The 134,515-nt window shown below is 50.8% G+C and overlaps 3 protein-coding genes, 1 long non-coding RNA gene and 3 pseudogenes across 55 annotated transcripts in view; 4 read left to right on the top strand and 3 right to left on the bottom strand.

The window, feature by feature from the left end:
• The first annotated feature begins 6,919 nt into the window (after positions 1-6,919).
• Positions 6,920-8,235, top strand: LOC147348802 (olfactory receptor 8U3-like; annotated as a pseudogene). Its single transcript, XR_015150809.1, has 2 exons — positions 6,920-7,867; positions 8,229-8,235. The product of XR_015150809.1 is annotated as an olfactory receptor 8U3-like (transcript).
• A 4,756-nt stretch (positions 8,236-12,991) lies between these two features.
• On the bottom strand, positions 12,992-14,204 carry LOC147348801 (olfactory receptor 5M9-like; annotated as a pseudogene). The gene has a single exon (XR_015151975.1). The product of XR_015151975.1 is annotated as an olfactory receptor 5M9-like (transcript).
• Positions 14,205-18,088: 3,884 nt separating this feature from the next.
• Positions 18,089-97,427, bottom strand: CFAP100 (cilia and flagella associated protein 100). Of its 48 annotated transcripts, XR_015151976.1 has the most exons (21): positions 97,393-97,427; positions 96,909-97,019; positions 96,459-96,567; positions 90,615-90,689; positions 85,999-86,099; positions 83,971-84,157; positions 81,987-82,054; positions 81,752-81,915; positions 81,484-81,564; positions 81,004-81,185; positions 79,441-79,473; positions 79,234-79,360; positions 77,349-77,400; positions 77,125-77,276; positions 74,172-74,382; positions 73,005-73,210; positions 72,140-72,233; positions 37,951-38,131; positions 35,975-36,087; positions 20,547-20,646; positions 18,089-18,650 (listed from the first exon to the last, which is right to left on the bottom strand). XR_015151976.1 is itself a non-coding variant. In XM_086369020.1 (18 exons), the coding sequence occupies exons 3-18, from the start codon at positions 96,544-96,546 to the stop codon at positions 38,039-38,041; spliced, it is 1,914 nt and encodes a 637-aa protein (XP_086225146.1). In that variant the 5' UTR covers positions 96,547-96,567; positions 96,909-97,019; positions 97,393-97,427; the 3' UTR covers positions 37,919-38,038. The 48 variants fall into 48 exon arrangements, 28 of the variants coding, with proteins under 28 accessions (XP_086225146.1, XP_086225148.1, XP_086225149.1 ...); XR_015151987.1 differs by lacking the exons at positions 18,089-18,650; positions 20,547-20,646; positions 35,975-36,087; positions 37,951-38,131 and adding exons at positions 45,748-45,922; positions 46,283-47,708; positions 48,099-48,246 and having other exon boundaries at positions 74,172-74,307; positions 79,441-79,576; XR_015151990.1 differs by lacking the exons at positions 18,089-18,650; positions 20,547-20,646; positions 35,975-36,087; positions 37,951-38,131 and adding exons at positions 45,748-45,922; positions 46,283-47,708; positions 48,099-48,246 and having other exon boundaries at positions 74,172-74,307; positions 77,125-77,254; positions 79,441-79,576.
• Positions 39,191-40,068, top strand: LOC147348800 (histone-lysine N-methyltransferase PRDM9 pseudogene; annotated as a pseudogene).
• On the top strand, positions 77,167-78,862 carry LOC147348799 (uncharacterized). Its single transcript, XR_015152001.1, has 2 exons — positions 77,167-77,292; positions 77,879-78,862. It is a non-coding gene; the product is annotated as an uncharacterized LOC147348799 (long non-coding RNA).
• Positions 97,428-97,477: 50 nt separating the features above from the next.
• Positions 97,478-101,519, top strand: LOC147348797 (uncharacterized). Its single transcript, XM_086365480.1, has 4 exons — positions 97,478-97,565; positions 97,767-97,842; positions 100,944-101,121; positions 101,196-101,519. Exons 1-4 carry the CDS (start codon positions 97,478-97,480, stop codon positions 101,517-101,519), a joined length of 666 nt encoding a protein of 221 aa, XP_086221606.1.
• Positions 101,520-123,610: 22,091 nt separating this feature from the next.
• The window catches only part of KLF15 (KLF transcription factor 15), a 16,002-nt gene continuing 5,097 nt past the window's right edge, over positions 123,611-134,515 (bottom strand). For 2 of the 3 annotated variants that reach the window (XM_086369049.1, XM_086369047.1), the window contains exons 2-3: positions 131,172-132,233; positions 123,611-124,693 (exon numbers count right to left, since the gene is read on the bottom strand). In XM_086369049.1, the coding sequence (XP_086225175.1) occupies positions 124,531-124,693; positions 131,172-132,220 (1,212 nt within the window). In that variant the 5' untranslated portion in view covers positions 132,221-132,233 and the 3' untranslated portion in view covers positions 123,611-124,530. Of the gene's footprint in view, positions 124,694-131,171; positions 132,234-133,217; positions 133,332-134,515 lie in introns of those variants that run through there. The other variant, XM_086369048.1, reaches the window with a different exon arrangement.

Raw genomic sequence — 134,515 nt, 5'->3', positions numbered from 1 at the left:
TCTACTAGGCTGTGGTGAGTTCAAGCAATACATGCTCCAGAGGACAGAAGACAAACAGGTTAGAAAGACTTGTACTGCACTTAGGGAGAAAGGGCATGTTGCTACTCAGCCCAGTACAAGTGTAGAAGTAACACCTCAGTGAGTCAACCTTTAAAGACTCGATAAATATGAGAACGACTGGTATGAATAAACCTTCAGAAGTGCCTTCTCAGACCTCCCGTCATAAGCACAAGCATAATAAAAACACTGAGTTTTCAAGGTCTCACACCAAATTAGACTCACTTAGGACTTTGCTTTGAGAGGAGTTGAACTACTCATTGTTAAAGAGAAATGATCATTTCTTCTCTGAAGATTTGTGAATCATTCATTTGGGTGTGGTGAATAAAATACTTAAAGATCTAATACATAAAAATGCAACAGGCAAAGCAGAGATTTTTTGCTCCCTTTCTCAAAGGATGGAATATTTTGTATTTGCACTGATTTTATGTCTTGACTTCATGTACAATTATATATGGATTTTTTTAGTTGAAATACAATAGGACTAAAAATATACATATAATACTAATAAATCATGTTGGTATGTGTGGTTCTCACATAGGATTCACAGGAAATTTAAATTCACAGTTGTCAACGTAAAGGATGAATGCTATTTAGCTTCTTCATGAATGTATACCATGAATGAAGAACTTTTCTCAAAATATTTCACTGAGGGAAATACAAGGATGATAGGCATAATACTATGCTTCAACTCATGGATTTCTAACCATTGCTCACAATACAGATGTGATTTTCAACATCAGGGTTCTTTCAGTGTCCTTGAACAGCATTTGTTTTTCTATATACAGAAGAAAAAAACTCATGAGTATCAAACTTGTTCACATAAAATGAGTATATGAATTGTTATCTTCCTGACTCAGGGATCAAACCCACATCACTTCCATCTCCTGCACTGGTAGGCAGATTATTTACCGACTGTGCCACCTGGAATCAATATACATTTCAAGAACCACTGCCATTAGCTTCTCCTCTTCACGAACGAAGGAGGAGAAAGAACATTGGAAGAAATACTCGTTAGTCAAGGAGCTGTTATACTGGGTACTCTAGTTATCACTGGGACAAGTCAGCTCCTCCAGTGATGAGGGGTACAACTGAAAAATTATTATAGATGCATGGGATGTGATGTCTACATGATAAATGTGCTCCTTTTATGCTATTGCTTCAGGTGTGCCTACTTCAGCATGAAGGACTGCATTCAAGGGATGCCTGCTATTCCAGCTCAAGCAACAGATACTAAAGTGCAGATCATTGTCCTTTGTTGAAAATAATCAGCAGTTTGTCAACATATGTAACATGCCAGAGCAACCTTTGGGATGCAACTCTAAAAACAGGTTAGGCCCTCTTTTTGCCAAGCCCTGCGATAAAATACAAATCCAAAAAAGAAAAATAGCATCGGTTTTGTCAGGACTTCCTCACCTTTTCTTTCTGGATGGCAGGAAGCAGACATTGAGGCCAGATGACTGTGGGATTTAATTGTGAACTAACATTGGGTGGGGTGGAAGCTCATCACTCTAGTAAGAATGTGGCTCAATTAAACTGACTTTCATTCACTTCATGTACATAGAGTTCTATAATCCTTCATTAAGGAATTCAATAAGTTATACTTCCTTACACCTTCACAATCTCTTGGTTTACACAAATGTCAATTCCTAGTCTAGCACTTATACAATGAGTGGTACAGGTAGTAATAGTGCATAAATGATGATGCGCAACGACAGGAAGTTTATTTATTCTCTGTTTGAATTCTTGATTTTTTATAGAATTTTTTTATAATATACTTACAGATGTGAATATTTTAGTTGCATGTATAAATACACAGTGAGTAGTGCTATGATAACTCATAGTGTTGGCACAATAATTATCATGGTTATTATGTCTTTTTCAAATATGCCTTTTGAGATTCTGTTCCATTATACATTATCATAAGATATTCAATACAGTTTCCTAAACTGTACAGTACGTCCTTGTGATTTCTTTCATATATCAGATCAGATCAGATCAGTCGCTCAGTCGTGTCCGACTCTTTGCGACCCCATGAATCGCAGCACGCCAGGCCTCCCTGTCCATCACCAACTCCCGGAGTTCACTCAGACTCACGTCCATCGAGTCAGTGATGCCATCCAGCCATCTCATCCTCTGTCGCCCCCTTCTCCTCCTGCCCCCAATCCCTCCCAGCATCAGAGTCTTTTCCAATGAGTCAACTCTTCACGTGAGGTGGCCAAAGTACTGGAGTTTCAGCTTTAGCATCATTCCTTCCAAAGAAATCCCAGGGCTGATCTCCTTCAGAATGGACTGGTTGGATCTCCTTGCAGTCCAAGGGACTCTCAAGAGTCTTCTCCAACACCACAGTTCAAAAGCATCAATTCTTCGGTGCTCAGCCTTCTTCACAGTCCAACTCTCACATCCATACATGACCACAGGAAAAACCATAGCCTTGACTAGACGAACCTTTGTTGGCAAAGGAATGTCTCTGCTTTTGAATATGCTATCTAGGTTGGTCATAACTTTCCTTCCAAGGAGTAAGCGTCTTTCATATATAGTACTATGTATTTGTATATAATTCAATCAAAAACTGGTACACAAACATTCATAGTGACATTATTCACAATAGCTCAAAGGTAGAACCCATTCAAGTGTCCATAGGTGGCTGACTGAATATGCAACACAGGGTATATTCAAAAGCTTTAACAGTATTCTACCATACAAAAAAAATTAAATGGTGCTGCCACTGTGCAAGACATTATAGAAATTACTCCAAAACCAACACATGGAATAAATACATAGTTCAATTCTAATTCGTGCTATGTACCCAAAAGGTATGGGAAAAGAGGCTCAAAAAATGCATACTTCTGCAGTCATAGTCACAAAAGCATGATTCACACTGGCCAACAAACAGAAGTACTCTAAGTGTCCATGGCAGCCAATTACATAAACAAACTGTGGTAGACACACAATGGAATCTGATTCGGCCCTTCAAAGTCGGTAATTCTGACAATGCTACAATGTGGACGAACCTTATGGTCATTATATTAAGTGAAATAAACCAGACCAAAAAAGGACAAAAGTTCTGTGATTCCACTAGTATGAGATATCCAAACAAGTCAAATCCAAAGCCAGAAAAAGCAGAAAGTGATTCCCAGGGATCAAAGAGAGTTCATGTTTCATGGACCCCAGTTTCCCTTGGGGAAACTGACTTCCCATGATATCTCCAAAACCAATTATACAAATAATTGGAAGCCATATCCAATCAAATGAATGTAGACATAATTTTACAGTTTACACCAACCTCACTCAAACTTCTCAATAGACAAAAGGCAAAACTGTATGTATGGTACCTCAGCTTTGCTTAAAACTGTCTACAGTACCTACAGAAATTTAACAAAAAAAAAAATAAAGTCTATCCAAAAAATATATAAAATATATATAACATGAACTTAAAAAAATTAGACATTTAGACTGTGAAAAACCTTATTCACAAAACTTAAACACAAGCCACAGAAAAATATATTTACAAAATACATATCTGATAAAGGACTGTACTCCAACTATACCAAAAAATCTAGAACAAACAACCTCATTAAAAATGTATAAATCTAAACACCTGGCCTACAAAAATATAAAGATAGTAAATCAGCATATCAAAAATACTCAAAATCACATATCATTAGGAAATTACAAACTGAAACAACAGTGAAGTAGCACTGCAGAAAACTCAAAAAAAGAGGGGGCAGAGCTTCTCTGGTGGCTCAGTGGTAAACAATCTGCCTGACAATGCAATACACTCAAGTTCGATCCCTTACCCAGGAAGATCCCACATGCCACAGAGAAACATAGCTGGATTTTTCCACAGTTAAACAAGGCTCACCTGTGACTGAATACTACACGTCTAGCACTTAGTAAACAGCTTTGAAAAACTGTCCAGACAAAAAGTATCACACAATTATACACAACAGCTCTACTTGTAATAACTAAAACCTTTCAAATATCAGGATGCCTTCGGTAGATGACTGTGTAAACAAATTGCGATACATCCAAAGGGAAGGGGAGCAAACGCTACCCCAAAATATACCACTTTAGCATGAGAATTAGTTGGACCTAGTTAACTATTTTTTTTTAAGAGGACACATGATCATCTCTGAAACCCAAGTTCAAGATGGCTCTTCTGTGAGTCACATTTACCAGAGAAATCTCATTTCAAAGGAATCCTCTGTATATACCAGATAGAAGGATGACAGTCTTGTGAAACTCTTTTTTTTTTTTTTATCAATAGGGAAAAGTAAGACATAAATCTCTACAACAACCATACCCTTCCTTTCCTTTGGTTTTATTTTTTAATCTTTATTTGTTTTTTTTATTTGGCTGCTCCAGGTGGACCTTCGTTGAGGCAAGCCAGATATTTAGCTGTGGCATGCAAACTCTTTGTTGTGGCATGGGAGATCTAGTTCTCGGATTAGGGAATGAACCTGGGCCTCCGTCTTTGGGAGGGGTCCAGTCTTAGCCACTGGACCACCAGGAGGCCCCTGTTTTGTGTTTAGATGAAGATGGTATCTAAGGTGATATCTTGGGCCACTTCAGTCACTGACTCAGTTTCCTGAGTTTCTCCAAAGCATGCACAAGGTACACATTATTAAACGGGTTTGCAAAACAAGTAAAGGTTGTTTGCTACAACATTGTATGCTTACAAATATCTAAATGGTAAATGGCATATTAATTTTTAATTACTATGGGGGAAAAAGAATGCAAGACTCATACATGTTACAACATGAATAAACATTAAAACCACCTTTAGTTGAAAAAAAAATCCATATAGAAAAGGCCACCCAGATCCCATATTCACCATGTCTGCTTTAAATCCATCAAGTTTGTCCAAATAACTGAAAATCTCAGTAACACTCTAAACAAAGAAAAAAGGATGAGGATGCAAAAGAATATATATTCATACACTTGAACAATTGCTAAAAGTGGAAGTGGGGCTGTGGATTACATTATAATGTAGAAACCATATGATTTCCTGATGTTGGAGGTTATATGCTGCTTCTGCAGGAGAAGGCACCCCTTTTGGATAAAATACATAGACTATTTTAGATGATGTGGCAAATGTGAGTACTTTTTCCCATTGCTAGGAATTTTCCATACAGTTTAAATTACTGGAAAGTAAATTATGTTTCAAAACAACCATGTCAATACCACAAAAGAAATTCAGAGTAGACAGGCATGAAACTTTCTTGGGTAAGGCCAAGACGTACCCAGATGAAGTTCAAGGGAAGCTGTGCTGCTCACTGCCCTTGAAGGAGTCCACATGGAATGAAGAAGTACTGTGGGAAGTCTACTAGTAACCACCATGTCTTGGGTCCTCTGGATGACCTATTGCAGGAGAACAGGTTTTACAAATAAAATGTTCCACGTAACTTCACAAAAAGTTGTTAGACTACATTCAGTAAAGCTGAATCATTTCAGATCAATTTACAATCATATAAAATACTACAATTTACAATCCAGATCAATATACAAAAATCACTTGTGTTTCTATACACTAATAACAATCAGAAACAAAAATTAAGAAAATCCCACTTATAATTGCATCAAAATGAATAAAACATCTAGCAACAAACTTAATCAAAGACATAAAAAACCAGTAGTCAGAAAACTAGAAAGCCCTGATAAAAAAAAAAAAAAGAAAGAAAACACAAATAAACAGAAAATTATTCCACGCTCACACACTGGAACAATGAGGAATTAAAATGTCCATTCCAAACAAAGTCATCAACAAATACACTGACTGCAATCACAAAGTAATATTCAATGGCATTTTTCACAGAAATAGAAATATTCCTAATATTAGACTGCTAATATTGAACAGGACCTTAAACGGCCAAAAAGACTCTGAGAAAGAAGAACACAGCTGGAGGCATCTTTCTCTCCCACTGCAAACTACATCATGGCCCTGTAGTAACCACCACAGTGAGGAACTGGCAGGAACACAGACACATGGACTCCAGGAAAGAATAGAGAGCCCAGGAATGAACCCACATGTACGTGGTCAGTTCATGAAAATCAAACCAGGAACGTGCGAAGAGGAAAGGACAGTCTTCTCAAGAAACAGTGACAGGAAAACTGGCCACCTACACTAAAGAATATCACTGGTCATCCTCTAGATCATCTAACAGAAATCAAACTAAAAACCCACCGCTTTCCACATGGAGCTCTTTCCCCAGAGTCCTCTGAGATGGACCTCCAGTCAGGCATCAGCTGGACACAGGAAACGTCTACTTCGTCCTCATTTTCCCCTCTTGCAGCGCCTCCCTGCTGGCAGGCACTCAGGCAACCCTGCTCCTCTCAACCGGGATGCAGCCCCATGACCCCAGAGCCCAAGCCCTGAGGGCCCTGAGGAGACAAAGCTCCCGCCAGTTGGTCACCGAACAGATTCTGAAGGTAAAGCGTCCTGCACCTGCAGGATAGAGGGGGTTTGGCGCCCCCAATGGCACCCCACTCCAGTACTCTTACCTGGAAAATCCCATGGACGGAGGAGCCTGGTAGGCTGCAGCCATGGGGTCACAAAGAGTCAGACACGACTGAGCGACTTCACTTTCACTTTTCACTTTCATGCATTGGAGAAGGAAATGGCAACCCACTCCAGTACTCTTGCCTGGAAAATTCCATGGATGGATGAGCCTGGTAGGCTATAGTCCATGGGGTCACAAAGAGTTGGACACAACTGAGCGACTTCACTTATTCTGCTTCAATGAGCAATAATTTCTCAAGTTAAAACACACACATTTTGGCATCTGATGACAATTCCTTACTCCTGATAACTTATCTGTCTTTAACTTGTCTCTTTTCAGCAGTTTAGAGACTAGAACAAATGATTGAAAAGAATATTACCAAGGTGATAGAATTAATTCTTTTGGGTTTTTCAGTCCAGAGAGAGATTGAAATCCTTCTCTTTCTTCTCATTTTAGTGGTATATTCTCTATCAATGGTGGGAAACGTTGGCATGATTTCCTTAATCCGGTTGGATCCTCACCTTCACACACCCATGTACTTTTTTCTCAGTAATCTGGCCTTTGTAGACCTTTGTTACTCCTCATCAATAGCCCCAAAGTTCCTGGAGACCCTCCTGACCAAGCACAGGTCCATATCTCTCTATGCATATGCGCACAGCTGAGCTTTTTCCTGAACTTCTTGATTTTGGAGACGTTCCTTCTTGCAGTAATGGCTTATGATCGCTATGTGGCCAACTGCAATCCTCTTCTCTACATGGTGATCATGTCTCAAAAGGTGTGCGTGCAACTGGTAGCAGGCCCTTACTGATACAGCTTTTCTGTTGCTTTCCTCCACACAGTTGTTACTTTTCGATTGATCTGCTATGGCCCCAATGTTATCACTTCTATTGTGATGATGTTCCTTTGATGGCCCTTGCCTACTCAGACACCAGCCTCAGCGAGATCTTGATTTTTATCTTTGCTGGATTCAACATAATCAGCTCTTTGACCATGGTCCTTATTTCTTACCTATGCATTGTGGCTGCCATCCTGAGAATCCAATCTGCAGAAGGGAAGCGCAAAGCATTCTCATCCTGTGGTTCTCATCTGACTGCTGTCACTATATTCTACGGGACTCTGATCTTCATGTATCTGCAGCCCAAATCAAACCATTCCCTTGACACAGACAAAATGGTCTCTGTCTTCTACACAATAGTCATTCCTTTGTTGAATCCCATGATCTACAGCCTGAGGAACCAAGAGGTAAAAAATGCCTTGAGGACAACCTTTGAAAAATGTTATTTCCTATCTCTAATAAACAGTAAAATGTATCTTGTAACACTGACTGTCTTGAAACTATGCCACACGCAGATGTGTTGTTTTTATTATCTTTAATAGGTTAATTTATTTCTACCATTTTTATATGAGCAAAATGACTTTGCACACGTGTTCTATTTTTCATATAATTTATAAGTAAGATAAAAGGTTTAAAAGATTATAATGCACATTTTTAACAAATTGCTACTATTTGCATATGTGACACTTGATAGTTTTGACCTGGATAGTTTCTATTTAACTGATAATAAGATTTAGCCGCTGCTTTCAAAAATGTTTCCATTTTACACATTGTGGAAACAGAACAAGGGAGGTGGTAAAGTAAAGTTCTTGTCCATCCCCATGTCGTTCCAGGCAGTAGCTGTTCCTCAACTGCACCCTGTCTGCTAAAAATCATGTCTCTCTGCTTCTGACTCCCACTAGATTCACTGTCAGTCACTCTCTGTAATTCCACAGTTCTCATGTTGTTTGAAAAAATGTCATTTTTCGACATGCAGATCTGGAAATCAGGGTCAGCTTTGGGAAAGTCATACTCTCTTTTTCTGTATCAAAACAAAAATGCACACAAACCTATATTCCCTCAGCAAAGCTTAAGATCCTTTTACATTTTAGGGATTTGAAGAAATTACAATGGTTTGACAGGAAGTGGTAGTTTAAAACCAAGTTATAAACGTGCTTGCTGTCAGATGTCAGGAATATTATTCTATGTTGAGGTGGTTGTAGAGTGATGCAATCTAAGACCCACTTAAACCATCAACTGGAATGTTTTTTTTTTTTTAATTCAGATTCAAATGTTTGGTGTCTACCATGCGGGTGATATTGTGAGCTATTCTCACAGGGCAAAATCAAAAACATTCCTGAATATGCTGAATAGTCTGCTATTTTGGAAAATACTGGCAAAAAATTGATTGTATAAGTTATTTAGAAACAGTTTAGCTTATTTTATCCAAGTTATCTTAGTAAACATTTCATTGTTAAATTAGATTTCACATTTATATGAAGATATCAATATTGCCACGTTAAATTATTTATATTAAACTTTATTTTAATTTATGCCTCACCTAACCTCAACACCATTATTAAACCAGCAACAAGGTGTTCTAAGTGGATGTAAACTGTACAAATTCTGAAGAGAAGCAATGAATTACAATCTTGATTTTCAAGTTCTTAAATCAACTTCTTTTGGGGTCAGGGAGCACAGTTGCAGAGAAATTAATCTTGGGAATCATGACTATCAATTGCCAAAGATAAAACTCAAGAGAGGAGAACATCTTTGTTGTTGCTATTTTTTAAATAACTACAAAAGTATAATTTAAATAGTTAAAAGCACAGCAGCGAGCTTCTATAGTAAACTACAGAGTAAGGGCTGAACCTGAGATTGGCAATGTGAGAAGGGCTTAAAGGTCAGTGAATCTTTCAAAAGGAATCTGGTGCCCCTTCTGGGTAGCACACTGGATTCAGGGGAGGTTGCTGCAAAACCACAGGTTTACCAAAGAAACTTCAGATACATTTGAAGAGCTCCTAGAGCAGAAAGGATAAGATAGCCTGGGACACTAAGAAAAACTAAAGTAAAACCAAAGTTCTAACTTTTAAAAATTACTGTAAAGAAATATACTAGTTTCATCAGTCTGCGTTAACAAAGTACCACACAATCATTGACTTAGAACAACAAAAACTTATTTTCTCACAGTTCTGGAGCCTATAAGTCAGAAGTCAAGGTATTGGTGGAACCAGGCTCTATATGAAGCTCTAGGGGAGGTTCCTTCCTTGTTTTTTCCAGCTGCTCATGGTCCCAGGCATTCCTTGTCTTGTAAGCATCTTTTCAGTCTCTGCTGTCTTCTCATGGTCACCTTCCCTCTACATCTGTGTCCAAATTTCTTCATTCTTGTAAGGACATCACTCACACTGGATTAACGTTCCACCTTACTTCAGTATGACTTCATATCAACAATTGCATCTTATTTGGACCCCATATCCAAATAATGACCCTATAACCCAATGATCCTATAACCAAACTCTGAAGTTCTTCAGGTTAGGAACTTAACACATCTTCTGGGGGAACAATTTCACTCAGAGTAAGTGCATGTAAGTGTGTGCATGCTCAGTTGTGTTCAGCTCTGTGTGACCCTATGGACTGTAACCCACCAGGCTCCTCTGTCCATGGGGTTTTCCAGGCAAGAATACTGGAGTAGGTTGCCATTTCATTCTCCAGGGGATGTTCCCCCAGGGATTGAAATCATGTCTTTTGCCTTACAGATGATTCTTTGCTGCTGAGCCATTGGGGAAGCCCCACTAATAAGTAAGGACAGTTAAAGATGTGCTGATTCAAATGTATGGTGAAAACACACCTTATCTACACCTGCAAGCACAGTGCAGACAAAAATAGCTGAGGTTTCCTAAGCTTAAGAAAGAGATTTGTAAATACCTAAAAAGGCTAGCGAAATGGCCTAGATGATGGATCAAAAGGGATGCAAAACCAGTTAATGTAACAACTGGACTTTTAAAGATCATAACAAGCCCAAGGACTCATCAAGTAGTTAGGACAAAGGGATATATAACCTAATGTCTAATATAGATCAGAACCTTGAGTTTTTCTCCTCCTTGTTAAGACAGAAGACAAGATGCCCTTCTCTCAATACCAGAATAGTTTCTGAAGAGACTTGATCATTCTCAGGTAAAAATTGTCCTAGTGAGTGGTAAGATGCAGAGGTGAAGTGCCAAGGATATATTTATGGAAAGTATTATAAGAGAAAATATAGCACTATAGCTAAGTGAACTCCCAAGATGCAGTGACTTAATAAAGTAATTTATTCCTTTCTCAGGCAGCAGTATGAGTTAAGGGGTTTGGGAAAGGCAATTAGACCCTCAATATGTGGTTTCCATCTTTGTCTAAAAAGTGATCATTTCAGTGGCAACATTTTCAAATGGGAAGGAAGAGAAAAAAGTCCATATCTAATGGCTTTAACATAGAGAAGGTGATCTTTAGGTTTCAGGCACCACTTTCTACTGATGGCTCATTGCCAAGACTTGACAACATTATGTATCCCAAAAGCTGGATGACAAATGTTTTACTTATAAATTACAACATAAAATAATGGACACTGAGGAATATGTCTGCCATAAGGATGATAGAAAATGTGATCTTAAAGGGTCAAGTTATAAAGATCTCTGTCCGTACAATTGTTTCTTGAGCAGCCTATCATTTCATACTTGACACCAACTTGTTAGAAGCAAACTTGGGTGATTTAAAAACTTTAAAAAAAAAAACAAAAAACCTTTGTTAATGTAGTTTCCAATACTAATCAAATAGTACTTTTTCTTCCTGCTCAGAACCTAAAGTTATGAAAAAGAACTCTCCTCCCACCATCTGCTTTTTCTCAGAACCAATCTGAGGGAATGTGGCTTGTGGGCAATTAGTAAATTAGCCTGAGCAACAATACTTTCTGTGCTTAAATGAATCCATCTTTCCAATGATACTACCACAAGTAAATGTTACTTCTCAGAGTCTTTCTGCTGCTGCTGCTAAGTCACATAAGTCGTGTCTGACTCTGTGCGACCCCATAGACGGCACCCAACAGGCTCCTCCATCCCTGGGATTCTCCAGGCAAGAATACTAGAGTGGGTTGCCATTTCCTTCTCCAAATGTTACTTCTCAGAGTCTTTCTACACATGTTCAATTGTGCAACTCTTTTAATTGGATTAGTCCTTAAACAAGAATAAACTCATTCATGAGAAATTACTTCTGCTTCTGATTTGCTTTTATGCTGGTATTATTAGCAAGAGTCAACAAGGACAAAAAATGTATTCCACTTACATTAAGAATGAAGGTAGATTAAGTGGACACCAATCAACATAAATTGAATTGTAAACATGTAATCAGATCCCAATGGATACCAGTTTGAGCTGTGCTGATCACATTTTAACATATGTTTAGTGCAATGACATTTGGTTTTACACAGATTCTTATCTGGTTGATCCACTCTAGTTATTAAAAGCTTGACTTAAGGAGCTAAATACAGACCTAAGAATGTAATGTTAGTGACAAGAATTTGGAATCAAACAGTACCTTCATCATAGCAATCAAATGTTTAACAGGACATTCTTCTGATCAAAAGTTAGATTTTAAATGACAAAAATCCATATTGCTTCATTTTTTTAAACTCTGAGGAGGACATGATAGACTTTACTCATAAATTTTTCACCTATTTAATGAAGAGAAAAACAACTAGCCAAAATCCAAACCAAAGAGTAGAATTACGGTGAGTCAACAGATTGTTTGAAATACAAATACTGTTAATTATAGAGCAATACATACTGGGAGTTAACCTTCTGATTGATTCATGACACTAGTTGAAGATTCTGAATACATTTTTGTTTTCAAAACTTCATGCATGTATGAATGTAATTGAAAGCTTTTTTGGTAAATGAGTGAGAGAGTCAGTTCCTAGGCAGGTTGATAGGGAGTCTAGGGGTCCCCAAGCAGAGAGGGGTCTGGAATTCTCAAGGAGGAAGAAAGGACAAACTTTTTTTCTTTCTCCACATTCCTTAGGATTATATAACAATAATGTATCCTGCCTAAGGACAGTCTTTGGATTCAACCTTCTGTTATCTTAAAATGTAAATTATGGGAGTAGACCTGGTCTTTACAAGGATGTATCTTTCCTAAGGACAGTGTTATCTTAAAATGTTAATTATGGGAGTAGGTCTGATGAGGTCTTTACAACCTCCAGACATTCTTTGGATTATATAACCTCATTGTTAACACTAGCAAACGGGTACTCTTTCTGCCCCCTTCTGATGCCTATGTCAGAAGCTTTCTCTATCTCCTTTATACTTTAATAAAACTTTATTACACAAAAGCTCTGAGCGATCAAGCCTCATCTCTGGCCCTGGATTGAATTCTTCTCCTCCGGGGGCCAAGAATCCCGGTGTATTCACGTGATTCAACAACCTTTCATGAGGATCCACCAACTTTTAAATTCATGGAAAAGTGATGAAGTCTTAATTTTTTCTCATGAAATTATATATTACTTATAAAACAAGTGAAAAGCAATTATATATAGAAAATATCCTAAGAAAGCATTTTCAACTCTTACAAAGATACCTCCAAATTAACATGTGCTTATCCAAATGTATTTATGAGTTATCTGATGACTACACTTAGCACAATTTTACATACACTGTGACTAACAGTAATAGGTCAGGGTTAGTATGTTTGCATATGTAGATAAAGGAGGCTTAGTCCTGAGAGTCCATTCACGGGGTAAACCATCACTGTGTTAGACTGGACCTCTTAGTATATTTAAGTGTTGCCTGTATACAGTCTATTTTAAACAGGGTTATTTATATGCCTGGACATTTATAACAGGAAGTGGCATACACAGAATTATGTACTGCAGGTTCACTGCCTCAAGTTTGCCTTGATGATTGCTTTGTTGACCGCCTCTTTCACATCTTTGTTCCTCAAACTGTAGATCATGGGATTCAGCATGGGAATCACTGTGGGGTAAAACACAGCCACCATCTTTCCCTGCTCCACAGACTCTTCAGTGGGCCTCGTGAGATACATGAAGAGGAGAGTCCCATAAAACATGGTAACAGCTGTCAGGTGGGACCCACACGTGGAGAATGCCTTCGTCCTGCCATTGGCAGAGCACATGTGCAGCACAGCTGCTATGATGAGGGTATAGGAACTGAGAACCACTGAGAGGGAATATGTGAAATTAATCCCAGCAATAACAATTATGGTGCAGTCTTTAATGTGGACCCCTCCACAGGCAATCTTGATAAGAGGAGGGTCAGCACAATAGAAGTGGTTGATTTCAAAGTTTCCACAGAAGTACAGGCCATATGTCCACAGTGTGCAGATTAGGCTAACAGAGAACCCATAGATGTATGTCACAGAGACAAGACAAGCACAGACAGTCCTGGACATTTTACTGCCATAAAGCAGAGGGCTGCAGATGGCCATGTAGCGATCAAAGGCCATCACAGCCAAGATATATACTTCCATGTGGACAAGGGCTGTGAAGAAGTAACACTGCACCAAACACCCCACATAGGAAATGGTTTTTGTTTGATAGTAAGTTTTCCAGCATCTTCAGAGTGACCTTGGAAGAGAACCACACATCCACAAAAGACAAATGACTCAAGAAAAAGTACATGGAGCTCTGAAGCTGGAGGCTGATCAAAATAATCATACCAATGTTCCCTATCAGAGTGATCATGTAAACTACTAGAAACACCACAATAAAGAGACCTTGAAGGTCATGATGACTGGTCAACCCCAGAAGAACAAATTCTGTCACATCTGTGAAATTTGGCATTGCCTTCACTTAGACCCAGTCTGCAGTGCCTATGGACAAATTAAAAGAAACAAACTGATTTATTTTATTCTTGAAAATTGAGTCATGTTTATCAGTATTCTAGTTCAAATAATATAAAAATCAACGTAGACTTTGCACAAAGTTTAATATAAGAGTATATAATCATTTATTTCCTTTAATAGGCCTTATAAGTAATTATTACAATATTTATTAGTTTCTTAACTCTAAAACAATTACATTCACATACTACTAGTATTAGACACTTATTTTTGCTAAATTATTTCAATGATGCTAACATCATAGAGTGCTAATAGAAGTAAAGCTAGACTGAGAGTCATCAGAGAATGACCAAATCCATTTAAACATATTATCTAATAGGAAATGACTTGAGACTCATAAATGTAAATATTCAATAAGGTCAGACAACCACTTTGTGCTGAACAGGGAAGTAATAAGAGTGAATCATTGAAACGCCATTGAATACTATTTTTGTGTATGATGGTTGCCTGTCATTGTCTATATTAATACAAATGCACATGTAATATTAACTTACTCATTTCCCTATGACTTGGAAGATATCCTTTTTAAAAATGTATTTGTTTGTTTATTTTTGGCTGCGCTTGGCTCCTCTTGGTTGGGTGTGTGGGCTTCTCACTGCAGTGGCTTCTCCTGTTGTGGCACACTGACTCTAGGTGAGCAGGCTTCAATGGTCGTGGCTCACAGGTTCTAGAGTGCAGGCTCAGTAATTGTGGCTCTCAGGCTTAGTTGCTCCATGGCATGTGGAATCTTCCTCCAACCAGGGATCGAACTTATGTCCCCTACATTGGTAGGCATATTCTTATCCACTGAGCCACCAGGGAAGTTCAGAAGATATCTTCTTATATATGCAATTTTACAGGATGATTGTCTTAAACCTTGGTCTTACAATCTAGTCATTGACATAATTTTATACACTATGCCAGCATATGATATAAAAAGCTTTCAACTTATGAAAATCCTAGTCATGTTTTATTTTATTTAGCTATATATTTCACTTGCTTGATTACTGCTGCTTGCAGGATGAGGTAAGAGGTATTTAACAACACAGACTGTATCAGTTTAACAGTTATCTCAGAAAAGTAAACTGCAAGTGGTTCCATCACCATATCAAAATTATATCAATAGATAAATTCTATATACATATAAAATTCAGGAGCCATGCTTTTAAAATTATTGTCTTATTTAAGATTCTACTGCTTTTCAGCAACAATCCATTATATGTCTAATTATTTTCAAATTCAATGTCATTACAATTAAAATGTCCACAAGTAATGTTTTCTCTGTTTAATACACTTCCCCAGATAAGTCTTCTGAGAAGTAAACTGCTCTGAGTATTTAGGGATGCATCTGTAGGATTAACATCATCTTGGGAATTTAAGATCCCCATAATAACATTGCTTGAAGGGAATATTATGACATAAAATGGTCTGTAGTTATAATTGCTTATAATAATTCATTTACAAACATCAAAACCAATGTTATGTCAAATATATTTTATTATTTATTATATCTAGAAGTAGTCTAAGTTTGGCAATATGAAATTGAACAAGCTACACAAGATTTTGGTTTGCATCATAATTGATTCTTTTTGAAAAGGAGTGAATGAAAAATACAGAAATGAGACAATTTATGGAATGGAACTACTGTGAGATGAAAACAGAGCATGCTGATAAACACAGAAATAAGAAGAGGCAGGCTGCACACAGACTGGTCAAAGATCTCTTTGAGGATGTGACTTTTCAGTTATGGGCAACTAGCCAGTTATGTAAAAATGTTGAGGAAAAAGAAAATGAAAATACAAAAAGTTAGAAGAGGAACTATTTTTAAAAATTTATAAACTCTATGATTGTATCATGGCTCCCTCCAACTAGTAGCAACTCACAATTTGGAAGTTGATTAATCTCTGTAAACAATTTTCCTACCCCTGAAATTATTCATATAGGAATTAAATACACCATAGAGAAAATGATTTGGGCACATAACATAGTCACTGATATTTCAATTCTGGTCTGAGTTCACCTGTACCCTATATTTTCATGATCATAGATCTGGTTTCTAAGTGTGGATAAACTAAGCCAGATGACAGTTACTGATTTTGACTGGGAGATAGAGCTAAGACCAAGAATTTCCATATATAAAAACTCTTACCTCTGCTTGGTGAACCCATAATTACCTAATTAACAGTTTGATTTGGATTATTGGTACAACTAATTATAAGAGGATGAGATCGTTAGATAGCATCACCAACTCAGACATGAGTCTGAGCAAACTCTAGGACATAGTGAAGGACAGAGGAGCCTGGCATGCTGTAGTCCACGGAGTCTCAAGTAGCCAAATATGACTTAGTGACTGAACAACACCAGCAACTAAATATATATAAAGAATCATCAAGGCACCTAAGAAGCATAAAGTAACCCCACTTCTCCAGTTTCCCTTCCTGTGATACGTGGGCTTTCTTCCACTCTTCATAATCACTAGCTCTGTGACAGCAGAGTTTGTCTCATTCATTTTAGAACACTCCAAACTGACTACAGTAGTTATGTATTGTAGACATTCAGGGATATTCACACGTGATTTTTAAGCATCCTGATCTCCAGATCAGCTTCACAGAATGCATTACTGTGTCCATAACTAATCAAATCTCTATTTAAAAACTGTTCTAGTGGCAGCAGTCTCAGTTTTAAGGTGAGATAACAGCTACCTTTTGCTGACCCCTTACACGATCTTTTATACAGGTCCCAAGAGAGAGGTTCTAATTAGCATTTGGCCACCTCATGCAAAGAGTTGACTCATTGGAAAAGACTCTGATGCTGGGAGGGATTGGGGGCAGGAGAAGGGTCAGACAGAGGATGAGATGGCTGGATGGCATCACTGACTCGATGGACGTGAGTCTGAGTGAACTCCGGGAGTTGGTGATGGACAGGGAGGCCTGGCGTGAGGCGATTCATGGGGTCGCAGAGTCGGACACGGCTGAGCGACTGATCTGGTCTGATCTGAAAAATGAGAAAACTGAAGCACTGACAGACTAAGAGGCTCTCCTTGGATCAGACATCTGCAAACTGGCCAGATGGAAATGCAAGCCAATTAACTGAACTCTAGGGGTACACTCAATAACTGTATATCACTACTGCCTCTTTGATAACTTTTTCTAATATTCTCTTTCTCTACATTTAAAATGCAGTTTGATGATCATCCAAAAAAAGGGGAAAATTTATCCTTTTGATAATTCAAAGCTTGATGAACAAGAAGAGCTTGACATGGCTATAGAGCCTGAAAAACAGAGTTCTTGGACCATGACTATCTATGCCTCTCAAGGTTAGGTGATCCCATAGTCCTAGGGCCAGATGACTGAAGTAACTTCTTATAGAGAGCCACTTTATTACATAACTGTGCATCATCTTTTAAAGCAATTAAGCATATAGAATGTATAATTTAGAAATTTAAAATATCACTTTCATTAACTTTTCAGGAATTTTACACACACACACACACACACGATACAGCAAAGGTATAATTATTTCTTCAATATAGTGAAAGACAGGCAAGCGTGGCATGCTACAGTCCATGGGATGGCAAAGAGTAGGACACAACTTAGTGACTGCACTGGGAATAACAGTCATTCCCACTGCCACCATACTTTCAATTCCATTCAGATACATTTTAAAACACAACGTGAAAATCACTGGGTTTGTAGGGAAGACATAAAAGGCAAAACCTAAAGAGCAAAAGTTCTTGTAAGTCCCTATGGTAGCAAGATATTCTTATAAATTTTTATATCAACTATTAATATAAATACTAATATTTCCCAAGTATATAATTCCAGACAATAAAACACTGATAACAAATAGGTCCACAAGTAAGGTCTTAGTCTCTTCTTCAAAAAAGGGCTAAAAATTAAAGATGTGACTGCATTAATCTCTATTGCAAAGATTATAAAATTTGCAGACCTGCCTTCAGCAGCAACAAGAAAATGATGATAATTCCTCACTATTTATAATAGAATCTTGAACACTGCACACACTGAGAGCATCTCCCCAAGGAACTATCCAGATAATGATGAAACACATTATAATTAAAATTATAGAAACATCTCAGGAGTAAGGGAAGTTAAGGAGGGTTAATCAGAAGAATGTCTTCTGATAACATTACGTGACCAGTATCCTTAATGTCATGGGTATAATCTCTCCCATCTTCACATGGTATAATATCTGCCTCAGGAAAGCACCTTGCACCTCAGGAAAGCATTCTTGGTTTGCATTATACAATGTTGCTCAGTCACCTTCTTTTCTACTGTGCTTTAGTTCTAATAAGCATCATCTTTCAGGCCAAACACAGCAATACACCCCCTGTGCATCTCATGGCTGTTGAAGAGATCCCAGGTGCCTCCAAAGTACAGATCACATGGAAACATCTAGGGAGAATGAGTACAAGTAGAGGTCATTAGTGCAGAAGTTGATTGTAGTAGAACAATTTATCAGTGAACTTGGGCTCTTTTTGGAGTCAGTAGAGCATCAACTTCAATGTCAGTTAGATCGGAAATAAAATCTTCACTCTGCACCATAATTAACTGCCTGTCTTTGGAAAAGTAAGGATTCTCAGTTTCAAAGTTCATCTGTAGAAAAAGGAAAGTGCTGTCTCACAGTGAGGTATGCGGATCGCAGACAACATTGGGAAATTCTTAGCACAACGCCTGTCTCCGATGAAGCAGTCAAAAAATTGAGATGAGCTGTGAATTTTCACCTATTAACAGTTCACAAGATCTCTCCACCTATTTGTGATTGTGATCAGTATTATCTCTGTGTTGAAGGGTAAAGTGTTAAAAAAAAAAAAAAACTGTAAAATAATTCTGAGGTTCAGTTTCTCCACAAAATATGGATAGTAGGGGCTTCCCTGGTGGCTCAGACTGAAAAGAGTCTGCCTGTAATGCAGGAGACCCAGGTTTGATCCCTGAGTCCTAAAGATCCTCTGGAAAAAGGATGGCTATCCACTCCAGTATTCTTGGTGCTTCTCTGGTGGCTCAGACATTAAAGATAGCTAGCAGATTAAAGAATCTGAATGGAAACAAAGATTGTTCATAAACTCCCATTTGTACTACCCTCAATTTTGCTGGAAAATCATGGACAGAATAATACTCAGGCAAAGTTTTCCTCTTCAGTGCCCAAGGATCCCAGACTCTTCCTTAGTTCCTTCTCACCTTTTATGGAGAAGCTACATAAGGCAAACTCATTGGCACCAGATTATTATAGCTTGCACTCCATCAAAAAGGGAATTTAAAACAAGAAAGCATTGTGTGTGTGAGTGTGTCTGTATGTGCGTGTGTGTGTGTGTTAAAGAGGGAGAGAGCAAGGAAGAGAGTCAAGGTTAAATACATTTTATACTAGAGATGCTGCTGTTAAGTCGCTTCAGTCGTGTCTGACTCTGTGCGACCCCATGGATGGCAGCCCACCAGACTCCCCCATCCCTGGGATTCTCCAGGCAAGAACACTGGAGTGGGTTGCCATTTCCTTCTCCAATGCATGAAAGTGAAAAGTGAAAGTGCAGTCGCTCAGTGGTGTCCGACCCTCAGCAACCTCATGGACTGCAGCCTACCAGGCTCCGCCTTCCATGGGATTTTCCAGGCAAGAGTACTGGAGTGGGTTGCCATTTCCTTCTCCAGGGCATGAAAGTGAAAAGTGAAAGTGAAGTCATTCAGTTGTGTCCGACTCTTATCGACCCCATGGACTGCAGCCCATAGGCTCTTCCATCCATGGGATTCTCCAGGCGAGAGCACTGGAGTGGGGTGCCATTGCCTTCTCTGCTAGTAGGGCTTGCTGCTGCTGCTGCTGCTGCTGCTAAGTTGCTTCAGTCGTGTCTGACTCTGTGTGACCCCATGGACAGCAGCCCACCAGGCTCCCCCATCCCTGGGATTCTCCAGGCAAGAACACTGGAGTGGGTTGCCATTCCCTTCTCCAATGCATGAAAGTGAAAAGTGAAAGTGAAGTCGCTCTGTTGTGCCCGACTCCTAGCGACCCCATGGACTGCAGCCTACCAGGCTCCTCCATCCATGGGATTTTCCAGGTAAGAGTACTGGAGTGGGGTGCCATTGCCTTCTCCGAATATATTCCTTATCATCCACCTAAATGACTCAATGAATTATAAAAGTAATAGTACCTAAAATAGTAAATATCCACACTTTTCTGGTCATTGGTATTTCCTTTTTCTTTCTTGTCATTTATGAATCATGTCTAGTTTTGGCACATGATGGCCCAAATAAGAAAGCAGAGTTTTGATGGTTATAAATAAATGTATAATACAGAAGTCTACTTACCTTTGAAGGAAGAGCCATTTTAGAAAGAGCGTCAATGTCATGGCTCTTCTGCTGAATAATGCAGGCAGGATTTATATTATTTGTAGACTGATGCCATTTCCTTAAGAGATTATACATATAGGTGAGTACTAAGTAATTGCTTTGTTAGATAGTATTTTGCACTAAATGAGTTCTCTGGAGAAATAACAACTGGGTACAATGCAGATTTGCCATGGGGCACAACTGGTTTCTAGTGCTTTTCTTTTTTAGATTCTGTGTCCATATTTTCCTTCATACATTGGGAAGTCTACATCACAATACTGATGTCTGCCATCGATACTCGTGCCATAGTCTGTTACCCGTAATATTTGTTTAATCCAATTTAACACAATTTCTTCCACACAATTATCATAACTTTGTGCCACAGCCTATTACCATCTCACTTTGGGTTATGGGTTGAAAAGTTTAAATATCCATATATCAAAATCTTGACTCCCAGTACTTCTGAATATGACTGAATTTGTAGATATAGTTTTTAAAGAGGAAATTAAATTGTAATTGGTTCAAATAGTGCATCCTAATGCAAGATGTGGAGAAGGCAATGGCAACCCACTCCAGTACTCTTGCCTGGAAAGTCCCATGGATGGGGGAGCCTGGTAGGCTGCAGTCCATGGGGTCACTGGGAGTCAGACACGACTGAGCGACTTCACTTTATGTTTTCACTTTCGTGCATTGGAGAAGGAAATGGCAACCCACTCCAGTGTTCTTGCCTGGAGAATCCCAGGGATGGGGGAGCCTAGTGAGCTGCAGTCTATGGGGTCGCACAGAGTTGGACACGACTGAAGTGACTTAGCAGCAGCAGTAGCAACGCAAGATGACTGGTATCTTTTTTAAGAAAGGAGATTAGAACATACACACAGGAAATATACACACAGGCAAGACTGTGAGAGACACAGGAGGTGATGGCTGTCTATAAGCCAGACAGAAGCTTCAGAATGAAACCAACCCTACTAACATTTTGATCTTGAATTACTTACTATCCTCCAAGCTGGAAGGAAATCAGTCTCTTTTGTTTAAGCCACCCCAGTCTGTGGTACTTAGTTATAGCTGCTGCTGTTGTCACTTCAGTCGTGTCTGACTCTGTGTGACTACAGAGACGGCAGCCCATCAGGCTCCCCCATCCCTGGGATTCTCCAGGCAAGAACACTGGAGTGGGTTGCCATTTCCTTCTCCAGTGTATGAAAGTGAAAAGTGAAAGTGAAGTCACTCAGTCATGTCCGACTCTAGCGACCTCATGGACTACAGCCTACCAGGCTCCTCCGTCCATGGGATTTTCCAAGCAAAAGTACTGGAGTGGGATGCCATTGTCTTCTCCGTTAGTTACAGCAGCCCTCACAAACTAATATGTTCTGCCTTCAGTAGACAAAAAGACTGCTTTCATATTCAAAGGAAGTTTTGCTTCTTTGAAGAGTAGTATCATTTTTAATATATTTCAAACACTTATAGTATGTTCAAAATGTGCACAAAACATAAGTTTACAATTTATTGAATTTTTTCAAAGTAAAAATGCCTTTATGACCAAACTTCTAAACCAAGTAGAAGACCAACACTACATCCAACTTGTCCTCTTCTTTCTGAGTCAGGGTTCCTCAACTTAGATGAGTCTTTATTCTCAGCACTCTACTCAGGGTTCCTCAACTTAGATGAGTCTTTATTCTCAGCACTCTACTCAGGGTTCCTCAACTTAGATGAGCCTTTATTCTCAGCACTCTACTCAGGGTTCCTCAACTTAGATGAGCCTTTATTCTCAGCACTCTACTCAGGGTTCCCCAACTTAGATGAGTCTTTATTCTCAGCACTCTACTCAGGGTTCCCCAACTTAGATGAGTCTTTATTCTCAGCACTCTACTCAGGGTTCCCCAACTTAGATGAGTCTTTATTCTCAGCACTCTACTCAGGGTTCCTCAACTTAGATGAGCCTTTATTCTCAGCACTCTACTCAGGGTTCCCCAACTTAGATGAGTCTTTATTCTCAGCACTCTACTCAGGGTTCCTCAACTTAGATGAGCCTTTATTCTCAGCACTCTACTCAGGGTTCCTCAACTTAGATGAGTCTTTATTCTCAGCACTCTACTCAGGGTTCCCCAACTTAGATGAGCCTTTATTCTCAGCACTCTACTCAGGGTTCCTCAACTTAGATGAGCCTTTATTCTCAGCACTCTACTCAGGGTTCCCCAACTTAGATGAGTCTTTATTCTCAGCACTCTACTCAGGGTTCCCCAACTTAGATGAGTCTTTATTCTCAGCACTCTACACAGTTTGCGTCTTTTTCTGAACTTTACACAAGTGGAATCAAACAGAACACATTCTTTAATGCAGAGTCTTCTGGTGAAAACTCTGTTGATATCTGAACATCATGTTGATGATTGTTTTAGCTTGTTTGGACTGCTATAGTAATCATAACATAGGCATTTATTTATCACTGTTCTGAAAGCTGGAAGTCTAAGACTGGATTGCGTTCGATGCCAGGAGCCACCACGGGAGATCTCACCCATGACAAAGGTCATGCGGAGAAGACCTGACAAGCAAAGGCGGATCAGGACTTGAGGGATTTCCTGGATCTGCTTGAGCATCTACCCTGATACCAAAATCTGTCTGTCTACTGTTTATTATATCATGCCTTTTACCAACTCTTCTGACATTAACAGGGGGCTGTCCCCAACTACCTTTCTTTGAAGGAAATCAACTTAGAGCTCTAGTTAATAAGTCTCCTGGACATAATAAGAGTGTTTCAATTCAAACCCCTCAGATGGCTTTCTAACTTGCCTGACAGGTTTATCTGGACTCTTACAACTACGCATGTGATTGTTTACAGCCTCCCAACCACGAGAAGCACGGAAAGCTTAAGACATTCTAACAATATAGAGCCTTTCAGGGAGTTAAAATTATTAGAATAGAACTGGTGAAGGATTTAATTGTTGAGACAATGCTTGCTGCCAAGTTTCCATATCCCTTACCCACTGTGTCCCTGGGAGTATATTAATTGATATAGTCAGTATATAGAGAAAATAAGTAGTAGTCTTGATGTTAACAACCTTAGACCCTTGAGTTAATAAATTCTTTCCTTGTTATCCCCCACTGCACATTTGCCCTATAGGAATGCAACTTTATCTAGTGCTTTCGGGGAGTGGAGCCAAACTTTAGAAAAATCACCTTTAGAGAAAATAAGTTTTCTGGTTGATTAACCTTTATCAGAAGAAAAATGTTAACAGGTCTCCTGGCCAGAAGATGATGTAAATCACCTAAAGCCTTTGTATACAATAAGTTTGCAGAAAGAAAGCCTGGTCTCGATAAGGGTCAAGGACTGCTGACCCTGCATGACTCTGTATCTTCCATTATCCTCTATGTACAACTGAGGGTATAAAAGCTCCTTTTAAAAATAAAGTTATGGGCCTTGCTCACCGAAGCTTGGTCTCCCCGTGTCATTCATTCTTTCTTTTTTTCTTTTTCTTTCTCTCTTTCTTCTTTTTTCAGGATGACTCCTTGGAGCACAGAGGTTCTCTGAGTTCACTTATCTGTGCGGGCTTCTAAGACTTAATCGGGAAGGTGCCTAGCATCTTCAGGGGAGGGGACACCCTGCGTCTTCACCCCACCAAGAGGGCGCCTGTGGCCTCCATGAACAAAGCAAGTCCTGTGTCACGGACTTTATTGGCTTTCTGTGTAAACCAAGGAAGATCAAGCCTCTTTTTCTCCCCTTTATACCTTTCCTCTTTCGCTGACACCATTCCTCCTGAGGGTATCCCTGGATCCTGCCGGGGCTGGTCCCCGGTAGGTTATGATGAAAGCATTCTTCCTGGTTTGTAGATGGCTGTCTTTTTGCTGTGCCCACACATCACATGGGGCAAGGGAGTGCCCTGGGCTCTTTTATGAGGGCACTAATCCAGTTCATGGCCTTCCCTAGTAGCTCAGAAAGTAAAGAATATTCCTGCAATGCAGGAGTCCTGAGTTTGATCCTTGTGTAGGGAATGTTCCCTGGGTCAGGAAATGGCAACCCACTCCAGTATTCTTGCCTGGAGAACCACATGGACAGAGGAGCCTGGTGGGTTACAGTCCATGGGGTCACAGAGTCGGACATGACTAAGCATGAGCAGGAACTAATTCAGTTCATGAGGGCAAAGCCAAGCCTTCATGACCTAATGACTTCCCTAAAGCCCCTGCATTCTAAATAGCAATGGTTCTTTTATTACTGTAAGTGTAGAGATCAAGTTGACAACATTCATTGAATCATGGAAAAAGCAAAGGTGTTCCAAAAAAACATCTGCTTCTGGATTGTACTCCAACTATACCAAAAAATCTGGAACAAACAACCTCATTTAAAATGTATAAATCTGAACACCTGGCCAAAGAAAATATACAGATAGTAAATCAGCATATCAAAAATACTCAAAATCATATATCATAAGGAAATTACAAACTAAAACAACTGTGAAGCAGCACTGCACACCTATTAGATCAGTAAACTCAAAAAAAGTGGGGCGGGGCTTCTCTGGTGGCTCAGTGGTAAAGAATCTGCCTGACAATGCAAGACACTCAAGTTCGATCCCTTACCCAGGAAGATCCCACATGCCACAGAGAAACTTAGCTGGATTTTTCCTCAGCTAAACAAGGCTCACCTGTGACCCTAACACTACATGTCTAGTACTTAGTAAAGAGCTTTGAAAAAGTGTCCAGACAAAAATTATCACACAATTATACACAGGAGCTCTACTTCTAATAGCTAAAAACTTTCAAATATCAGGATGTCTTCGGTAGATGACCGTGTAAACAAATTGGGATACATCCAAAGTGAAGGGGAGCAAATGCTACCCCAAAATATACCCCTTCAGCATGAGAATTAGTTGGAATTAATTAACTTTTTTTTTAAGAGGACACATTATCATCTCTGAAACCCAAGTTCAAGACGGCTCTTCTGAGTCACATTTACAAGAGAAATTTCATTTCAAAGGAATTCTCTGTATATATCAGATAGAAGGATAACAGTCTTGTGAAACTCTTTTTTTATCAATAGGGAAAGCTAAGATGTAAATCTGTACAACAACCATACCCTTCCTTTCCTTTGGTTTTATTTTTCAATATTTATTTGTTTTTTTTTTTTTTTTTTTTTTTGGCTGAGCCAGGTTGACCTTCATTGAGGCAAGCCAGATATTTAGCTACAGCATGCAAACTCTTAGTTGCGGCATGGGAGATCTAGCTCTCGGATCAGGGATGGAACCTGGGCCTCCTTCTTAAGGAGTGTCCAGTGTTAGCCACTGGACCACCAGGAAGCCCCTGTGTGGTTTTTAGATGAAGACGGTATCTAAGGTGATATCTTGGGCCATTTCAGTCACTGACTCAGTTTCCTGAGTTTCTCCAAAGCATGTACAAGGTGCACATTATTAAACTGGTTTGCAAAACAAGGAAAGGTAGTTCATACTACAACACTGTATGCTTACAAATATGTAAATGGTAAATGGCATGTTATTTATGTTTAATTACTACGGGGGGAAAGAATGTAGTATTGGTACATGTTACAAAATGAATAAACATTAAAAACATCTTTAGTTAAAAAATCCACATAGAAAAGGCCACCCAGATCCCATATTCACCATGTCTGCTTTACATCCACCAAGTTTGTCCAAATGTCTGAAAATCTCAGTAACAGTCTAAAAAAATATTGGATGAGGATGGGAAAAAAGGTATTTTCATACAATTGGACAATTGCTGAAAGTGGAAGTGGGGCTGTGGATTACATTATAATGTAGAAACTATATGATTTCCTGATTTTGGAGATTATATGCTGGTTCTACAGGAGAATGCGCCCATTTTGGATAAAATGCATGGAGTATTTTAGGTGATGTGGCAAATGTGAGAATTTTTTTACCATTATTAAGGGTTTCCTGCACATTTTAAGTTACTGAAAAGTAAATTATTTTTCAAAACAACCATGTCAACACCACAAAAGAAAATCAGATCAGACAGGCTTGAAACTTTTTTATAGAGGCCAAGACTTACCCAGACAAAGTTCAAGGGAAGTTGTGATGCTCATTGCCCTTGAAGGAGTCCACGTGGAATTTGCAAATAAAATTTCCCACATAACTTCACAAAAAGTTGTTAGAATACATTCAGTAAAGTTGAATAATTTGGGATCAACTTACAATCATATAAAATACTACAATTTACAATCTGAGTCAATATATGAAAATCACTTGTGTTTCTATACACTAATAACAATCAGAAACAAAAATTAAGAAAAAACTTAACCAAGGACATAAAAGACCAGTAGTTAGAAAACTAGAAAGCACTGATAAAGAAACCAAAGAAAACACAAACAGAAAAATATTCCATGCTCATGTACTGGAAAAATGAGTTATTAAAATGTCCATTCCAACCAAAGCCATCAGCAAATGCACCACACTCAAAATATAATATCCAATGGCATTTTTCATAGAAATAGAAATATTCCTAATAATATTCTGCAACAACTAAGGACCCTGAACAAAGGACTCTGAGAAAGAAGAATGAACCTGGAGGCATCTTCCTCTCTGACTTCAAACCACATCACGGAGCTGTAGTAACCACAACAGTGAGGAACTGGCACAAACACAGGCACAGGGACTTGAGGAAAGAATAGAGAGCCCAGGAATAAAGCCACATGTATGTGGACAGTTCATGAAAATCAAGCCAGGAACGTGCAAAGAGGAAAGGACAGTCCTTTCAAGAAACAGTGACAGGAAAACTGGCCACCTACACCAGAGAGCATCACTGGGCATCCTCTAGATCATCTAACAGAAATCTAACTAAACACTCGCCATTTGCACATGGAGCTCTTCCCCCCTCCAGCCCCCCGAGTTCTCTGAGATGGACCTCCGGTCAGCGCTCAGCTGGACACAGGAAACGTTTACTTCATCCTCATTTTTCCCTCTTGCAGCGCCTCCTTGCTGGTGGGCACTGAGGCAACCCCCCTCCTCTCAGCCTGGATGCAGCCCCATTATCCAGGAGCCCAAGCCCTGATGGTGCTGAGGAGACAAAGCTCCCACCAGCTGGTCACCGAGCTGAGTCTGAAGGCAAACATCCTGTCCCCACACGTCAGAGAGGGGGTTGGCGCCCCAAGCAGGCCACCAGAGAAGAGCAGGCAGCCCTGCGTTCACAGACCCCAGAGGGCTCACCGAGAACCAGCTTTGCTGTGAGCACTCAGACTGGAAACCCAAACTGAAATGGAGCCAAAAATCTCCATGACCCTGCTCAACACATGGCCAGGGAACAATTGATTAAAATTGATTAAAAACTATATGGAATGAAAGGACATAAACACAAACTTTGCAACTGACACATTTCAATTAAAAACTATAAACATTTTAGAAAACAACAAAAGATCTACATGACCTGAGTCTGGTGATGAGTTCTAAAGCACAACAAAAAAGCCAATATACAAAATGTTTTAAATAAATTAATTAAAACACTGACTTTTAAAAATGTATACATTCACTCCCTTACTCAAGAAAACCACAGGACAAAGTGTTAGGGGAACCACTAACCAAAACCACCCGCCCGTCCTTGCCGGGCACCAGAGAAACCACCTGCAGGAGTCATCTTACAACAGGAGGTCCTGGGTAAGAACAAGGAACTAAGAAGCCACCACCAACCAGAATTCAGGAAAGGTCAAAGGAGATAGGAGACTCCAATCCGCAGGTCTTACCAACCTCCCAGGATTCTCCTTGCCAGAATCCACCTTGGATGAGTGATGCATATGCCACCAGGAAGGACCCCAATTCAGAATGACTGGCCAGAGACAAACCAGAAACTAACCCAGTGCCCATAAAACCTGAGACTGTGAGCCACATGGCAGAGCAGTTCTCTCAGCTTCCCTCACCCTCCTGCCCTCCATCCCGGCAGCCCTTCCCAATAAAACCTCTAGCTTTGATAGTACACATCTCCTCAGACAATTCATTTCCAAGTGTCAGACAAGAGCCTGCTCTCAGGCCGTGGAAGGGGTCCCCCCTTCCTGCATCAAAACTATAAACCAGGAGAAAATATCTTCCAAATGTGTATCTGTGCAGAGGGAAATGGCACCCACTCCATATTCTTGTCTGGGCAATCCCATGGACAGAGGAGCCTGGCGGGCTGCAGTCCAACAGCAGGGCATTTCTGAAGAGAGGAAACAGTCCCAGGAAACTTGAGGCACTCACCAAAGGCCCCAAAGCTTTTGATGGCACAGCCAGAACTGTGGCTGAGCACCCCCAGCTCCCAGGCCTCTTGATACTGGCCTCTCTCACCAGATACAGGTGTGGCAAACTAGAATCTAAAACATGGCTGAGGGCTTCCCTGGTGGCTGAGTATTAAAGAATCTTCATGCCAATGCAGAAGACGCAGGTTGGATCCCTGTCCATGTCGTGGAGCAGCTAAGCCCACGCACCGCAACCACTGAGCCTGTGTTCTAGATCCTGAAAGCTGCAACTACTGAGCCCATGAGCCCCAGAGCCTGTGTCCCACAACAACAGGAGCCACCAGTGAGAAGCCCACACACCACTACCAGCATAGCCCCTGCTCGCCATAACTAGACAGAAGCCCACACAATGAAGACCCACCACAGCCAAATATTAATAATTAAAATTTTTTAAAAATGCATATCTGATAAAGAATTTGTACTCAAGTTATACCAAGAAATCTAGAGCAAACAAACCCATAAATAATTGGTAAAGACTGAAACAGACACCTGACCACAGAGGGTACACTGACAGTAAACAACCATAAAAAACACCCGGCCACAGAGGGTACTCTGATAGTAAACAACCATAAGAAACACCTGGACACAGAGGGTACTCTGATAGTAAACAACCATAAAAAACACCTGGCCACAGAGGGTACTCTGATAGTAAACAACCATAAAAAACACCTGGCCACAGAGGGTACTCTGATAGTAAACAACCATAAAAAACCTACTCAAGATCCTGGCGGGATGCGTGCACAGCCATCTTTGGAAGACAGTCTGACAGGTTTTTCCAAAGCTAAACAGACTCATCTTAGGATGCAACACTACACCTCTTGTATTTAGACAACAGCTTTGAAAAACTGTTCAAACAAAAACTAGCATAAAATAATGCACAGTAGCTCTATTCTGGGTTAAAAATTGGTTAACAACTGAAAGACATCAGAATGTTCCTCTGTAAATGAATTAATAAGCAAATTAGGGCACATGTACATCAAGGGGAGCAGAATATGCCACCCCAAGTTGTGTCTTTTGGACATCAGGATAATTCTGGACTGACATTTAAAAAACAGCAGATCCAGGAGAATGTTTGAAAATGCCCTTTTAGGAATTAAATTTACGTTTATTAGGGAAATCTCCACTTGTAAGGCTGTCTCCACCTGTGTACCAGAAATGGAAGGATAACTAAGTCTTGAGAGAAGGTAGTCCATGGAGATGGCCTGGATGTAAATCTGCATAATATCCAGACCCTTGTTTACTGTGTTTTGCCTCCAAACCTCCCAAATCGTTCCGTCCCCCACCCCCCACCCAATATCTTTCTTTTGTTCTTAGCTAAAGATAGCACATAAGTTACAGGCTTGGGCCATTTCAGGTTTTCCTAGGTACCTTACAAGCATATAGGGGGTATGCATGGTAATAAGCTTCTGTTTTCCTCCAGTTCATCTGCCTTTCATTGTGGGGGAAGGTCTCAATGAGGAAAAGAGAAATATAAAGGGAACATTATTTTTCCTCCAATACACATGAATAGTATTCAGAAATATAACGGAATGAACCGTCAAACCAAGCAAAAACCATGGATGAATCTTACATGTATATTGCTAAGTGGAAGAATCCAGTCTACACACTAATGACCCCATTTATATGACATTCTGAAAAAGGCAAAACAGACTTAGAAAAAGATTATGAGGTAGGAGGTTCAATATTCCATCTAATACATTACAGATAAGATGGTTGGATGGCATCACTGACTCCATGGACGTGAGTTTGAGTAAGCTCCAGGAGTTGGTGATGGACAGGGAAGCTTGGCAGGCTGCAGTCCATGGGGTCGCAGAGAGTCAGACACGACTGAGCGACTGAACTGACATTACAAATGAATATCTACCACTGTGCATTTGTGTAAACCCATAGATCTTTAGACCTCAATTGGTAAATCATAATCTATTCAAATTTAGGATATGAGAGTGTCACAGAATGGAACACAGAATGCAGCAGAGTCTAAATGACTCAGAAATGCATGGAAAAAAACTCATTCTTTGTTGGTGGTAGGGCCGGCATAGGCTGACGAAAGCTGAAGCACCAGTAGGTCCTGAGGATCTTAGCGCAAAGAAAGCCAGAACTGGGAAGATAAAGGGGTACAGCAGGGCCCCCACCCCATTCCAGTCCTCCTGCTTCCCAGCCCGCTCTCTGGGCCTGGAGGAGGGTCCTCTCCGACTGGACGGGTGTGGACACATGGGTAGCGTCACTGCATGGTGACAGCTGGGCACACAGGGCCCCTGGGCCACATGCAGCCGCCCAGGGCTTCCAGGAGCCCATGTGCAAGCGCCGGGACAGACATCTGACACACAGACTCACCACCTAAAGTGGAAACACCTGGTTCCTGGGAATCTGGAACTTGGCTTTTTAAAGGCCCTTTCCTTGGCCCTTGCCCTTCTGGGCTGCTGTGTCTCCTCCTGACTCCTCCCCCTGAGACGTGTGGCTCACAGGAGCATCCCCAGGACCTGAGCTACTCAGCAGCTCCCACTGTGGTCCAGCTGCTCCCGCCCGTTGTGAGCAGGGGAACTCGCCGTGGAAAGGCCCCCTGCGCGTCGGTCAGGAGACAGCTGCGCAGGGACGGCCAGGCCCACGCCGCCTTCTCCGCCTGCCCACGCTGCCGGGGCCGCATGGTTCATGGACTCTGTTCTCCTAGTAAGGGCCTCGGAGATCCCCTCGGTCCTTCTGAAGTGTTCTGGACCGCGAGTGCAGGAAGCTAGCACACACTTTCCGTACTCCGGTCCTGCAATGTGGCTCAAGCCTTTCCCCTTCACGACCGCACTGGCAGTGTCTGGAGTCACTTGGCTCATTTTTCCGTTTAGTTGCTCTGATTAACTCCAAGGACCACATGCCTACACGCGTCTCTAACTGGAGCATGCACAGCCCCAGTTCCAGGCACGGGGGACGCAAAACAGAGTGTCTGTGATACAGCTTCCTGGGGCATCATGTTTATTCCCGGTGCTTTACAAGGACACCCATTCTGCCTGAACTAACCCCACAATGTCCCAAAGCCGAAACACCAATGGGTCCTGAGGAGACCCATCTCTTGTTAGCCTGAAGTGAACCCCACAATTCCCAAGGCCAAAACCTGAGCAGGTCCTGAGGAGACCAGACTCCCTGTCTTCCTGAACTGAACCCCACAACGTCCCAAAGCTGAAGCCCCAATGGGTCCTGAGGAGACCAGACTCCCTTCAGCAGCCACAGGCCGCCAGGTGCTCAAGCAGAGCGGGAATTCCGCCTGGGGTGGGGTGGGTCAGGGAGGCGGGCTCCCCGCTCCCTGCCAGCCAATGGGAACTGCAGCTGAAGCCTCCCTCACTCGCGCAGGCGCAGCTAAGTGGAGACTCCACCCCTCAGGGCAGTTCTGCTAGGTCTATTAAACTATGGAAATTCAAACTGAAATATTGCCAATATCCAAAACTTCTCCAAAATAGTTAAGGAATAATGAACTTGAAACTGTATAGAATGAAATATAGTCACCAAATTCACTCAAGTTTATTAACAGACACTTAAATTTTGAAACTATCAAAATTGTGGACAAAAACATAGAAAATCTGCATGACCCTGGGTTTGGCCTGTATATCATGAGCTTTGAGTTTTAACACACGAGCTGTCAGTCCACAAAAGAAAAATATTGTGGACTTTATAGAAATAAAGATGTCTATTCTGAAAGATCTCATTCAGAAAATCAAAATACAAGCCACAAACTGGGAGAAAATATTTGCAAAATTCATATTTGATACAGGATTTGGACACAAAATAGACAAAGACCTCTTGAGCAACCCTATAAACAATAAGTAAAGATCTGAACAGACACCCAGCCAAAAAATTATACAGATAATACAAAACAGAAACAGGCTCAACATCATACGCCATTAGGGAATTACAAATTAAAGTCACAAGCTATCACACTACACATATTAGGCTGCTAAACTCTAACTATATGACAATACCAATTGCTGGAGGCTGAGGAGTAGCAGGAACGCTCCCTCACTGCTGGTGGGATGCATGCACAGCCACCTTGTAACACAGTTGGGCAGTTTTCTCTAAAGCTAAACACACCTCACCTTGGGATCCAACGATCGTACTTCCAGTATTTAGGAAACTGCTTTGAAAGATCCATGCCCAAACAAAAACAAAGATGAACTTAGGCACAGCAGCACTATCCATAATAGTTAAAAGCTTGAAGTAATCATAATATCCTTCAATAGATGAATGCATAATCAAATTGGGGTATATCCATGTCAAAGCAAGTAGAACATGCCACCCCAAAATACGCCTCTCTGCTGTGAGGATTGCTTAAGCCCACTTCCATGAAAAAAGAAAGAAAAAAAAAAAAGAGGACTCTCATAAACTAAGTAGCAATTGCCGTTTTGTGATGGACATTTACAGCAGAGAAATCTCTGCATTTAAGGGCTGTCCCTGTTTGCACCAGAAATAAAAGGACAATTAAAACTCAAATAACTTATTAATGGAGAGGTCCCGACTTAAATCTATAAACAATCATACCCTTCTTTACTGTGTTTTGTGTAATTACCTTCCATAATGGGCTTCTCCCATTCCTCAGGGTTTTGTTTTTAGCTAAAGATGGCATTTAAAGTGATGACTTTGGACATTTCAGGGAGTGACTCCTGTTTCTTTGGTAGCTCCCCTCTATACAGAAGCTATTTGTTGTTTTAGTCACTAAGTCATGTTCGCCTCTCTGCAACCCCACGGACTGTAGCCCGCCAGGCTCCTCTGTCCATGGGATTCCCCAGGCAAGAATACTGGAATGGGTTGCCATTTCCTTCTCCAGGGGATCTTCCCAACTCAGGGGTCAAACCCAAGTCTCCTGTATTACAGGCAGATTCTTTACCACAAAGCCACCAGGGAAGCACAGGGGAGGTATGCTCCTGTTTTTCCTCCTGGTGATTTGTCTCTTATTATGGAAGGGCAGAGTGAAAACTGTTTTTCCTCCCAATCACATGCAATGGAGTATTACTCATCAGTAGGAAGGAATGAACCACCAAAGCTTGAAAAGCATGGTTAACTCTCACGTGCTATCACTCAGTGAAAGAATACAGTCTGGAGTATGACCTCATTTATGACATTCTAGGAAAAGCAGAGTTACATAGATGATAAGCAGATCATCTGCTGAAGGGGGCTGAAGTATTCCCTGTGATGCTTTAGGATGGACGCCTGTCACTATGTGTTTGTCTACACTCATCGATTTGTATAGCCCAAGGGATCAAACCATCTATTCAAGTATAGTTATTCAGGGTGTAGGAGAGTCGCAGCACAGAATACACAATGCAACAAAACCTAACCACATTAGAAATGCACTGAAAAGATCTCTCACTGTAGGAGATGGGCAAAATGTGTTGACTTTGGAAATGAACAAATCGATACACAAAAGGCTAAATGGGCTGCACGTAAACACTGGGCTTCCTTTTATAGAGACCTTTCCAGGTGCTGCTGCTGCCAAGTCACTGCAGCCGCGTCCGACTCCGTGCGACCCCATGGACTGCAGCCCACCCGGCTCCGCCGTCCCTGGGACTCTCCAGGCAAGAACACTGGAGTGGGTTCCCATTTCCTTCTCCAGTGCATGAAAGCAAAAAGTGAAAGTGAAGTCGCTCAGTCGTGTCCGACTCCTAGCGACCCCATGGACTGCAGCCCACCCAGCTCCGCCGTCCCTGGGACTCTCCAGGCAAGAGTACTGGAATGGGGTGCCATTGCCTTCTCCGTTCCAGAGTGCAGTAGCTAGCAATTCTGAGACCACTGTACACATAACCTGAAGAGGAGGAAAGAGCTGACAAATGCAAATGGTGGGAGCCAGGCTCCTCGCTGCAGGAGTGGGAAGTTCCAGATAAGCAAAGAATAAGAGGACGAAGCTGAGCCCCTGACCACCACTCCTTGTGGCTCTGGGTTGTGTCCAACAGGACCACCATCACCCGCACGTAGGTGCTATAACCCACCTGCCCCCTCCTGGCCTTTCCCCTTCCTCCCTGCAGTGATTTCAGTGACATTTCCAGCCTGCACCCCTCTCCCAGGCCAGGTGCATCTGTCCATCCACGGCCTCCCCATCTCATCCTGGGGACTAACAGGCCCCTCGAGGACTGCAATCCTGCTGCTCCCCAAGCCCAGGAGGCAGCCCCAACTTCTCCAGCTGCTGAGCCCAGACACCTGGTGTAACTGAGCAGGAGCCTATGGGGCCTTCCCAGAACAGACCCCATCCCATATCCTCTGCTGCAACTCCTCTCTGAAGTATGGAGATAATAGTATCTGAGGCACACTCAGGGAGTTGTTTTACAGCTGCTAAAAGCCCCACTGAGTGGAAGAAGTTAACTACTTGATGAGCATGAACACATCACCCCCAGAGTGTCCAGTGCCTGAGGATTTGTGAGGTTAGCCGCCTGTTACCTCAGCAACCAGAGAACCGTGCACCAGTGAATCACATACTCTGTGATCCCCCATGCCCCGCCGTCACATGGCCCGTAAAACTGCTTTCCTGAAGCCCTTCAGGGATTTCAGGGTTTAGAGCACGAGTTACCTGTCTCCACGTATTGGTGCCTTTACAGTTAATGCTGCCTCTCCTTTACCGCACCTGGTATCAGGAGACTGGCTTTACTGCACTCAGGTGTGTGGACTCAAGTTTGGTTCAGAAACACGGAGGCCTCCCAGGTTCCCAGTTCCTTGTGCCCCAGGGACTGTCAGCTCCTTCTCCAGGGCATATGGCCAACCCCCACATTAATTCCCCTCTACACCCTCAGCCTTGCTGCTGCTGCTGCTCCTAAGTTGCGTCAGTCGTGTCCGACTCTGTGCGACCCCATAGACGGCAGCCCACCAGGCTCCCCCGTCCCTGGGATTCTCCAGGCAAGAACACTGGAGTGGGCTGCCATTTCCTTCTCCAATGCATGAAAGTGAAAAGTGAAAGTGAAGTCGCTCAGTCATGTCCGACTCCTAGCGACCCCATGGACTGCTGCCTTCCAGGCTCCTCCATCCATGGGATTTTCCAGGCAAGAGTACTGGAGTGGGGTGCCACTGCCTTCTCTGGCCCTCGGCCTTGGCCCAAGCCTAATCCCTCCATCAGGCCCTACAAAGCTCCCTGCCCTCACGGTGCATCTCACATCCCACCCAACATGGTCTTTTTGAAGCCTGAACAAGACCATGCCCCGCTCCTCCCTGTGATTCCCCTCACCTGAAGAAGCCAGGCCTTGATCCGTTCCAGGTGACTCCAGGATCCTCATTCTTTCCAGATCCCACCTGTGTGGCTGCTGTCTGTGCCCATCTATATGGGCCTGTGGTGATCTCCTAAAATGAGAATTATTTTATATACAGATAATGGGGTGAATGGTGGCCCCAAAAGATGGGTCCCCCCAGAACATGAGAACAGGGCCATATCTGGGAAAAGGGTCTTTGTAGATGTAGTTAAGGATCTCAAGGTAAGGTCATCTAGGGTTAGGGTGACCTTCAATCCAGCTGACAGAGTCCTTATAAGAGACGAAAGAGGACACAGATGAGAAGCCTTGTGAAGATGGAGGCAGAGATGGGAGGGAGGGGACCACAAGCCCCAGGACCCCTGGAGCCCCAAAGCTGGAGAAGGCAGGAAGGACCCTATCCTGGAGCCTCTGGAGGGACCTCAGCCCTGCACCACCTTGATCTCAGGTGTCTGGTCTCCAGGACAAGGGGAGGATGAACTCCTGTTGCTTTAAATCACCCAACATGTGGTCATCTGTTAGAGAAGCCACAGAGAACTCTCACAGGCCCTGCTCTGTAGGATCCTAGAAGTGTGGGTCTCACTAAAGGCAGATGGAGGATGGATTATAGAACCCTTAGAGTCAGCATTGGGCCCTGAGAAATGCTAAAGCAGTGGCTGGACCCCAAAATGTTGAGGGATCAAGTCTGAACCCTGTTCCTAGGGGACTGGCTGCACATGCCTTCCCAGGTTCTTACACCTGTTCACGTGGTGTAGTAAGTGTCTAGTCCTGACTGAGGACATTTAACATCACTGTTCACATTGCTCATTAAGAACCCACCAGTTACACAGGTGAAAACCCAGTTAGGATGCTTGCTACACCAATGAGCAATTCTGAAGGTGGTCGTGGGTGGGGACTTACATGCAGACAACAGCCCTTCCACTCTCCCACCCCTCCTCCACACTCCTGACCCCCCCCCCACCACTCCCACAAGGAGGCTCCTCAGCGGGAAGCTGGGGGACCACACAGAGGCATCTTGAAGTAAATGCTGCCTGATCCCTAGGCTAGCTGCTCCTGAACATTCTCCACCCATCCCCGTTAAAATACTCAAATATGTGCAAAAAATTTAGAGATGCCAAGGGAACATTTCAGGCAAAGATGGGCTCAATGAAGGACAGAAACGGTATGGACCTAACGGAAGCAGAAGATATTAAGAGGCAGCAGAATACACAGAACTATACAAAAAAGATCTTAATGACCCAGATAACCATGATGATTTGATCACTCACCTAGAGGCAGACATCCTAGAGTGTGAAGTCAACTGGGCCTTAGGAAGCATCGCTATGAACAAAGCTAGTGAAGGTGATGGAATTCCAGCTGAGCTATTTGAAATCCTGGAAGATGATGCTGTGAAAGTGCTGCACTCAATATGCCAGGTAATTTGGAAAACTCAGCAGTGGCCACAGGACTGGAAAAGGTCAGCTTTCCCGGCCTTGACCCCAGGCATGTGAACTGCGCCCGGGACGATGAGGAGCAGAACCTGGTGGCCTTGCAGTATCGTGGGCAGATCTTCTACCGAACCTGCCAGGTGGTCAGGCCGAGTTGTGAGCTGCTGGTCTGGTACGGGGCCAAGTACGGCCAGGACCTCAGCATCAAGCGGGACAGCAGCAGAAGAGCGAGCTCGAGGCCGGGAGAGGTGAGCACCACCCCTCTTCCAGAGCCCCACCCCATCCTGGGGAGCCTCGCTGGTCTGATTGCAAAGCTGAGTACAATCCAGTCCAAAGTCAGTCGAATAGCAATTAAAATGCCTCAGAATATGATTCATTTCCTATGACTATTAGGAAAGATTTTTATATTAAAAAATGCTAGTTCTAATTTTCAATATTTTATGCAAAAAAAATATGTAACATCACCTTCTGCTGAGAGGCTTAGAAGCAAAAAGCAAGTTTTCTGGCACTTACCAGCTCTCTCCCCTTACCTGTTTCTTCCTCATTTCCTCCCGTTTCTAAGCGACACATGTGCAGTGATTGCATTCAGTTACTGTTTCAGTTTGTTGTCATGTGAGTTCATGCTCTGTGCCAGACAGGGCTCCACGCACCGAAACAGACAGAACCACTGCCGCGGGGCAGCATGGGCTTCATACCAGACGGGGGCTGGTGCTGTGAGGAAAACAGTGCAGGAAAAGTGCCTCAGACCAGGGTGGGCAGAGGGTGCAGTGTGGCAGAGGATGGTGGGGCAGGGTCTCCAGAGATAACACCTGTGGGAAAGGATTCCAGGCAGGGGAGCAGCCAGTGCTGCAGTCCCAGGGCCGGGAAGAGAGGCCATGCCAGTGGTCGCAGGAGGAAGCACAGAGGGAGAGGAAGGAGGCTGGATGGGACACGGAAGCCTCAGGGCCCGTGTCCATGTGCAGGCCCCAGGGGTCTTCCTGGGTGACACAGAATAACCGTGAGGCTTTCAGCTGCAAGTGGCATGTTCTCTGTGCTAAGATGATGCTTTGGTTCATTTTTGGGAAGAGACAGCAGCAGGGAGTCCCCTCAGAGGTCAGCTCATTGCCAGACATGAGGGGAGAGTGGGCTGGCTGAAGATGCTCGGGAGTGAGGGTGTGGGGAGTCTGGCTGGAGATGTATTTTTAAACAGGGCTTCCTAGTGCATGTTAAATGGGCTAAGACTGAGTGAAATAAATGAGGTATGAATACTAGTGAGGCTTGAGAAAGGACATGCTTTTACTTTCTGATTTATGGAAAACTGAGAGAGGAGCAATTTGTGAACCAATTGGGGCAGCAGGAGCCAGAGACCTGTAGTCAGTGGGACCTAGGCCGCTCGATCTCGCCCAGTCTGAAACTCACTTCCTACAGAGATCGACACAAAGGCTGCTCTTTGAACCAGGAGCCACAAAGTCAGCTTTACTCACACCTGCTCTAACCACCCCCTGTGCTGCCTCCCACATGCAGAGAGCTCCAGGCCAGGTGCCCCTAACTTAATAGACCCTTTCCCCTCCCAGGGAGCCGCTCAGGGGGATTCCCCCTAAGTCATCAAGTCTTATCTCTCGATGTCACATGGCCACTGTGATATGACTTTCCAGATACTTACACGCAGGGAAAGGTCCCTACAGATCCACCTCTGCCTCTGATGCTGCTGGAAGGTCCCTAGTCTGGGTAATATGTTGAAAAGGCCCTTGACACAAGCTTCCTGGATTTCTGTAGATGTAGAGAATAAGAATGGATGGAGAAGTGGACTGTAAAGACACACTTGATGGGAGACAAATCGCACACCATCAACACTTAGATGATCAGTGGGGTGGCCTTACCGTGGCAAACCCGCCACCTGACCAAAAGCTTCCTCTTTCAGCAGAACCGAAGCCCAAGATCCACCCGTGCCTCCTGCTCTCTGGCCTTCTCCAGTCAGAAGTTCCTCAGCCAACACGTCCAACGTAGTCACCCCTCTCAGACCCTCCTGAGGCCATCTATAGGAGACCACCTCCAACCAGAGGACCCCTGCCCAGGCAGTCAAAATCAGCAGCAGCAGTATTCCGATCCACACAGCCCGTGACAAACCTGAGGGTCGCGAGGCCAAGGACAGGCCCCAACCTTTGCTGAAAAGCATAAGGCTGAAGAGGACTTCAAGGGCGTCCTCCTACTCACCCAGAGGACAAGTGGGGGGGTCTGGGGTGCATGAGAGAATCACAGAAGAGCCCAGCACAAGCCAGAAACTGAATCCAGAGGACACAGGCAAATTATTCATGGGGGCAGGGGTCTCAGGGATTATAAAAGTCAAGTACGGAGAGTGTGGGCAAGGATCCAAGGATAGGTCAAGTCTCATCACACACCAGAGGACACACAGAGGGGAGAAGCCCTATGTTTGCAGGGGGTGTGCGCAAAGCTTCAGTCGGAAGTCCCATCTCAACAGACACCAGAGGACACACACAGGGGAGTAGCCCTGTGTTTGCAGGGAGTGTGAGTGAGTCATGACCAACAAACCACATCTTAGCCACAGGAGAATTACTGCAGCCACCCCATGCTTCAGCTCTAAGGGGGCCTCAGAGGAGGTCTGTGACCCGTTACAGTCCCCAGGAGTATGGGGAGAGACTCCCCAGGTGGTCTAGTGGCCAAGACTCCAATGCAGAGACCCATGTTCAATGCCTGATTGGGGAACTAGCTCCCACATGCTGCAACTAAGACACATCACAGCTGGATAAATAAACACATAAATAAATATTTTAAAGACAGAGTGTGATAAGCACAGAATTAATTGATTAGACAGACCTTCCACTTTCATGACAGGAGAGGAGGTAGATAAACAGCAGAGGGTTTCTTAAGTGTTCTGGAGATATTCACGCCAACTGCCTTCATGGTTTTTTGTACTCCTAATAAATTTTGTCTCCAAACAAATCTGAAGCCCAGACTATGTACTCATTTCCCCCTTATTACTGACAGCAGTGGGGTCCAGTGGTAGCTGAAGCCCTGGGAAGGCATAATTCTGGAGCCAACTCAGTTAGGTCACTGGACAGTCAGTTCCTGGGTCCAGGGAGAGGAATCTAGGGTTTGAGACAGACTCACCAGGGAAGAGAATTCCCCAGCCTCCTGGGAAGTGTGGCCTCTCCGCCTTATAGACTTTGGCTCTCCTTTGGCCTCTCCTGGTTGCCCTCTGTCTTCCTCTGACTTCTGTAGCCTCAAAGCGAAGGCCTCATGCACGTGAGTGTGTGTGCGTGTGTGTACCTGGCTCAGCATGGGCCATCTGGTCTTTGCCGCTCCCTCAGGGTCATCACAGCATCTGGACTCCAGATTCGACCACAGGGGTCCAGTTCTCAGCCTTGCCCTCAGCAGCTGTGTGACCTGGGACAAGATGCTCAGCCTGTCTGTGTCTCTATTCTCATCTGTGATACAGAGTGGGAGCACCAGCATCTTGGTCTGATGCATAAGCACAGGTGGAATCTGGCAGAGGCTGCTGAGAATGCAAGCACCGCCTCTGCTGTTCTTTGTGTTTTTTTCTTTAATCTTATTTTTTTAATTGAAAGATAATTGCTTTACAGAATTTTGTTTTCTACATGTCCTTCAGCCCTCACACCTTCCAGGTCTTCAGAGCTAGACAAGGAAGGAGCTGTTTAGGCACTCGGCTGCCCTGATGAGGGGGTGTGAGGTCAGGGGTGCTGAGGGAGGGCGACCTCCCTTCCCACCACTGCCGTTCCTGCTGAGCTGGGCAGCCCCAGAGCCCCTCCACAGACAGGCAGGGCCGACAGTTGTCCGCCCTGCCGAGAACAGAGCCTGGAGCCGCGTGTGCAGGAAATCCCTGTCCAGCCCCCATCCCACCCCCACACAGAAGGTCCTCGAAGCCCACATGGCGGCTTCTCTATGCACGGGCCTCGTACCTGTGTCCACGTGCTCTAGTCAATGCTGTTGCGACCTTGAAGTTCTTAACTATGGAATAGTTCATCCTACACTTCCCTTTCCTGAGTGAAGTCTGGTGGACCCCAGGCTGTGCTGTGAGCAGAGAAGATGCGCACAGCACGGGCCCCGCGGTGACCAGGCTGCACGTGGGGACAGGGTGGACACAGAGTCCTCCCCGGTGAGTGACGGTGGGGCCGCACCAGGAAGCCACGCTCGCTGAGACCCAGAGCTGAGCCCCGACACGGTGGAGGCAGTGGCGTTCTTAAGAGTCGACCACACCCTCCCCTCTGTGAATGACCTCGGCCCTGTCCTGATCCTTCCAGAAGGGGTTCGGGAGGCTGAAGTCCGCCCGGTCACCAGAAGACACCAAGGGGAGAGTGGGCCAAGGGGCGGTGGGGGAGGGTGCAAGCTGCAGGGCTGGGGGCAACGGCCCTCAGTCCCCTCCCTGTGCCAGGCTTCCAAAGTGTCTCTCCGTGAACCGTGTCAGTAATAACCACCCACTGTTGTCTTCTCATTTCTTTCATGCTTTCTTAGAGGAACACGTTTGTCTGTGGCTTGGTTTCCCTACAGGAAGAGAAGCCGTATAGACTCCCCGTCTTCTGTGGCTTTAGGCAGGGGCCACGGGAGGGAGAGTTGGGGTGGTGCAGGCAGAGGGGCTTCAACTGAAAAATGGTGGGGACCCAGAAGAAACTTGCAGGGGCTTCTCACCTGCACCTCCCACCAGAGCTGGGCCTGGAATCCCCTGGAAGGCTGAGCAGGTCAAAGCTTCTCTCTCCCCTCCTCCCCTCCCTTCCCCTCAAAAAGCTGACTCCTGCGCCATTCCACAACATCCCCGATCCCCCATCACCCACAGCCCAGCACAGGCCCCCCTTGCAGAAGTGAGATGACCTGCACGGTGGCAGGGATGGTGTGTGACCCCAGAGCTTGGGGTCTCAGCTGACCTGGGGCAAGGGGGCTGGTGCTTAAAAGCCTCCCAGCCCAGGGGGGCTGCCAGCAGCCACAGCCACGATCTGAAGCAGCATTCGGGGTGGGACATGTGAGCTGTCTGAGGTTCTATTCTGTCCCCACAATGGCAGCCAGGCCTCACCTGACACCGTGACTGCCCTGCTAAGGGACATGGGACAGCAGCGGTCACTGGGACGGACAGCCAGCGGCCTGCGCCGCACACTCCACTCTGACCGCAGCGGCCCCACGGCTGTGCCAGCCCCACCTGGCTCTGCTTGGCTGCCAGGACTAAGCAGAGCTTGGTCTGGACCCTGAGTGAGTCGGTAAGGGCAGAGCTCCAGAGGCCAAGCCTGTCTTCAGCCACCAGACCCGCCCTGGTTGCCAGACTCATGAGCCCAGCCAGTATCTGAAGCCTTTGGGAGAATGACACCACAGACACTGACCTCAGAGCTCAGACTCCTGAAAACCTACTAAACAGGTTATTTTTAGTCTTTTTTTAAAGTAGGAGGCTGGCAGGAAGCAGGAAAGGGAATGACTTCCTTGGTGGTGCAGTGGTTAAGAATCCGCCTGCCAATGCAGGAGACACATGTTCAATCCCTGATCTAGGAATATCCCACATGCCGTGGAGCAACTAAGCCTGTGCACAACTACTGCAGCCATGAAATTAGAAGGCACTTGCTCCTTGGAAGGAAAGTTATGATCAACCTAGACAGCATATTCAAAAGCAGAGACGTTACTTTGCCAACAAAGGTCCATCTAGTCAAGGATATGGTTTTTCCAGTAATCATGTATGGATGTGAGAGTTGGACTATAAAGAAAGCTGAGTGCCATGAAATTGATGCTTTTGAACTGTGGTGTTGGAGAAGACTCTTAAGGCTCCCTTGATCTTCAAGGAGATCAAACCAGTCCATCCTAAAGGAAATCAGTCCTGAATATTAATTGGAAGGATTGATGTTGAGGCTGAAACTCCAATCCTTTGGCCACGTTATGCAAACAGCTGACTCATTTGAAAAGACCCTGATGTTCGGAAAGATTGAGGGCAGGAGGAGAAGGGGATGACAGAGGATGAGATGGTTGGATGGCATCACTGACTCAATGGACATGAGTTTGGGTAAACTCCAGGAGTTGGTGATGGACAGGGAGGCCTGGTGTGCTGCAGTCCATGGGGTCACAAAGAGTCAGACACGACTGAGAGACTGAACTGAACTGATTCTTAAAGATCTTATTCAGAAAATCAAAAGACAAGCCACAATCTGGGAGAGAAATACTCATATCTGATAAAGGATTTGGACTCAAAATAGACAAAGACCTCTTGAACAATCCCATAAAAAATGAGTAAAGATCTGAACAGACACTCAGCCAAAAAAAGATATACAGATAGTCAAAAACAAAAACATACTCAACATCATACACCATTAGGGAATTACAAATTAAAATCATGAGATATCACATCACACATATTATTAGGACTGCTGAACTCTAAATATATGACAATACCAATTACTGGAGGCTGAGGAACAGCAGGAACGCTCCCTCACTGCTGGTGGACACATGCACAGCCACTTTATAACACAGTTGGGCAGTTTTCTCTGAAGCTAAACAAACCTCACCTTGGGATCTGACAATCATCATTTCCAGTATTTAAGAAAATGCTTTGAAAAATCCATGCCCAAATGCAAACAAAGATGGACTTATGCACAGCAGCACTATCCATAATAGTTAAAAACTTGAAGGCAAGTAGAGTAGGCCACTCCAAAATATGCCTCTCTGGTGTGAGGATTATTTAAGTTAGCGGTGGGGGGGGGGGGGGGGGCGGGGGGGGGGGGCGGGGAAAGAGGACTCTCAGTAAACAAAGTAGCAGTTGCCTTTTGTGAAGGACATTTACAACAGAGAAATCTCTGCATTTAAGGGTTGCCTCTGTTTGCACCAGAAATAGAAGGATAATCAACTCAGGTAACTTGTCAGTGGAGAGGTCCTGTCTTAAATCTACCAACAATTGTACCCTTCTTTACTGTGTCTTGCATGATAACCTTCCGTAACTGGCTTCTCCCATTCCCCAGGGTCTTACTTCTGTCTTCAGCTGAAGATGGTATTTAAGGTGGTGGCTTAGGATATTTCAGGGAGTGACTCTGTTTCTGTGGTAGCTCCCCTGTATACCGTAGGCATTTGTTGTTTTAGTCACTAAGTCATGTTCAACTCTGGGATCCCATGGACTGTAGCCCCTCAGGCTCCTCTGTCTATGGGATTCCCCAGGAAAGAATACTGGAGTGGGTTGCCAACTCCTTTTCCAGGGGATCTTCACAACCCAGGGGTCAAACCCATCTCTCCTGTTTTGCAGGCAGATTCTTTACCACTAAGCCACCAGGGAAGCATAGAGGAGGTATGTTTCTGTTTTTTCTCCTGGTGATTTGTCTTTTAATATGGAAGGGTAGAGTGAAAATTGTTTTTCCTCCCATACATATGTAATGGAGTATTACTCAGCAGCACAAAGGAATGGACTACCAACCCTCAAAAGGCATGGTTAAATCTCACATGTATATTACTCAGTGAAAACGCAGTCTGAAGAGACAGCGTGCAGTATGACCTCATTTATGAGGGGTGGGCTCAGTCTGTGGGTCCTCCTGTTTCCTGGATCTCAGAGGGAGCAGGCTCCAGGGGGCCGTGGAGCAGATATGTGGAGTTCTGCTGCAGATAAGAAATTCAAACTGAAATAGAGACAAATATCTTATGATTTCTCCAAAACAGTTACAGAGCAATCAACTGGAAACCATATGAAATGAAATGATTGCAAACACAAACTGTAAAACTCACACCAAATTCACTCAGATTGATTAACATACATTTAACATGCAAAACAATCAAAATTATATGTATATATAAGAAAATATACATGGCCTTGGCTTTGGTCTGAAGACATGAGCTTTGAGTTTTAACACAGATATAGCCAATATACAAAAGAAAAAATATTTTGGACTTTATAAAATTAAAGATTTCTCCCCTGAAAGACCTTATTCAGAAAGTCTAAAGACAAGCCACAAACTGGGAGAAAAATATTTGCAAACACATATCTAATAAAGGATTTGGACCTAAAATAGACAAAGACCTCTAAAACAGCCCCAGTTTAAAAAAATATAAATAAATTGGTAAGGAGCTAAACAGAAACACCTGGCCAAAGGAGATATGCAGATGCTAAATATCATACAAAAAGTATACAAAAGTATCATACTACTAGGGAATAACAATTAAAATCATGAGATAGCACACTGCACCTATTAGCACTGCTGTGCTCCAAATATATGACAGTAGCGACTGCTGGAGGGTGAGGAACAACAGAAACCAGACACTCTCCTTCATTGCTGGTAGTTGCAGGAAGGGGGACCCCTTCCAGGGCCCGAAACTGAGCTCTCGTCTAACACTCAGAAATGAATTGTCCGAGGAGACACATGTGCTGACAAAGAAAGAGATTTTATTGGGAAAGGGCACCCGGGCAGAGAGCAGTAGGGGAAGGGAATCCAGAACAGCTCTGTCACATGGCTCGCAGTCTCGGGTTTTATGGTGATAGGGTTAGTTTCCGGGTTGTCTTTAGCCAATCATTCTGACTCAGAGCCCTTCCTGGTGATGCTGAAGGAGGAAAGTAGGCTGAACGGGTTCCATCTTGAAAATCAGTCTCCATCTTGAAACCACCGTGAACTTTGGACCATATGCCTGGATGCCCACCCGATGGACACTAAATTATGTGCTCAGTATCCATGGAGATGACATACCCATCAGAAAACCGACCCCCAGATAAAAGACCTCCAGGACTCGTGCGCAGACATCCCGTCACCAAGGGAGTGTACTAATTTACCCCAAAGCAACACAAATTAACGGTACAATGCCTATTGATATACGTTACCCTGTTTATCCAACTAAGACTTACTGCATATAAACCATAGCTAGCCTTGACTGTATCTCTCTGTGGGCTTGGGCACGTGCACTTACGGTATATAAGGTTGTCACAAAGGCTGGTCGGGGTCTTTGGCTAAGAGGAGACTCTGCCTTGGGCCAGCCGATGTAATACATTGCACTCCACTATTTGCGTGGTCCTTCTGAGTGAGTTTGCTTCCTGGAGAGTGTGGCTACAGCAGTGCACACCCTGTTCAGCCAAGATGGATGCCAGCGAGGGTCCTGGGAGGTGGTCGGACATGTGGTGTCTCCTTTTGACCTTTCCTGAACTCTTCCGGTTGGCAGTGGCTTATGAGTTCTGTGTTCCTTACCAGGAATTTCTGTCACAAAACAACTCATGCAAATGGTTACCATGGTGCCTGGCCAGGGTGGGTGGTTTGAGTCAGTGTGCTTCCCTAGCAGTGGGAGGCTTGTACAGCCACTTGGTAAGATAGCTGGGCAGTTTTCTCCAAAGCTAAACAAGTCTCACGTTGGGATGCTCAGTATTAGTCAACTGCTTTGAAAATCTATCTCCAAATTCAAACAAGGATGAAATTATGCACAGCAGCACTATCATAATAGGTAAAAACGAACAAATCAGGATATCCCTCAATAGATGAACACACAAGCAAAGTGGGATACATCCATGTCAGGGCAAAGAGAATATACCACCCCAAAATATGCCTTTCTGGCATAAGGAATATTTCAGTCTCATTTAAAAAAAAAAAAAAAACAGGAATCTCAGAAAACTCTATGGAGATTCCTCAGTTGTGAAGGACATTTACAACAGAGAAATCTCCGTATTTAAGGGCTGCCCCTCTTTGCACCAGAAATAGGATGATTAAACCTCAAGTAGGTCTTTTCAATGGAGGCTGCTGCTGCTGCTGCTGCTAAGTTGCTTCAGTTGTGTCTGACTCTGTGTGACCCCAGAGATGGCAGCCCACCAGGCTCCCCTGTCCCTGGGATTCTCCAGGCAAGAACACTGGAGTGGGGAGCCCTGACTTAAATCTGCAAACAATCATACCCTTCTTTACTGTGTTTTGCGTGATAACCTGCCAAAACTGGCTTCCCTCCTCCAAGGACTTTCTCCTATTGTTTTTATCTGAAGATAGTATTTTAAATTATGGCCTTGAACGTTAAAGGGAGTACCTCACTTTCTCTGGGTAGCTCTTGTATATACAGGAGGCATGTGCTTAGTCGCTTAGTCATGTCCGACTCTTCGCGACCCACGGACTGTACCCTGCCAGGCTCCTCTGTCCATGGGATTCTCCAGGCAAGAATACTGGAGTACGTTGCCATTCCCTCCTCCAGAGGATCTTCCCAACCCGGGGATCAAACCCAGGCCTCCCGCACTGCAGGTGCATTCTTTACCATCAGAGCCACCAGGAACACACATACGGGAGGTATACAGGTTATTAAACTTCTGTTTTTCTCCTGGTAATCTGTTTTTTTCTTTCTTACAGGGGAAGTCTCTACCAAGAATCTGGAAGGGTAGAAGGAAAATTGTTTTTCTTTACAAGCATATACAATGGAACACTGCTCAGCAATAGAAAGGAATGAACCATCAGCCCATATATTGTTAAGTGAAAGAATCCAGCCTAAAGAGGCTGCACATGCTATTGATCTCAAAGAGGGGGCATTTATAACCAGGAAGGGTTAATCTTTAATTTACACTGGATCTGCTTCTGTGACTTCAACCCTTTTTTGTTATTATAAATATACATAATGGCCTGCTTCTGGGAGACAACCTGAGCCTCCTGCCTGTGAAGGACGAACTGTAAGGAAGTGAGGCTAACACATCCCCCTGCCTGAGGCTTGCCATTCTAGGAGACATCTGCAAGGATTGAAAAGTCTTTTTGCTTTGTTTTCTCACCTGCTCCCATTTCTGATCCATAAGAGCCTGGCCACCAGGCCCTGACAAAATGGATGTTTTGAGGTACGAGCCTGCATCTTCTCAGTCAGCTGGCTCCTGAGTTAAGTCTCTTCCTTGCCTCAACACCTCGTCTCTCGGATTCATTGGCCTGTTGTGAGACGAGTGAGCTTGGACTCAGTAACAGAGTAAGCAGGGGCATGAAGTGGGATCTTAATTCCCTGCCCAAGAACTGAACCTGGCCAGCCTGGATGAAAACCAGGAATCCTAGACACCAGAGCAGCAAGGGCTAGGAGCTAGAAGATATTTTCCCTTGACTCTTTGTCCTAGGGAAAAATGCATTTATCACAGAGGCAGAAACTGTAAACGCAAGTATAAAATTCATTATTATAGAAATAGCGTAACAACAGGTGGGAGAGCACATAGAGAAACAATTTGTTTCGTTGAGACAGAAGCAAGGGAGAGAAAGTGTGTAGGCAGCCCCCTGGTGAGGAGGAGCACAGTAAAGAGGTGGTTAAGTCATTCATACAGGCCAGTTCTTCCGGGTCTCTGTCTTCCTTCAGCCAGTTATCTGGTTTCTTTTTCAACCTGATCTACACTGGGACCCTCCCGTTGGAGTGCACACACCCCTCAGCCAAGATGGATCTCAAAGTGAAGGTTTCTGGGAGGAGCAACTCATTATGGCCTGGCATTGTCCCCAGACCTTTAACCCACCAAAAGCCTTCCTGTGCACGTGTAGTGTCTCCTTGTCCCAAAAGAGGGGGAGCAGCCATCCCTGAAGCCTTTTCTCACGTAGGGCTTTGCCCCTTTGTCCTTGCCTTGACTACTACCTTGACTATTGCCATGACTGTTACTCTAAGATGTTTACAAGAGACAAACCCTGGCTATTTGCCCTGTTTCTGTTGTCATTTCCATTTCAGAGGGCAAAAAGGAGGCTGATTGCAAATGCCTTAACCGGAGTCCAGCTATCTCTTGTCTCAGGAAATGCTAAGAGTTGTGAGTATCCAGCTGAAGCCCACTTCTTCATGCCCCTTGAAATGCAAACAGGAGGCCAGTTGCTAGTGTCTAACCTGGAGCCCAGCTATCTCCTACATCATGATGGCCCCATTTATGACATCCTGGATGAGGCAAAGCTGCACAGATAATAAGCAGATCATGGGGTGGGGGTTAAAGGAGTCCATGTGATCCTTTGGAATGGATACCTGTCACTATGCATCTGTCTAAGCCCACAGATCTGTATAGCCCAAGGGTCGATTATAATCTACTGGATTTTAGTTGTTTTGGGTGTAGGAGGGGACACACAATGTGACATCGCATCTAACTGTAACAAATACATAGAAAAACCTCACTGTACCGGACGAGGCAACAGGTGCTGACAACTTGGAAATGAGCAGAATCTGTACACTAAAGGCAAAATGGAGCTTTCATAGACAGTGGGCTCTATTTTACAGAGGTCTTTCCAGGGTGTGGTAGCTAAGAACACTCAAACCTCTGAACACGTCACCTGGAAAGGAGCAACATGGAGAGAAACGGCAGATAATGGGCACCGAGCTCCTCACTGTGGGACTGAGAATTACAGATAAACGGAGGGAGAGCCTCTGCCCTGGTGACCCTGGATCTGGACTTCCTGGGAGGATGACGTGGGGAGCTGACTGGCTGGGGGAAACTCACAGACCTCTGCAGTGGGGTCTGAACTGTGGTCTTGGAGAAGACCTGCACACGTAGGAACCTCACGCCCCATCTTTCCCCCCATACCTGCTGGAAACACCCCATGATCTGTGAGGTGCAGATTTTAAGACATTCTTGACCCCAGGCAGGTACAGGAGTGTGAGGGTCTTGCTTTCCCCTAAGCTGTCCCAGAACCCAGGCCCTGGAGGTTGGAGCCAGGATGGGGGTGCCTGGGCCTCTAACCAGCAGCTGGTGGGAAGAAAGGAGACCAGTCCTGAGGGCAGGAGCTCCCTGACAGCTGTGAGCCTCGGTGCCCTGATACAATTCATCTCGAGTGGGGACATGAGCGGGGCTTGTAGTAATTTCTTTTTCCACCAGGGATCCTTTGATGAAAAGGCTTCCCCGGTGGCTCAGTGGTAAAGAACCCATCTGCCAATGCAGGAGATGCAGGAGAAGGGGATTTGACCCCTGGGTTGGGAAGATTCTCTGGAGGAGGAAATGGAAGCCCACTCCAGTATTCTTGCCTCAAAGATTCCAAGAGCAGTGGAGCCTGGCGGGCTACAGTCCACAGGGTCAGACATGACTGAGCATGGTCACACACCCTCTGAAGAAACCACGCAACGCTGGGCTCAGAAGTCTCCTAATAGGGTTTCAGACTCTGACACGGAGTTTTATAGGAACAGACAGAAGCTGAGCTCCTGCCAGCCAGTCCTTTCCGGCTGAGTTGATTCCACCAGGACTGCACCGCAGTCACCCTCGTGGAGCCTGCTGTGATCCACATGCCTCTGCCTGGCCTCTCCTCTTCTTGCAACGATTCCAGTGACATTTCCAGCCTGGACCCTCTCCCAGACCAGGCGCATCTATCCAGCCACCGCATCCCTATCTCACCTGGAGGGTCAAGAGGCCTCTCAGAGGACTGTGATCCTGCTGCTTCCACACCCAGGAGACAGCCCAGCCTCCCCTGGTTGCTGAGACCAGACACGCAGGGCCTCCCAGTCTCCCACTTCCTCGTGCCCCAGTGACTGCCAGTTCCCCCTCCAGAGCCTACGGCCAGTCACCACACTGACTTCCCTCTATGGCCACAACCTTTGCTCAAGCCTGCTCCCTCCATCAGGCCTTAGCAAAGCTCCCTGCCCCTACGGTGTATCTCACACCCCGTCCCAATGTGGTCTTTCTGAAGCATAAACTGTGGAACCACACGCTGGGGTCATAGGGCAATATTTCCAGAATTAGCTAAGCTCCATGACAACCACTTTCAAGGGTCATTCCGTTTGTCGTGAGTCATTCTGTCCCTTGGACTTCCCTGGTGGCTCAGATGGTAAAGCATCTGCCTACAATGCAGGAGACCCAAGTTCAGTCCCTGGATCAGGAAGATCTCCTGGAGAAGGAAATAGCAACCCACTCCAGTATTCTTGCCTGGAGAATCCCATGGACAGAGGAGCCTGGTGGGCTACAGCCCACGGGATCGTGAAGGGTCGGACACGACTGAGCGACTTCACTTCACTTTTCATTTCACATTCTGTCCCTAAATAGCAAGTTCCAATCTCCATACTAGGCAAAGTAGGCAATCAAAAGACCCCCAGCCAATGATAACACCATCCCATCTCATAGGAACTTTGTCCTAAGACCATAACAACTGGCTGCAAGCCCATGAAAGGGGTCAGCTCTTCCTGGTCAGTCAGGAAGTCTGCTCGCTGTCTCCTCAGTGGCCCTCCCTACCTCAGTCCTCTGTTCTCAGCAAATTCTCTCTTCTAAAATACTGCCTGCTCTGTCTGTGTGTCTCTCTGTCTCTCTCCCTGCCATGTAAGGACACAGTGTTACACATATTACCCTTTGCTTACCCTTACAGCACTCCCTTCCCCTTGGAGTTACATATCAGAAGGCCACAGAGTCACTGAACCACTAGACTCAATTACTGGGCTACTGACACCAGCCAAGGGCTGTTTTTGACAAGATCCTAACACCTCTGTTCCTCATCACTAAGTCCTGATTGCAAGCCCCTGGACTCCTCAAAGGAGGGGGCACAGTTCTCAAGGCATGACCCTATGGGGTTCCCCTCTCCACTAGCTGGAAATTTCTATTAGGAAGTTCTGTTCTGTAACTTCAGAGTTAAATTATTATGCCTTCAAAGTTTTTATAAGGCATTCAGCACTGACCTTTTTCGATGTATAAATCGAGCCAAAGCAAAATTCCTATTTTTAAATAAGAGGTTCTGGGATCGCCAGAGTCAGTTAGAGCTGAGGAAGTCAGGCCCTTTTTGCCTCAGTTCAGTTCAGTTCAGTCACTCAGTCATGTCCGACTCTTTGCAACCCCATGGACTGCAGCACACCAGGCCTCCCTGTCCATCACCAACTCCCAGAGTTTATTCAAACTCATGTACATTGAATCAGTGATGCCATCCAACCGTCTCATCTTCTGTCATCACCTTCTCCTCCTGCCTTCAATCTTTCCCAGAATCAGGGTCTTTTCCAGTGAGTCAGTATTCGCATCAGGTGGCCAAAGTTTCGGAGCTTCAACTTCAGCATCAGTCCTTCCAAAGAATATTCAGGACTGATTTCCTTTAGGATGGACTGGTTAGATCTCCTTGCAGTCCAAGGGACTGTCAAGAGTCTTCTCCAAGACCACAGTTCAAAAGCATCAATTCCACGGCGCTCAGTTTTTTTATGGTCCAACTCTCACGTCCATATATGACCACTGGAAAAACCGTAGCTTTGACTAGATGGACCTTTGTCAGCAAAGTATGTCTGTGCTTTTTAATGTGCCGTCTAGATGGCACCCCACTCCAGTACTCTTGCCTGGAAAATCCCATGGACGGAGGAGCCTGGTAGGCTGCAGTCCATGGGGTCGCTAAGAGTCAGACACGACTGAGAGACTTCACTTTCACTTTTCACTTTCATGCACTGGAGAAGGAAATGGCAACCCACTCCAGTGTTCTTGCCTGGAGAATCCCAGGGATGGGGAAGCCTGGTGGGCTGCCAGACGTCTATGGGGTCGCACAGAGTCGGACACGACTGAAGCGACTTAGCAGCAGCAGCAGCAGCAGATTGGTAATAGCTTTTCTTCCAAGGAGGAAGCGTCTTTTAATTTCATGGCTGCAGTCACCAACTGCAGTGATTTGGGAGCTCAAGAAGAAAAAAAAAAAAAAAAAAAACACTCTCACCACTTCCATTGATTCCTCATCCTTTTGCCATGAAGTGATGGGACCAGATGCCATGATCTTCGTTTTTTGAATGTTGAGTTTTAAGCTAGCTTTTTCACATTCCTCTTTCACTTTCATCAAGACGCTATTTAATTCTTCTTCACTTTCTGCCATAAGGGTGCTGTCATGTGCGTATCTGAGATTATTTCAGGCAGCCTCTCCTTCTCCTGGTGCTGGGGATCCCAGTTCCAACCTCCTGCCTGAGAATGCAGCCTTCAGACACCTAAGAACTCCCAGCAGTGCACAGTGAGCCCTGAAGGGACTCGTCTGGACTTGCTGTTTGTGAGATGCTGTAGGGGAAAGGAGTGAGACTCAGGCCTGGTCTTCTTTGCTCAGGCACATCCCACTCATTTATGGCACAGCCCAGGAGGCCAGCTGGCCCTAAGGGTCCGCTTGCCCCCAGGATCCAGAGGGCATGGCAAAGTGCTGCCTCCTTGTGGACATTTCCTGTAACTACAACATGACCACAGGCACCTCAGTTCAACACAAAAGGCCTGGGATTCCCAGCCAGCTGCCCACAGGGAATGGCAGTGGATGTTCAGGAAGACAACTGCCAAAAGAAAACTGTCCTCACAGCCTTAAAGGAGAAGAAAGGAAGAAAAAACAGAAAAGCACAGGCACACCCAACCTCCCCACCAGGCAAGGCTCTCAGGATCCCTGATTACTGCAGGGATGCAGATGGAAAAGACAATGGGAAGTCACATTGCAACACTCACTAAAGCCAACATGGCAGGGCTATAGGCAATCAGCGTGGGAGAGAGTCTGGAGGAAGAGTCGCCCTAGGCTGTGGGTGGAAACACCCACTGACAGCAGCCACTAGAATGCAGACAGACAGTCTCTGAATGCCTGAAAGAAACCCTCTCAAGTCAGGCCTAAGGTCATTCCCGCACCTTGGCCTGTCTCCTGAGAGCTCCATCGATCAAAAGGCACATCAGCCCAACTAACCTCGAGCACTGCTTCCTCAGGAGCCTAGACACGCACGTCGCAAAACCCCCAACGAGAGACTGAAGCTTAAACAAAGTGTTGTACATAGATCCAGTAGACGGTTTCTCACTCAGAAAAAAAGACACAGAAAGTAGGGAACTCTAACCCTGGGAGACACGGATGGCTGGCCCATGAAGGGAAGGAGGCCAAGAGTAGTCAGGCAGGCAGAGGAAGATCCGAGTATATGAAGTCTAGGCCAAGTGAGGACAGACATGGGAGGCAACGAATCAACATCCCAGAAAGAGATGCTGAGAGTTCAGTCAAAGAGAGCGTTTCGGAAAGAAAGAAAGAGCACAGCCTGGGACAAATCAGCGGGTAATTACCCAAAATGAAAGCAGATCTGTCCTGTAATGAATCACCCACGTGGACTGTACCCTTTCCTCTTCCCTTCCATCCACACAGATGTACAACTCTGTAGCTCTAAGAGATTATCCAGACCAGTTATCGGTTATCTTCCTGCTTTCCATTGGCAAAAAAAGGGTATCTGAGGTAGAAAAGGCATAAAGACCTGATGCTCAGCACTCTGCTCCACCTCCTAAGGCAGATAGTACCCCCAGAACCATAGAGAAAACCCAGAGATGACTTCATACCTGAATCAGGCGACAGTAAAGTGACAACCGTCACAGCAGGTCGACTGGATATGCTGCAGGTAGTACTGGCAAGATGTTAAAGAAAGGGGAGGAACGCAGTGCCTACTGTATGATGTCCAACCTCCCTGACTTGGGATGCTATCCCATCCCTGGAGGCCGAGCAGGCTTGAGTCCCACTGCTGAACTGGGGTGAGGTCAAAACAGTTTGGCAGGGTGCCCTTCACTGAACAATTTTTAAAGGTTTAGTGTGTGCTGTGTCAGGCTGGGACAACCTTATGTTGTGGGATCAAGGCCGCTAGGAATTTCAAGGCAAAATTAAGCCAGTCTTCACTTCTGCTGGTCCTGGGGATCTTAGCTCAAGCCTGCTTCCTGTCAATGCTGCCTCCTGGCATATAAGCACCCTCAGCAGTGTACTGTGGACCCTGAAAAGATCAGTCTGGATTGGGGGTTTGTGTGATGCTGTATGGGGAAATAGTAGTGAGACTCGAGCCCTTTTGCTTTTGTTCAGGTAGAATCTATAAACACAGAAAATTAACCAAACTGGTCACATGGGCCACGGCCTTGTCTAACTCAATAAAACTATGAGCCATGCCGTGTGGGGCCACCCAAGACGCATGGGTCATGGTGGAGAGTTCTGACAAAACATGGTCCACTGGAGAAGGGAATGGCAAACCACTTTAGTGTTCTTGCCTTGATAATCCCATGAACAGTATGAAAAGGCAAAAATATATGACACTTAAAGATAAACTCCCCAGGCCAGTAGGTGCCCCATATGCTACTGGAGAAGAGTGGAGAAATAACTCCAGGAAGAATGAAGAGACGGAGCCAAAGTGAAAACAATGCCCAGTTGTGGATGTGACTGGTGATGGAAGCAAGCTCCGATGCTCTAAAGGCCAATATTGCATAGGAACCTGGAATGTTAGGTCGGTGAATCAAGGTAAATTGGAAGTGGTCAAACAGGGGATGGCAAGGGTGAACACTGACATTTTAGGAGTCAGTGAACTAAAATGGACTGGAATGGGTGGGTTTAATGCAGATGACCATTATATCTACTACTGTGGGCAAGAATCCCTTAGAAGAATAGAGTAGCCCTCATAGTCAACAAGAGTCCAAAATGCAGTACTTGGGTCTAATCTCAAAAATGACAGAATGATTTCTGTTCAAGGCAAACCATTCAATATCACAGTAATCCAAGTCTATGCCTCGACCAATAATACTGAAGGAGCTGAAACTGAAAGATTCTATGAAGACCTATAAGATGTTCTAGAACTAACACCCAAAAAATATGTCCTTTTCATTATAGGGGCTGGAATGCAAAAGTAGGAAGTCAAGAAACACCTGAAGTAATAGGCAAATTTGGCCTGGAAGTACAAAATGAAACAGGGCACAGGCTAACAAAGTTTTGCTAAGAGAACACACTGGTCACAGCAAACACCCTCTTCCAATAACACAAGAGAAGACTCTACACATGGACGTCACTGGATGGTCAATACTGAAATTAGATTGACCATATTATTTGCAGCCAAAGATGGAGAAGCTCTATACAGTCAGCAAAAAACAAGACCAGGAGCTGACTGTGGCTCAGATCATGAACTCCTTATTGCCAAAGTCATACTTAAAAGGAAGAAAGTAGGGAAAACCACTAGACCATTCAGTTATGACCTAAATCAAATCCCTTATGATTATACAGTGGAAGTGACAAACAGATTCAAGGGGTTAGATCTGATAGAATGCCTGAAGAACTACGGACAGAGGTTCATGACATTGTACAAGAGACAGGGGTCAAGACCTTCCCCAAGGGGGAAAAAAAATGCAAAAAGGCAAAATGGTTGTCTGAGGAGGCCTTACAAATACTGAGAAAAGAAGAGAAGTGAAAGGCAAAGGAGAAAGGAAAGATATACCCATTTGAATGCAAAGTTTCAAAGAAGAGCAAGGAGAGATAAGTAAGCCTTCCTCAGTGATCCGTGCAAAGAAATAGAGGAAAACAATAGAATGGGAAAGACTGGAGATTTCTTCAAGAAAATTAGAGATACCAAGGGAACATTTCATGCAAAGATGGGCTTGATAAAGGACAGAAATTGTATGGACCTAACAGAAGCAGAAGATATTAAGAAGAGGTGGCAAGAATACACAGAAGAACTATACAAAAAAGATCTTCATGACCCAGATAACCATGATGGTGTGATCACTCACCTAAAGCCAGACATCCTGGAATGAGAGTCAAGTGGGCCTTAGGAAGCATTGCTACCAAAAAGATAGGGGAGGTGATGGAATTCCAGTTGAGCTATTTCAAATCCTACAAGATGATCCTGTGAAAGTGCTGCACTCAATATGTCAGCAAATTTAGGAAACTCACCAGTGGCCACAGGACTGGAATAGATTAGTTTTCATTCCAACCCAAAATAAGGGCAATGCCAAAGAACGTTCAAACTACTGCACAACTGCACTCATCTCAAGCTAGCAAAGTAATGCTCAAAAGTCTCCAAGCCAGGCTTCAACAGTACATGAAGTGTGAACTTCCAGATGTTCAAGCTGGATTTAGAAAAGGCAGAGGAACCAGAGATGACATTGCCAGCATCCACTGGATCATAGAAAAAGCAAAAGAATTCCAGAAAAACATCTACTTCTGCTTAATTGATTACACCAAAGCCTTTGACTGTGTAGATCACAACAAAGTGTGGAAAATTCTTCAAAATATGAGCATATCAGACCACCTGAACTGCCTCCTGAGAAATCTGTGTGCAGGTCAAGAAGCAACAGTTAGAACCAGACATGGAACAATGGACTGGCTCCAAATTGGGAAAGGAGTACGTCAAGGCTGTATATTATCACCCTGCTTATTTACCTTATATGCAGAGTACATCATAAGAAATGCCAGGTTGGATGAAGTACAAGCTGGAATCAAGATTGCTGGGAGAAATATCAATAACCTCAGATATGCAGATGACACCACCCTTATGGAAGAAAGCAAAGAAGAACTAAAGAGCCTCTTGATGAAAGTGAAAGAGGAGAGTGAAAAAGTTGGCTTAAACCTCAACATTCAGAAAACTAAGATCATGGCATCTGGCCCCATCACTTCATGGCAAATAGATGGGGAAACAATGGAAAAAGTAACAGACTTTATTTTTTGGGGCTCCAAAATCACTGCAGATGGTAACTTCAGCCATGAAATTAAAAGATGCTTACTCCTTGAAAGAAAAGTTATGACCAACCTAGACAGCATATTAAAAAGCAGAGACAATACTTGCCAACAAAGGTCTGTCTAGTCAAAGCTATGGTTTTCCAGTAGTCATGTATGGATGTGAGAGTTGGACCATAAAGAAAGCTGAACACCAAAGAATTCATACTTTTGAACTGTGGTGTTGGAGAAGACTCTTGAGAGTCCCTTGGAATCCAAGACCAAACCAGTCCCTCCAAAAGGAAATCAGTCCTGAATATTCTTTGGAAGGACTGATACTGAAGCTGAAACTGCAATACTTTGGTAACCTGATGTGAAGACCTGACTCATTGGAAAAGACCCTGATGCTGGGAAAGATTGAAGGCAGGAGGAAAAGGGGATGAGATGGTTGGATGGCACCACCGATGCAACAGACATGAGTTTGAGCAAGCTCTGGGCATTGGTGATGGACAGGGAAGCCTGGCGTGCTGTGGTCCATGGGGTCACAACGAGTCGGACACAACTGAGCAACCGAACACAAGATGTGCTATGTTTATATGGTAGACTATTTCTCACTCATGTAAAACCGTCACTGAAGCTAGGGAATTGCGACACTAGTAGTCACAGGGATGGACTTTGAAGGGCCACACACTAAGGGGAGCCAGCCAGGCAGACGTAGAGCATGGTACATAAGGCATTGTCCAGTAAACGGAAAGAGGGTGTTCAAGTCAACAAACTTACAATTCAGAAAGAGACTCTGAGGATTCAAAATCAAACAAATGGTTCCAGAAAAAAAAAAAAAAAAAACTGAAGTGAAGGGATGGAACAAATTAGGAGGTCTGTACCTAAATTGATTTAGGTCATACCTGAATGGTCTAGTGGTTTTCCCCACTTTCTTCAATTTCAGTCTGAATTTGGCAATAAGGAGTTCATGATCTGAGCCACAGTCAGCTCCCGGTCTTGTTTTTGCTGACCGTATAGAGCTTCTCCATCTTTGGCTGCAAAGAATATAATCAATCTGATTTCGCTGTTGACCATCTGGTGATGTCCATGTGTAGAGTCTTCTCTTGGGTAGTTGGAAGAAGGTGTTTCCTATGACCAGTGCGTTCTTTTGGCAAAACTCTATTAGCCTTTTCCCTGCCTAGATCTGATAGACAGAGTGCCTCATGAACTATGGACACAGGTTCATGACATTGTACAGGAGGCAGGGATCAAGACCATCCCCATGGAAAAGAAATGCAAAAAAGCAAAATGGCTGTCTGGGGAGGCCTTACAAATAGTTGTGAAAAGAAGAGAAGCGAAAAGCAAAGGAGAAAAGGAAAGATATACACATCTGAATGCAGAGTTACAAAGAATAGCAAGGAGAGATAAGAAAGCCTTTCTCAGCGATCAATGCAAAGAAATAGAGGAAAACAACAGAATGGGAAAGACTAGAGATCTCTTCAAGAAAATTAGAGATACCAAGGGAACATTTCATGCAAAGATGGGCTTGATAAAGGACAGAAATTGTATGGACCTAACAGAAGCCGAAGATATTAAGAAGACGTGGCAAGAATACACAGAAGAACTGTACAAAAAAGAGCTTCATGACCCAGATAATCACGATGGTGTGATCACTCACCTAGAGCCAGACATCCTGGAATGTGAAGTCCAGTGGGCCTTAGAAAGCATCACTACGAACAAAGCTAGTGGAGGTGATGGAATTCCAGTTGAGCTATTTCACATCCTGAAAGATGATGCGGTGAAAGTGCTGCACTCAATATGCCAGCACATTTGGAAAACTCAGCAGTGGCCACAGGACTGGAAAACATCAGTTTTCATTCCAACCCCAAAGAAAGGCAATGCCAAAGAATGCTCAAACTACCACACAATTGCACTCATCTCACACGCTAGTAAAGTAATGCCCAAAATTCTGCAAGCCAGGCTTCAGCAGTACGTGAACCATGAACTTCCTGATGTTCAAGCTGGTTTTAGAAAAGGCAGAAGAACCAGAGATCAAATTGCCAACATCCGCTGGATCATGGATAAAGCAAGAGAGTTTGAGAAGAGCATCTATTTCTGCTTTATTAACTATGCCAAAGCCTTTGACTGTGTGAACCACAATAATCTGTGGAAAATTCTGAAGAGATGGGAATACCAGACCACCTGACCTGCCTCTTGAGAAACCTGTATGCAGGTCAGGAAGCAACAGTTAGAACTGGACGTGGAACAACAGACTGGTTCCAAATAGGAAAAGGAGTTCGTCAAGGCTGTGTATTGTCGCCCTGCTTATTTAACTTATATGCAGAGTACATCATGAGAAATGCTGAGCTGGAAGAAGCATAAGCTGGAATCAAGATTCCTAGGAGAAATATCAATAACCTCAGAAATGCAGATGACACCACCCTTATGGCAGAAAGTGAAGAGGAACTAAAAAGCCTCTTGATTAAAGTGAAAGAGGAGAGTGAAAAAGTTGGCTTAAAGCTCAACATTCAGAAACTAAGGTCATGGCATCTGATCCCATCACTTCATGGCGGATAGATGAGGAAACAGTGGAAACAGTGACAGACTTTATTTTTCTGGGCTCCAAAATCACTGCAGACGGTGATTGCAGCCATGAAATTAAAAGATGCTTACTCCTTGGAAGGAAAGTTATGACCAACCTAGATAACATATTGAAAAGCAGAGATATTACTCTGCCAACAAAGGTCCGTCTCGTCAAGGCTATGGTTTTTCCAGTGGTCATGTATGAATGTGAGAGTTGGACTATAAAGAAATCTGAGCGCCGAAGAATTGATACTTTTGAACTGTGGTGTTGGAGAAGACTCTTGAGAGTCCCTTGGACTGCAAAGAGATCCAACCAGTCCATTCTGAAGGAGATCAGCCCTGGGTGTTCATTGGAAGGACTGATGCTGAAGCTGAAGCTCCAGTACTTCGGCCACCTCATGCGAAGAGTTGACTCATTGGAAAAGACCCTGATGCTGGGAGGGATTGGGGGCAGGAGGAGAAGGGGACGACAGAGGATGAGATGGCTGGATGGCATCACTGACTCGATGGACATGGGTTTGAGTGAACTCCGGGAGTTGGTGATGGACAGGGAGGCCTGGCGTGCTGCGATTCATGGGGTCGCGAAGAGATGGACACGACTGAGCAACTGAACTGAACTGAACCTAAATTGACAAGAAATCAATATATCTAACAAGCAATCCATGAAGATAATCCTCTTTCTGCCTTCCTTCCTTCATTCCTTCCTTTGACATATGCACAGAAATCTTTATCTCTAAGAGATAATTCATAAAATTTATCTCCTGTTGAAAGGTTGTTGCTGAACCATGAAAGTCGCAGGGATTCTCAGCCTCCGGAGGAGAATTCAACCCGGGGCCAGAGACAAGGCTTGAGAGTTTTTGTGTAATAGTTTTATTAAAGTATAAAAGAGATAGAGAAAGCTTCTGACATAGACATCAGAAGAGGGCAGAAAGAGTGCCCCCTTCTCTAGTGTTAGCAAGGGAGTTATATACTTTTTAATTAGTTATTGAAGTGAAGTCCCTCAGTCATGTCCGACTCTTTGCGACCCCATGGACTGTAGCCCACCAGGCTCCTCCATCCATGGAATTTTCTAGGCAAGAGTACTGGAGTGGGTTGCCATTTCCTTCTCCATAATTAGTTACTACAATGAATCAAAAGAATGTCTGGAGGTTGTGAAGATCTACTAGACCCACTCTCATAATTTACATTTTAAGATAACACGATTAGCCAGGTTTTCAGGAAGGAGAAACTGTCCTCAAGCAGGATACACTGTTGTCATATGACCCTTAGTGCAGAGTTTAAACTGAGTTGTTTATTGTGTAATCATCAGTTCGAGGCCAAGGAATGTAGGAGGGAAAATTTGTCCTTTCCTCCTCCTCCAGCACTCCAGACCCCTCTCTCCTTGGGGACCCCTGGATTTCTTATCAACCTGCCTAGGAGTTGACTCTCTCACTATCTTCCTGTTTATATTCACAGAAAAGTGTATCTGATATAAATAACTCACAAGGACCCGATGCTCACCACTCCACTCAACCTTCTGAGGCAAAAAGTCCAGGGAGAAAAGTAGAGATTCCCCACAGATAACTTGCATTCCAGCCCCTGTGATGAAAAGGACATCTTTTTTTGGTCTCAGTTCTAGGAGGTCCTGTAGGCCTTCATAGAATTGGTATTTCAGGTTCTTCAAGATTAGAAGTTGGGGCATAGACTTGGATTACTTTGATATTGAATGATTTGCCTTGGAAATGAACAGAGATCATTCTGTCTTTTTTGAGACTGCAGCCAAGTACTGCATTTCACTCTTTTGTTGACTGTCAGGGCTACTCCATTTCTTCTAAGGGATTCTTGCCCATAGTAGTTAATGGTCATCTGAATTCAGTTCACTTCAGTCGCTCAGTCGTGTCTGACTCTTTGCGACCCCATGAAGCGCAGCACACCAGGCCTCCCTGTCCATCACCAACTCTCGGAGTTCACTCAGACTCACATGCATCGAGTCAGTGATGCCATCCAGCCATCTCATCCTCTGTCGTCCCCTTCTCCTCCTGCCCCCAATCCCAGCATCAGAGTCTTTTCCAATGAGTCAACTCTTCACATGAGGTGGCCAAAGTACTGGAGTTTCAGCTTTAGCATCATTCCTTCCAAAGAACACCCAGGGCTGATCTCCTTCAGAATGGACTGGTTGGATCTCCTTGCAGTCCAAGGGACTCTCAAGAGTCTCCTCCAACCATAGTTCAAAAGCACATTAAGGAGGTTCTTTTAAAAACTAAGCATGCAAGTACCCAGTGACCCAGAAACCCAATACCTAGAAGTAGATCCAGAATAAAAAGCAAAATTTTAAAAGACACCTGTACTCCAACGATCATGGCAGCCCTAGGTACAACAGCCAAGACAGAGGAGCAACTTAAGTGCACAAGGACAGACGAATGGATACAGAAAATGAGATGCATATACACGATGCAGTATTACTCAGACATAAAGAAGGATGAAATAATGCCATTTCTAGTTATAGGGAAGAAACTTGAGGTGATCAAACTAAGTGAAGCAACTGAGAAAGGGAAAGAGAAATAATATAGAGCATCACTTCTGGTGGAATCTAAACACGGATACAAATGAACTTCATTACAAAAGACAGATTCACAGACTTAGAACTTACGGTTACCAAAATGGAAAGGTGGCGGGGGTGGGGGAGTAATTAGCTGGTACAGATCCGCACATACTTGTTAAACCTGGTGCCATCGTGGTTGTTCAGTTGCTCAGTCACATCTTTTTGCAACCCCATGGACTACAGTCTGCCAGGCTCCTTTGTCCACGGGATTCTCTAGGCAAAAATACTGGAGTGGTTTGCCATTTCCTTCTCCAGGGGATTTTCGCAACCCAGGGATTGAGCCCAGGTCTCCTGAAAGTCTTCTGCATTGCAGGTGTATTCTTTTACCACTGAGCAAGCAGGGATGCCATAAAACAGGTGCTGAAGGGCTCTAAATAGTCACAAGTTTGACAGAGCTTTAAATGACATCTGCCCTCAAGAAACATCCTGGGGTATTTCATCAGAAAAGAATTCCAAACAGGGCCAAGATTCAGGAAGCCTCTTTCAAGGGGTAAACTGCACACACAAAGCATAAAATGATAAAAGCGCATGGAGAGACACTCCACGACAGCAGTTATTAGACCAGTGCCACTCGGAGCTGCCACGAGGTACCGCCTCACGCTGGCCACGGTGCCAGCGTCAAAATGTTCTACAAAGAATAAAGATAAAATAAAGAAATAAAATAAAAGATCTGCAAAGAATGTACAGAAAATGAAACCCTCCTACAATCTTTTTGAGAACGTAAATGGTGAAGCCACTGCGGAAAACAGCATGGAGCTTCCAAGGAACACAGACATAGAGGTATCACATGACCCTGCAATCCCATTCATGGGCTTAGGTCCAGAGAAAGTGAAGTGAAATTTGCTCAGTCGTGTCTGACCCTTTGCAACCCCATGGTCTATCCAGTTCATGGAATTCACTAGGCCAGAACACTGACGTGGGTAGCCTTTCCCTTCTCCAGAGGATCTTCCCAACCCAGGGATCAAACCCAAGTCTCCCTCATTGCAGGCGGATTCTTTACCAGATGAGCCACGAGAGAAGTGCAGGTCCACAGAAAATCGCCATTCAAAACAACACGTGCCCCTTGGTTTTCAGGGCAACACTATTTCAACAGGCAAGACGTGGAATCCACCAGAAGGTCCACTGACGGGATAATGAAGACTAGGCGGTACATCTGTACACTGGAATACTGCTCAACCATGAAACAGGGAAATGAGGTGCAGCAGCAGCACGATGGACCAAGAAATCATCACAGAAGTGAGGGAACTCAGAGAGAGAGACACATCATGAGATCTCACTTACGGGTGCAATCTACAAATTCACACCAATGACCTAGTGTACAAAACAGACTTCACAGCCTGAGAAAATCAAACTATGATTATGAAAAGAAAGTTAGACAGAAGGGATAATTAAGAGTTTAGGATTAACTATACACACTAATATTTAACAATCAAATAGGACCTAGTGAATAGAACAGGGAAATCTACTGAACAGACTGCAATAATCTATATGAGGGAAAAAATGGAGAAAGAATGGATACGCTTCTATGTAAAATTGAATTAAGTTCCTGTACTGCTGAAACTAACAAAACAATAGAAATCAACTTGACTCCAATAGAAAATAAAAATTAAAAATTACCTGAAATCCATCTAGGGAACCCCAGACAGTGCCGATCCTATGGATTTGACATGTGATACACTATGCCATTAATATGACACCACCAAAGGTTTTCACTCAGCAGAACACAGAGCAGCAACCCATTCAAAGGCGCCTCACCTCATGTGAATGTCCCAAGATGAAAGAAGAAAAAGGACCACTGGTTAATTAGGGCAACACCCTCAGTTCAGATGTTGGGAATCTCCGAGGGGCAAGACACACTGAGGTGAAGAGCAGACACAGGGTCTCCGGGCACAGGATCCGGACCCACGTGGTTAGGGTGAGACCCACACAAATCCCCAGACCCTGCATCTGGGGTCGCATGACCCTTGGTTAGGACACCAGGTCTCTGATGGCTGGGCCCCTATGGCAGAAACGAGTGGGTTCCTGGAACCTCCTGGGATGGTAGAAAGAAGCGTAGGGTGGGTCTCCTCGCCCCATGCTTGTTCCAGAGAAGTCCTCCTCTCCTGCCCTTTGGTTCTGTCTGATACTGTTTTAACAGCTGTCACAATAATGTTGAACACACTACCTCAGTTCCAGCAGGCTCAGTTCTTTGTTTTCCCACTGAGGTGTTGAGAAAACACACCAGGCGCAGGGCTAGAAGATGAGGGGCAGGTCTGGGCTCTGCTGACCAGGGATGGCCGACTGGAAGGCAATCACATAGCAACCTCACCTGCTGCCCGTTGGTTTTCTGCTGGATCCCTGCACCCTGGAATCAATTTACCAGGTGAGGCTGCCTCCCTACTCAAACCGAATCTGCTGGCAAACCAGGCAGCCCACCTGTGGGGTCTCCATGAGCCCCAGGGCAGGTGAACCTCAGGAGGAAAGACTGAGAGCCCAACCGCAGCACTGACCCCTGGGAGGGCCATGGAGCCCCACTCAGAGGAGGGCACGTCACCCAGAGAAGCCACCTCAGCTCCAGACCCCAGACATCTGAGCACTGACATTCAGACACAGGCACGGAATTTTCCAGGACAGAGGCCAGGCCAGTCTGCACCCAGGTCTCCACATCTGAGTGCACACAGAACAGTCAGGTGGAAATATTCTCATTGTAGAAAGCACGCAGTCTTGTCTAAACATAATCAGTGCAGACAGGATTGAAAAGTCAAAGTGTTCATCGCTCAGTCATGTCTGACTGTTTGTGACCCCCATGGACTGTAGCCCTCCAGGCTCCTCTGTCCATGGGATTCTCGAGGCAAAAATACTGGAGTTGGTTGCCATTCCCTTCTCCAGGGGATCTTCCCGATCCAGAGATCGAAGCCAGGTCTCCTGCACTGCATGCAGATTCTTTACTATCTGAGCCACCAGGGAAGCCCCTAAATAAGACAGAGAGGTCTAAATCCACCATGTAGACAGAACTTGGTCAGGTTTAAACTAGCATAAAATTGCTCTCCCTGGAGGCACAGGTCATACCCAGGCAGGGTCTCTCATCGTTGGACAGGGGGCTCACCCTCGTGTAGGAGCTAGCACATAAGTTTCTTAAAGAAGAAATCATCACTGGGCTCCACATGTCACCCAAATCAGGAAACTGAAAGAATCTTTGTCATTAAACAGTTCAACAGCCAGAGCAAAACTGTTACCAGTATCTTTAGGCACGTGGTGGTCAGGATCCAGGGGAGATCCAGGGATTTCTAGAGTTGAGCCCGGGGTCCTGTACAGACAGACAGGAAGTACCCTGATTCTATCATCCAAGGCTTCCAGCAGGAGGCAACCACACTGGAAGCCTTCTAGAAAAGGATATTCTTTATCAGAATAAAAATTGTTAAAATTTAAAGCATACTAGTTATCATTTGCCAACCTAAAATATTCTTAAAAGCCTGGCTCCCAGATCTTTGTGGTTCCCACTGGTTCCTTTGTGTTCAGATTGTCAGGGTAGAAACAATCCATCATTTCAAATTAGTTTCTTCTAATTCTGTTATTTGCTATTATATGAAGGAAAGGTCACATTTGAAAAAATACCTAAGAAAATTCCTGCAAAAAAATTGAGTCAAGGAGCCCATAAGCTGCATGAACTCTGTCTTCTAACAGTTTCAATTTCAAAGACTGAGGGAAGAAGGAGAAGTGGACAACAGAGGACAAGATGGTTGGATGGCATCACCGACTCAATGGACATGAGTTTGAGCAAGCTCTGGGAGATGGTGAAGGACAGGGACGCCCAGAGTGCTGCAGTCTACGGGGTCACAAAGAGTCGGACGTGACTGAGTGACTGAACAACATCAAGCTTCAATTTTCTGCCTGGAGGAACCTGATAAAACGGGCTCGCTGGTTTTTTCACTTCTCTGTTCAAACTCTGCTAAAGTGAAATGGATATCATACCAACACGTGAGAGTTTCTGAGTTTTGAGATGTCACAGCAAGGTAAGAGGTTCTGGTGAAAATAACACTGCTGGTAAGCAAAACCTTCTTAAAATAAAGCTTTGTTTCAAATTGGATTTAAATACAACACTACATGGTTACATGAAGTAGGAACCAAGAGTTTAAATATAGCAGGCAATGTGTGAAAACAAATTTGATATCCCATATGGGAGAAGGCAATGGCACCCCACTCCAGCACTCTTGCCTGGAAAATACCATCAATGGAGAAGTCTGCTGGGCTGCAGTCCATGGGGTCGCTAAGAGTCAGACTCGACTAAGCAGCTTCACTTTCACTTTTCACTTGCATGCATTGGAGAAGGACATGGCAACCCACTCCAGTGTTCTTGCCTGGAGAATCCCAGGGACGGGGGAGCCTGCTGGGCTGCCGTCTATGGGGTCACACAGGTCACAACTGAAGCGCCTCAGCAGCAGCAGCAGCAGCATGTGAGAGTAAAAGCTACTGGTTTTTGCAGTAGTCATGTACGGATGTGAGAGTAGGATCACAAAGAAGGCAGAGCACTGAAGAACTGACGCTTTTGAACTGCGGTGCTAGAGAAGACTCTTGACAGTCCCTTGATCTGAAAGGAGATCAAACCAGTCAATCCTAAAGGAAATCAGTCCTGAATAGTCATAGGAAGGACTGATGCTGAAACCAAAGCTCCTCCAATCCTTTGGCCACCTGATGTGAAGAGCCAACCCACTGGAAAAGACCCTGATGCTGGGAAAGAGTGAAGGCAAATGGAGAAGGGGACGACAGAGGAAGAGATGGTTGGGTGGCATCACCAACTCAATGGACAGCAGTTTGAGCAATCTCCAGGAGATGGTGAAGGACAGGGATTCCTGGCGTGCTGCAGTCCATGGGGTCACAAAGAGTCAGACACAGCTTAGCAACTGAACAGCAGCAACAGCATGAGAGTGACATTTCTTGTCAGATCTGCAGGTGTGCACAAACTGGTTTAGAGCACTCTCCAACACAGACCGTCTCTAAGTCTGATTAGGTGTGCCACAAATGCATGAGTCAAAAGGTAATGTATTCATTCCAGGATGGAATAGAATGTTACTTTGAACAGTCTGTAAAACTTACACAGAGTCTGTAATCCACTCAAGATTCAAATCATAAAACATCTACCTGAAATTTAAAGCCTCTTGGAAAGTTGTGTTCTATCTATGAAAACATTTCATAGATTTCTTTTCATAATCATTTTTCACAGTGATAACACTTTTAACTCCTCAGTTGCTGATGTTATTACCAAGACAAACTTGTCCTCATGGGTGTGCGAGATGAAGTTGATCCACTGTGATTGCTCTCTGGTCAAATGACTCTCGCAATTTCTAACTATGTTCTACATCCACAATATTTCTTTTTATATCCATCAAAATCTACTTCTCAGATCTTCATGTACACCAAATAATAGATACACCTGGTGAGTTCAGATTATATTAAACACTCTTTCCATAGCTTTTCCCATGTCAATCGAATCAGAACAAAGTGAAGCAAGGAGAAGAGTTGAAATTTTAAATGATTTTTAAGGCCTCTAAAAAAAATTAGACAGAAATCTTGCCTTTACTGGTCAATACAAATGAATCACAATGTGTCTTTTGCATGAAATTGCAACAATTGACTGGAGTTGCAACAAGCTGGAGTTATGCTTGGATGATTTGAGTTGAGACAGTTGGATGTGGGCATATGAGGATATACAGGATGATCCATACTTCGGAGGTATCAACAAGTATGAATCCATACATTGATAAGGTATACTTTGGAAACAAAGGTGAAACATTTAACTTGTTTTCACTATCTGACCCTTCCAGAATTTGCCATCATCTACAGACTCCCCTGTAGACTTGGTTTATTGCCACCAGGTTACAACTAGTTACATGAATCATGGTGAGATTTGTTCTCTTTATTTTGAAACTGTTTATGTTTCTCTCTCCTAGTATGATCTTGTAAATGCCTCTATCTGTATCACCTAACTTGTCTATAAGGTTGTCTCTTGCATTTTCCACTGTGTGACCATCTTCCACATATACCGATATTTATATGTCTATGTATATAAATACCTATGTCTATATGTATCTATAATAGATATTTATATCTGTATGTACATATTTATGTCTATATGTACATAGATATTTATGTCTATGTATATAGATATTTATGTCTCTATATATCTAAGTATTTATATATCTATATATCTATGCATATAGACATTTATATATCTATGTATCTAGACACTTATAACTATGTACACTTATGTATACACAAACAGATGTTTTACCAGTGTAACAGGGCCTGGCAAAAAGGGAACGCTCCTACAAAAAGAATCAGACATGACTTGGCGATTGAATAACAGCAACAAAATAGAAAATACATTCGGTTCACCTGCCACCAACACATAGTATATCAATGTTACTACAATAAAAAATAAAGATTAATTTAAAAATAATGCTCGGGGGACTTCCCTCCAGTCCAGTGGTTAAGATTCTGTGTTTCCAAAGCAGGGGGCGAGGGTTCGATCCTTGGTCAGGGAATTAAGATCCCACAAGCTGCATGGCACGGCCAATAAATAAAAAAAAATTATTAAAATAAATAAGAATGTTCAGGAAGAACACAAGCTTTTGGGTGTTTCTTCAAGTACATTCCATATTAAATTACAGTCCTGAGTTAAAACTCAAAAGCTTTCATTTCCAAGGTAATCACAACTAGGCATGAAAAAAATCCTGCCGCCTTGTGGCCATACCCTGCAATAGCAACCTTAAGAGTTTTGCTTATGAATACCTGTTTGTTGTTCAGTCCCCAGGTCGTGTCCCACACTCTGCGACCCCACGGACTGCAGCACATCAGGCTTCCCTGTCCCTTACCATCTCCCAGAGTTTGCTCAAACTCATGTCCATTGAGTCGGTGATGCCATCCAACCATCTCATCCTCTGTCGTCCCCTTCTCCTCTTCCCTTACCACACCACAATCCACAGTGGGGCTGGGGCTGACTGCGCAGCTCACCCCACCGAAGTGTTGGGGGCGGATCCCACACCTCACCCACGATGAGGTTGACCCCGACCTCACCCCATGGTGGAGCTAGGACTGATCCCACTACTAACCCCACGGTGGGGCTGACCCAACACCTCACACCACGGTGGAGCTGGGGCTGACCAACACTTCATCCCACGGAGGAGTTGGTGTCTAACACAATACCTCATTCCACGGAAGAGTTGGGGGCTGACCCCACACCTCACCCCACAGTGGAGTTCGTACTGACTCAGCACCTCACCCCAAGGAGGAGCTGGGGACTGACCTCACACCTAATCCCACGGTGGAGCTGGGCCTGAGCCCACACCTCACCACATGGAGGAGCTGGAGCAGACCCTACACCTCATCCCACGGTGGGGCTTACCCCATAGCTCAGCCCTTGGTGCAGCTGGGGCTGACCCCACACTTCACCCCATGGTGGCGTTGGGTGTGACCTGAAACCTAGCCCCATGGAGGAGTAGGGGACTGACCCGACACCTCACCCCACAGTGGGACTACCCACCCCTCACCCCGTGGTGGAGCTGGGGCTGGCCCACGCCTCACCCCACTGTAGAGCGGGGGCTACCCCACCCCTCACCCTGTGGTGGAGATGAGCTGACCACAGGCCTCACCCCACGGTGGAGCCGGGGCTGCCCCACGCCTCACCCCGCGATGCAGATGAGCTGACCCCACGCCTCCGCTCAGTCCCCACCTAGAGAGGACCCTCTACATCCCTCAGGTAGAAAATGGATGAACCGCACGACTCGTCTCAGAGAGCCGGGTCTCGGCCCACATCCCGCCTCAAGTGTAGCAGCGCTTGTTCCCACACGAGCTCTGGCAGCCAGGAGCCATCCTACAGCCCATCAGCACTGGGTGGAGCTGAAGAAGATCCCAGGTGGGTCTAGGGTGGATCTCACACAGCACCTCGGTTCACAGGGAGGCTTTACCCCGTCACCTCAGGTTAACATGCAGCTCATCTCCCATCTCACCTTGTGCTGAACTGCAATTGATCCCACCCACGTCTGTCTCAGCAGCTGACTGAGAGGAAATCCAAATGGGCTCATCCCTTATCTTTGTTGTTCAGTCACGAAGTCACGTCTGACTCTTTGGGACCCCATGGATTGTAGCACATCAGGCTTCCCTGTCCTCCACTATCTCTCGGAGTTTGCTTAAACTCGAGTCCATCCAGTCGGTGATGCCATCTAACCATCTCTTCCTCTATTCCTTATCATTTCCTGGTTTAAGTGACAAATGAGGGGAGACTGACATTGTGTTACTGTGTCTGCCTCCCAAGACACAGTACCCAAGCGACACAGCTTTTATTTCAGTTGAGTCTGAAGGCATAGCGTGGGGGGTGAGGGGCCCGTGCAGGCGTGCAGACTCTGCCTCTGCTCCCCACACCTCCGTCTGCTTCTGCTCAGCCAGCAGGAGGCCCGCGCACTACGTGAAGAAAAACAGGTGCTCCTCCCTGTCCTTGTCCATCAGCTCGTGCTTGGACTGCTCCTTGGTCTTCAGGGCAGGTGGCCGGGATCGGCACACTAGCCTCCTGCCCCGCTGCAGGGAGGGGACCCCGTGAGCCTGCACCCCGGCCTCACTGCACCCGGGCTGAGGCCTGGACACCTGCCCTGAACGCACGGGAGCCCGGAGCCCAGGCCCAGCCCAGCCTCTCCGGTGGCTGAGGTCATGTGTGGTCTGCGGGCTGGCCAGGGCCTCCGAGATGGCCGGGGTAGGGAAATCTATCTGGCCTGCACGCCAGGGTGCTGGGTGAGTGGGGGTGGGGGAGGAAGGAGGCACCTGGAGACTTGGGAGACGCCAGGCTAAAGGGACATCTCTCCCGCCACGAGGATCAGGAGAGACCCCATGGGATCCACATTGGTCCTCAGGCCAGGGTCAGGATCGGGACTCTTTAGGGACCACAAGTCTAGCAGGCCAGTGGCTACTCTGGCCCGTACGCTGTGGGTGGGAGACGCAGTGGCTGGGGGACCCTCAGTGAGTGAGGGGTGATGGCCTTGGCCTGGGGTCTGGCTGGAATGTAGGTGGGACCCCCAGGGGGCACTGAGCTGTGGGCACCTGTGCTCCTAGGGAGGGTTGGGAGGTTGCCCGGAGGAAGCAGGTCCTCAGGGGCGGGGGGCGGGGCAGGCCTGAGAATGGGGACCCTGGCTCCACCCTGACATTGCTCTGGTGACCTGTCTCCCCATAGGACCCCAGCAAGTGTATCTACAAAAGTGGGCGAGGCCTGGCGAGTCTGCAGCCATGAGCCCTCCAAGCCACGCCCCCTCGATGCCGCCACGCCCCTTGGGGCTGCCACGCCCCCGGGCCACGCCTCCTCGGGGCCTCTCTTACCTTCTTCTTGACCTCGGCCTGGGCCCGCGCCTGTGCGCGCAGCAGTCGCTCCTCCTGCAGCTGTTTCTGCAGCTTCGCCTTCTCTTCCCGGAGTCTGGGTGCAGGAACGGCGAGGTTAAGGACCAGAGGCCCGGAGAAGGCTACCAGCTCCTCCCCACGCAGCCTCAGGCCTCGGCGCCCCACCTCCCTGCTGGCTCTGGCCCTGGTTGGTTGGGAGGGCCTGGCTCAGGGCTCATCTCCCGCTGGAAGGCCCAGGTTCCTGGCTTCCCCTCCCTGGTCACTGATGCATCGCCACCCTTGAAAGCCCAGGCCCCAGCAAGGTCAGTAGTCCGGAGTCCTCCTGTCTGTACTTGAGGCCACCAAACCTTTGTCCAGTGCCTGCCTAAGCAGGGTCTGGGGACCCAGGGGGAGAGCCCTTGTGTGTGGGAAAGACATGGCTGATCACAGATGGCCGTGCCTCAGGACTCTGCTGGGACGGAATGACCCAGGTGACCAGGAACTGGCCTGCACCCCACTGGGCCCATGGGGCACACCCTTTGCTGATTCCCCTTCAGTGGCTCCCAGGCCAGCCCTTTCCCTCCCTGGGCTCAGGCAGTACAGCTTTTTGCCCAGAAAATGCCTCTCGCTCTCCCTTCTCCTTGGCGGCTGGGCGTGGGAGGTGGGGGGGTCACCCATCACTTCGCTCCCGGGGTCCCTAAGGCCACCACATGCCTCTCCCAATGGAGGGACCTTCCCCACTGGGCTGAGCCTGTGGCCCCGTCTGAACCCCAGACACCCCCCTCCTAGCGGGGAGCCCCAGGGCGTGCCCCTGTCCTCAGGGCCAGCCCAGAGCTGGCGGGGGTGTGCAGGGCTCCCCGCCACGCACCGGAGGCGCCTCTCCTTCTCCTTGGCTTTCTCGGCCTGCTCGATGCGGGCTGGGGGCACGCGCTCCAGGTTCTCAAGCAGCTCGTCCAGCTGGTGCTCGATGGTGGCCAGCATCTGCACGGTGCCCAGGCTGGATTCTTGCTGGCCACCCACGCAGTGCCGGTAGACGTCCAGCACCTTGCAGTTCAGACTCTCCAGCAGCTTGTCCTGTGAGGCGGGCAGGCCTCCCTCCAGCGGGGCCGCGCAGGCCCGGGCTGCCCCCACACCTCAGCCAGCTGACCTCCTGGGGCTCTGCCGAGCTGGCAGGGGGTGCTCGGGAAGTCAGGGGGCACAGAGCTGGACAGTTGGGCTTCTCTTGGGCAGAGGGCCGCGCCCTGGGGCTCTATGGTCAGCCAGATCCCGGGTCCCAGTGCCTATTGGGGCTCCTGCCTGGACCCGGGGTGCCCTCTGAGGCCCTGTGACCTACTCTGCCCCTGCGCTGCCCTCAGCTCCCCCCGGGATCACGTTCTGTGGCCTGCTTTCTATAGTGCTGGGCTAGATCAGCCCCCCACCCCACCCCCGCCCCAGCCTGTTCTGATGTTCAGAAGACACAACACCCCTGTCCCCGGGGGTGGCCAAGAGGGCGGGGGAGGGGCAGAGGGCACAGGGCACAGCTAGTGCCCGATAGTCTGGGGGTAGATGCCCAGCCCACTCTCGGGCCTCCGGGTACTTGGCCCAGTGCCCAGCAGGCAGGAGGCTCTCAACAGCAACGACCTAGGAAGCTGGGTGCAGGCCCCGGACCCCTGGGCTCTGTGCTCTCTTACCCTCCCGGCCTGGCTGGGGACATGCCTGCCTGCCTCCCTGAAGGGTCACCTCCAGACACACTGAGTGCTTAAGAAGCAGATGAGTTCACGGAAGGAAGGAGGGATGGAGGAGGCGTGTTGGGGCGCTACGCATTCACGGGCCATAAGCTCATGGCTCTGATTTGGGCCCAGGCCTTTGCCCAGCAGTGCCCGTGGGTCCAGCCCAGAGTCTGGCGAGTGGCAAGGACCACAGCAGCCCCGGAGAAGCACGCGCCTCCGGGCTGGCTCTCCCGCGGTCTGGGCCCCTCTGGCAGGGATGACTCCACCCTCTACTGGGGCTATGGCCACGTGCCCACCGCTGCCATCTGCCCGTCCAGGGGCCCTACCTCCTGATCACCCTTGAACTCGCCAAAATGGAAGACGCGGGCTTTGAGCTCTAGCTCTGCGGCCGTCTCCTCCTCCTTGGCGATGGACATCATCAGCGTGGTGATCCACTGCTTCAGCTGGTTCACCTCCCGGTCCCTGAAGGGCACCAGCACCTCTGAGCCTCCTGGCCCTGCCGCATGCTGAGGGCCGAGAGCCCCAGCCTCAGAGGCCCTGGTGAGACGCAGGGGAAATCTAACATCTTTAATAATCCATGCTAAAAAAGGGGGGGGGGGACCAAAATCTGCCTTATTGAGGTATATAATTCTCCATAAAATTCTTTCGAAATGTCCAATTTTTTTCCTGACCATCATAATCTAGTTTCAGGACAGTGTCATCAACTGGAGATAAGCCTGCCCCCTCCACTCCATCTCTCCTGGACATAAATACGGAGCCCCGGCACCTGTCCCTTCGTGTCTGGCTCTCTCACCCGGCACCGTTTTCAGGTCCGTCTGTCCTGTAACGTGCCTGGTCAGAGCCTCGTGTCTGCTTACGACCACTGTGGTCCACCGTGTGGGAGACCAAGCTTTGCGGACATTAGGCAGCTTCTACCTTTAACCTCTTGGGAGCAATGCTGCCATGGACATTCACTGGACAGGGTTTTGCGAGCCCGAGTTTATAATCCTCTTACGGGCTTCCCTGGTGGCTCAGCTGGTAAAGAATCTGCCTGCAATGCAGGAGACCTGGGTTCGATCCCTGGGTTGGGAAGATCCCCTGGAGAAGGGAGAGGCTACCCACTCCAGTATTCTGGCCTAGAGAATTCCATGGACTGTATAGTCTACGGGGTTGCAAAGAGTCAGACACGGCTGAACGACTTTCATTTTCACTAGGGATAGGATTGCAACAATCACCTTTTATATGAAACATATTAAATTTTTCTTAAGTCTTTCATGTTCATGGCAGACATGCATTATCTGCTGGGGTTTCTGGAGCAGGAACCCTGGCTCTTATACTTGACATGGGTCTGGCCAGTATGGGCAGCAGCATGCCAGTCCTGACCAGAGTGAACAGGACACTGGTCACTCAGCCAGCTGTGCCTGTGGGGCCTAGAGGTGCCCCGTGCCCTATGGTGGTTCTGAAGCTCCACCCAGGTGGACAGAGCTACCGACACTTTCCTGTGTTTAGGCAAAGTGCCACGGGAGCGGCCCCTTTGCCCTCTGTCTCGAGCACGGGCGCCGGGGTGCAGGCCTCCGCCCCCTGGCAGCCCTCCAGCTGCAGCCCCATGGCTGTGGGGCTGAGGCCAGGAGGCTGAGTGTGAGGCGGGTGGAGCTGGCCCGCCCAGCCCCCCCAGGCTTTCAGAGGCGGGTGGCCAGGGGGACCACCTGCAGCTCACACACACCCCCCCCTCCAGGCCTGGGCCCTTATGGGGGGCAAGCAGGTCACCTAGGATAAGAACAGAGGCCAGACCTCCCCTCAACCCTGAGTGTCCACTGCAGAGTCAGCAGGACATCGCCTGGTGGTACCTGACTGCCAAGAGTCCAGCCTGTTCCTTAGAGCTTCCTCCACATCCACTGCCTGGACACGAGAGTGGCCCTGCAGCCAGCGCTCCTTCTACACGGACCGGATTGTTGCGGGGGGCGGGTGATTTTGTTCTTCTATTTCTTTCCCAGGTGTTTGGGATAAAAAGATGCCTTTTCCCCACTGTGTATGTGCTCAGTCACATCCGACTCTTTTTGACCCCATGGACTGAAGCCTGCAAGACTCTCCAGGCAAGAATACTGGAGTGGGTACCCGTTCCCTTCTCCAGGGGGTCTTCCCAACTCAGAGATCGAACCCGAGTCTGTTGTATCTCCTGCACTGGCAGGAAACACAGTTTTTCCTGAGAGCTCATGTTTCAGCATTATTCCGGAGACTCTTGGTAGGAAATTATCCAAGGCAGGATGTCGGTCAACAGGACGTGAGCACACAGTCAAAGCTGTGGGCTGGCTCCACCTCAGGACCTCTGCATGTGCTCCCTCTTCCCCCAAGAGTCCCTGTGGTGTCCCATCACTCAGGAAGTCCGTGGCTGAAAGGACACCTTCCCTGGGAGCCTCCCCTACCCTCTCCCATCTGCTGCCAACCTCCACTCCAGCCTCCTCATAGGACTCTCTACTCCTAGCACGTGTTACTACCCACAAGGCAAATCTGCAAGCCTCTAAGTTGGCTCCCCTGGGCTGCCAGCTCATGGGGCACGGTTCACCTTATTCATGAAGGGCCCAGACCCTGGCCTGATCCAGAATGGGTGCTTACTCAAGGTTCGGGAGTAAAGAGGTGATCCCCTGCTCCCAGCTGGCCTCACCTGGAGCCAGACCCTGCCCAAACGGGGCCTGCAGGGCTTGGTGTCAACAACAAAACTGACGCCTCTCTGTTCCAGAAAACTTACTCTGAGCCAATGCTGGGCAGAAAACACTACATGACGAAGGCTGGAGAGTCAAGTAGCTTGGCCCATATTACTACTATTAAATAACAGAGAACAGCGCTAATCTTTATAATCGTTAGTAAAATAACTGTGCATGTGCTCAGTCGCTTCCGTCCTGTTGGACTCTACGACCCCATGGACTGCAGTCCACCAGGCTCCTCTGTCCATGGGATTCTCCAGGTAAGAATACTGGAGTGGGTTGCCATTTCCTCCTCCAGGGATCTTCCCGGCCCAGGGATGGAACCCACAGCTCCCGCATTGCAGGCAGATTCTTTACTGCTGAGTAAAATAAACATTACAAAACCACCTTGGGCGGTGTTCGTGGAGATGCCCCCTTCCGACTGAAGGCTGCTTCAGGGTGGGGAGAGGTCAGCCCCTCAGGGCTCCACCCGCCTGGCCCACTCTGAACCTCAGGTCCAGGCCCAAGAGGACACGGCCTCTCCCCAGAGCCGGCAGGGCCAGCACCACGGACAGGGCAGGGTGAGCCGCCCAGCCACGGAGCCCTCCCTGAGACCTACATGCGGGTTTGAGTGTTCTTCAGGGTGAAGCTCAGCTCCTCCAGGGCCTCCTCCATCTCCTGGGTGTTCTGGACCAGAGACAGGTTCTGCTCCTCCAGCTTTGTGAAGACGTCGAGGAGCTGCTGCGGATCTGTGAAGTATAGCTCCGGCTCCTGTGAGCAGAGCCAGGTGAGGCCCCCGCTCAGCAGGCCCGGCCCCGGAGCCCCGCGGGAGCCGGCACTCACCTCCTCATCGTCACTGTCGAGGTCATCCTGCACAGGGAGGGTGGAGCTGGACCTGCGGGGACACGTGGTCAGGGCCTGGGGCACCTCCCCAAGCAGCCTTCATCCCATCCTCTGTCCCCCAGGTGGCCGAGGCCATGGCTCCAGCCTCCTCTCAGCCCCCAGCGGTCACACCACACCGTCAGTCCCTCTCACTCTAGTTAGAATAAAGCGCGGCTCCCACCTCAAGACTCCCGCCCCAGCAGCTCCTTCCTGCAATCCAAGAGCCAACCCGACCTCAGACCCACGGCTCCCACTGCCAGGCCCCTCCCTGGTCCCTGCTCTTTCCCTCACACCTGGGCCTTCGCTGCCCCGCTCCCTCCTTAGGACGTGTCATCGCTGGCCCCTCTCACAGCTGTATGCACATCGATTTTATTGTGTAGTCAGAGTCATGTCCGACTCTGCGACCCCATGGACTACAGCCCACCAGGCTCCTCTGTCCATGGGATTTCTCAGGCAAGAATACTGGAATGGGTTGCTATTTCCTCCTCCAGGGGATCTTCCCAAACCAGGAACTGAACCTGCATCTCCTGCACCGGCAGGCAGATTTAACGCCTGAGCCACCAGGGAAGCCCCATGCACACGATGCCACTGAATCGCCACATGAGAAACCTGCCATCAGAAAGCCGGCCGCCTGCCCGGGTCACCCTTGGCCTGGAAGGTGCCCTTCCGAGACTTCCTTCCGGGACACAGCCTGGGGCCGGGCTGGGCTTCAGCTCTGACTCGGCCTCCTGGCCAAATGCCTTGTGCAGCCCACGACCTGCCCAAATGTGCACAGTGGCCATGGTCACGGGGCTGGCAGGCCAAGGTCCCAGACCTCTGCTCCCAGGGACCTTCCCTGCCGCCGGGAGCTCCAAGGCTGAGGACATCTCGCCAGAGGAGGCACGCACATCGGCCCCCAGAGCTGGAGACCACAGCCCTGCCCGGAGGGGTTACGGGGACCAGAGCTAACCTCTGCACGTGCCTGGCCTTGGGCTTGGTGATTCGCCAAGCGCGCCACAAAATCAGAGAGAAAGGTACAAGACCCAAGTCTGATCGTGTCGGCACCCTGCTGAAACCTCCTGGCCTCTGCAGCCCCGGACCCCAGGGCGGGGACTCGAGGCAAAGCGAGGGTGCAGCCCTGCCTGGCTGTCAGGCTCCCGCGCCCCTCCGCACCTCGTGGGGAGCCCGCCCAGAGAGGCTGGGGTGCACAGTGACTGCTGGAGGAGCAAGGGCCCCGGAGGCGGCGTGGGGCAGGCGTGTCCTGTGGTCAGTCATCACGGCATGTGGCGGGGGTGGGGGCAGGGGTGTCAGGGAATCACAGGAAGACATTCAGGACAGGTCCCAGGGTGGCTCAGTGGTCCCCGAGGGGGTGTTGCAGGGGCTACGGGGTGAGTCACCGGGGCTGGATCTGGCTGGTTGGTTTGTCCCTTACCGTGTTTTGCATAAGACTTGAAAATAACTGTCACGACTAAAGTTTGGGATATTGTATATGAAAATCCAGACTTCCTGCTTCCCTTTCAAGGTTTAGGGGCTCTGTCAGCCCCCGGCCAGCACTCTGGACTCTGAGGGTCCAGGCAGGTGGGTCCTCTCCCAAGCATCCCCCCAGCTGCCTCCTCCATGCACCTTTGACTGTCCCAGCAGCACCCACGTGGGCCACCGCAAACTCAAGTTCACCAAATCACACGAACATAAGTGTCTGCTCAGGAAACACCTCGATTTTCAGGCTTACGTTTAACTCTAGACCCTCCAGGCTGGACATGGCCCTTCCTCAGCCTCTCCCCTGTTCCAGGCACCCCAAGCTGGTGCCACTGGGGGCCACTCCCCAGCAGGCCAGTCTCCTCACCACTCCCTCCCCACGCCCACTCACCTTTTGAACTCCACCCCGCTGGGCATGCTGGGCAGGGTGCCCTGCTGCTGGCTGGCAGTGCTGGGCAGTGCCTGGTGCAGCCGCATCATTTGCAGGAGCTTGGCAGGCCTCCTGGAGCTCTGCCCCTCTGGGGGAAGCAGAGGGGGCTGTCCACCTGCCCACCCCCCGCCCAGAGAGAGGCTCCTCCAGCTGGGGGCCGCCACATACCTCTGGAGCTCAGCTTGCCCTTGGTCTCTGGTCCTGTGGGAAGCCAGGAGAGGCTCAGGGTCCCAAGTACTTGCCCAGGGTCTCCCCAAGTGGCAGGACTGCTCAGAGAGCTGGCCAACCTCCCAGAGCCTGTGGGCTGAGCAGTGGGGGTTGGGGGGGCTCTGGGGGATGGAGAGGCCTGACCCAGGGGTGGGTGCTCTGGGGGATGGGGAGGCCTGGAGCGGGGTGGGGGGCTCTGGGGAATGGGGAAGTCTGGGGGGGGGCTCTGAAGGATGGAGAGGCCTGGGTAGGGGGGCTCTGGGAGATGAAGAGGCCTGGAGGGGGGTGGGGGGCTCTGGGGGATGGAGAGGCCTGGAGAATGGTGGGGGGCTCTGGGGGATGGGGAGGTCTGGGGGGGCTCTGAGGGATAGGGAGGCCTGGGGGGGCTCTGGGGAATTGAGAGGCCTGGGTGGGGCTCTGGGGGATGGAGAGGCATGGAGGGGGTGGGGCTCTGGGGATGGGGAGGCCTGGAGGGGGTGGGGAGCTCTGGGGGATGGAGAGGCATGGAGGGGGTGGGGCTCTGGGGATGGAGAGGCCTGGAGGGGGTGGGGCTCTGGGGATGGAGAGGCCTGGGTGGGGCTCTGGGGGATGGAGAGGCCTGGAGGGGGTGGGGCTCTGGGGATGGGGAGGCCTGGGGGTGGGGCTCTGAAGGATGGAGAGGCCTGGGTAGGGGGGCTCTGGGAGATGAAGAGGCCTGGAGGGGGGTGGGGGGCTCTGGGGGATGGAGAGGCCTAGAGGGGGTGGGGAGCTCTGGGGGATGGAGAGGCCTGGAGAAGGGTGGGGGGCTCTGGGGGATGGGGAGGCCTGGAGAAGGGTGGGGGGCTCTGGGGATGGGGAGGCCTGGAGGGGGTGGGGCTCTGGGGATGGGGAGGCCTGGAGGGGGTGGGGCTCTGGGGATGGGGAGGCCTGGAGGGGGTGGGGCTCTGGGGATGGGGAGGCCTGGAGGGGGTGGGGCTCTGGGGATGGGGAGGCCTGGGTGGGGCTCTGGGGGATGGAGAGGCCTGGAGGGGGTGGGGCTCTGGGGATGGGGAGGCCTGGAGGGGGTGGGGCTCTGGGGATGGGGAGGCCTGGAGGGGGTGGGGCTCTGGGGATGGGGAGGCCTGGAGGGGGTGGGGCTCTGGGGATGGGGAGGCCTGGGTGGGGCTCTGGGGGATGGAGAGGCCTGGAGGGGGTGGGGCTCTGGGGATGGGGAGGCCTGGAGGGGGTGGGGCTCTGGGGATGGAGAGGCCTGGAGGGGGTGGGGCTCTGGGGATGGAGAGGCCTGGAGGGGGTGGGGCTCTGGGGATGGGGAGGCCTGGAGGGGGTGGGGCTCTGGGGATGGAGAGGCCTGGAGGGGGTGGGGCTCTGGGGATGGAGAGGCCTGGGTGGGGCTCTGGGGGATGGGGAGGCCTGGAGGCGGGTGGGGCTCTGGGGATGGAGAGGCCTGGGTGGGGCTCTGGGGATGGGGAGGCCTGGAGGGGGTGGGGCTCTGGGGATGGGGAGGCCTGGCCAGCGGACACAGGTGCACCCGCCCCTCCTTGCTACCTTTGTCCCCCACCGAAGACAGCAGCAGGCTCTCCTTGAAGGCCTCCACCACCTCCTTGGCCTGTTTAAGAGCCACGTGCTTCTTCTCCTGCTCCTCCAGCCACTCCTTGGGTGACAGCTTGTACAGGAAGTCCTTGTAGACCTTGTACTGCTGCAGCATGTCCTCAGATTTGGAGATTTCGCTGCACCCGGGAGGGGACAGGCGAGGTCAGGCTCCATCCCTGGGCCCCTTGGAGGGGAGGCAGCCCGGACCCTGCATGTGGGCGAGAGGGCCGGCCTGCGGGGCAGCACAGCTCAGTCCCCAGGTCACCGCCACTCCCAGGGCAGAAGGGCCTTGGGGTGAGCCCTGCCCCACGTCTCGGCCTCGGCCACCCGCAAGGCTGGGGCTCCTGGACATGATTAGGGTGCAGAGCGGTGTGCCACACGGAGCTCCCTGGGCCCTGGGAGACACAGAGGGGCCAGTGCGCCCCCTGAACTCACCTCTTGATGTTCATGATCTGGGTGGTCAGCTCACGAATCTCCAGGATCTTCTCCATCTTGGCTTTGGACTCTTTGTCAGCCCTGGGGGAGGGGGGCGGAGGGGAAGGGGCTCAGGGGAGCATCCACGCTGCCTTCAGTCAGGGCTGCAGGCGGGGAAGCTGCCAAGCAGGGGCCTGAACTGAGGGCAGGGGTCTGTCCACGGCCACTGCAGGCGGGATGGGGGAGTGGTGGGCGTACAGGCCTGGGCCAGGCCCAGGCAGGGGCTCACATTCTCAGCGCCTGCACGGAGCTGCGGTCGTTCTCCCTGAGAAACTCATCGAACAGGGCTGCGTCCTTCTCCAGGAATTTCTCCGCCCGCTCCAGCTCGGCTTCCTCCTGGGCCGCCAGGCTCTCCAGCCGCTGGATCTCGCTCCGCTTCATGTCCAGGGCGTACTGAGGGCGAGAGTGGCATCATGCGGGCCCCACAGGGACAGGGCACGGGGCCCATGGGGCAGCCAGCCTACCTGGATGAGAAACATCTGCCGGTTCTGGTCCACGTAGCTGTTGATGTTGTTGGGCTCCAGCTTCTTTTCTGCAGTGAAAGGCACGAGGCATCTGGGGATGAGCAGGCAGTGGGAGCAGCACCCCCAGGCGGTGGCCAGGGACCTGTGAGCCAGGAGGTGCGCTACACCCGCCCTGAGGCCTGGGTCACAACAGGGACCACAACAGAGCGAGCTCTGCCCCCAGGCTGTGCAGATACAGAGCAGTCTGCATGGCTGGAGTCTGGCCAGGTGGGAAGTCCCTCCTCGGGTCTGACTGGAGTTGCTCTTGCTTGTAGCACCCTTCTCCCTAGAATGAGGCTCTGGACACCCCACCCTGGAAGTTTCACCTGGCTGGATGTCATGAGGAAAGGTCTATTGGCCAGGACAGTAACAGGATGGGGTGGTGAGAGAGAAAACAAGGCAGCAAGATCTCTAGTTGGGGCGCCCTACGCCTCCAGCAAGGCTTCCCAGGCGGCACTGGTGGTAAAGAATCCACCTGCCAAGGCAGGAGATGCAAGAGACACAGGTTTGATCCCTGGGTTGGGAAGATCCCCTGGAGAGGAAATGGCAACCCACTCCAGTGTTCTTGCTGGGAAATCCCATGGACAGAGGAGCCTGGGGGGCCACAGTCTACAGGGTCACAAAGAGTCGGACATGACTGAGCATCTGAGCACACGTACAAGCCCCCAGAGGCTAAGTCCACCCTGGCAGGGTTCAGCCGGGTGGGAGGAAGCTGGGATGGCCATCAGGGCCGCCTTCTGGAGCACAAGCAGCGAGGCATCGCAGTTGGGGCCAAGGCCCACGGGGCCTCTTTGCTGGCCTTTCCGAGAGCACGGGCTGGGGTGCCCCCGCTGTGGACGCAACGGTGGGCTCTCAGCCTTGTCCTCAAACCCGCTCCTTTCCAGAAGGACGTGCCGCATCCAGGAGGCCTGTTTTAAGTCGAGACGCCTGGCCTGGCCGTCCTGAACTCCTCGAGGAAGTCAGACCTGCTGGGTCCAGTCTTGCCCACTTGGATGCCCCCTGCTACTCCCGGGTTTTAGCAACAACAGGCGGTGGAGGCAGAGAGAAGACACAGGTAGAGTGTCACACTCGACACGTCAAAGACATTCAGGGCTCCCACCCACATACCAAGCCTCAGGGTCAGGGGCGGAGGCCGGGGTCTCTCCATGTTCACATTCAGGGCCCGTAGAGCCCAAGGGGTCCAGGACTCTGACCTCAACTGGTTCTTTCAAGCTTACTGGTTTATACTTCATCGGGAGAACACTGATGCATATGTTTAGTACTTCAGACTTCCTTGTTTTGTCCCTCAGTCGTGTCCGACTCTTTGTGACCCCATGGACTGTAGCCCACACACCAGGCTCATCTGTCCATGGGATTCTCCAGGCAAGACTACTGGAGTGGGTTGCCATGCCTTCCTCCAGGGGATGTTTCCAACCCAGGAATCAAACCCGGGTGTCCTGTGTTGCAGGCAGATTCTTTACTATCTGAGCCACCAGGGAAGCCCTTCAGACTTCTTACCGGGTGATGAAAATAACAACAGCTCACACACAGCTGCCTCTCACTACATGCAGTGAGTGAAGACACTGAACCCCGGGACCCACGAGGCTAGTCAGCAGCAGAAGAGGCAGCAGCAGGACAAAGCTGACTTGCCCAGGACAGACAAGCCAGGTGAGATGCCTACATTCGACACACAGTGAAGCCTGCCCTCACGGCGCAGCTCAGCATTCCGACTGCACACACTGCCAGGGTTTAAAGGCTGCTAGGGTGGCAGTCCATCTGGAACTGATCCTTGCGGCCTGGGAGGCAGAGGTCAGGCATAAAGAAGGCCTGTTGCCCCCCCGACACACACACACCACAACCCCGGATGGCTCAAGCCCGCTAAAAGCACTGCTCTATAGGAAGGGCAAAGGCGGGCCTGGAGACCGGGGCTGGGGACCGCGGGGCACAGAGCGGGGGTGGGGTGCACCTCGGGTCATGGCGAGCTTCCAGGCCACCTGCTCGTGGAAGCTGCGCAGCTGCTCGGCCCACTCCTCCTGGTCCTCCGTCTCGTCCTCCAGCTGCAGCTCGCGGCGCAGGCTGGTGTGCTTGGCAGACACCTTGGACGAGTAGGTCATCTTCTCATGCACCCGCAGCTGCTTCTTCTGCTCGCGGTCCTGCGGGAGGCGGGCCGGAGGGCAGGGCTGGGTGGGGACGGACGGACCGGCCCCTCCCCGCCGCCTGTCCCGTCAGGACATGCACAGGCGGAGGTGCACACTTGGAGGGGTGTGGGGGCCCGCGCGCGTGTGCTCTGTGCAGGGGGTAAGAGCTCGGGTGGGGAGCATCTCTGTGCAGAGAACAGGGTGCAGGCAGGAAGGGCACCAGAGGAACTGGGGAACCCTGGTCAGATGTGATTCCAGTCCAGGGTTGCAGGGACACGCTCACTGCCTCATCCGTCTGAAGGTCATACTTAAACCGAGTGTCTTGGGCTGTGATTTCTAACTGACAAACCAAGTCTCAAAGAAGCTGGATCATCAGAGTTTCCAAGTTTGATAAGGAAGCTCGCTACTTACTGGGGGTGACCTGGGGCTGGGGGTCACTGGGGATCAGCAGCACCCCAGTCCTTCACTTGGGAGGGGTCTCAGGATGGGGGGTGCTTTCTTCCCGGTGGCCTAGTGCCCACCCCTCCTGCCACCCAGGCCCTGAGGATGCTGCTGGCTTGAGCCTGCATGTGGCTTCCCCTGGTCAAATCCGACATCCCACTGGTCCTGCCAGTAACAACGCCCGTTCCCCTCTAATGCGCGGTGGGCCCTGACTTGTGTGTCCTGGTGCAACAAAATGGAAAGAGTCACCCGCGAGGATTCCAGTCGGAAAAGGCCTGCAGGTGGAAGGCACTGGGAGGCTCCTCAGAGTGAGGAGGCTGGGGCTGTGCTGGGGGGGTGGGGTGGGAAGGGCGGGCAGAGGGCCCTGAAGGAAGGCAGAGGGTCCCTGAGGCCGGTCCAGGCTGGCAGAAGGAAGTCCAGGCTGCGCTGCTGCTGGATGGAGGGGAAGTGTGTGTCGGCGTGTGTGTGTCTGTGCGTGAGTGTGCACTCGTGTGCGGGGGTGTGCACACGTGTCTGTGTGTTTAAGTGTGTGAGCATGACAGTGCATGTGTGCATGTGTGTGCACGTGTGTGCGGGTGCACGTCTCGAGCACCTCTCAGATTGGCTCAGGATCTGTCGCCCCTCCATCCAGGCGGGAGGTGGGAGCATGACTGGCACCCCGTGGAATCCTGATCAGGTCTGGGTTGGAGCCGGAGGCCTTACCCATCCCCAAGTGTCCCTGGTCCTGGTCAGGGTGGCAGAGGGAGCCGCTGCCTGAGGAATCTCAGAGGCTGAGCCCTGAGCTGGGGGCACACAGGCCACCCCTGAGGGAGCCCGGGACACTGGCCATGCCTGTGCCTCTGACCATGTGTCCCAGAAACATGGCCCACTGGGTGAGTCCCCTCAGCCTGGCTGGGTGAGGTCCGTCATGATGCAGGGCAGTGGAGGGGCAGACTAGCTGGGCGCATGGGGGTGCAAGAGACTCTGCCGGCGTGAAGACACAGCGTGCGCTGGGGACAGGGCTGACCCTGAGACCCCCACGCACGCAGAGACACAGCTGTGTGTGTGCGTGTGTGTGTGCACGTGTCTGGCCACCAGGAAGTCCAGTGAGAGGGGACTTTGCAAGGCTAGAGCATGCGGGGGGTCTCCCAGGGCCTGGGGCCCAGAGAGGGTGTCAGGAGGGGATGGCGTCTACACCAGGTTCCACAGAAGATGAGGCACGCTGGCTAAGCCTCTGGGACAGACGCTCCCTGGGGGCCCCCTGAAGATAGCCCGGGAATGGCAGTTGTGATGCTGGTAAGAGGAGGAGGAGAGACCCGGGGCCAGGCGGAGTCGAGGTGCCTTCACAGGCAGCGTGAGCCATCAACTGTCCTAGAGCGAGTGTGCGGGGGACCAGTGCTCTGGCCGAGGCGGGCAGGCTCCCCCCAGATACTCACCAAGAGAGACTTGTTCCGCTCCTGTTCTCTGAGCAAGAAGAAGTCCACGTCCCCGGACATGTGGAAAGGATTCGCTGGCTGGTCAGGAACATTCTTGGACGCTGGGGAGGGAGAGGTCCCGTTAGAGAACCAGGGGCGATCTGTGCCTCCAGGGTCCTGGCGTCCCCGCCGCCCAGCGAGGAAGTGCCCACTAAAGCAGGCGCAAAAAGCAGACGCTGTCTCGGATCCAGCTGTGCCTGAAGTCCGTGCCTGGACTTCCCAGCTCTATAAACTTACCTGCTTGGTTTAGCCTGTTCAGCTTCCATCCCTGGCCTCTGAGAGACTGTGTAACACAGATATTGCTACATTCCTGGCCCTCTGTCCTCGAATTTAGTCTCAGGAACCCTGGGGCCATAAGGAAGAGAAGTTCCACCTGCCCTTTGTAAGTGATGCAACCGACTGACCCTGGAGTGTGCGCGGCCTGCCTGCAGGGGGCGGGGAGGCCAGCAAAGTGGCTCCGTCCCTGCAGGAGCCGCCAGGAGCAGCGAGGGCAGAGTGCCGGGCTGCTCGGGAGGTTGGGGCTGCCAAGGACCCCGTCCTGCTGCCCCCAACCCAGGCATGAGGGAGATGTTCCCCCAGCCCAGCTCACCAGGTGTCAGAGAGCATGGAACACAGAGGGCGCCAACCTGATGGCTCAACAATATGGTTGCTCTCCTGCTACCCTCGATTTAGAAGAAACAGGGTTCATCATTAAAAAAAAAAAATCTTCAAATTAAAAGGAAATTTGTATGTGCTCAGTCATGTCTGACTCCTTGCGACCGCATGGACTCTGTCCATGGGATTTCCCAGGCAAGAATACGGGAATGGATTAGCTGTTTCCTTCTTCAGGAGACCTTCCTAACCTAGGAATCGAATTCACGTCTCTTGCATTAGCAGGCAGATTCTTTACCATTGAGCAGCCAGGGAAGCCCAGCAATTATTAAAATAAGGAGACAGACAACCGAGTAGAAAAGTAGGCGGAAGGCTTGTGCCTCATAGCACAGAATCATCAATGCCCCGTAAACACAGCTCGTCCCCTCGCTGGTCACGGGGAACATGGGATGCTAACGCATGCCCAGCGGCCCAGGTAACCCAGAAAGGAAGGGCTGGTGCCCAGGGCTGGAGCGGCGTGAAGTGACCAGAGCCCTCACAACCTGGTGGTGGGCTGTGAGCTGGTACAGTCGCTCTGGTAGATGTTCGTGACAACTTCTGAAGTTTAACATCCCAGCAGCAGTTCCAGTCCTCCTGGTACGTGCAGGGGAAACAGCCTCAGAACAGCAGGTGGTGGACAAGGAGGGGGACATGGAGTCCATCTCTCCCCACAGACGCACCAGCGATGCATGTGCAAATGGAAGGGCTGTCACAGAGTCCCTGCTGAACCCGCCAGGACCTCAGACTCCTAACAGGACCCCACGTGACCAGGCAGGACAAGAGCAGGAAGGAAGAGGAGGGGCGCAGGACTCCTAACAGGACTCTAGGGGGTGCTGAAGGGCGGGGAGCTCCTGCCTCCAGCGAGGCCCCGTCACCGGTGGGGATATGAACAAGGACAGAAGGGGAGCTTCAGGGGCTCCGAGGGTGCCCAGCAGCTGGCCAGTGGCAGGCAGGCCATGGTTTTTCCAGTAGTCACATATGGATATGAGAGTTGGACTATAAAGGAATCTGAGCATGGGAGAATGGATGCTTTTGAACTGTGGTGTTGGAGAAGACTCCTGAGAGTCCCTTGGACTGCAAGGAGATCCAACCAGTCCATCCTTAAGGAAATTACTCCTGAATATTTATTGGAAGGACTGATGCTGAAGCTGAAACTCCAATACTTTGGCCACCTGCTCCGAAGAACTGACTCATTTGAAAAGACCCTGATGCTGGGAAAGATTGAAGGTGGGAGGACAAGGGGTCGACAGAGGATGAGATGGTTGGATGGCATCATTGACTCGATGGACATGACTTTAAGTAAACTCCGGGAGTTGGTGATGGACAGGGAGGCCTGGTGCGCTGCAGTCCATGGGGTTGTGAAGAGTCGGACATGACGGAGCGACTGAACTGCACTGAACTGATGGGGACAGCAGACCATCAGCCATCCTCGGGAGAAAGGAGGGAAATGTTCTAGATGGCAAACGGGGTGGAGGCTGTACCCAGAGTTGTACACATTTATCAAAATGGATCAAACTGTAACCTGGAGGCTGTCACCGCACTGCATAGGAATGGTGCCTCAGTGAAGACAGACCGCAAGCCACAGTGCAGACCCCTGACCCTTAATGTCATGCTCAGCTCAATGCAAGCATCATGGGTGGAAGAGACTGTTGGGTGAACGGCTGGAATCAGCAATGCGGGATCAGGCTGAGCCCAGCGCTCACAGGTGGCTTCCAGGGAGGCAGGTGAGAGCACAGAGCCCACTGGGAAGGGGTTTGTGCACACACAGGCAGACACAGGTTCTCTCAGGAAGCCTGGTTAACGCTGAGCCAGAGGAAATGCAGGACCCACAGAAACAGCCTCAGTGACACCACCAGGAAGGGGGCAGACGTGCTCGCCACAGGGACAGGCTATCGGATGAGCACACCGTTTCTCCACCAGAAGCCCAGGGAGCAAAAGGACACGGAGGCTGCACTGCTCGGTTAGACAAGACTGAGGCGCTCAGATCTCAACTGACTGTGGATGAGAACAAATCTGTGGGAAGACGTTCCTGAGACAACTGGGTAAATCCGATGATGGTCTGGTTCACTGCTTCTGGGCATGTGAGAAAGATCCTGATATTTGAAAAATGCACACTGCAGGAATGAAATGACGTCTGGAGTTTATCCTGGCAAAACCTGTAGCAATGTGGATGCAACCAGAGATTATCACACTAAGTGAAGTCAGAAAGAAAAAGACAAATACCTGATGATATCACACAGACGTGGCGTCTCACATAGGCCACAGGGACCTCCCTGGTGGTCCAGGGGCTAAGTGTCTGTGCTGCCAAAGGAGGGAGCCCGGGTTCGATCCCTAGTCAGGGAACCAGATCCCGCATGCCGCAACTACGGCTTCACATGCTGCCAACTAGAGACCCTGCGTGCCACCATGAAGACAAAGATCTCGTGTGCCCAGCTAAAATCCAGCGCACCCAAAAAGGGCTTCCCCGGTGGCACTGGTGGTAAAGAACCCGCCTTACAGCAGGAGATGGAAGAGACGCAGGCTCCATCCCTGGGTCGGGAAGATCCCCTGGAGGGGGAAATGGCAACCCACTCCAGTATTTTTGCCTGGAGAATCCCAGGGACAGAGGAGCCTGGCGGGCTACAGTCCACGGGGTCGCAAAGAGTCAGATGTGACTGAGGGAGTAACACTTTCACTGTACAGCACAGATAGTCAATATCCTGGGATAAACCATAATGGAAAAGAATATAAAAAAGAATGTATATATGTATATAGCTGAATCACTTTGCTATACAGCACAACAGTGTAACTCAACTACACTTCAAAAAAAAAAAACAACAAATTTTGAAACAGTAAGATATTCTGGCAAAGACAAAAAAAGTAAAAAGAGGAGAAGAATAGGTGAAGCAAACGTGGCTAAATCTTATCTGCTTCCTATCTGGTGACGAGCACACGAGTTCACTGACCTTCAGTCTCTACTGGGCAGGTTTGGATTTTGATAACTAAAAGAAAGAGGGAGTGGGGGTGGGCAGGGTGGACAGGGCAGCCCAGCCCCAGGGTGGGAGCTTGGCCAGAGAAGGCAGGCTCAGGGAACATGCTCAGAGCTGCACACCTCTGCAGGAGCAGCAGACTGGCTTGTGGGGCCGGGTTGGGGGTGGGGACAGCCTAGGAACCAAGAGGGAGTCCAGGAAGCCAAGGCATGGAGGACACAGCAGGGCCCAGAGGACAAGGTGTGTGGCTGCCAGATGCATCCCTTTCTATCTCCTAACAGGTGGCAACCTTGCAACTCAGTGAAAAGCTACATTTCTCAGCCTCCCTTGCAGATACTGATGGCCCCATAACAAATGGAGTGTGGTAAGAAACTGTTGGGTGGGGCTTCTGAGGAAGATCTTTTCCCAAGGACGGCTGAGTTAGCCCTTCTGTTTCCTCCTTCTCCTTGTCTGGAAGCAGATGTGATGGCTGGAGCTACCGCAGCCATTTTATGACCAGGCAACAACCTTGTGGTTGAAAGACCTGAAAGTAAAGAAGGTCGAGCAAAAAGACTTAGAACCTGTTGCCTGGAAGATTTTGCAGGACTGCTTTTGGTAGAGCTCCACAGAGCCCTGGCCTGCCTCCACACTTCTCATTACCGGAGGAAAACTCAATCCTACTTCGTTGCTTAGTTCCTGTTACTTCAGGTCTCAGTAATCTAGTTTCTAATGAAAACAGAAGCTTTTCTCACTGTCCTTCCCACCAGAAGCTACGTCTGAGGCCATCTGGGGTCTGAGGGTGAGAGTTCGCCTCCCGCTGATGGGCGTGCACCCCCAGGTCCCTGAGGGTGAGAGTTCGCGCCCCCCCGCGATGGGCGGGCACCCCCAGGTCCCTGAGGGTGAGAGTTCGCCCCCCGCTGATGGGCGTGCACCCCCAGGTCCCTGAGGGTGAGAGTTCACCCCACCCCGATGGGTGTGCACCCCCAGGCCCAGAATTACCTTTGCCGTTTTTCGCATGCTTCTTCTTTTCTTCGGAGCCTGAAGCACTATTGTCCGTGGGTTCTGGGCCATGCTCTGGGGAGACACACCGGTGACAGCCACAGCAAAAGAGGCAGCAGCGTGGGGCAGCTGTGCACGCGGCATGGCCCAGCCCTAGGGCCTCAGCTGCCAGGTGACCCTTAGCTCCCACACCTGAGATGATTACACTGACTTTGCCAGGAAGTTTTGAGGACTGAGCAAAAAAAGGGCCACAAAAGTTCCAGCACACGTGCCTGACCCATGACGGCATCTTGTGACTCCCGTTGGGCACCCCTCCCCTTTGCTCCTAAGGACAGAGCAGGACGGCTTTTCACAGAGGCCACAGGCTCTGCGCCTCTGACGCCCGCCCAGCCAACCCTTCTGCTAGGAGCCTCCTCAGGCCTCCGGGGGCTGCAGTGGAAGACGCGGAGACCCTGTCCCTGCCATTTCCCTGTCAGCTGACACCACGGCGCCTCCTGAGGCAGGCAGGCAACAAAGGGAGAGAGCAGGTGGGTGGCTGCCGTTACCCGCTGGTCACTTGGTCTGTGGAGATGACCCCACTCAGCACTGAATTCCCCCAACGCTCCACAACTCACCACACATCCCCCAGAGGCCCTACAGGAGCCTGGAGCTCAGCAAAATCCGTGCCTCAAGCATCCCCAGACCCACAGCCAGGCCCTCCTCCTCCGCTCAGCACCTGTCCTCACCAGCCCCCACGGCCCCCACGCCCTGACTCCTGAGGCCCAGCCCGCCGTGCAGGCTCTGTGTCCCTCTTCGAGGTGCCTTTCTCGCCACCATGGCGCTTGTCCACACGCCCTTCCTTCATCTGGGTTCTTCCCAGCATCTCCCCCGTGCCCGCCTGTCCAGGACAGCAGGAGCTCACCCCACCCAGGGCCTCCCTGGGTCAGCTCTGGAGCGGTCCCTTCAAGACTCAGGAGACACTGCTGCTTCTTGGTAACAGACGAAACCGAGACACGGGAGGTGGGCTCGGACAGCGCAGGCCCGACGCCCACCTGCCCCAAGCCTGGGCACTCCTGCCCTCCAGAAACCCCCATGGCCCAGGTGCCGCAAGCGAAAGGCGCGGGTCTGTGCTCCTTGATGGGGCTGCGACGGGGGTTGGGTTTCTCCAAAAATAAATCAATAAATAAAATGTGTAAAAATAATTTCCTTAAGACACTGGCTCCAAAGCAAGAGAAGGGGTCCCGTTTCTAAATTCCCACCAACAGACGTGGCAGGGAAGTGGCTCCAGCCCCTGTGTGGCCCTTCAGCAATCATTCAGCCCAACGTGGAGGACGATCCTTGCTGTCCACCCTGGTGTTTCCAAGTGCCACTAGCTCTGCTCGCCGCACGAGGGCCCAATGAAGCCGAGAGACGAGGGGCTGAGGCGAGAAAGAAACTTGAATCAGGAGCCAGCAGATCGAGAAGATGGTAGGCTGGCACCTCAGAATAACCATCTTGTGGGGTCTGGAAAAGACCCTGATGCTGGGAAGGCAGGAGGAGAAGGGAATGACAGAGGATGAGATGGTTGGATGGCATCACCGACTCGATGGACGTGAGTTTGAGTGAACTCTGGGAATTGGTGATGGACAGGGAGGCCTGGCGTGCTGCAGTCCATGGGGTTGCAGAGTCGGACACGATTGAGTGAATGAACCACACAATGGGGTCTGGATGCCAGGTTCTTTTATAGATCAGAGATGGCAGGAGATGAGGAAGCAACATGAAAAGGCCATTAATCTTGCAAACGTCTCCTAGAATGGCAAGTCTCGGGCCGGGGGATGTGTCAGTTTCTTCCTTGCCATCCACAGGTGCACAGAGTTCTGGACAAAGGCACTTGTTTAACAGCCAGGCAGGGGGCAGGATTCTCTGAGGCAGGCCATTCCGTATGATTATAGTAGCAAAAGTGACAGAAAGCAAGTCAAAGAAACAGTTCCAACGTGGAGTCAGAACTGACTTCTCCTTCCAACACTGGCACCACAAGCCACGCAACTCAGGCCGCCCTCCCCACCGCTGCTGGACTGGAGGCTGGAGGCTGGAGGCTGGAGCCACGCCACAAAATGCCAGAGTCCCCCGGAACCCCCCTGCCTCGGCATGAACTTCTCTCCTGGAAGCTGGAGAGTTCCTGAACTCAGGCCACCCTCCCCACCGCTGCTGGACTGGAGGCTGGAGGCTGGAGGCTGGAGCCACGCTATAAAATGCCAGAATCCCCCGAATCCCCCCACCTCGGCATTAACTTCTCTCCTGGAAGCCGGAGAGTTCCTGTCCGGGGTTCTGTCAGCGCCCGCCTGCTGGAGAGTCATTTTGGTGGAGAGACTAACTCCCGGGTCTTCTTGCTTGGTCATCTCCCACGACATCACCCCTTTTCTGGATATCTATTCTATTCAATGCCATCATGAATGGAACTGCCCCTTAATGCCCAAGTTGGACTGTTCATGGCTGGAATATGGAAACGCAACTCATGTTTGTATGTTGATCTTGTATTCTCCTATGCTGCTACATTCATGTATGAGCACACAGCTTTCTCAGGGATTCTCCACATACAGGATCACGTCATCTGTGAGCAGAGTCTTGCTTCCGTCCCCATCTAAACGCTCTAGCTAAACTCAGCATGGCGTTGGAAAGCAGTGGCAGAAGGTCCTAACCCCTGGGGAAAGCTTGCAGCCTAACAGAATTTCATTGTGAGCTTCCTGTATACCGGGTTCTGGAAAAGACAGCAGCCTTAGAGGCATACAAAGAGCCCCCAGCCTTCAGGTAGATGACAGTCTACTGGCTGGGGGAGGGGGCCAGGGCTACTAGAAGATAAAGCTGGAGAAGGAGGAGGGTGGGGAAGGTGTGGGCGCCCCAGGAAAGCCCTGGATGGTGGGCTGGGGAGGTGGCTCACTGAGTAAGCTCGGGGGGGCGCCGAGTGGGGCACTCTGTGCAGGGACTGCCTGGTCTGTCCGAGGAGCAGAGAGGAGAATGGCAGGTCACTCTGCCCCAAGCCCTCTGAGAGTGGGCCTGCCTCTGTGCCCCTGACCTCTGTACTGCAGCACAGTGCCAGGCACAGAGCCGGCGCGCCCACACGCAGCCCAGCCCGGGGCTTCAGACAGCCCGATTCTGCAGCTCCCCAGACTAAGACTGGGGCGCTTAAAACCACGTTCCCTAAATCACGAAATTAAAGGACTGCATCCAGCCCCACCCCCACAGTCAGCAGCGGACGGGGGAAGGGACGCCTATACGCGGGGAGGGGGCGTCCCCAGCTCGGGAGGTGCAGACATGGGGGAGCACGTCCCCCCCACCAGCCTGCTCAGGTTAGACCCTAGCAGTGAGCTTCCTTCACCAGGAATGACCCCTTGCCCCGCCCAGTCTCACCTTCAGGAGATACCACCATCCACTCAGTGATCACTGCCCCCCTAATCCACCCCTCGAACCAAGAGGCTCAGGCGGGTTCTGGCCTGCATGCCAGGAGCCCCCAGAGACAGGAGGACCAGCCACAGGCCGTGTCTCCCAGAAGCAGGGGTCCTGCAGCCCTGCCCCCACCAGCCCTGCCTGGGGATCCTGGGTTCCATTCTGGTGTGGCCAGCCCCTCTTCCAGGCCAAGCTCCCCACCGAGGTCCTCTGCCCTCTACGCCAGGGCACAGACTAGCCATGTCTCGATGGAGCTGTGGCCATTTCCCCCACCCCCACCCCCGCTCAAGGTGGGAGGAGTGGTGCCCCAGTCACACGCTCGTATACCTGGGCTGTCTCCATCATCCCAGCACAGCCAAGCGGTCCTCCCCCTGCCCCCAGGGCCCTACACGCTGGTGCGCACTGGCCTCTGTCTCCTCCCCTAGCACTTCACCTCATCCCCAGCTCATGGCCGAGAGCACCCTCCCCTCTGAGAATGGAGTATTTTCCGCCACATCAATAAACAAGGAAGTCACAGTCTAAAGTGACTCCTGCCCTCCAGGGCACCCAGGAAGGAGAACAATACCTGCGATCCCAGGGTACCAGCGCCAAGGGTAAAGGAGGGACACGGGCCCCAGGGAGCTGACAGGCACAGGAAAGGAACGATTTCAGCGAGCCCAGACTCTCGCGTCTCCCCACACTTGGAAAAGCGCTAACTTCCTTAACCCAGGCTATCTGGTTTTCTTTCATTAACAATAATCTTTGATGTTCAGACTACCTGCTCTTGGTTGCAAAACTTCCATATAACCCGCCTCCTCCCCTCCCCTCCTCGTAGCAGTTCTCTCAGTGTTTCTCCAGGCTTGAAGTCCTACAGATTCTCACTGAATAAAACATAACTCAACCTTTGTGTGTGCTCAGTCATGTCTGACTCTTTGCATCCTCATGGATTGTAGCCTGCCAGGCTCCTCTGTCCACGAAACTCCCCAGGCAAGAATACTGGAGTGAGCTGCCATTTCCTACTCCAGGGGATCTTCCGAACTCAGGGATTGAACCTGCGTCTCTTGAGTCTCCTGCATCAGCAGGCGGTTCTTTACCACTAGCACCACCCAGGAAGCCCAAATATCCCCAGGGACTGAAACCTAATTCTGAACTTGTAGGTTGCGAATATTTTTTCAGTCAACAGCACCCTTATGTTGCATTGTTTTGTGTGAGCGCATTTAGAGTTATTTTGTTATCTGTAAACATTTCAAAGCTATCTTTTTTCTGGTAACCCCAGTTCAACCTTTCTTCATTTCTCAGTTTACTCCGGAGCAGAGCGGATGAGAAAAAGGGAGGGGGTAAAGCACACAGTGTAACAGGGGCAGCCATGGACCGCAGCCACCAGCAGAGACTGGTACCCGCACACAGGGAAGCGCCTTTGCTGGAAGCACTAAAGGTTTACGGGAGCTCGAGGTTTGATAAGGAGCAGTCTGCACAGCATCTGGGTTAACGGGGAAGAAGGCACAGGGAGCGTTTCTGTTGTGTGGCCATTGGTATGAGAAAAGGACAGGCCGTGCGTGCATTTGTGTGGACGTGTGCAGGGTGTGAGCACAGCAGGCGTCAGGCTTGGAGGGAGAGAGAACACAGCGGAGCCTCCAAGCAGGTGGAGTTTCACACGGGGGCTCTCAACACCCTTTGGAATCGGAAGCTCAGGAGCAGTAAACAGAAGCAGAGGGTGTGTGGCCAGTTCTGCCCCTCAGCCCCGCGGCCATGCCCGGGGCCACTCAGCGGGAGCTCCGGGGAGGAGGTGCGGGCCTCCAGTGCGAGGGGCTGGCCAGCAGCTGAGGCTGCAGGAAGGCTGAGTGAGCCCCACCTCCACTGCGGCACCCTCCTCGAGGCCTGTCTTGGGGTGAACTGTGTTCCCCCCTCAAATGAATGCTTTTGAAGATCTGAAGTCCCAACGCCCAGCACCATAGCATGCGACCCTGTTTGAAAAGAGTAGCTGCAGATGTACCTCCGGTGAGGTCACGCTGGGCGTGAGCACAGCCTTAATAAGAAGGGGAATAAAGGAACACAGACGCAGAACGTGAGGATGGAGTGAAGATGAGGCCAGATACCAAGGTGATGCTCCTACCAGCCAAACACCACCAGAGGGCGCAAGCAAACCACCAGAAGCTGGGAGGGCACAGGGCACAGGGTCCCCTCCTGCCTCAGAATGGAAGCATCCCTGCCCGGGACTCCTGGTCCGGGCAGCTGTAAAACAATAAACTCTGAGGGTTAAGCCCCAGGCTGGGGTGGGGCTTGGCTACAGCAGCCCTAGGGATTACAGCATGGAGTTTCTAGGGAACTCGGCAAAGCCTGTGATTTCTGGTCCGTGGCCTGGCTTAGAATCTCTGTCGCCTTGATTCCACCTTGAACCCACCGTCCCAGGCCCCCCAAGGCTGCCTCTGACGCTGCGCAAGCCCTCCCCAGCCCAGCACTTACTGTTGAAAGTTACGCTCTTGGAGACCATAGGAGGCAGGTTCTCGGACATCGGCGCCGATGAGGAAGCGTGCACCGAGAAACCTGACATCGGCTAGAGGAGACTCCCAACCTGGGGAGAGACAGCGTTTGAGCCGGTGGGTCCAGCCCGCAGCCCGCCCTCCGCCGACGGCTGCTGAGAACAGCGGGCGCCTGCCCAAGGCTCACCACGAGGACGACACTTGCAGCTCCGACCCGCCGCGCCTCCCTCCTCTCCCCCGCGTGGTTCCAGCCGCCCAGGGCTAGTCCTGCTCGCAGAGCCGCCCACCCACGGTCAGCCCGAGCCTTGGCCCCTCCCACCCTCGACCAGCACTCAGGCCCGCCCCTCCCCAGAAGCATCTTCCCACCACCCCATCCTCTTCCCTTTGACCAGTTGCCAATAGCTGGTGTATCCCTCTAACAACGGTCGATTACCTAGTTCCCCTAGAAGGTAAGCTCCCTGAGGACCAGAGAAGGCGCTGACTGGTGGCTCATCAAGCGTTCGGCCCCACCGCGGCGCTTTTTCTCACTATTTGCGGAGCTAGTCTGCATTTTGCAGAGGAGGAAACAGAGTAGCAAACGGTCCAAAGTCACAGCCAGGAAAGGCCGAGGCTGGGATCCCGCCCAGGATTCCTTGCCTCCAAAGCTTGTACCCTTCCAGCCGCATGCCTGCTGCAGCCTCACGAAAGGAATCGGGGGGTACTCGGCTTGTAGTAGGGCCGGGCCTCCCCACACCCACGTCTGGCCCGTCTGGGCGTGTGGAGAGGGTGCATGGGCCTGAAGGGAAGAGGGGTTGCTAGACGGCTGGCTATGCGATGAGTAAGGAACAGGGAGCCTTGCGACAGGGGCTTGGAGGGGCGCGCGAGGTGTCCGCCCCGACCCCGCCCGTGGCTCCCGCTCAGGTCCCTAGCGCACCCACCCGCTCCGCTCGCCAGCGCTCGCTCCGAAGCCTCTGAGCTGCTGCCCCGGGGCTTCGCGAGCCCAGGCCTCCGGTTTACGTCGCCATGGCAACCATTCTCCAGGAGGGCGGGGCTGTGACGTCACAAAAGCTCCGGCCTCCCCGCTGCGCCGGCGCTGCAGAGGGGCTGCGCTGTAAGAGGACTCGCCCCGCCCAGCATGCGCGGGCTTCCTTCCCAGTCTGCGCCCATCTTGCTGTTTCCGTCATTCTCCTGACTGATTTTTTTCACCTGCACCACCTACCTGCCTCTTCCTGCCGAGTGAACCTTACAGTCAGGAGGGGCGGCTCTGACAACTGTGGTCCCGGGCCGCAGCATCCCACGTGCTGGGAACTAGTTACAGAAGCCAACATTCTGCAGGACCCGGGCTGCGGCCCCGGCGATCTGGGCGCCGACAAACCCGCCTGGCGAAGGTGACTTCAGTGCTGACTCGAGTGGAGATCCGCCGCTCCACAGGCTGCATGTGACGCATGATGAAGGCAGGGTGGCACACCTGTCAGTAACAGGGAGGGGTCCGCGCTCGATCGCCGAGACTCACCCCCCACCCCCATCCCCACCCCGCGAGGTCCCCTATCCCCCAAACAGCAGGAGGCCCCTCCGTGAGATTTGACCATGGCCATCAGTTCTGCCCACACATCTCATCTCAGGGATTTATAGATTGACAAGGGTAGCTCAGACAGAGTCCACCTGCAATGCAGGTAGACCTGGGTTCTATCCCTGCGTTGGGGAGATCTGCTGGAGAAGGGAGTGGCTACCCACTCCATTATTCTTGCCTAGAGAATCCCATAGACAGGGGTGTCTGGCAAGCTACAGTCCATGGGGCCGCAAAGAATCGGACTCGACTGAGTGACTAACACATATAAGGCATCTAGGGGCCACTGGGGACCTCTGGACAATCCGCAGGCCAGTACTTCGGAGCCATTGAGTCCCAGCAACTCCCGGCTCTGCCTGAGGTGGGAGCAGTTCTTTGGTCTGTTCTGGGTCTGCCCAAAGTCGGGGGAGACTTACAGTCCCAATGATCCAGCTGCCGGCCTGATTCTGTAGCCCTGCCTCCCTGGGGTCCACACTACAGTTTGAACTGTGTGAACCAGTGACTGAGTAGGGAAGCACACTGTTCTGAGAGGGCTCATCTCAAGCACCATGAGTTCTAACTAGACTTTAGGAGTCTGGAAAATATCCATCTCAAAAGGAGAAAAGCCAACCCCTTGTTAACAACATGTGAGCTGAGTTCCCCCTGAAAGAAGGTGTGACAGTCAGAGTTCTTGAGAATAGATACAGAAATCAACTGTAGCCAATTAAAAACGAAAAGAGCAGGGGGGCTCCCTGAGTCTGCAGGGGGTGGGAGCCAGCCACCCCCAGATGGTGGTGTCAGGAGTGAGCCCAAAGCGGGCAGCAGGTGTGACCCTGGCCATGAGGGTCCTGATGTGTGTTTCTGACCTGCAGAACCTGGATCGCCTGCCTGCCTTTATGTCTGATAGGCAGGCCCCTGAGGGTCCCGCCTCCACCCTGACTGCGAGAGAGGCAGGAAGGAAGTGGGGGCTCCTAAGAAGGGGTCCCCAGCTTGGCGTGGGGGGTGGTTGTCAGAGACACAGGTGGTGCAGCAGGAGGACAGGAGCTGGTATGTTTCCATGGCAGCAGGTCTAAGGTCACTCCTACAAAACCGACTCTGTGCCTGGGCTTCTATTCACCCCTTTTTTGGAATGACCTTTATTCTGATGTCAAACTCCTACTGTTAGCAAACTCAGGTTCAGCTGCAGGTCGATCAAGAAATCAATACTGAGAGACAAGTGTTAGGTAACAGGAAAGATGGTTTTATTGGGGAAACTGGCAGTCTTGGGGAGAAGGTGGACTTATGTCCAAAAGACTCAACTCACTCCCTGGGTTTTGCTTGGAGATCACGTAGGAGGGGGCTATGCCAAGGCAGAGGGTTGTGGGGGCCATGATCAGCGCATGGACATTCTTCCAATTGTGAGGTAACCAGGGTCAGCATCACCAACCTTCTGGTTCCATCCGGTCTGGGGTCCACATCTTGTGGGCAGCACACAGTTAAGTTCTCCCATCGGGCAGGGGTTTCGGTGTCTGCAAAACAGCTCAAAGGGTGGGGCTCAAAATATTATCTACAGTTCTTGAGGGAGATCTAAAGGTCCCTGACTTTGTGCTGTGCTTAGTTTAATGACTAACCTCTTATTATTTTGTCTTACTTGACTGTTTTCCTTTCTGTGTTTTCTCATTTCTCTGATCACATTTATTCTTTGGCTAATGTTTTTCTACAAACAAGAGGCAGGTGGATGACATGAGTGGGTAGGTCTGTCCCAGGAAGGCCCCAGAGGGTCCTGCTTGGTTCCACTACATTTCTCAAGACTCAGTTCAGGGCTGACCCTTGGGAGATGTCCCTGGAACAGGGTATCCTGCTGCTCTGTCCCGTCACGGCCCACATCCTCCAGGTCCTTCCGCCAACACGGCCTAGCCCTGGCTCCTCTGGACACCCGAGGGGTCTGGCGGGGGAGAGGCTGGAGGGCGGGGACATGCTGGAGCCAGAGCATCTGTCCCCTCCCTCTGCCTTCAAGGGCTCCTTGGCTGTGGCCTCCTGGGCAGGCCTGCATGGTTCCAGCCTGGCCAGGAGCCCTGGCTAATTTCCCATGGCCCCACCATTCATCCCCATTTCGACATCTAGTTACTTCCGTCACATGTGTAACAAATTTCCTATATTCAGCTTCCTCTCCTGGAAACTCCCGGGGCTTCTGTTTTGCAGATGAGAGCCTGACCCCCACCCACTGCTCAGAGACAGGAGACCTTGGTGACCAAGGGGACAGGCTGTGGCATCAGGCAGGGCTGGATCCATGCTGACCCTCTCTGGCTGTGTGACGTCGGACAATTTACTTTAGTGCTCTGGGTCTCAGTTTCTCCACCTAAAAAGTGGGACATAACACCTGGGGGAGATGCTGTGTGAGAGCACAGAACCCAGTACCTAGCTCAGGATGCCAGTCTGCCTCTGTCATAGCGTGGCCAGGGGGCTGTCCTGGGTCACAGTGTGGCCGGGGGGGCGTCCTCTGTCATAGTGTGGCTGGAGGGGTGTCCTGTGTCATAGCGTGGCAGGAGGGGTGTCCTGGGTCACAGTGTGGGGGTGGCCTGTGTCATAGGGTGGTCGGAGGGGTGACCTGCATCATAGGGTGGTCAGAGGGGTGTCCTGACTGGAGGTCTGTAGGACACCCCAGCAGGGTGGTGGTGATCTCCACAAGGAAGCTGACAGTCAGACTAGAAAGTGTTTGCCCGCGACCACAGCCCATAAGAGGCAAAACTGGGACTCAAACCCGGGCAGTCTGACTGCACAGCCCAGAGCATGATCACCCCGTGCCTCCTTCACCCCACCCCACCCCACCCCACCCCAGCCCCTGCCTGGGGAAACAGGGTTCCCAGGCGTCTGGGGAGGGCCAGGTTAGGGGGTCCACAGCTGGGGGTGGACCCTGTGGGTTCTCAGCCAGGCAGGGTCCCTCCCTGTGCTTCTTGGCCTCAGGGGGCCTGACGTCTGGGCCCGTGTAAGTTTAGAACCCCTCCCCCGGGTGCCAATCGTCTCCTGCAGAATGGACATGGACCACGCGGGACGCCTCCGTGGCTGCCCCGGGAGGCTGGAGGCTGACAGTGGCAGTGGGAAGGAGCAGCCGTGCTGCCGACAGAAGCCCAGGGTGCTCTCGGTAACTCCCACTGGGGCTGGACGGGTGCCTTCCCCGGCCACTTGCATCTGGATTTCCCTTTCTCCTTCCCTCAGGTTCAGAGGTTGCAGGACATGGAGAAAGTCTGCCTCGCGGTGAGCCAGAGCTCTCGTGGGCCATTCGGACCCTGTGCACGGCTTCCACCTCACTGGCCTGCCACACGGGGCCACCTGGCTGCAGTCCTGCTGTGGTCCACACTGCTCTTGCGGGCCCAGCCAGGGAGGCCACCAGGCCCTGGAAGGGAGTATGAAGCATTCCACTTGCCCTGCAGGCTCCTCCCACCCCAGGGCCTTCACCTGCCCTGGCAGTGTTTGGTACTAGCCTGCTCTTTCCCTCACTGTCATCGGATTGCTTGCCTGACAGCGCAGATGGGCAGGTAATTTGATTGGCACCTGGGGAGAAAACAGGGCGGCTTTTGGTATCCACATTTGGCTGCAGGAGAATGTGTTCAGAGAGTTACAGGCAAGGTGTTGGAGCCCAAAGTGGGAGTCTGGGCCGGGGTCGAGGATGCCTAGGGTCTAAACAGGGTCCTGGGAGGGCCCTGGGGGGTGGGGGGTGGGGGTTAAGGACGCTGCAGAGCATAGGGAAAGGGACTGACCCTGCGAGGGTTGGCATGTTGTTCCCGCCGTGAAAGGGGGTCTGTCATCGCTCCCGGGATCAGATTTGCTCCCGGGATCAGAGGACGCTGGGGCAGGCGGGCAGAGCGGCGGCTGCGCGCGGTCCGACCGGCCACCTGGCGGCGCCCGAAGGCGGTGTGCGCGCCGCCCCCGAACGCCCTCTGTCCGGCGAGACTCACCAGGGAAGAACCTTTTGTCCCCGGCCGCGGCGGACGTTTCCCGGTGACGCAGGACGGTAAACAAGCTGAGCGGAGGGCCCACGTCAGGCGCAAACGGCGACCCTGTGGCCGGGCGAGCCCGCGGCCGAGTCCGGATCGCTGTTCTGCGCGCCCGCGGACGAGGCCGCGGCCACCTCTGGGCACTGAGTCCTGCTGGGGACCCCAGGGCCCCTTCCTGGACTGCTGCAGACCGCCGCGGGGCGGCGTGGGGGGGGCGGTAGAGGGATGGGGGGTGTGGACATCAAAGTCTATGCGACCCCTGTGCCCACAGGCAAACACCCTCCCCCTCCAACCTGCCCGATTTAAACCTGGTCGGGAAACCTGCAGTCCTGCCCAGCCCCGGCTCCACAGGAATCCTCATCTATTCAGAATCCTGTTTCAGAAACACAGTTGAAACCCCATCCTCCCCAAACTCTAACCCAAGGTGTTTTTACCCCAACTCTGCTGGGCCCTTTAGTGAAAAGTGAGTGAAGTTGCTCGGTGGTGTCCAGCTCTTTGCGACCCCATGGACTGTAGCCTACCAGGCTCCTCCGTCCATGAGATTTTCCAAGCAAGAGTACTGGAGTAGGTTGCCATTTCCTTCTCCAGAGGCTCTTTCTGACCCAGGGATCGAACCCAGGTCTCCCACATTGTGGGCAGATGCTTTACCGTGTGAGCACTTCTGAAACCAACAGCAATCAAGCCTAGGGCTTCCCTAGTGGCTCAGTGGTGAAGAATCCATCTGCCAATGCAGGAGGTGTGGGTTCTGTCTCTGGGTGGGGACGATCCCCTGGAGGAGGGCATGGCAACCCACTCCGGTATTCTTGCCTAGAAAATCCCATGAACAGAGAAGCCTGGGGGGCTGCAGTCCATGGGGTCCCAAAGAGTCGGACACGACTTAGCAATTAAAACACCACGCGACCATCCCTGGTCAGTTATGTGTGTGACAAATATGCCATTTTCTAAAGACTTTATAGACATGCCTTCCGCGTTTTTGTCTTTAATCCTCCTGGAAACTATTCGTGTGTGTCTGTAGTATGTCAGAGGCTCAGCTTCACTCTTGCCCTGTTTGGCTAATGGATTGCTGCCAAACACTGAGGTCTGTAATTCCTCTATCTGCACTTTGATCATGGCCACATGTGGAGTATCCGTGCATACCCTGTGTCCCGGCTCTGCTTTATTCAATCAGTCTCCTTGTCATCTGTTTCATTCTGTGTCGTGATCACTCATCACTACAGTGGTTCTAAATATCACTTCCTGGTGACAGGCACACAGGGTGCTGCGTCGGCGCCTTCGGAGTGCGTGTTTTCCTGCACAGATGCCCCTGGGATACCACGCCCTCCTGCTCTTACGTCGCCTGATTGATCTCTTGGCCTCCTGGTTAGTCGTCTCCTTAGGACTTGCCTTCCTTCTTCCCTGCAGGACAGTGTCTTCTACACCCTTGCTCTCCTCCCTTGTTTTGGTGGAGTGTTCTTTTAGAGGCTTTCTGAGACCGTCACGGGAGTGAACTTTTGAGAGCTTGCACTTTCAATCACATGATTGATAGGTTGACAGGGTACAGAATTCTAGGTAGGAGTAATTTTTCTCCTGGGACATTAAAGGCATTTGCAGCCCCTTATGACAGATAGTATTTTCCAGAAATAGCCAGAATAGCACGTCCAGTCCTGAATGGTCTTCCAGAACCCCGCTGCTCTCCACCAGGACATCCCTCGGACCTTGGCAGGTGTTCGGGACGCCCTGACAAACAGCAGGTGTGGGAGTCAGGTGGAGTGACTCTCCAGAATAAGTCACAACAGACAGAGGGCTTCCTCCTGGCTCTCTCTCCTGGACTCTCTGCCCTGGAACAGGCTTCCTCATTCTGAGGAAGCCCTGGCCACGTGGGGAGGCTACACGTGGGTGTCCTGGCTGGTAACCCCAGCTGAGGCCTCAGCCTGGAGGCAACACCCGTCCCAGGCGTGAGTCACCAAATTTGGGATAGTTTCAGGCTCCAGGCTGCAAGTCACCAGCAGATTCCAAGCGCTGCAGAAGGAGAGTGCCCCCTCCGCGCCTGCTCAAACGGAAGACGTGGCAATTTGACCATCCCGGCAACTGGGATTTGCGATGTAGCTTGTGTGACAGAACGGCCCTCCTCACGCCAGCTACCAGCAGAGCAGAGCTGAGGACACAGCAGTGAGCCCTGCTCCTACGGAGACGGGGGTCCAGCCAGCACTTCACGTAAACGTGCAGCTCAGTTCAGTCGCTCAGTCGTGTCCGACTCTCTGCGGCCCCATGGACTGCAGCACGCCAGGCCTCCTTGTCCATCACCAACTCCTGGATCTTGCTCAAATTCATGTCCATCGAGTCAGTGATGCCATCCAACCAGCTCATCCTCTGTCGTCCCCTTCTCTTGCCTTCAATCTTTCCCAGCATCCAGGTCATTTCAAATGAGTCAGTTCTTCGCATCAGGTGGCCAAAGTATTGGAGTTTGAGCTTCTTTAAAAAAATTATTTGTATATTTATTTACTGCTGTGCTAGGTCTTCGTCGCTGCACACGGCCTTGCTCTAGCTCCGGGGAGCAGGGGCTCCTCTCTAGTTGGGGTGCACGGGCTTCTCACTGCACTGGCTTCTCTCGTTGTGCAGCACGGGCTCTAGAACACAGGCTCAGTAGGGGTGCGTGAGTCTAGTTGCCCCGTGGCATGCGGGATCTTCCTGGATCAGGCATCGAGCCTGTGTTCCCTCCATTGGAAGGAAGATTCTTTACCTCTGAGCCACCAGGGAAGCTGTATATAACTTTTAAAGTAATGTGAAAGAAGGTGAACTGTGAAATTCAAATGTTCAAGCTGGATTTAGAAAAGGCAAAGGAACCAGAGATCAAATTGCCAACATTCATTGGATTGTGGAAAAAGCAAGAGAGTTCCAGAAAAACATCTACTTCTGCTTTATTGACTATACCATAGGCTTTGACTGTGTGGACCACAACAAACTCTGGAAAATTCTTAAAGAGATGGGAATACCAGACCACCTGACCTGCCTCTTGAGAAATCTATATACAGGTCAAGAAGCAACAGTTAGAACTGGACATGGAACAACAGACTGGTTCCAAATCAGGAAAGGGGTATGTCAAGGCTGTATATTGTCACCCTGCTTATTTAGCTTATATGCAGAGTACATTATGAGAAATGCTGGACTGGATGAAGCACAAGCTGGAATCAAGATTGCCAGGAGAAATATCAATAACCTCAGATATGCAGGTGACACCACCCTTATGGCAGAAAGTGAAGAAGAACTAAAAAGCCTCTTGATGAAAGTGAAAGAGGAGACCAAAAAGTTGGCCTAAAACTCAACATTCAGAAAACTAAGATTATGGCAGCTGGTCCCATTACTTCCTGGCAAATAGATGGGGAAACAATGGAAACAGTGACAGATTTCATTTTTTTGAGCTCTAAAATCACTGCAGATGGTGACTGCACCCATGAAATTAAGACGCTTACTCTTTGGAAGAAAAGTTTTGACCAACTTAGACAGCATATTAAAAAGAAGAGACATTACTTTGCCAACAAAGATTCGTGTAGTCAAAGCTATTGTTTTCCCAGTAGTCATGTATGGATGTGAGAGTTGGACCATAAAGAAGGCTGAGGGCTGAAGAATTGATACTTTTGAACTGTGGTGTTGGAGAAGACTCTTGAGAGTCCCTTGGACTGCAAAGAGATCCAACCAGTCCATTTTAAAGGAGATCAGTCCTGGGTGTTCTTTGGGAGGACTGATGCTGAAGCTGAAATTCTAATACTTTGGCCACCTGATGTGAAGAATTGACTCATTGGAAAAGTCCCTGATGCTGGGAAAGATTGAAGGCAGGAGAAGGGGATAACAGAGGATGAGATGGTTGGATGGCATCACCGACTCAATGGACATGAGTTTGAGTAAACTCCGGGAGTTGGTGATGGACAGGGAGGCCTGGCGTGCTGCAGTCATGGGGTTGCAAAGAGTTGGACATGACTGAGAGACTCAACTGAGCTGAACTGAAAAGAAGGTGAGCATCTCACAGGTTCCCAGCACCCGGTGCCCATCGCTGTTTATGGTAGCACGCTTGAGCCTTCCCAAAAGATGGGGGACCAGTGGGGTGTCTGCTTCTCTGGGCGAGATAGGCTAGATTTGCTGGCGACCCGGAGGTGATGGGAAAACAGAGGGCAAAGCCCCGTGAGGCCTGTGCTGGTCGCTGTCTGTGCTGCAGCCGCCCCTCTGCCCGCCCCTGGTCTGGCGCCCCGGGAGCTGCTGGCGAAGGCAGCCTCTTTCCTCCCGAGTGCAGGTGGTCCCAGAGCTCAGACGGCTGTCACCCAGCCGAGCTGGAGGACCACCACTCAGACCTCAGAAGACGAGACTCGGGGTCAGGGGCCCCGCGGGGCTCATCACAGCTTAGGGAGGACCGCAGATGCAGCCGGCAAGAAGGGGAGGACCCCCGGGGAGGGTGTGGGGAGCCGGCCTGGGGGTACAGGAAGCTCTGTTCCAGCCAGTCCTCTCCCACCCCGGCCCCAGGACTGAGCCAGTGCTGGAGCCGGAACCAGCCACGGGGCCTCGGACTGTCCTCCAGGGGTGGACCCCAGCCTGGGCAGGTGCGCAGGGCGAGATGACTCCTTCCATCTCTCAACAAAGAGTCACTACTGAGTGTTTACCAGCACTAGGCATGCTGGGAGTGCAGCTAGGAGCAAAAGAAGCAAAGGTAGCTCCCCTCAAAGAGCTAACCTTCTGGGGAGAGACAGACACTGCCTACAGCCCAGTGGGCACAGGCCAGGAGACAGGGAGTGGGGCTCAGCTAGCCTGAGGGGGCTGGGAGGGCAGCAGGGTGCGGGGGGCTCTCTGAACAGTGCTCAGCCAGGGGAGGGCTTCCCTGATGGCTCAGAAGTTAAAGAATTCACCCAGCAAGCCAGAGACACAGGTCCAATCCCTAGTTTGGGAAGACCCCCTGCAGGAGGAAACGCCAACCCACTCCAGTATCATTGCCTGCAGACTCTCATGGACAGAGGAACCTGGCGGCTACAGTCCACAGGGTCGCAAAGAGTCGGACAAAACTTAGTGACTAAACAACAGCAATGGCGAGGGGCAGGTGTCCCTGGGCAGAGGCGGAAGGGAGAGGGCACAGGCGGCCTCCTGGAGGGGGAGGGCCTCCAGGCCGCGGGGATCCAAGGGGGAGCAGGGCAGGGGGCCACTGGGTGGGCCTGGGGAGAGCAGCTTGGAAGAAAACTCAGGGAGCCAGGAAGGAAGGGGCTTCGTGCATTGGAAAACACCCCCCCAACGCACCAATGAACGCGAAATGAAAGTCAGCAGATATGCGCACCAGCCTTTGTTTTGTGTTTTAAGATAAAACACCGAACCCCTGAAGGCTTCCTGGGAATTAGAAATTACTTTTAAAGGCAAGAGTCTCAAATTTACCTGTAAACCACAGCCTGGGAGTGACAAACACCTCCTGGGGGGGAACAAACAGGACCATAGCATCCTACAGTCAGCCCAGCGGGCTTGTCTGCGCCCAAGGCAGCCATTCATGGAGATGCATCCAGAGGCCACGAGGCTCCTCGGGGAGCCGGCGTGTCCTCCTCTGTTTCACAGATGAGGAAACCGAGGCCCAGACAGCTCTAGACGTGTGAAGGCCACACGGCTCCCCCCGGGCCTGCCCCCACGCCTGCAGCTGCCCCCGGCACACCCTGCCCCCTCCTCTCATCTCGCCTGCCTGTCTCCCTCCTGACCCGCCTCCCGCTTCCTGCCTGAGCCTTCCCACTGTCTGTGACATCTTCCGCAGCAGAAAGCAGGCTTCCAAGGCCCAAAGTCTTTCCCTGTGTGCTTGCTGCTGCGGCCCGAACGTCCAGGCAGCACCTGGCACATGGTGGTGCCTCTGCGTGGTCCTGACCTGTTAGGTGGTTAGAATGGGGAAAAGGAGTCCAGAATGGCAGTGGCCAAACGACAAAGAGGGAAGAGCCCACGAACACAGAACCAAGGAAGATGAGCGGACCCGAGTGAGGACCTCAGGTGAAACACACGGCCCTCCTGGCTAGCCCAGGTTACACAGGGCAGGTTCAGGGGAGGAGACGAATGTATAAAAGGAGGAAGCCTAGAAGACTGGGGCTTCTCTTCTCTTGGCATCTTTTGGGTCAGCCCGCCCTCACGCCTAGAGGGTGTATTTTCCTTTGTTTGCCAAATAAACCTGAGCTGTATCACAGAGCTGTAACACTGGTCCGTCCGTTGCTTCAAATTTTTGCTGCAGCGAGAGGGAACTGAGAAAATTACAAACTTCCCCGACACATACGGTGCCGTGACTCGGATTTAACCTGGCTGAAACAACCTCAGCTCGGCTCCCACGAGGCAGAGGCCAAACAGAGCAAAAGCCCAATTCGGCAAAAGCTCCCACGGTGGAGCTGAACGTGAAGAAAACCCAGCACAGGGGAGGTGACAGGAAGCCCAGGGTGCTGGACACGGGACAGCAAAAGTGAACGCGGCAGAGAGCTGAGGTGGCTCCGTCTCAGAGTCCAGAAGACCACCCATTGGGGTAGGAAGTCCTCGCTTCTATGGCTGGAAGGACATATGGCCAACAAAATCTTGATTCCCTTACAATCTCTCATTCCTTGTTTCCTTGAACCCCCGGCAAACAGCTGAGCGGCAGTGGGTGCCCCAGGGTGTCCCGAAGGCTCTGCTATCTGCTGTGCCTTGGTAGCGGTTGCCCAAGTGGGTGAAGGTTCTTCTGTCCTTAACCTCCTTTATGCCAAGGATCAGGCCAATGAAAACTGTAAGCACAGGTCAGGTATTTAGAACATTTTCCAGCAAGTCATGAAGGGGATTCCTAGGCACGTTTTTCCCCTCTCTCCATTTATGCCACTGTTTACAAAGTATTGGGCAGGTCATCATCTTTCCATTTCCAAAAATTGTGTTTGAAACTGTTTACCTAATACCGACTCAAACCCACATGTCAGGGACTCTGTGCTATGCTTAGTCACTCGCTCGTGTCCAACCAGGACTTGAGCCAGGCCAAAATCCACGGCGCTTGCTTTCAGGACCTAATGAAGCTCAGGTTCCTGATGTCTCGTTGCAAAATAAATTCCGTGAGAGACCCAGCAATGGGTAAGAGGTAGATTTGTTCCGATTCAGAGATAAACACACTCCAGAGTGTGGGCCATCACATGGCACGGTGGCCGTGGAATGTGGTGTGGTGAGTTTGAGCGAGTTGGGTGATTTCGTATGTTAACGAGTCGGAGGATCATCCCAACAGCAGGGGAGCCACCCACTCGTCGCTCTTTCAACAGAGCCTTGGACCTGTCCTGGCGCCGCTGGGTGTGTCCTGGCACCCCTGGGTGTGTCATTAGCTTGCAGATGGAGGATCACGGTTTAGCTGAAATTGACTTGTCTGTCGTCTTAGACCCACTTGATTTTAATCGGTTTATGTTATGCCCTTTGGTTCAGTTCAGTCGCTCAGTCGTGTCCGACTCTTTGCAACCCCATGGACTGCAGCACGCCAGGCCTCCCTGTCCATCACCAACTCCTGAAGTTCACTCAAACTCATGTCCACTAAGTCAGTGATGTCATCCAACCATCTCATCCTCTGTCGTCCCCTTCTCCTCCCGCCTTCAATCTTTCCCAGAATCAGGGTCTTTTCAAATGAGTCAGTTCTTCAAATCAGGAGGCCAAAGTATTGGAGTTTCAACATCAGTCCTTCCAATGAATATTCAGGACTTATTTCCTTTAGAATGGACTGGTTGGATCTCCTTGCTGTCCAAGGGACTCTCAAGAGTCTTCTCCAACACCACAGTTCAAAACCATCAATTCTTTGGTGCTCAGCTTTCTTTATAGTCCAGCTCTCACATCCATACATGACTACTGGAAAAACCATAGCTTTGACTAGATGGATGTTTGTTGGCAAAGTAATGTCTCTGCTTTTTAATATGCTATCTAGGTTGGTCATAACTTTTCTTCCAAGGAGCAAGCATCTCTTAATTTCATGGCTACAGTCACTATCTGCAGTGATTTTGGAGCCCAAAAAAATAAAATCTGTCACTGTTTCCATTGTTTCCCCATCTATTTGCAATCAAGTAATGAGACCAGATGCCATGATCTTCGTTTTCTGAATGTTGAGCTTCAAACCAACTTTTCCACTCTCCTCTTTCACTTTCATCAAGAGGCTCTTTAGTTCTTTTCCCTTTCTGCCATAAGGGTGGTGTCATCTGCGTATCTGAAGTTATTGATATTTCTCCTGGCAATCTTCATTCCAGCTTGTGCTTCATCCAGTCCAGCATTTCTCATGATGTACTCTGCATATAACTTAAATAAGCAGGGTGGCAATATACAACCTTAACGTACTCATTTCCTGATTTGGAACCAGTCTGTTGTTCCATACCCAGTTCTAACTATTGCTTCCTGACCTGCATACAGATTTCTCAAGAGGCAGGTCAGGTGGCCTGGTATTCCCATCTCCTTAAGAATTTTCCAGAGTTTGTTGTGATTCACACAGTCAAAGTGTATGGTGTAGTCAATAAAGCAGAAGTAGATGTTTTTCTGGAACTCTCTTTCTTTTTTGATGATCCAGCGGATGTTGGCAATTTGATCTCTGGTTCCTCTGCCTTTTCTAAATCCAGCTTGATGAACTGGAAGTTCATGGTTCACGTACCGTTGAAGCCTGGTTTGAGAATTTTAGGCATTGCTTTGCTAGCATGTGAGATGAGTGCAATTTTGCCATAGTCTGAGCATTCTTTGACGTTGCCTTTCTTTGGATTGGAATGAAAACTGACTGTTATGCCCTTGGACTACGCATTCTTTAAAGTATTGTGCCATGCCCCCTTCCCTCCTGTTTCAGGCCTTCATCTTCCATGTTTCCCACAACATGTGCAACAACAGCACCTCCAGTGAATCCGCTAGGGTGGGTGACGGGCTCCCAATGCCTGCTAGAAGTCCTTCTGTTGGTGGCATCCCTTTCAAGGGCAATTGGGCTTCCAGGGATAATGTTTGCCACTTTGGGAGTTAGCACTTCAGGCCGTTTGGGCCCAAATCCTTACCACCCTTCTCCTAAAGTTACAAACATACCCGCTGGATCAAATCTCCACTCCACTTTTATCAAACATCTGCTCTGTTGCCTCTCATCATTTTGTCCTTAAGTCACTTACTGAGTCATACAACCAGGACCCTGCCCCCTTGTAGGCAGCATGGCTCCATGCAGCCTATTATTAAAATCTCTAGTGCACCTAACAAGACCAGATAACACACTCCTTTGTCATTCAGTTCAGTCCAGTCACTCAGTCGTGTCCAACTCATTGTGACCCAATGAACTGCAGCACGCCAGGCCTCCCTGTCCATCACCAACTCCCGGAATTTACCAAAACTCAAGTCCATTGAGTCAGTGATGCCATCCAACCATCTCATCCTCTGTCATCCCTTTCTCCTCCTGCCCTCAATCCCTCCCAGCATCAGAGTCTTTTCAAATGACTCACCTCTTTGCATCAGGTGGCCAAAGTATTGGAATTTCAGCGTCAACATCAGTCCTTCCAATGAGCACCCAGGACCAATCTCCTTTAAGATGGACTGGTTGGATCTCCTTGCAGTCCAAGGCACTCTCAAGAGTCTTCTCTAACACCACAGTTCAAAAGCATCAATTGTTCTGTGCTCAGCTTTCTTTATAGTCCAACTCTCACATCCATACATGACTACTGGAAAAACCATAGCTTTGACGAGATGGACCTCTGTTGACAAAGTAATGTCTCTGCTTTTTAATATGCTATCTAGGTTGGTCATAACTTTCCTTCCAAGGAGTAAGTGTCTTTTCATTTCATGGCTGCAATCACCATCTACAGTGATTTTGGAGCCCCCCCAAAATAAATTCTCTCACTGTTTCCACTGTTTCCCCATGTATTTTCCATGAAGTGATGGAACCGGATGCCATGATCTTCGTTTTCTGAATGTTGAGCTTTAAGCCAACTTTTTCACTCTCCACCTTCACCTTCATCAAGAGGCTTTTTAGTTCCTCTTCACTTTCTGCCATAAGGGTGGTGTCATCTGCATATCTGAGGTGATTGATATTTCTCCTGGCAATCTTGATTCCAGCTTGTGCTTCTTCCAGCCCAGCGTTTCTCGTGATGTGCTCTGCATATAATTAAATAAGCAGGGTGACAATATACAGCCTTGACGCACTCCTTTTCCCATTTGGAACCAGTCTTCTTCCACGTCCTTTGTCATTACCTCTGTTATTACCTACAGTGGGTCTGTGACAATGAAACGTTTGCCATTGGAGACACCCTAAACTGCTCTTATGGAGGACTAGGGGACGAAATCAGTAACTTACAATCCCTCAGAGCAATAAGAGGATAAGGCTGGTGGCTGCTTCCCCAGGTTCCCAGTTTCAGGCCACAGGCTTGGACTGCTTTACATCATGGTATCTATTCCCATCCGTGGTGGACAAACCAGCAATGAGTTAAGGTTACAACCCCTTAATCCTACCCAGCACGGGACACGCTGGAGACCTTGGGGACACCCAACTCCAGTCCAGGGCTCCCAGGAGGTCAACATGATTCGAACTGTCCCAGGACCCAATTCTCGGGAGGCTGGCCTGCCTCAACCTGCCCGGGGAGTCAATCTCCAGGAGGCTGTCACACCTCAGCCTGCTTAGGGATCTGCACCCTGACCCAGGAACACCTGGCTGTCAGGTTGCAACAGTACTGGGTAGAATAAGCTTCATAAAGACTCACCCCTGAGGAATTCCACCCATGGAAATAGAAGTAAGCCTATCGGCTGTGGAACTGTGCCCAGTCTCAGCAATAACTCAGGAATCCAACGAGAACCCCATTGCCTTTCTGGAAAGTCTAAAAGAGGCTCTCCAAAAGTTTACCAATCTCATGAGTTTAGACTCTTATGAGAGACAGGTGATTTTAAAGGACAAATTCTGTTGTAATGTGCATCAGACATCAGGATAAAGTTCCAACAGCTCCAGCAGCAGGACCCTGCTGCCTCTTTAGACGAGGTGGTCCAGACAGCCACCAATACCTTTTATAACAGAGAACAGGAGAGGGAAGCCAAGGCCCCGGAAAGGGAGAAAAGGAAAGAGACAAGGCATGCCCAGATGCTGGCTGCCTTCTAGGGAAACCCTATGGCACCCCGAGTCCTTGAAGGACATGGCACAGGGCAAATGCCTGATCTGTAGACAGGCAGGACATGGGCCAAAGAGCGTCCGGAGAGTGACAAGTCTCCTAGAATGGCTTGCTACGAATGTCATCAACTGCGACATTGGGCGGCACTCTGCCCTCAGGACCCAAGAGCCTCAAGGTCAAGCACCAAGCCTTCCCTCATGATGGTTCAAGAGGACTGAAGCGGCCTGCTCCAGCCAGCCCGCCTGTCACAGATAACCATCTCGGGGCTGGAGCCAAGGGTGCAACTGGATGTGGCAGGTAGGTCGAGAATTTCTTGGGTGACACAGGGGCTACCTACTCTGTCCTGACCTCTTACTCCAAAGCCTTCTCCTCCCAAACCTGTACCATTTTGGGTGCTACAAGAAAAGCAATTACAAAAAGGTTTACCCAAGCACTTCTTTGTTGCTGGGATGGACAAATATTTTTCCCACCAGTTTCTGGTGGTCCCTGAGTGCCTTTTCCTTACTGAGAAGAGACCTTTCCCTGCCTTTGAAATTTTACACCTATTCCAGTCCTGATAGATGCTTTAAAACTCTCACTTGGGGGCAGCCTACCTATTTTTACCAGCCGCCAAGTGAAACAACTCTTGAATGGGACAGGCCATTTATGGATGTCTGATCAAAGGATCCTCAGCTGTTGAGTGGTGCTCATGGAGAATCCAGGCCTCACTATATCCCCTTATGAGCTTCTTCACCCAGCCACCCTCCTGCCTACCCCTGAGGGCTCTCTCCCCTTTCACTCTTGTCTAGAAGCCTTGGGCCACTGGACAAAACCCCGAGAGGGATTGTCAGAAGATCCTCTGACCAATCCTGAGGAAATCTGGCACACCGATGGAAGCAGCTTTGTCTTGGATGGAAAAAGAAGAGCCGGGGATGCAGTAGTCTCCAATTTTGAGACCGTAGAGGCTAAGCCTCTGCCACCAGGTACTTCAGCCCGGTCAGCTGAGCTCATGGCCCTGACTTGAGCTTTAGAGCTGGGAAAGGAAAAAGAGCAACCATTTACACTGACTCCGAGTATGCCTTTCTGGTGTTACACGCACATGCTGCTGTTTGGAAAGAAAGGGGCCACTTGACCACCCGAGGGTCCCCAGTCAAACATGGTGACCAAATCCTTAGGCTCTTGGAGACAGTCCATCTGCCCACTGAGGTTTCAGTCTCCCGCTGTAAAGGACACCAAAAAGGGAACACGGAAGTGGCACGAGGGAACCAAGCAGCTGATCAGGCAGCTGAGAGAGCAGCGTTACAGAACCATGACCTAACAAGGGTGGCCACCTTAGTTCCACAGACTAATTTGCCAGAAACTCCTTCATATGCTGAAGGTGAGACTCTTAAAGCTAAGAGTGAGGGCTTTCAAGAAGATCATATGCGTGGTTCCAAAAAGAGGGACTCCTTTTTCTGCCTGGGAACCTCCAATGAAAGTTGGTTAACTCCTTGTATGCCACCACTCATTTAGGGGAAAGTGAAAGAAAGTGAAAGTGAAGTCGCTCAACTCTTTGGGAGTTGTGTCCAACTCTTTGGGACCCCGTGGATTGTAGCCCACCAGGCTCCTCCGTCCATGGGATTCTCCAGGCAAGAATACTGGAGTGGGTTGCCATTTCCTCCTCCAAGGGATCTTCCTGACCCAGGGATCGAACCCAGGTTTCCCGCATTGCAGGCAGATGCTTTAACCTCTGAGCCACCAGGGACTTAGGGAAAAGGCCCTCCAAAGATTACTGGAAAGGCCCTTCAGAGGAACAGGCCTCCAAACGACTACAAGGCAAGTGGCCGCCTCTTGTTCCACTTGCCATTAAACAATCCCCAAGGAGCTCCAAGACCCCAGCTGACCCAGCCCATCCAACAACGTGGGGCCTACCCAGGAGAGGACTGGCAGATGGACCTCACCCAAGTGCCAGTTTCTCAAGGGTATGTCTGCTGCTGCTGCTGCTGCTGCTAAGTCGCTTCAGTCGTGTCCGACTCTATGTGACCCCATAGACGGCAGGCCATCAGGCTCCACCGTCCCTGGGATTCTCCAGGCAAGAACACTGGAGTGGGTTGCCATTTCCTTCTCCAGTGCATGAAAGTGAAAAGTGAAAGTGAAGTTGCTCAGTCGTGTCCGACTCTTAGCGACCCCATAGACTGCAGCCTACCAGGCTCATCTGTCCATGGGACTTTCCAGGCAAGAGTACTGGAGTGGGGTGCCATTGCCTTCTCCATCTCAAGGGTATAAGTACCCATTAGTCACGATAGATACATTCACAGGATGGATTGAAGGCTTTCCCACCTGGACTGAGAAGGCTGAGGAGGTGGTTTAAAAAAAAAAAAAACTGCTCCATGAAATCATTGTGAGATTAGGTCTGCCCAGGTCATTACAAAGGGACAATGGGACATCATTTACTTCTAAGGTCACCCAAGGGGTCTCTAAAACATTGGGCATTACTCATTATCTCCATCGTGCCTGGAGCCTTCAGTCTTCAGGAAAAGTAGAAAGAGCCAACCAATTCTTAAAATCAACAATAAAAAAAATTACCCAGGAGACCTCCCTCATGGAAGGGGCTCTCCTCCACACCCATATTGCCCCTAAGGAACAGGTTGATCTTAGTCCTTATGAGATGCTATATGGGAGACCTTTTGTTTATGTCAATGACCTCTTCCTAGATCCAGAGGCTCAGACCCTCCGGTCTTATACCATGGGCAATTCCAACAGGATATATGCTTGTGGGGTGTCAACCAGGACCCAAAATATTCTAAAGAGTCACCACTATGTGCTCCAGGAACTCAAGTCCTAATTACAGTCTGAAAAGATGGGTCCCCAAAGGCTCAACTCGAGCCCACATGGAAGGGTCCCTTCCCTGTAATACTTTCTACACTCACAGCAGTCAAGGGACCAGGACATGACTCCTGGATTCACTACTCACGAGTCAAGCTCTGCAAGAAAACAGGAGAGAACACTCAATACACCTGTGAGTCCCTGGGGGATCTCAGATACCTATTCAGGACTACAAACAGGTGCCATTCTAATGAACACCCCCAAAATCAAGTTTCAGGGATAAGATTTCTCAGGACAGCTCTAAAGAACCAACACAGCTTGGCAGGGGTTGCACTCCAAAACAGACAGGAGCTAGATCTCCTGATTCCTGAACAAGGAGGGACTTGAGCCATATTGAATAAGATGTGTTGTTTCTGGGTGAATACCTCCAGCTAAGTTAAAGAAAGACTCACAATCCTCAGGAAAAACATTCAGACCCCACAGGATCTCAAAGAACGAGCTGGAGAGTTCTCGGGGTGGCTACAATCTCTCTTTGGGGAATCCTCCTGGCAAGGCGGGGGGGTTGGAGTTGGCTAATGCCCCTGCTAATCCCTGTCATCACCATACTGATGCTGCTTATGATTGCTCCATGTATCATCAATTGTCTAACGCATTTTGTCTCTGCCCAGGTCAACAAGCTATAACATGCAGTGCCAGTTCAACAAGGATATATAAAACTACAGCCGACCGTAGAAAATATCACTCACGCTTAGATGGACACCGCTATAAGGACTCTGAGGCTTAAGACTAGCAAGAGAGGAGGCCCAATGCCCCTCACCATCCAAGTTCAGCAGGAAGTAGCCAGAGAGACCTCGATGCCCCTATTCCCCAAGAATTGGGCCTCCCATCTCTTGAGGGGGGAATGTTAGATAGTTAGAATAGGAAAAACAAGTCCAGAACGGAGGTGGCTAAAGGACAAAGAAGGGAAAAGCCCACGAACATAGAACAAAGGTAGGTCTGAGGACCTCAGGTGAAACAAACAGCCCTCCTGGCTAGCCCAGGTTACACAGGGCAGGCCCAGGGGGAGGAGAGAAAACATATAAAAGGGGGAGCGAAATTGGGCCGGGGCCTCTCTTCTCTTTGTGTCTTTTGGGTCAACGCACCCTCACACCTCGAGGAGGTATTTTCCTTTACTTTCTAAATAAAACAGCTGTAACATGGAGCTGTAACACTTGTCCATCCATTGCTTCAAATTTTTGCTGAAGCAAGATAGAACCAAGGAAATTACACATTCCCCCGACAGACCCAACTGTGCACTTCAGAACCAGCTGGGTGTCTCCTGAAAATGCAGATCCCCAGGCCCAGAACCAGCCTTTCGGGGCGGAGTTTGAGACTCTAACCTCCTGAACTTTCCAGGTGGTGCTAATGGTAAAGAACCCGCCTGCCAATGCAGAAGACACAGAGACACAGGTTCGATCCCTGGATCAGGAAGATCCCCTGGAGAAGGGAACAGCTACCCACTCCAGTAATCTTGCCTGGAGAATTCCATAGACAGAGGAGCCTGGCGGGCTACAGTGCAACGGGTTGCAAAGAGTCAGACACGACTAAAGCAAGTTAGCACACACATGCCAGCCAGCTGGGACTGATGCAGGCATGTGTAAGACGACCGCCACTGCAGCAAAGGACGGGGGTGACCCGCACCCCAGATCCCCATGCCCCAGCGCCCCACCACAGACCACCTCTGGCTCCTGGGGCCCCAGTGAGCTGCTCAAGCCTCTGGATTTCCCCGGCCTTCCAGCAGTGGCTACATGCCCAATGCCATATGAAAACCATCTGCTTTTGCAAAAAGTGGCCAGAGGCATGGAAAAAGTCCCAGTCAGCCAGACCTAAGACAGATAAAGGCTCATTTCCAGGTGGTTGAAGAAGTGTTGGTCTTGAGGAAGGAGGATGGCCTGAGGCTGGAGGGCGGGGCGGGAAGAGAAGACACAGGAAGATCCACAAAGCTGGGCTGGAAGGCACCCTGAGCCAGTCAGGAAGGAGGCCCTTCGGGGCGGGGGATGGAGGCAGGCAGTGATTCCCGCCGCCCCCCAACCCCCGCCTCCAACCTTGCAGGAGAGACAGAGCAGGCCTTCCAGGGGAGGGGCTTTAGAGTTACTTAATGTCTTTGCTGACAAAGGTCCGCCTAGTCAAAGCTATGGTTTTCCCAGTAGTCATGTATGGATGTGAGAGTTGGACCATAAAGAAGGCTGAGGGCTGAAGAATTGACGCTTTTGAACTGTGGTGTTGGAGAAGACTCCTGAGAGTCCCTTGGACTGCAAGGAGATCCAACCAGTCCATCCTAAAGGAAATCAGTCCTGAGTACTCACTGGAAGGACTGATGCTGAAGCTGAAACTCCAATACTTTAGCCACCTGATGCGAAGAACTGACTCATTGGAAAAGACCCTGATGCTGGGAAAGATTGAAGACAAAAGGAGAAGGGGGCCACAGAGGATGAGATGATTAGATAGCATCACTGATTCAATAGAAATGAATTTGAGCAAACTCTGGGAGATAGTGGAGGACAGGGGAGCCTGGTGTGCTGCAGTCCATGGGGTCACAAAGAGTCAAACGCAGCTTAACGACTAAACAACCACCACCACCAGCTCTGTCTTTGGGTTTCCAGTCAACTGTCAAGGACTCCTTGCAGACACTAATCCAACTTTAAAAATGCAAATACCCTTGACCTAATCCCCGGCCCCAGCTGCCCAGCCTCTCTGCTCCACGGGGTACCTGGGGCAGGGGTGGCAGCAAGGGCCCCCATAGCCAGGGGCCGGCAGGGCTGACAGGAGGCTGTTAAGCCAGTGAGTATGCACGAGGGTCTCTTTTGCGTTTTAAAAGTGCACGTGCCTCTGTGCTCAGCATATTCTGAAGTTGGCCTCTGGGGGGAGCGTGCTGGCCAGGGACGCCAGCGCTCCACCTTTCGTGCAGTGGGCTCCCTCGCTGTGCATGGATTTCACAGAAGACTCTGCTGTGCTGGAGACAGTCTCAAGCAGCTGTCGGGAACAGACCGCACAGGCATCCCTTCGCCACCCCACCCCATTCCCTTAGCGCCTGCCCCAGGCTCCCCACAGGGCGGACACAGTGTGTTCTGTCTCGAAGCCAGGAGGGCCCGCTTGTGAGAATGTGACAGGAGATGTGGTGCTGGATCCCGCGGGCCCAGGAGCTGCGGGGGGCTGAGGCCCCGCACAACCTCCCTCTGCCCACACTGGAAGCAGCCGCTCCCTGGCCTGCTGCCGACCGTCCCCTCACTGGCCACGCTCTGCATGCACGGCCTCCTCTCAGTCTGTCTCACCTCAGGCTCTTTGCACGTGCCGGGTCTGGCCCAGGAAGCCCTTGCGGGACTCTGAGCTCAGCCGAGCCTCTCATCCTCGGGCCGCACCCGGGTGCCCTTACGAGAAGCCTGACCGCAGTCCAGCCTAATTAAGACATTAGTTAGGGAACATTGCTGCACCCCTCTCTTTTTGCCTCAGCCTCTGGCCCACGTTCATCGTCAGGCGTCCGTGGAACTGCCAGGGGCAGGGACAGTGCTGGTCTCACTCACTGGCACCCCAGCTGAGCACCACCTCTGCTACGTTTGTGCTTTGTCTTTGGATCACCCCAGCATAGCCCACCGTCATCCCAGACGACAGCCCTGGTGGTGGTCAACCTGGATGCCCCGGCCAGATGGACCAGCGGAAAACAGTCCACTGTGAGGGGGGGGTCCTTCTCAGCCCCTCCACCGCCCTGGACCCAGCGCTGGGGCCCTGGACTGTCTGTGGCCCCCAAGCGGGAGGAGGCATCTCACATGGCCAGCTCTGCCCCGTCCTGAGCAGGGGCCTGCGCCCTCCTGGCGCGCAAGGATTCTGAGCATCACCACCTGTCTGTCCAGTCCCGCTCAGCTCAAGGCCTGTGCGCCCTGAAACCTGGTCTCTCCCCCAACCCTGCCTGTCTCTCTGCCACACTTTTGCATCGTTTGTTTTTTTCCAAAGGGCCACCACAAGGAAATCCAAGCCTCTCCCGACCCCCATCCAACCTGCTAGTGAGTTCCGAGGCCCGCCCCTGCACTCTCAGGCCCTTTTCGCCCCCTTGCCACCACCGGGCCCACGAAGCCTCGAGCTCTGCCCTGGCTCGGTCCGCTCCTGTGTCTCCAGGCGGTCACTCGACACTCGTCACCCTTGGGGCCTCGGCCAGGTCCTAGAGGCCAATCCTGGGCTGCGCCCCTGGGGCTTCAACCAGCAGGAGGCCCCAGCAGGCCAGGGGGTGGGACAGGGCGGAGGGGCTCCTGGCATGGCCCCAGCCCCTGCCCTGTCCCCCCTGCCCCCCAACCCAGGAGTCTTGTCGTGAAGTCGTGGTCACAGCCTTCCGCCCCTTTGGGTGGGCTGTCTTACTCCTCGGGACCCCAGGGTCAGCACTGCGGCCTTTTGCACAGGACGGTAGGGCCTCCTGAAAGCCTGAGTCTGGTCCAGTGCCTCCCTCGCTGGAGCAGCAGACTGCCACTGCGCTGAGAACCCAGAAGTCTTTATCACCCCCTAGGAGAGTGCGGCTAAATCAGCGGTCAGGGGGCTAAGTGGCCGGGTTGGATATTTTTTCCTTTCTTTCTCTCGCTTTTGTAAATGACTGGAGCAGAGGGAACAGCAGAAAAGGGAACAGAAAACAGACTCGAGTCAGCACTTGTTTTGGTAACATGCAAGCTGGCTGAGTCAAAAGGTGGCGTCTTACTGCGGGTGGCCACACACTGGGGAGCCCTGCCTGCCCTCGAGCCCCTCCTCGCCGCCTGGCTCAAGGCCTCAGACACGCAGGCCCATTCCTGCCCCGGAGCCTTTGCACCTGCTGTCTCTTCGGCTTGACTGCCCTTCCATCTGCTCCTCCCAAGGCTCCTTCCCCTGATGTCACCTCCTCCGAGGGGCCCTCCATAATGGGCCCACCTGAGACGGGAGTGTTAAGCTTTGCTTATGTTCCTGAAACATTCTGTGTCGACTTGGCTGGCCTCAAAAGTTCTCGCTAGGATTCCCTTTCTAGAGCGTTTCCAGTTAGAGAGGCGGAAAGACCGGATCCTCCTGTTGTTTGGCAGCCCAGTGTGTGGACGGAACCACAAACCTAACAACTCACATGCGGCCCTCAGTTCCCCAGCCCGCTGCAGACCTTGCTGGGGTGTCGGACTGCCGTTGCTTCATCTGGCCCCGAGCCCCACCGAAAGGCAGGAGGGTGCACACCTGCTGGGCGGTCAGCAGAGAGGGACCCAGGGAGGGGCTTGTCTCCCCAGGGCCAGCCACCAAGGGCAGGAGCTCAGCCCACGGCCCTCACATCGCCCGGCCACCAGCTGCCCCCAGCAACGGACCCAGGGTAGCCGAGCCCCTCAGTACCCGCAGGTCCAGGAGTCATCATCCCCAAGGGTCCCCTGAAACCTGAAGTTCCACTGGCAGGGGACCCTGCCAACTCCCACTGACCGGCGAGGAAGCTGAGGCTCTAGAGCAGGGATGCGCTAGGGAAGTCATGTCGCGAGGCGAGGAGCCCCACAAAGTGCTCAGGCCTTGGCCCTGGACTGGAGCTGTGCCCAGCACAGAGACCTAGAGGGCAGAGGGGCATAAAGCATGCCTGGAGACTCTGGTACCCACTGCCGGGCAGGGCCGCCTGTGTTGAGGCTGATGTAAGCGCATCCCCGGGAGACACTTCTGTCTCCTGTGTGCCCCCCAGCCCAGCCCCACCAGCTCACCTGGGCCTGGAGCTCGGCAGGCTCTGACTGCCCCCATTGCACCTCCAGGGAAATCAGTCCTGAATAGTCATTGGAAGAACTGATGCTGAAGCTAAAACTCCAATACTTTGGCCTCCTGATTCGAAGAATTGACTCATTTGAAAAGACCCTGATGCTGGGAAAGATTGAAGGCAGGAGGAGAAAGGGATGACACAAGATGATATGGTTGGATGGCATCACCGACTCGATGGACATGAATTTGAGTAAACTCCGGGAGTTGGTGATGGACAAGGAAGCCTGGCATGCTGCAGTCCATGGAGTCACGAAGAATTGGACACGACTGAGTGACTGAACAACAATCCTTGGAGCCAATATTCTGCTGACGACTTTTTAACTTTAAATTGTATATTTAACCTCTATATCTTATCCCAATTTTAGCAATAGCGCTTGCTTACCACCCACGTCATTTGCTCAACAAATATTTGTTTTGGGAGCTGGGCTCACAGTGCTGAACAAAACAGGCAAAATCCTTCTTCCCGAGTTCATGTTCTAGTGTGGAAAAACAGATAATACACTGAATGCGCGAGTAGATTATGTTCCCAGTGCAACTGATTTTTGGATGGTAATTTGGCAAAAGTTACTGGCCTGCTCTCTGACCCAGAAAACCCACCGTTGAAAGCTGTACATGAAGCTGTGCAGGTCTGCTCTGTTCTGTGTCATTACGTATCAGAGCAAACATGCGGGAACAATCTTAAAGCTAGTTAGTGGTATTTACCATTACATTTAATTGGTAAGTAAATTGTGGTGCCCAGAGACCAGAATTTGCAGCTCAGCATGATGGTGCGTATTCTAGGATCTGGGCTGACACAAAGCCTGTCTGCCTGGCGCAGTCTACGGACAGCGAGCAAAGCATGCACTCTAAACTGCTTTCCCACAGGCAGAGGCATCTCTGGGGCACCGGGGACCCCAGCAGTGGCAGGCAGCACCGCACACCTTCCAGTGTTCGCCTAGCTGGGCCTGGACAGAGGCCGCCCGGGCTGAGGAGCCCCACGGGTGGCTGTTGGGGACGCACCTGGAAAGGCGCGCCGTGTCCAGCTGGCACTCAGTCGTGTACACACGTGTGCTCACAGATCCTCCAGTGTGACCCTCCTGACCCCCCGGGTCCCTTGTAACTGGGCTGCTTCTCTATGGATGAAGAAGGCACCTCTGGGGAGATCAATGCCTCGCTTCCCCAGGGCATGTTTGCCCCGGGGGAGTGTGTCCAGTCAGGGTCAAAGGGCACAGGTCACAAGGTTGGGTCCTCTCCCCAGGACCAGGGCCGGGAAGAATGGGGTGTCCGTTCTGCACCTGTGCTGTGCTCTACTGGACAGACAGATGGCTGCGGCAGGAGGTTCCCAGGTCAGCGGGGATGAGGGCATTCACCGCAGGAGACACACGGTGCACACGCACACGCCTCCCTCACGTCTCCCCTGCAGACCCGCGGAGCTCCCGCACCAGCTCCAGGTCCGAGGCTGTCACTGACAGCCCCCAGGGCACGTGACAGAGAAGCAGGCTGGTGCGCGGCCCAGCTCCTCCGGCCAGCTCCCTCCTGGCCCACCGGGGCACAGGGTCGAGGCCTCGTCCACAGAGCTCACGCCAGGCACTGCCTCCGCCTGGTCAAGATGCCTGATCTGTTCAGAATTGCAAGCGGGCATCACGTGTCATTTCCCCGGGGGAGTTGTGGCCAGGAAACGGTTTGCCCCCTTCCCGGTGCATACAGTGAGTGCATAATCAATGCTCAGTACACTGCACACAAGGTAGGAAGTGCCAAGCAAGGGTCTCAGACAGGAACTCAATGGAGTGGTGGCCCTGTGGGCCGGGCCCGCCTGTGGTCTCTTCCAAGTGAAGCTGGAATCGGGCAGCTGCGGGTCTGTGGAGCAGACAGCCCTGGAGACACAGAGGAGCAGACACCCAGCCTCGGGCGTGGAGCTGGGGGACCAGGGGCTGGACATCCACGGAGCCCCTGTGTCCCCCCCACGTCGCAAACCAGATTCAGCCCCCAGAATCACTCCATCTCCTGGCAGGGCCAAGGAAAACAGCATGCCAATGCAGAGTTATCAAGTTCTTTCTTCTTTTTATTGGCAAATATATTTTTATGAAGAACCAAAGAAAATATACATAATTGTAACATATGTACACCAGCTTTATAGATTTTATTTCAAATTTACACAATGTTGATATGTTATTAAAAGATTTTCTGTCGATGCACCTATGTACACTTTATTTACATACATTCATAGGATGTGAAATAAACCTCTCAAAACAAGCTAGTTCATTTGATATTAATTTCTAGACAAAACAAGGAATGCACTTCTAGATCAGGGCTTGGGAGGCTCTACTAGCTCTCTACACCAGCCCTCTCTTCCTGAAGGTGAAGGATTTGTCTGCAAACAGGACGAGGGGCTGGGCCACACGGCACCGTCACCCTGGGGCAAACCTGCGTCTGTCCGTCTCTCCCGCACGTTTAACTCAAGCACATGCACTACCGCCTTGCCGAGAGGGGTTTTTTCACCCAGCCCGCAGCCACCCAGCGGCCAGGTCCTGCCCCTGCACCGCCCTGCGCGCGGACTCTGGCGGTCAGGCCGCGGAAGGAGCCCCGCCCACGACACAGTGCAGCCTGGACTTCTGGCCTACTTCCTTCTTCCCCGCACGCTCCCTCCGGGAACTGACATTTCAACACTGCGCACTTCTTCCCCGGCAATCGAGTGCTGGCCCCGGCCCAGGCCCAGGCGGGGAGCCCGGCAGGAGGGGTTCTGTCTGGGCCGCGGAAAGTGCGGGGCACGCAGGTTGCCTCCGGCCGGCGCGGGCGCGTGCGCGCCGGGTCCCCGGGGAGGTGGCGGTGCTGAGTCCGCACCCCAGGGCTCCAGGTGGCCCAGATGGGCGTCACGTCCCTCCAACGGGGGCTGATAACTTATTGCTACCCAGTGCCTGGCGGAGGCGGCCGCTCGGGGGCGCGGGCCGGGGCGGGGGCGGGTCAGGGCCGCGGCAGCCGGCTGCTGCGCGGGAAGCGGTGCACCTTGACGTGCTTGGACAGGTGGTCGCTGCGGGCGAACTTCTTCTCGCACACGGGGCACTGGTAGGGCTTCACGCCCGAGTGCGAACGCCGGTGTCGCGACAGCTCGTCCGAGCGCGAGAACCTGCGGGACAGGGCGGTCAGCGGCCTCGCCCCCACCGCCCGGCTGAGCCCGTGGGGTCCGCGGGGAGGGCGCCGAGCCCACCCTGCCCCTCCCCCGCCGCCCCTCCAGGGAAGCGAGAGGGGCCGGTCCCCGTGCAGTGGCCTGAGGGCAGCTGGTAACCCCACAGGCCCCCCAACTGCAGCTGTGCCTCAAGCCCCTCAGACCAGAGCCTGGGGCCCCTGGGAGCATCCTCCACGAAGTCCCCCAACTGGGGGCGCAGGCTGGGGCGGAGGCCCTGACCAGCCTGCAGGGGAAGGGCCTTTGTCACAGCAGAGGAGGGGTCCTCAGACTTGACCCCACAACTCCTGGACCCTGCCTGCCTTCCCAGCAGCTGAGAGGTCCCAAGACGACACCACGCCCTGCAAGGTGCTCGGAAGCCTCCACGGCAGCCCAGCTGCCTCCCTGTCGCAGCCCCAGCAGCTGCTGCGAAGGAGCAGCGGCCACGGACCCCAGCTGACCACAGGGCTCAGCTCTTGCCATGGCCGACCTCAGGGACTCCAGCCTCTCCCCACTCCTGAGCTTGATCCTGGCAGTGAGACCCCACCCTGTGCATACACACTGTTGTGCTTTGCGCTCTGCCTACACGAACAGCCCTGGGACATGTGCCCAAACCGTCCCCTCTGTCCGGAAGGCTCTTCCCACGCATCCCTTAGCCCTCAGCATAAATGTCACCTCCTCAGGAAAGCCCTCCAGGATTGCATCCCACCCACAGCTGGGGCCTAGAAGCACTAGGCGTTTCTCCTTTCTGCCTCTGCCACTGCAGCAACTTTAGTTTCCAAGCTTTTGATGAACGTCAGTCTGAGCCACTAGACCGTCAGCTCCATGAGGAAAAGCATGTGCCCCGCGGCCAGCCCAGCACCTGGTGCCTGGGGTGCTTGGTCTGTGCGTCAGTGAGAGAGCAGACACAGCAGCACCTCGGGAGGACAGAGAGCTGTCAGAGAGGCAGCCCTCGCCAGCCCCGGGGTGTACAAGCACCCAGGGCACATGCACACACACAAACATGCCACACTAAAGCCTCTGCCTGCAACTGCAGGGGGCCTGGGGCTCCATCCCTGGGTCGGGAAGATCCCCTGAAGGAGGGTATAGCAACCCACTCCAGTATTCCTGCCTGGAGAATCCCCATGGACAGAGGAGCCTGGCAGGCTACAGCCCATGGGTCATAAAGAGTCGGATACGACTGAGCACGGGGCACACACATGCACGTGTGCACACGCTCACCCACGTGAACACACACACACAGGAGCATCAGGCCCAGCACCCCTGTTGCTGGACCCACGCACGAGAGGAAGGTGGGGTGGTGCCTGCAGCAGCCGTCCCCGCCCCGCCAAGGAGGAGTCAGAGGCTCGGCCGGGCCTGACCCTCCAGGTGGAAGCCCAAGACCCACAGCTGTACGGGGAAGACTGAGTGGGGGCCTCAGCCCAGAGGCGTGGAGGACAAGCTCCACCTTCCTCACTCTCCTGGTGCCCAGAGCGCGTCCAGGCTCCTGTGCTTGGAAGCTGGTGTTCACTTCACGGCCCGGGTGCCTGCGTGCAGGGCAGTGCCGTCAGCACCTTTGGCAATGAGACCCTGGCCCATCTGCCATGAGAGGAAACCTAGGTGCAGAGATGTGAGGCCCTGACCCAGGGTCAGCGGCCACAGAGCGGCCGAGGCCAGAGCAAAAGGGGCCAGACCCAGGTCTTCCCGTCCTGGTGACCACGGGCAGCCTGGCCTCCCCCAGAGTGGGCAGGGTGCCCCGCACCCCTGCAGCTCAAGCGGTTGGAAGGAGCACCAAGGTTCCGGCCGTCAAGGGCCAGCCCGGGACCACCCACCCCAGCGGGAGTCAGGGCCCCCAGGGCAGCAGCAAGGAGGCTCCGCGACGGCCCCCAGCCCCACGCCTCCCCCAGCACGAAGCACAGGGTCAGCCTCACCCTCCCACTCAGGGAGCCAAGACCAGCTCCGCTGGAGACACCACCCCGGGGAGGGCGTGAGGACAGGGGCCGCGAGGAGGCCGGATGGCTCGGTGCGAGCCCGTGTAGCCCCAAGCAAATGCGGGCCCGTCCTGGTCCTCAGGGTCCTCTCTCTTCCAGTGGAGCCTTGGGGTTCTTGTTGACCTTCCGAGGCTCGTCTCAGAGGCCACAGTGGACACACAAGGCAAGTGGCCTCTGGTCGGGGGATGCCTAGGAGGGGTGCATAGCAGGGACAGCGGCTCCGAGAGCAGCCCCCGCCCCCGGATGCCCCCTCCCCTCTCAGGGTCCTGTGACCTGAGCTCCCAGATGACCCCCAGCCCACCTTCTCCCAAACCACAGCCACACAGGATGGGGAGGGCGGCTACGTCTCAGCCTCTGTGGGCAGCAGACCCTGCTCCTCCTGCCTGACCACCTGGCAAGTCACCAAGCTCTCGGAGGTGCTCCCCAGGCACAGGGAAGGGCATACCAGGTGCCAGGACTGAGGGTGCAGAGCGGGTGCGGGGCCCACGGCCGCGAGCTGGGCCCTGATGAGTGTCGACCACAATCCCCATGGCTGGGCTGCAGGGAAGCACAGGTTCAGGGGGCCCTCCGTCAGCCAGAAAGCCGACACTGTGAGCACCCAGGCCGAGGGTGGCGGTGGGGACGTGGGGCCAGGATCAGCGCGGGGCTGCAACCACAGGCAGGGCTCGGGGCCTTGTCGCAGCCCCCGGCCCCATCTCAGCCTCCCCGTGCACCGTGGAGACCCGGGCCCCACCACTGCCCCAGGAGTGGAGGAAGGAGGGCACTCTCCTCGGATGGGACAGGATCTCTGCAGAGAACAGGGGAGGCCGGTGTTCAAGAGGGAAGCGGGAACTTCTAGGCAGAGGCCGACAGCACCTCCTACGCGCGGCCTCAAGCAGGCCCATCCGGCCCGAGCCCCGTCCCGGCCTCTGGAGCCGCGTCCCTATGAGGAAGAGCAGGGACTCCAGGGTCCACGATCAGACACCGAAGGAAGTGGTGGGAGGTCGCCCAGGCCAGGGATGACCCTGGGGGACAGCGCTCCTGGCCCTCAGTGAGCAGGACACAGGACAGGCGCCAGAGGGAGACAGGCAGCTGCTCTTCGCCAGGACCACCAGGAAGGAGAGGGTCTGGGACGCAGAGCGCCCACTGGGAGGGCAGGCGTGGCGCAGGGGGTGGCCCACCCCCTCTGGAGGTGTGGAGGGGCTGCTGCAGGGCGGGCCAGGCCTATGGCCTGCCGGGTGGGGTGGGGTGGGCAGGGAGCCTGGGCCAAGCCCCTGCCTCAGCCACCTCCCAGCTGGGTGATGGTGAGAACTGCATGCCGGCTCCGGCCACGTCTCCTTTCTCTAACGTGGGGCGGCAGAGGGTGAGATGTTGGATAGCATCATCAACTTGACGGACATGAGTCTGAGTAAGCTCCGGGAGTTGGCGATGGACAGGGGAGCCTGGCATGCTGCAGTCCATGGGGGCGCAAAGAGTCGAACACTACTGAGCGACTGGACAACGAAAGTGGGACGAGAGGCTGACGCCTGCTCACAGGCTCAGGATGACGCAGGGCGCCCGCCCAGCACCCCGGAGCTGTGTCTCACTGTCTCACTCCTCAGCCCTTTCCTCCCGGCCCAGAGCTGATGCCTGGAGGCTGATGACCTCGGGGAAGAGACAGGACTCCTGGCACACGAGAGCGCTGCCCAGTGAGAGGTGGTGGCCAGCCCGGCCCTGGGGCTGCACGTGGAAGAGGCATGCTGGCCTCACCACGGCGGGGTGTGCTCTGTCCCCGTGGAGGATGACTGCATCTTTCTGGGCCTCGGTTTCCCCCTACCTAAAACGAGATGGTGCCAACAAACCACAGGGGTGCTGGGAGGCCTCAAAGAGACCAGGATGTGGGAAGGAAAGAGCCAGAGTCATGGCGAGACCAGCGACAGCCACCCCTGGAGGAGAGTGCTGGAGACACAGGCCACTGGGGGCCGTGCCAGCCCGCGCTGCCCGAGGGACCCTGGCGGGCAGACCACATGAGCCTGAGGTCCAGAATGAGGTGTCTGGATAGGAATCTAAGCGTATCTGGGGGTGTGGAAGTCCTGAGGGGCAGAAAGGTAATGAGGCCCCCGTGGAAGGAAGCACGGAAGCCAAGGTGGGGATTTGCAGAGGGGAGCCCAGCTCTAAGACCCTCAGGACAGTGCCTGGCACTCAGAAAGTGCCTGGTGAGCTGGCCACTGTCACCCTCCCCCCTGTCCTGTCCTGACAGAGCTGCCCCGAAGTCAGTCCACCCTCCCACCCACATGCTGGAAGGACGCCCCTCTGCCACTCGGCTGGCAGCTATGACCACGTGGATGGGACACTCCACTCATGGGCGCATAAGCAGCAGTTCATGGTCCCTGAAGACTAACCAGCGAGACACGGCCCCCGCAAGGGGCAGGCGCCCTCAGCTCCCCACCTGGCAGGGACTCTGCCTCACGTGAGCCACACGTGACCCATGAGGGCCAGACCCAGGAGAAGCTGCCCGCCTGGCTGATGGCAGACACGGCTCCCAAGGGCTCTGTAGAGACCTCACGGTGCCAGGCTCCCACCGTCCCTCCCCCACTCAGGGGTCCTGGGCAAGACCACGCAAGGGTTCAGGCAGTGCCCACCATGAATTCCACTCTGGGTTACACACCTCCCCCCATGGGGAACTCACGACCTGCCCCCCTGATGCCCTGGGCCGAGGGTCCTGTCTGCCCTCCAGGATAGCCCGGAACTCAGATCCTCTTCTCCCAGGGGAGCGGCCGAGTGGGCGGCCTTGACCATGACTACACCCTTCCTCCCAGCCTCAGTTCTGGGGGGATGGACAGTGCCCAGGACTGTGAGGCTGCCCACAGCCCCACCCCCACCAAGAAGACAGCACTGGCCTGGGGGTCTCCAGGTGCCACCCTGCAGCGTGGGTGCCGCCCAGTGGAAGCGGGGTGACCCCTCCCAGGTCCCTCACACTCTGACCTCATCCAAGAATGGCACACGACCCGGACAATCCCTGCACACACGGCCCTGGGGGACAGAGGCCGCAAGCAAGCCTTCCACTCAACAGATGAGGAAACTGAGGCTTGGCCAGGGGACCACGGGAGGGCACTGGCCATGGGGCAGAGCTGGACCGGAGTCCACGCCCTGCCACCAGCCGCCCCACCCCTGGGGTCAGGATATCCCCTGCTGCGGCTGGACTGCAGCAGGGCCCCGGGTCTGCCCACCGACCCTGGTTTTCCCGCCGGCTGTTGGGCCTGCCCTGAAGCACACCGGCTGACTCTGCCTGATGCTGTGGGCAGTGCAGGGCTGGAGCTGGGCTCCCGGAGCCCTCAGGGCTGTGGGTGCCAAGGCAAAGCCCCTTCTCTGGCCAGCTCAGCACCTCACAACCCGGGACGCTGGGCACAGGGCTCCCATCCGTCTAGCCTCAGCCCGCCGCGACGCTGAGGCCAGCACCTCCGGCCTGGGGCCGGCTCTCCCCCGCTCTCAGGAGCAATGCCGTCAGGAAGCACCGGGTGTCGTGTGCACCCATACACACGCATGGGCACAAACATGCAGCGTGCACAATCCCGTGTGGCCACACGTGCCCCTTGTGAGGCTCCGGTCTGCACAAAGCCAAGCATGCCTCCCACCCCCTCACACGGAAGCCACACTAGGCAGGACCGAGTGTGCAAGGAGCACATGTGCCTCCCAGGCTGGCCAGCTTCCTGCAGGGGGGCGTCCTGAGCATGTCATCCCTGACCTGTGCCAGAGCCTCAGGAAAAGGTTCCCTCCCAAGAGGGCGAGCCTGCCCAGGGGGACTGGGGGTGGCCCATGGGGGTCCTACCCGCTCTGCCTGCCCAGGGGCTGGGTGACCCTGGGCAAGCCCCCACCCCCGCTTTGAGAGCTGGGTCCCCCACCGTGCACCGAGTAGAGAGCCTGGAAGCAGTCTCCCGCTTCTGGCTTGGCACCCGAGCCTGGAGCCCCCCCAGTGGCCTTTCTGGCGTACCCAGCACAGCGCCAGGTCCCCCAGGACGGCTGTCAACTGGCTGGGCCTTCAGGCTGTACAGGCAGCTGCTTCTGGCCCCTGGCCTCGACCCCATCAGCAAAGGGCTGCGTGCCCGCCAGTTACAAAGCTGCTCCAGCTTCCATGCGCTCAGCGATGAAGGGAGTTGAGAGGTGGTACTTACCCTTGGGGTGCCGTGGGGTTGCGCGGCACGCACACGCGCAGCACGGGAATGCCGCGGGGATGTGCAGTGCGCAGCCGCCCTCTGCGGCTCTCAGCAGCCCAGGCGCCATCAGGGGAGCCCTTAGCATGGCCCAGCCCCTCCCCGGCACAGCCACAGCCTCACCTGGTCACCGTGAAACTGTACTCCAGCACTCGGAGACACAAGGGGACCTCTGGGCCTGCCCACCCCCTCCCCGCCCTAAGCAGCCTTATCCAAGCGCAGAGGACGCGGTCTTGGCCACGCACCCCGGGAGCAGAGGCGCGCAGGCCCTGCGCAATGCCTGGCCGCCGCCGCCATACTGACCTCCAGCCGCAGCCTGGCCAGGTGCAGGCGAAGGGCTTCTCGCCCGTGTGCCGGCGCAGGTGCGCCTTCAGGTGGCTGCTCTTGGTGTACATCTTGCTGCAGCCAGGGAAAGTGCACCTGTGCATTTTGATGAGTTCAGCCGCCGGGTTCTTGGGGAACTTCTGGCCCACGAGGAGGCCCGCGGAGCCGGGCCCCAGGGGTCCCGACCCAAGGGGCTTGGCGGCGATGGGCACGGGGGCAATGCGCACGAACTTGGACGGCAAGCTGAGGCTAGATGAGGGCAGCACCTGGGGCACAAGTGTGAAGGTCTGGCCCTGAATACTGACCAGCAGCTGCGCCACCCTGACGGCCTCCGGGGGCTGCCCCGGGGAGGCGGGCTCGGCGCCCGACTCCTGCTTCACCGGCACCGGCTGGATCTGCAGCAGCAGGGGGACTGGGGGGTCGGGGGCAGGGGCCCCAGCTGGGCCCTGGCTGCCAGCCGCACCAGCCCCCGGCGGAGGGGCGCAGCGCTCTCTGCCGCTGGCCCCGGGGTGGAGGTGGCCTCTGTGCGGCCCAGTGGAGAGCTGGCCACAGGTGTCCAAGTCCTTGCCACTGCCCTCTGGGGCCTGCTTCACCGCTGGCTCCATGTTCTCCTCCAGAAACTCTTCAATCTCCTCCAGGGTGGGCTGGAAGGGCCGAGGGACATCATCGGGGTTGCCCACGGGGAACTCGGGGAAGCTGAAATGCTCCCCCTTCACGGGGGCCGGTGTTTTCCGCCAGGTCCCCCAGGCCATGGGGCTGCCATGAGCCGCAACGCCGCTGCCCAGGGTGGCCTGGGACAGCAGGAAGTCCAGGATACTGTCCTGGCCCTCAGCCCCCCGGCCGCCTCCATAGCAGGAACACAGGGTTTGCGAGTCGGGGCTGGCACAGGAGCAGAGGCTGGAGGCGTCACTGTCGTCCTCGGAGAGGGGCGAGGGTAGCATGTGGTACGCTCGCCCATCACCCAGAAAACAGACGGGGCGTTTCAGCGACGAGAAGGTCTCGTCCACTGGGAGCAAGTGGTCCACCATGCTGGCCTGGCGGCTGCAGAGAAAACCAAAAAGGCCCCGTCAGGAAAGCAGCGCAGTCAACCCCCTCCTTGGAGGCGCCTGGCTCCACGCCGTGGCCAGCCACAGCCTCCCGCCACCCCAGGCCTGGATTCTGCCTCCATCCATCCGATGGGGGAACGCTGCAAGCGTGTTTTCCGGAATTGCACCACCTGTTTGTAAAAGTGCTCTCCAAGCCCATTGCACAACCCGGCTCTTGCGGCTTCACACAGATTTTTCAGAACAATTCTGAGAAGGAACACGCATGTCTGAGTGCGAGTGCATGTGAGGGAGAGGGTGGGCGTGTGAGGAGGCGCTCTGCACCCCCAACAGCCAGGCGGGAACCCCATCCAGCTGAGCAGAGTCGCCATCATTCCTGGACAACTGACCTTGGTCCCGTTCCTGCAGAATTGCTGGCGGGGGTTGTTGGGGGAGGAGGATGGCCACATGCCCTCTGACCCCCTGTTGCTGCAGCTTGGGTAGGTTTGCCAGATTGAGCAAATAAAAATAAAGGCCACCCGGTTCAACTTGAAACTGAGTTTTAAAAAAATGAACAACTTTTAACAGAAGTATGTCCAAACATTGGATACAGCAGGCTTATACTAAAAAATTGTTTCATCTGAGAACTCAAATATAAATGAGGAGTTTGTATTTCAACCAGACAAGTCTACTCTGAGGCATAAATTAAAGACCCCCTCTCAAGGGCTGTCTGACCACCTGAAAGGGGGCAGCCCACCCACAACCTGGTCCTCGGGCCCACCACATCTCGGCTGCCTCTCCAGTGAATTAGGGACAGGCTTCCACCAAGCACCCTCCACTGGACTGGGCACCTTCAGGGGATTCACCAGTGGTGGAAGGGCCCTGCCTTGCGATAACTCAGGGAGAACATACCCCAGTCCCAGGGCCCAGCTACTCCCGCCTTTGACTCACAGCTGCCGGGCAGACGATGAGACCCCCAGCCAGCACCCTGTGGAGCACTCACCCAGCTCACGCCGCCTCCCTACCAGACCCGGGCCCCTGTGGTGCAGGCTGGGCGGTCGCCTCTGGTTGTGTTCCCAGCCCCTGGTGAGGCTTCTGGTGCCCAGGAGGGGCTCAGGGCACGTCAGCAGAGAGGACAGGGGCAGGCTGAAGGCCATGCGGGTCGGTGTCCAAGGAGAGTCAACAGTGGCTGTGACAGGGCCACCTCTGCAGACCTTTGTCCCCACCCAGTGACCATGGCGGGTGTTTACTGAGTTGAGGAAGGGGAACGATCTGCAGCTAAAGCAGACAGTCTTGGCCGCCGGGCACCACGTCCGCTCCCACTACAACCATCTCTGTCTCAAGCACTCGGCCTGGGCCCGGCACTGCCCGACGGTCAGCACTGCCCAACAGTCAGCAGGCCCAGCCAGTGGTCAGGACCTCCCAGGGCCAGGCCATCCTCAGCTGTGACCTGGGGCCAGTCCTTGCTCCCCCAAACCCCAGTCTCCCCACCTGTCCCATGTGTAATGACCCGGCCAGGAAGCCTCACAGAGCCCCAGGAAAATAAGGTGCAAGTCTGCATCCAGGGCAGGGTTTGCAGGAGAAGTTTGGCTTTTTAGGTAAGGAATTAAAGCTGGGAGTTTTCACTATTCAGTGAATCAGGTGCTGAGAAGGCATGAAAATGCCAGATAATGTGAAGAACAAAGCCCACACTCAGCCTGAGACCCCAACCTCCACCCCGTCGCCCACACTGAGCTCCAGTCTCTGCAGCTTGTCAGCTGTGTGACCTCAGGCAGGCAGTACAACCTCTCTGTGCCATGCGTTGGGTGGGCATCCTGACAACTGTGCCTAGTTCCTGGGTTTTTGTAAGACCAATGAGCTTACACAAGCTGAGCACTCACTACAGGGGCAGACAGGCAGCACCAGCCGTCAGGGTGAGCCTCAAGGGTGAGGTCGTGGTCTTTCTCCCCTCTGCCGCCATGCTGAAAAACCCGGGGACTCCGGTCTTCCTAGAACCAGGCAGGAACCAGGCAGAAAGGCAGACCAGGCCTTGTCCCTGCCCTTGAAACTCTCCCCAGAAATGTGATCACTACCTGACTATTCCATGATATTGAGGAATTACAGTCAATATTTTTAAATGGGATGATGTATTGAGGTTGGTACATACTTTTCAAAGGAGGCCTTACACTTTAGAGACATAAACTAAGATATCCACAGATTAAATGATATAAAACAAATAAGAGGGGAATAAGTACAGCAAGACGGGGGAGGCGGGAACTTAAGAGAGCCCCAAAGGAACGGACCCAGTCTCCTCCCAGAAGG

The sequence above is a fragment of the Bos grunniens genome, chromosome 22 (genome assembly GCF_055505025.1).
Source record: "Bos grunniens cultivar Pamir isolate PY7600 chromosome 22, Bosgru_T2T1.0, whole genome shotgun sequence".
Classification (NCBI taxonomy): Eukaryota; Metazoa; Chordata; class Mammalia; order Artiodactyla; family Bovidae; genus Bos; species Bos grunniens.
This window is presented reverse-complemented; position numbering and strand designations above follow the sequence as displayed.

What these genes read in the sequence shown, in the direction of transcription:
- CFAP100 (XM_086369018.1), bottom strand. Translation starts at nt 96,546, where the DNA reads ATGTCAGGTTTCTCGGTGCACGCTTCCTCATCGGCGCCGATGTCCGAG. An exon ending in TCCGTGCAGGCGCTGAGAAT is followed by an intron (nt 81,565 to 81,751) that starts GTGAGCCCCTGC and finishes CCCCTCCCCCAG; the next exon opens with GGCTGACAAAGAGTCCAAAG. An exon ending in AGCGGGGTGGAGTTCAAAAG is followed by an intron (nt 77,401 to 79,233) that starts GTGAGTGGGCGT and finishes GTGTCCCCGCAG; the next exon opens with GTCCAGCTCCACCCTCCCTG.
- LOC147348797 (XM_086365480.1), top strand. Translation starts at nt 97,478, where the DNA reads ATGGCAACCATTCTCCAGGAGGGCGGGGCTGTGACGTCACAAAAGCTC. An exon ending in CGCTGCAGAGGGGCTGCGCT is followed by an intron (nt 97,566 to 97,766) that starts GTAAGAGGACTC and finishes GCTGGGAACTAG; the next exon opens with TTACAGAAGCCAACATTCTG. An exon ending in GACAAACCCGCCTGGCGAAG is followed by an intron (nt 97,843 to 100,943) that starts GTGACTTCAGTG and finishes TCTTGGCCTCAG; the next exon opens with GGGGCCTGACGTCTGGGCCC.